The sequence below is a fragment of the Spermophilus citellus genome (genome assembly GCF_964194105.1).
Source record: "Spermophilus citellus genome assembly, chromosome: 6".
NCBI classification, from domain to species: domain Eukaryota; kingdom Metazoa; phylum Chordata; class Mammalia; order Rodentia; family Sciuridae; genus Spermophilus; species Spermophilus citellus.
Genome location: NC_138187.1, coordinates 30,229,159 through 30,360,800, shown reverse-complemented (window position 1 = coordinate 30,360,800; position 131,642 = coordinate 30,229,159). Strand labels below are relative to the sequence as shown.

The following is a 131,642-nucleotide window of genomic DNA, read 5'->3' as shown; positions in this document are numbered from 1 at the left end:
GGAGCTCCCTGAGGGAGAACTTTCTTGGGGAGTCAGAGCCTTAGAATCAAATGGAAGAGGAAAAAAAGATCTCAGAAATAGTATCCTACTTTAATTCTCATGGCTTATTTTGTCCATTGAGGTGATATTTCGGCTCTGAAGAGCTATTTCTATCAAAGATTACTAGGGATCATGGCAAAGACTCTGAAGCAAACTTGGAGAGGTCCCTAGTTATTGGGCAAAGTGGTACATACCTATAATCTCAGCAGTTCGGAGAATTGCAAATTCAGGATTAACCTCTGTAACTTAGTGAGACCCTGTCTCAAAATAAAAAATAAAAAGAGCTGGGGATGTGGCTCAGTGGTAGAGTGCCCCTGGGTTCAATCCCCTGTACAACAAGTACAACAATGAAGATTCCCAGAGGCCAAAAAATGGGATAATTCAAGCATCAAGAAGGGTAATGATGAGGCTGGGTTGTGGCTCAGTGGTAGAGCGCTTGCCTAGCATGCGTGATGATGCACTGGGTTCGATTCTCAGCACTACACACAAATAAATAAAATAAAGGTCCATCAACAACTAAAAAAAAAAAAAAAGAAGAGTAATAACCACAATGGATTAAAAGACAAATAGATTGAAATCCAGGAGTTCATATAATTAAAACAATAGCTCCCTGGGCATGGTGGTGCATGCCTGTAATCCCAGAGATTCAGGAGGCTGAGGCAGGAGAATTGCAAATTAAAGGCCAGCCTCTGCAATTTAGTGAGATCCTGTCTCAAAGTAAAATGGCTGGGGATATAGCATGGTGGTAGAGCACCCCTGCGTTCAATCCCCTGGGCAACCTTGACAACAACAGAAGACTCCCAGTGGCCAAAAAAAGGGGGAAGGGGGATAATTTAAGCATCAAGAAGGGTAATAACTATAGTAGCTGCAGTTGTAGCTCAGTGGTACAGTGTGAGGTACTGGATTTGATTCTCAGCACCACATAAAAATAAATAAAGGCATCGTGTCCATACATAACTAAATTTTTAAAAAATATTTAAGTATTAAAAAAATATTTAAAAAAATAAAAAGAAGGGTGGGCTGGGGTTATGGCTCAGTGGTAGACTCCTTGCCTACCTTGTGTGAGGCACTAGGTTCAATTCTCAGCACCACATATAAATAAATTAAATAAATTCCATTGACAACTAAAAAAATATTTTAAAAAAGAAGGGCAATAACTACAATGGATTAAAAGACAAAGAGATTGGGACTGGAGTTGTAGCTCAGTGATAGAGCACTTGCTTAGCACGTGTGAAGCACTGGGTTTGATCCTCAGCACCATGTAAAAATAAATAAATTAAATAAAGGTATTGTGGGGCTGGGGATGTGGCTCAAGCGGTGGCGCGCTCGCCTGGCATGCGTGCGGCCCGGGTTCGATCCTCAGCACCACATACCAACAAAGATGTTGTGTCCGCTGAGAACTAAAAAATAAATATTAAAAATTCTCTCTCTCTCTCTCTCCTCTCTCACTCTCTCTTTAAAAAACAAATAAATAAAGGTATTGTGTCCATCAATAATTTTAAACAAAAGAAAAACAGATTGAAATCCATGAGTTCATATGATTAAAAACAATTGTTTGCCTTTGGAGGATGCTCAGAAATCAACTAATTATTTGAAAACTGGTAAGTAAATGAAAAGAATCATGCATATATCAGCCTTTATCAAATCACAGGGGAAGGGAAGTTTTTCTGTATAGAAATAGTCCAACTAACAAGTGAGGAAAGAATTTTAGAACTGGATCCTCACCATGACAGAATGGATCCTCAGATTGAGTTTCAACAGCAGCTAACATCACCTATCAAGTTATAAGAGGCAACCAGACATTAGGTACCTTTTGGTGGAAGGACACACCAACATCTTCGAAAGAGCTCTTGTCCTCTGAAATGGTACCTGTGTATATGTTGAAGGCTCTAGATGCAACTGCCACTTACAGAAAATCCAGAGCAGAGGGGAGCACATTCAACACCATCATGGATGCAATCAGCAAAATGGAGGCTCCAGGAGATGTCACAGGAAAAGCATCCTGGAGTCCTCAACAGAGACACCGCTGGGGAAAGGAGATGGAGAGAGAAACTGGAGATGGAAAGAAGCCGAAAAAGATATATTGCACAAATTGCAATCTGTAGAACTTATTTGGATCTCTTTTTTTATATATTTATTTTTTAGTTGTAGTTGGACACAATACCCTTATTTTATTTATTTATTTTCATGTGGTGCTGAAGATCCAACTCAGGGCCTCGCCCGTGCTAGGCAAGAGCTCTACTGCTGAGCCACAACCCCAGCCTGTTATTTGGATCTTGATTCAATAAAACTCTTCTTTAAAAATTTCACTTATAACCTTTATGAGACAACTGGGAACGTGGCTACTGACTGGGCATTTGACGATAGTATTAAATTTTTAGACTTGATAGTTTATTGTGGTTTATATATATTGAGTCCATAAAGAGATAACATTGAAATATTAATAGAAGAAGTTATATGAGGTCTGGCATTCGCTTCAAAGTAAAATGGGAGAGAAAAAGTGCATAGGAGAACAAATGAACCCAGAATGGCCATGAACGGATGGTTGAGGTTGAATGGTGTGGATGTGGAAGTTCATTAACAGTGTTTTGTCTACATGTGAGTCTGTCGGAAATTTTCCGCAATAAAAAGTGTTTGTTTTTTAAGTCAATGTGATGAGTCAAAAATTTTCCTCCTTTGAATAAAAACGAGGACTTGGAGCAGATGATCTAGGAAGTCCCTCCCAGCACACACCACACATTCTCTCTAATTAAAAATAACTTCTTATTTTTAACAAAAGTAATATATATGCATTGTAGAAAGTAACCAAATATGAAAAACAAAAATAAAACAACACATTTCCACCAGCCAGAGGTTACCATTGAACAGCTTTCTATAGACTACAGAAATCTGTCTATGCATGCATATGTTTTATTAAACACAACAAGGTCTTCCTGCACATGCTATTTTGAAAGCTCCTGCTTTCAGTTACTATCTCCACCTCCCCATGTCATTAGGTATTCATCCTATTGAATACCCAGGCCATATATACTTCCCCAGAGTGTCCTGGTGTCTTAGTCAGCTCAGGCTGTCATTACAAAATATCATAGACGGAGTGACTTAAACCACGGGACATTTGTTTCTCACAGCTCTGGAGGTTGGGAAGTCCAAGATGGCACCCTTCTTGGCTTCCAGACAGCCACCTCCTTGTTGAGTCCCTACATGGAAGAGAGAGAGAGAGTGCTCTGATCTCTTTTCCTCTTCTCCTAAGGACACTAATTTCATGATGGGGACCCACCCTCATGACCTCATCTAAACCTAATCACTAAACTTAATCGCTTCCTAAAAACCTTACCTCCAAATAGCATCGTATTGGGGGTTAGTGCTTCATCATATGAATTTGAGGGGAACACAGACATTCATTCAGTGGCATGGTGGGGTTTATTTAGACTGAGGTGCCTTATTCCTCTCCTCTAATTTGGTATGTTAACTTTGTTTCTTTTGCTTCCATAACCCTGTCTTAGAGAAGAGCCTAGGCCAATTGTCCTGTAGACTGTGGAACCCCTACACGTGTCTGCCACCTACAGTTTACAGGAAGCATACCCAGAGATCATGCTTCAGACCCAGGTGTCCCTCCATGCATGCACCTGCAGAGAAGCAGCCCACCCTGAGGGTCCAGCTTCCATTGCTTTTCTGTCACCTCCAAACCATCCCCATAATGGGATGAGATGTTGGCTGGTACTCATCCTGCCCACACATTGACCTCTGTCACTATCTTAGGGCAATCTTTCTCCCCCAAATGGCTAGGAGCCAGAAACCACAGGCTGGAGATTGTGTCACCACCATTTTTCAAAATTTCCACTGACCAAATGGTGACCTTATGCTGATTGTGTTAGACATTCCTGCTTTAAAGCCCAGGAGTGGGTGGGACCACAACATGTACACATTCCAGAAATTTCAGAGTAATGAGGGGAATCCTGGAAAAAATAGAACTAGAAGGAAATTTTAAAATATATGCATTACTAATCTCACTGCCTGTTCTGATCTGAAGCCACTCTGCTCATCTAGCAATGTAAAATGTATCTTTTCATTTGGGTCATAAACTTTCACACAGTTCATCTACTTAGAAACATGAAAATCTAAAACATGGAGAACACTTTTCTGTCCATTTTGAGGATGAGGCTGGTGGAGTAAAAAGGGCCACAGAGTCCCTTTGCTATTCTTTCTTCCTTTCCCACCCATATGGAAAGCCCTAAGATAAGGAAATAAAGACAGTACTGATAAGTAACTTCTTACAGAAGCCAATCCATATGCTTGGACTGGGAAATTCCCCTGAGAACAGAGAGGACCTAAGGAGAACAGGTTAGCATCTAGAATTCTCTCCTGCAGTAGGTATTGCCCACGGGCACATTCCTTCCTATGAAGAGAGGCAGGAGACTTCCAGACCAACCTATCTCCCTCAATCATTGCTCTGAAAGAGCCAGGCTCCCATCCCACCCACCTTGCAGTAGATGGAGGATTCCCTTCCTTTGACATTCTGCAGAAGGAGGGGGCCTCTGCATGAGATGGGACAATGATCCTGTCCACCAATAGACCACCACTCTTTATACCTTGGAAAGGGAGACTACACAGGCTTTACAGAGTGTATTGGGGGTGGGGACAGAAAGGCTACAAGAGGATGGACAATAGGGAGGACAGCCATTGCTCCTGGAACTGAAGATGTGGGAGTAGCAAGGAACTACCATATAGGCGCAGAGGTGGAGGCACCCTGAAAAGGAGGTGAACAGCAACTGTCCCTCTCACAGGGTGAGTGAGATGAGCCCAGGTGGCCAGAAAGTGACCTAGGGATGTTCAGTGCTCTAGGTGGGGCCTATGGACATGAATCCTGGCCCAGGAAGTACTGGAGCCCCAGAGGAGGATGCACCACCCTCAAGATGTGCCAAATGGTAGCTAGAGTATGGTTCTCAATCAGGACAATCTTGTTTCACTATTATTGGTTGTCACCACTGAGGGTGTGTAATTGAGTGGTAGGGACCAGGGATGCTTCTGAGCATCCTGCAATGCACAGGAAAGCCCCCACAACAAAGAAGGTTCTGGTCCAAACATCAATAGTGTTGAGGTTAAGAAGCCCTGAGTTTGATTATCTTAACCTTCAAGAAGGGCTACCTTGAGATTCTGATCATAAAACCTGACAACTGTATTCCACCCGTTAGTCTTTGTGTGTTTGTTTTTGAATGTGCCAGTAAGACTTTTTATTTCTATCTCAGACTGGGAGAAGGACCAGGGGAATCATGTAAAACCATCCCTAAATCTAAACTCAGTTGCTTGCAAATACTTTTTTTTTTTTTTGTACCAGAGGTGGAACCCAAGGGTGATTAACCATTCAACCACATCCTCAGCCCCCCCCTCCTTTTTTTAGTTGATGGTGGACCTTTATTTTTATTTTTATGTAGTGCTGAGTATCAAACCCAGTACCTCACACATGCTAGGCAAGTGCTCTACCACTGAGCCACAACTCCAGTCACTCCCCAGTCCTTTTCATATTTTATTTAGAGATAGGATCTTGCCAAGTTGCTTAGTGCCTCACTAAGTTGCTGAGGCTGGCTTTGAACTCCTGCCTAAGCCTCCCAAGCTGCTGGGATTATAGGCATACACCACCATCCCCAACTTGCTTTCTGTTAGGTGCAGGACAGACTGAGTAATCTGTCTGCAGGACTTGCCAAAGTTAGCTGCAGGGTGACCTGGCCACTCAAACCCTCTGTCTGGTTCTTTATCACCTGTTTGCTTCAAGCCCAAACGCCCAAACCCCAGCTCAAGGCTGAGCGCTTCGCTCCCCTGCTCAATGCTGAACACTTAGCCGCCACTCAAGGCCGAGCACTTAACCCCCTTGTGTGCCAACAAGGCAGCTTGAAGACCCAGAGACCCCATTAGATTTGGGCTATAAAAACTTCCTCCTGCCAGGCCCCCCTCTCTTGCTCTCTCTCTTGCTCTCTCTGTCTCTCTTGTGCACGCTCTCTCTCTCTTTCTCTCTCTCTCCTTCTCTTTCTCTCTTTTCTCCTCTGTTGCACTGCTGCAATAAAGATCTTTTGGTCACTCCTAGTGTTGTGGTCACTTTCCTTTCACTTTTGAGTTTAAATTCATACTTTTAAGTTTATATTGTCTCGTGTCAACAACTGGTTATTGACCCCTGAATAATGGAAGCTCTTTTTTAAAAAAAAAAAAATCATCTTTATTGGGGTATAACTTATGTATGGTAAAGTGTACTCATTTAAAATCTATGGTTTGAAGAGTTCTGGCAACTGCATATACCTGCATCCTCAAGTTTTAAAAAAAATATATATTAATGAATAATGTTAGCAAGGTGAACTTTGAAGTTGATCAGACCTGGGTTCAGTTCCCAGCTTTGCAGCTAAGATGTGTTTCCCACTTAAAAGGTTCTTGTGAGCTTAAAGCTATGATACACTTGAAGTATTTAGCACAGCCCCTGTCCCGCACATGGTGAAATATTTTATCCATGGTAGTAATTACCATGATTATTAATGTTTTCACCATTTCATTATGTGTTCCTTCCCAAACTCATATAGTGGAAGACTAACCCCCAAGATTATGGTATTAGGACATGGTGCCCTTTGTGAGATAATTAGGTCATGATCAGGAATCAGACCCTCATCATTGAGTCTTCTGGTGCCCTCATCTTGGACATTCTAGCCTCTGGAACCATGAGAAATAAATTTCTGTTGTTTAAAAGCCACTCAGAGCCAGGCATGGTGGCTGTAAACACCTGTAATTCCAGCGTCTCAGGAGGGTCAGACAGGAGGGCTGCAAGTTCAAAACCAGCCTCAAGCAACTTAGTGAGATTCTGTCTCGAAATAAAAAAATAAAAATAGAAAGGTCTGGAGATATGGCTTGGTGGTTAAGCACCCCTGGGTTCAATCCCTGGTACCAAAAAAAATAAAATAAAAGTAAAAGCCATTCTGTCTGTGATATTCTGTTTATGGCAGCCTGAACAGACTGAGACACGCGGCTAGCAGAGTTCTTTTTCTGTCTCCGTATGTCTTCTTAGGATGAGCACACCTTTTCTGAGGTTAAAATAATGGTACAAACACATGTGATTCTCAAACCAGTATTTCCAGCTTTATCGTCTTTCCTGGGCTCCAGAAGTACAAGGCAGTTTGCCCTAGGCTCAAAATAGGCATCTGCAGTTGAACTCATCTGAAATTGAACTTATTGTCCTCCCCGCCCCCAACCACCCACCATGTCTTAGACTGTCCCTGTTAACCTGCATCTTCACATTCTGCGTCCCAAGGCAGAAATCTCTATGCAGAAATACCTGGTTTCTTTCTCTCAAACACACATATTTTATTAATTAGGGTGTCAGCTTAGCTGCTTCAAAACAGGCCCAAATAACAGGGGTTTAACCTAAGTAGGGGGTCATTTCTTGCTCATATAAATTTCTAGACATTAGCAATCCATAGCAGATACAGCGCTCCGGCGTCAGGGGCCAGGCTCCCTCTGTTTGGCTCCCTGCCATCCCTAGGTGCTGCCTTTGTTCCACAAGGTCCAAGTGGCTTACAATCACCTTTTGTGCAGCAGGGTGGTGTTCCCTTAGGGTGAAACACATGCTGCATTTAACCCTCATACCTCATAAGGTGGTGGTTTTATGAGGTTGAATCATATAAAATTGCCATTTGGGGAGGTCAAATATGGCGGGAGACTGGCTATTTTATATAATTCATTCTAATAGTATCCTTACAAATAAGGACTGACAAACAGAGAGGTCAAGTAACAAGCTTAAATCACCAAGAAAATGAATGGCAGAGCCTCCCATTCAGAGCCTCCTTGGAAGCTGGGACCATGGAAGATTCTTCAGTGGATAGACATGGCTCCTCTGTCCCCTGTGCACATATAACCTAGTTGAAGAGAAAGCTAAATAGCAGCTCAAAAGAGAAGCAATGGCAGTTTAGTACAGCTATGTAATAACATCGTAAGGTCATAAAAATGTTAAGAAGGTCAAGGCCAAATGGGTGGACAAGACATCCTTATCTAGAAGATGAGTTAGTCTGGGCAATGGACCCAAACTGGAGTGGCCTGGGAGGTTCCCATGAAAGGGGGCAGATTTCAGCTGGGTCTTGAAGGCAGAGGAGAATTAGTTAAATGCTGGTGGTAGTGGTGGTGGTAGAGAATGTCTAGTAATAATCGCATTCCCCACTACTTAACCAGAAGTTAGAGGTGTTATCTATGAAGACTTGTGTCTCTATCATTAATTGGTTGTGGGTGCACATGTGGGTGTATATACTCCTGAATCACACCTGTGAATTTTTTTGGGGCGGTGGGTAGTAGTCTCTCCACATTTCTCTTTGTGTTTATGAGTCTGGGTTATGTCTTTCTGGGTATTGGTATTTGTTTCTTTCTCTCCCCCTCCCTTTATTTCTCTGTCACACTCTGTCTGCCAGCATCTGTTTCTCCCCGTATCTTTGCTCAGAATTGTCACATACAAATCCTAAGTATATCTTTTACTATTCATTGCACATATTAAAGAGTTTCGTGTGCCCTGCCCTTCATTTAAAATGCAAAGGAACAGAATATTCCACCGTTCCACCTAAATCTCATTTCCATTTTATTGTTCCTTCCCCCTCTTCTTTTATTTAATTAATTGGTTTGTATTTTTGTCAAGTGAGATAGATACATACTTTTAAAAATCAAATTGTTCTAGAAGGTTCATCACAAAGGAAAGCAGCTCTACCTGTTTATACTCTTGACCTGCTTCTGGGATCCAACCATGTTCAAGTCCTTTAGCTGTTTCTTCTGGTATGCGCCTCCCTGTTCCTAAGTAACATGCTTGTACAGCTATTTCTTGATTTTTCAGTTTTAGATATGATCTATGATTTCTTAAAAAAGAAAACAGGATTTAACTCTTTTATCCCCATCTTCCCCACACAACTCTTCAATTCCCACCATCTTCCCAATACAGTCATGTCACAAATTTTGGTCAGGCCAAATTCAGTGTTTATAATATTATTATATAAATATTATTTACAATGAAGCCATGTGAAGACCATAATTGTATTTTCTTTTCATTCTTTCTTTCTTTTTTAATAATTTTTTAACAGTGTTGGAGGTTGAACACAGGGCCTTACACATGCGGACAAGTGTTCTACCACTGAGCTACACCCACAACCACAGCATTTCTATTTTTTTTCTTGAAGTTTCCTTTTCCTGGAGTTAACTGTCTCAGTTTTGTGTCTAGTTTTCTGTGTACCTATCACAAATATAATCCATCAGCTTAATCTTTTTTCTTGGCAATATCTGTCCTACTTGCCTTACCCTGTTACTCTCTAGATGGCTCACTCTGGACCATGGTATTGTCTCTCTCCTTCCTATTCCTGTTCCTGAGTTCCATGTCTCTTCTTTCTTGGAGTCTATATTCTAGTAGTTTCCTGGGAAAGAATGCCAGGAAGATTTTGTTTTTCTTTTAGACTTTCCATTACTGAAAACATTTTGTACCTAACTAGTTGATAGTTTAGCTAGGTACAGAATTCTGGGTTTGCAATCTTATTCTTCTTATTATATTTTGTACCAGAAACGTTCAACCATTGAGCCATATCCCTAGTCCTTTTTTATTTTATTTTTATTTTTATTTTGAGATAGGGCCTCACTAAGTTACTGAGGCCAGTATCAAACTTGAAGTCCTCCTGCCTCAGCATCCCAAACCACTGGGATCACAGGTGTGTACCACTGTACCCTGCTGTAATTATCTTTCCTTAGATTTCTGAAAGTATTTCTCTATTGTCTTCTGGTTTTCAATGATATTGTCAAGAAGTCTGAAGTCATTCTGATTCCTTGTTATTTCTTTTTACAAACATGAAGCATCTCTATTTTGGGTTCTGTGTTCTGAAATTTCAAGATGATACATCTTAATATGGGTTTGTTATTATCCATCCTATTGGGTATATATGGGGCCTCTCTATCCAGGAATTTAGATTCTTCAGTTCTGGCCATTTTTTTCTATATTATTTCTTTGATAATTTTCCCATACGGTTTTCTATGAATCTTGTTTTTTTTTTTTTTAATGCTGGATCAATATCCTGAATTGATTCTCAAATTTTCTTTTCTTCCTCTTTTTTTTTAATTTCCATTTTTTTCTGTCTTTGTTATTGGTTCTACTGTCAGGAGCTTTTTTTCACTTTAATTTTCAATACTTCTATTGAATCTTTCATTTTAAATACCACATTTTTAATTTTCAAGAGGCTTTTTCGTTCTCTGAATGTTCCTTTTTGGCGGTCTTGCTTCAGAGATAAAATATCTATTCTTATCTATTCAGCAACCAACAATATTAATATTTAAAAGCTTTTTTTTCTGCTTTTGCTCCTGTTCCTCCAAGGTCCCTTTTCTCTTTGTTGTATTGGCATCTCTCTTTCAAACTAATTTCCAGTGTGACCTTCAGCCCCCTATTTATAGCCCAATACCCAAAGGTCTTTCCCTTGGGCCAGTTACTCCAGAGAGGACTCCCTCAGTCATCTTTGGGGAGTGGGGAAGGTGACCAGGCTGAAGGTTTCACTTTTCCTGTTACACACCCTGCCCTCAGGTGCATTATGTTCTCTGGCCTGGAGTTACCTTTGTTTAACCTCTCGAGAAAGTCACATCTTTCTCCAAGATTGGGAGGGGCTTTATCCCCTTGCTCAGAGTAGGGAAGACAAACCAAGATTATGGTTTTTTTTTTTGTTTTGTTTTTAAGATGGACACAATATATTTGTTTTATTTATTTTATTTATTTTTATGTGGTGCTGAGGATTGAACCCAGTGCCTCACATGTGCGAGGCAAGTGCTCTATCACTGAGCTATAACCCCAGCTCCAAAGATTATGGTTTTTAACATTTTTTTTTTAGAAATTGGTAAAATACAACACAAATTATCACCTTAACAAATTTTTCCATGCACAGTTCAATAGTATTATATATATTCACATTGTTGTGCAATCAAACTGCAGAAAACTCTGTAACCCATTCAGCAGCACCCATCCTCCATTCTCCCCATCCCTGGCAACCACTAATTTACGTTCTGTCTCCATGAATTTCACTAATTTAGAGATCTCCTATAAATAGAATGATCCAGTGTTTCTGTGATTCACTTCTGTCACTTGGTGGAATGCTTTCATCCACGTTGAAGGATGTGTCAGGATTTCCTTCCTTTTAAAGGTCAAATACTATTCCATTGTATGGATATACCACATTTTGTTTATCATTCATCCATCGATGGGCCTTGGGTTTCTTTCACCTTTGGCTGTTGTAACTAGTGCTGCCACAAAGATGGCTGTACAAATCTTTAAAAAAAAATCTTTTATAAATCTTTATTTGATCCCTTGCTCATCCGCACTTGGACTCCCACTTTTAGGGATATCTATTATGTCTAACGTCGAAAGCTTTTAGTTCTGTGAGGCCTGTGATCTGGGTCCTCCCATTGCTACCTCAGGTCTCATCTTTCTCTGGTAGACTAAAAATCAACTCCCATTGCCCACCTGCCTCACAACTTCAAAATATTTTATTATTTTCCTCTTTATATCTTCTTTGTGAGGATAAAAGAAAATCTCTCTTGCCACATTTCAGGAGGGAAAATAGAAAATGTAATTATTCAATCCTCCATATTTATTTATTTTTCTTAAATATTTTTATTTTACATATATGTGGTGCTGAGGATGGAACACAGGGCCTCATGCATGCTGGGCGAGCACTCTACCACTGAGCCGCAACCCCAACCCAATCCTCCATATTTATACAAAGGTTCAAAACTGTATTACTTCCGAGTGATATTTTTCTCTTATGAATAAGTGAAAGAAAAAAAGTTATTACTTCAGTGAACAAGTATATGTGATTATAAAAACAGTTGAGTAGTTTCTTGTGGCTCAACAGTAGAGCGCCTGGGTTCAATCCTCAGCATCACATAAAAATAAATAAATAAAATAAAGGTATTGGGTCCAACTTACAACCAAAAAATAAATAAATTTTTTTTAAAAAGTTAAACACTCAACGAAGAAATAAAAAAAATAAGAAAATCAAAAAGGTAAGCAAACAAAATATTTTTAAAAAAGTTAAATATAGAATTATCATATTACCCAATAATTCCACTCCCAGGTATATACAGAACTGTAAACATATGTCCACACAAACACTTGTGTATTAATATTTATAGCAGCATTATGTACAATAGCTAAAAAAAATTGGAACAAGTGTTCATTAACAGATGAATGGATAAATAAAAATGTGGTATATCTATGCAATGGAATATTATTCATCCATAAAAAGGAATAAAGTACTGACACCTGCTACCACATGAACCTTAGAATAATTTGCAGACTTAAAGAAGACAGACACAAAAAGTCACATATTGTACAACATGTATATGAGAGAATCAGAATAGTCAAATCCACAGAGTCAGAAAGTAATAAGTAGATCAGTGGTTTCTGGAGGATAGGAGGAGAGGGTAATGAAGAATACTACTAATGGTAGAGTTTCTTTTTGGTGATAAAAAAATATTCTGGAATTAGATGGCATTGGTGGTTACATAACCCTGTGAATACATAGTACTAGAAACTGCTAACTGCAAACCAAGATGGTAAAGTGAGGAATTATATCTCAATTTTTAAAATGTGTGTGGTTAAGAACAGGAGGAGTAAGGGCTGCAGATGTGACCTGGTGGTAGAGTGCTTGCCTAGCATGCACAAGGCCTTGGGTTACATCCCTACCATTAGGGGTGGGAGAAATAGGAGTGAAAGCTAAGGCAAAAGTTTAAAGGTAAAAGACATAAAAGTACTCCACACTGAATTCCCTTTGCTAATGGATTTTGGCGAGGCAGAATGCAAAGTTGGGGTCCACATTGTAAGCAAGACTGCTTTAGCTCATTTGGTTGCTAACCATCACTGGCTGTGATTTGCTTCGGTGCTAAGTTAAGAAGACACTCTAGTAGGTATCAGAGGAGTAAGGCAGCAAGACCTCAAATAGACAAGGAAAAGCCAGTATTCTAGTCTCAACTCTGTCCCATGTGTCTTCTGTTCTCATCTGTAAATTGAGAACATTGGATTGAACCCTTGGTCCTGCCCAGAGATGGTTTAGGTCTAGGTTGGGCCCCAGAAGTCTGATTTTTTTTTTTTTTTTTTTTTTTTTTTTGGTGCTGGGGATTGAACCCAAGGCCTTGTGCATGTGAGGTAAGCATTCTACCAACTGAGCTATATCCCCAGCCCCAAAGTCTTGTTTTTTGTTGTTTTTTTTTTTTTAAATTCCATTGCTCATCTAGGTTTGGAAATCTCTTTTTATAAAATGGGATATTCTTATGCAAAAAAAAAAAATAATATATCAAACTTCCTGAAATTTCTTTCATAAAAAGTCAACAGATTAAAAAGTTCAGATGCTTTATTGTCTGCCAAGTATATTCACCAATAAGATCTTTGTGTCAATCTCAGTTACTCTAAGAGCAGAACTAGGTATGAAGTCGATTTACCTTGGGCCCTATTCAAAAGGGGTAAGTTATATGCACAGCTCATCTTCACACTTCATCTGGTTTTAAGCCTCCCTGCCCCTATTGTATCATTCCCTAGGCTTGGAACACCCTCTCAACCTTTCTGGACTATTCTTATGCATCATCTATGACGCAATTCATCTCCTGCTTTAGGAAAACCTCCTAGACTCCCAAATAAAGCTAAGTACCCATTCCTGGTATTCCCTTAACATTCTGTCTACACCCGCCACCCTTTATCAGTTATCTTTTGCTGCATTACAAATCACCTCAAAGCATAGTGGCTTAAAATGATATTTTTTCATTTTATTCTATCACCATTTTATGGCTGGGAATTCAGGGCTGGCAGGATTAGCATGGTTCTGCTCCACGTCTGGGATCTCCCTTGGAAGACTTGGGGCTGGAGGGCTCAAGTCACCTGCTGGCTTCACTGCACTGGAGAATCTGTTTCCCAGATGACTAACTCACCTGGCAAGCAGGTTGGGGCTGGTTATTGGCAGCTGGCCTCAGTTCCTCCAGTACGGACCTCGCTTACAGGCTGCTCAAATGTCCCCATGATATAGCAGCTGGCTTCCCCCAGAGTGGATGATCCAAGAGAACACAGTGGAAGCATCATTTCCATTACATTTTTCTTTTTTCTTTTTTTTTTTTTTTGGAAGTGAGTCCTAAGTCTAGTATACATTCAAGGAGAGGGGAATTAAACTCTGCCTTTGGAGGAAGGAGCATCCAGAGTTTGTGGACACATTTTAGGACCTCCACAACCTTCATATTAGATGTGATGTGAATATTGAATCACACGTGTCTCTGTGTACCTGCTACTACCTCGTGGGCATCACTCACATAGCAGGCTCCAAAATGGGGTCTGGAACCTGAGAGGGTTCCCAATAGATATTTGACTACTGCATTGATATCAAAGAACTCAATTGCCCTGACTCTGGGCAATTGAGAATGAACTCAAGAGACTCAGATGTCTGACCTCTCTTCCAAATGCCTTCAACATTCTCTCAGAAACCCCTCAGGCTTGTTCAGGACATCTCTACATTTAGGGTGAGATATTAGCCCAGTGCTGCAGAACTTAAAATCCTATATACATATTTTAGAGACACAGTTAACTCAACATGGCCAAATCACATGTCTTCTGCTTTCCCATACCTGGTGCTCATCATTTTAGTAAGGATGTCAAAGATACAGATACTATTCTGTATTCCCACCTCTGCTTTACCTACTAGCCACTCAGACACCAGGTCCTGTGTTGGCAGGTATTTGAACCCATGCTCACACCAGGCATTGTCTATAGACTGGATAAATGATGTGTCTCATATATGTTTCAAATTTATGTAAATAACATATTCATGAAAGTACAAATCTACTTAAAAGCATTACTGGATCATCAGAGCAGTCTTCTGTGATCAATACAACTTCCTTCACATGGGGTTCAGTGAAACTTTTTGGTGTTAAAGAGACCCCCAAAATTAATGCCACAGATATACTTGTACGTGTGCAAAATGTAAATAAATTTTGAACTTTCATATAATGAAATACCAGACAGTCATGAAAAAGAATGAAGAACGTCTCAACAACTGTTATGCAACAATCTTTAAGATATATTAACTGGGGCTGGGGATGTGGCTCAAGCGGTAGCGCGCTCGCCTCGCATACATGCGGCCCGGGTTTCGATCCTCAGCACCACATACCAACAAAGATGTTGTGTCCGCCGAGAACTAAAAAATAAATATTAAAAATTCTCTCTCTCTCTCTCTCTCTCTCTCTCTCTCTCTCTCTCTCTCTCTCTCTCTCTCTCCCCTCTCTCACTCTCTCTTTAAAAAAAAAAAAAAGATATATTAACTGAAAAACTGAGTAGCCCGAGCAGAGCGCTTCAAGGTGTATATTTGCCCATACCCATCCATGGGGAATCTGGTAAACTTGGTTTCCCCCAGAGCAGGGAGCTGGAACTTGCCATAAGGATCACACCATCTGTAAATTAGGGCTAAGAAGAGAGATGGTCCACAATATGCCCTTTTACACGTTTTGGATTTTGAATCAGGTAACTATTTTGCCTGTTTAAAAAAAAAATTGAATTCAAATGAAACTTTAGGAAAAGAGAGTCTTGGCCTGGGGGTACAACTCAGTGGTAGAACATTTGCCTAGCATGTTCAAGGTCCTGGGCTTGATCCCCAGCACTGAAAAAAAGAAAGAAGAGTCCTCCAAATGGATTGGAATCTATGGATTTAGGATCCATCCTTAACATCACTCAGGTGCATCCAAGTTTCTTTCTTAAATATCCTGGAGTAGCTTTCCACTGCTTTTTGCATCCATTTCAAATTCATCAATGCAGCATGAACGGCTCTATTGATTTGGCCCTTTTCAGCTTTATCTCTGCCTTTTCTTCCCCAAACTTTGGCTCAGGGCTGCTGACCTCCCTCTAATTCCCTGAGGGGCCAGGTTTCTCATGCCTGCTTGCCATTGCTCACCTTGCCTCTGTTTGGAGCCCCTTTCTTCTTTTTATGTCCCCCACCCACCAACATCTCTACCCACATTCCAAGATTCAATTCTTGTGTTGATTCTTCTAGAAAGCACTTCCTGCCCTTCCTCTCAAGTGCCATTGGACACCTCTTCCTACAAATTCAGTCTTCTATAAAGATTTATCATCACCACTTCTGTCCAGGAGCCCTGTCAGGTGCTGGAGATACAGAAATTAAAAGCACAGGAGTGGATTTCATCCCATTCTGGGTGGAAGTGCCAACAGGCCAGATCTTGGAGCTGTCCCTGAGGATCAGTGACCTCATGCCCCATGGAGAGCAATGTAGTCACCCTGAGCAACTGTCCCACTTTGACTTGGCAATGGAGATGCAGAACCAGGGCATGTTCCAGCCACTCACAGGCTAAGGATCCTTCCTCTATTGCTGTGGTAACCCTGGAGATGATGTAGGAAGGAGCCCCCCCCCCCCACCTAGGTCCTAAAGCCTTTTAAATTCTTTCAGAACATGACCTCCAAGGACACCTGAGGACACTGACAGCATCAGTCTGTCTCTCTTGGGTCTCCTCACCTACCAGAATTACCAGCAGTACTGGATCCTTGGGACCTGCCGGGCTGTGCACAAGCAGGTCATTACCCTCTTGGTGGGAGCCAGCACAGCCTCACACTTCCCTGAGGTGGAGCCCAACATGGGTGGTGAGGCTGGCCTGGGCCCCACTGTCAAGCTGGACCCATCCCTTCCACTGCTGCAGCAGAACAAGCAGGTGCTCTGAATTCCTGTCTAATGTCTTCCAAAGCAACCTGAAGGACTCCCCTCCCTCAGGGCACATATGGTGGTGACCAACTCCCTTGACTTTTGTTTATCTGGTGCTGTGGTTTGAATGTGTGTCCCTCCAAAATTTTTGTTGAAACTTCAACCACAATGCAGTAATCTAGAGAAGAGGGCCCTTCAGGAGCGGGGAGTTAGGCCATGAGGCACCAACCTCATGGACGGGCTGTGTACCTTTAAAAAGAGTGCTTGTCTAACATGCAGGGGGCCCCATTACCTCCCCAGCGCTGCACACACACAAAAAAGTACATATATTAAGGTGTACACCCGTCATCTTATCTATTCAGGAAGCAGAGGCTGGAGGATGGCACGTTTCAGGCCAGCCTGAGCAACTTAGTGAGACCCTGACTCAAAAGCGAAAATAGCTGGGGGTGTAGCCCAGTGGTTAGAGAGCTTGCTTAGCATACAGGAGATGCTAGGTTCAATCGCCAATATTAGGGAGAAAGAAAGAGCCTGAAGTGCTGAGTTCAACTCCTCCATCCCCTCTACCATGTGAGGACACAACCATAAGGTGCCAAGTTAGGAGAAGAAAGCCAGCCCTCTCCATGCATGGAATCACCTGGCATCTTGACATTAATTTCTGTTGTTTATAAATTACCCCATCTACAGTATTTTGTTAAAGGAGCATAAAGGGACCAAGGCTTCTGGGGATGCCTCCATTTCTACCTCCTATGGAAGGCTCCTTCTGCTGGCCATGGGGTGCTTGGCCAATAATTTTCGTCTTCCATCACTTTGAATGTATCAACCCATGACCCTCTGAGTTCCAGAGTCTCTGATGGGAAATCTAACAAGGACCTCTGGAGAAATGATGATGGACTCTCCCTTCCTCTCAGCCTCATGGGTGTTACTAACAGCCACACAGTGTCTTAGGGAACAGAATGTGTTACAGTGTGGCAATGGGAGTGAAGTGCCACCACCCTTTGACATCAATCATTCTGAGTTGAAAGAAAAAGGAACTGAATACCTGGAGTGTAGGCATGATGAGGACTTTAAAAGCCAAAAGTTATGAAAATATTCTGGAGGCCAAAAAGTGAGATGACTCACCGTGGGTTATGAATAGCTGTGACTGGGATGTTTCTCATGCTGACCTCACAAGGAGCCAGTGTGAGGGAATTTCAGATACCACCTATATAAGGTCCTAGCTGCAGGTGTGTGTGTGTGTGTGTGTGTGTGTGTGTGTGTGTGTGTCTATAATCACAGGGAGTTCTTGATTGGTGACCTGTTGGACTCACAGATTGTTTGGTGGCTTGATGGTTTTGGTATTTTCACTTTTTTTTAAATTTTAGGGTTTATTTTTATTGTTTTATTTTTAAATTTTCATTTATTTTATAAGCTAGCATTCTTAGTGTCGCTGCTAGGTTGCACAGTATGTGTAATGGGGGTTCGGGTTATGAGAGTGTGGCAGGGCCTCTAGGCCAGCTCCTCCTTTGAGGATACCCTCATGTGCCATCTGAGGGACACGGAGCAGAGCAGCTTTGCCCAGGTCATAGCTTTGTCTCTGACATAACCTCAGGGGAACAGAAGTGGTCATGCAAGTCACATAGGGCAAGGAAAACTTGCCCTTCATTAAAGGCAAAATGGATCTAATGAATCCTGTGGAACACCCAGATGTGATCAAATTGTTTTGCATTGTTGAAACTATTGAAAACATCTACACTGTGATGAGGAACGTGAATGGGGGACAACAACTGCACCACATTCCGGAGGCCATGGCATGCAGGAGGAGGAAGCCCAGAGTGTCGAGGCAGATCATGAGCCTAGTGCGCTACTGCCACAAGAAGAGCATCATGCACAGGGAGCTGACGCTGGAGAACATCCTGGATGCTGAAGGAAACATCAGACACTCTCTCCAGCTTCAGCCTGGATGGCAGGTGCATGGCTGGGCAGAATCTGGCAGTTCTGCAGCACCCCCCCCACCCCAAACTGCCTCAGATCTCTACAGCGTGAAGAATTTGATGGCCCTGCAGTGGACCTCTAGAGCCTGGGTGTCCTCCCATACTTCGCGGTCATGGGGTGTCTCCCATTTAAGAGGAACACCTTTTTGCAGCTCAAGGAGCAGATCCTGCAGGAAAGATGTGACATTCCTTCTCACCTTTCTGCCCAAGTGCAAAGCAGCATCAGCCACTTACTGACCATTGACTTTACACAGATGTCCATGGGAGACCAAATCTGGGGGCATCCATGGCTAAGCCAGAGTGAGGAATAATTGATTCATCCTAGCAAACTCCTCCCCAAACACACAGACCCCACAACACTGAGGGTCATGTCTGACACGGGTTGGGACACATTTGATACCTATTTACCTTTGGCAAAGAGACAATTTCATCAGTTGATGGCTACATATCTGATGCTCCAGCACCAAGACAGCCCGGGGGTGGGGACACAATCCAAGTTCAGCCTGGGCATCCAGAGGTTGGGCTCTGTCCCCCACCCTCAGATTCTTCCAATTTCATGCTCTGTGCCAGGTGTGCCAGTGAGCCTGCTCTTGGCATCTCCCTCTTCTTGCCCTATGAGCATCAGCTGGCTGAGGACAAGTCAGCACAGAAGGGCAGCAGAAGAGCCAGCCTGCCCGTCATTTCTCTCTGCAACCTGAATGTGACGATTCCCACTCCCAGCAGGTAGCCCCCCAGCATGTCCCTGGATGAGCAGCAGTGAGTGGAAGACAAAGAGCAGCAAGTCCTCCCAGGGTATATATCATCAGAAGAAAACTCCCTCTCCACAGGACAACCCCACAGTTGGACCACAGCCTGTACCTATGGCTAGAGCTGGAAGGGGAGGACTAGGAGGACTGGCACCTGTATTCTATGAATACAAATGCCATGTTGCTGTGTGCAAGCCTGAAAGACACGCCCCATATTCCGAAACAAAGTGGTTCCAATGAATGGAGGGCAAACACACCCTGAATTCAGGAACAAAGTAGACAGCTGAGATGCAGACAAAACCAAGTAGGTGGGGTGGTCCAGCATTTTATTTTACATATGCTTTGATTAATGTCATTTGCAACTGACAAATCATAATCGCACACATTTATGGGGAACAATGTAATGTTTAGATAGATCTATATACCAAGGGATGATTAACTCAGGCTAATCAATAGTTCTACCTTCTCAGAAAGACAGACCCCACAGGATCTCACTTATGTGGAACAACTGCAGGATGGAGGTGTGCAGACTGCCTCAGGCTTCTCCACACGGATTCCAGTCCCAAGAGCATCCGGAGCAGTCTAGAGACAAGTGGGCCCCTCCACTCCCACCCGGGGAGACATCAGAGACTGTTTTTCTTGGGACACTTTCTCCTGCCCTGATCTTTTCTGTCCTTTCTCCCATGTTTCTGTGACAGCAGAGATGGTTCTCAATAAATTTGTTTCTCACAAACATTATAATAAAATTGATGCTCCTGAAAGATGGGGTGTAAAACACGGCTTCTGATCTTAAGAAAAGAGCAGATTGGTAGGAAGATAATCCGTTAGAATTAAATCAATGCCTCCGCACAGAGTTCCAAGCCTCAGCCTGGGACGTCAACTTGAGTGTAGAATTTTCTCTTTTGACTAACTGCACATTTTTTACCCTGCTCCCTTACCCTCCTAGGACACTGGGCACACACCAGCCACAGTAGTATCACATTGTAATAGAGAACCCAATTGTATTGTTTATCTCCTCTACTAGACTGTGTACTCCAAGCGTAGGGAGTAGGATAGAGGGGAAAAAAAAAAAAGTTACATGAAGGTGGTGGAATTATAACCAGACCTTGAAGAACACAGATAATTTCAACTGGAGACCGACATTCCAACTTGAGGGAACAGGGTGAGCAAAGGAGGATTTTGCCAAGACAAAAGAAGAGACATGGTTTTTGTGGCTAAAGAGAAGGACCTGTGTCTGTGTGTGCGTATTTGGAGAGTGACACATGAGATCTGCATTCCAGAAAAGAAACTATGGCGGTGGAAACAGAAGACAGATAAATTTGGGGATGAATGAGACAGACAACAGGGAGATCTGTTAGAGTGAGCAGGACCTGGAAATGGACAGTGTGGGAGATTCTTACCAGACCTTTCCCTTTTCCTCAGTTGTCATGGGCTTCAAATCACCATGTGCTATTTATTGATTGAGCCACCTTCCTTCTCACTGCCACCATCTCAGGTCAGCCTTCCCCCATTTGGCCTCCTATCTAAGGCAGGTCATAAATCTTCGTGATGCCTTCTAGTTACACTGTTCCCAATTTCTAAAGGAAAGTAGACTTTGGATTTAAACAAGTTTTTTTTTTTTTGTAACAGATTTATTGAGATAAATTTCACACATCAGACAATTTACCAGTTCAAGTATGCAATTCTAACAACTCAGGAGGCTGAAGCAAGAGGATCAGAAGTTCAAGGCCAGCCTGGGAAACTTAGTGAGATCTCCATACAAAATAAAAAGGGCTGGGCATGGTGGCACAAACCTGTAATCCCAGTGACTCAGGAGGCTGAGGCAGGAGGACTGCAAGTTCAAGCCAGCCTCAGTAACTTAGTGAGGCCCTAAGCAACTTAGTGAGATTCTTTCTCAAAAAAAAAATAAAATAAAAAGGAGCCAGGCATGGTGACACACACCTGTAATCCCAGTGGCTTGGGAGGCTTAGACAGGAGGATCTCAAGTTCAAATCCAGCCTCAGCAAAAGCAAGGCACTAAGCAACTCAGTGAGACCCTGTTTCTAATTAAAATACAAAATAGGACTGGGGGTGTAGCTCAGTAGTTGAGTGCCTCTCAGTTCAATTCCCCCATACCCCCCCCCCAAAAAAAAATAAATAAAAATAAAAATGGCTGGAGATGTAACTCATTGGTAAAGCACCCCTGGGTTATATCCCCCATACCAAAAAATAAATTAATTAATTAAAAGGACTGGAGATGTAGCTCAGTGGTAATCTCAGAGTTCAATTTCCTGTACCAAATAATAAATGAATAAGATATATATTTCAGTGGCTTTCAGTATATTCACACAGTTGTGCAACCATCACCACCATGAGGTTTAGAACATTTTTTATAATCTCCAAAAGAAACTCCATACTCTTTTGAAGTTATTCCTCAACTCCTCCTCTGGGCAACTACTAATTTACTTTCTGTCCCTATGAATTTTCCTCCTCTGGACATTTCAGATATATGTACTCGTACAATATGTGAGCTTTTGTGTCTGTCTTCTTTTCCTTGGCATGTTTTCAAGGTTCATCCACATTGGAGCATGTGTCAGTATGTCTTCATTGCTTTCGATTATCAAACAATAATCCATGGCCTGGATAGATCACATTTGTCATCCATTCATCAGTTGATGAACATTTGGATTGTTTCTGCTTTTTGGCAACTATGCATACCACTGCTATGAATTTTCATGTGCAAATTTTTGTGAGGACATATGTTTTCAATATATCTTCATTCTAGCCATTCTTCCTAGTGGGTCTGAAGTGGAATCACATTGATTTGTAGCTTTAAATTACATTTTTCCTGATGACCAAGGATGCCAAGCATCTTCTCGTGTGCTTATTGGCTATTTGTATGTCTTCTTTACAGAAATTTCTATTCAGATCCTTTGCTCATTTTAAAAAAATATTTATTTTTTAGTTGTAGTTGGACACAATACCTTTATTTTATTTACTTATTTTTATGTGGTGCTGAGGATCGAACCCAGTGCCTTGCACATGCTAGGCGAACGTTCTACCACTGAGCCACAACCCAGTCCCATACTTTGCCCATTTTTAATTGACTGATTTATCTTCTTGTTATCGACTTGCTCTTCTTTTATCAGTGTCTTTAAAAAGAATGGTTGATTATTGATTTGAGATCCTTCTTTTTTTTTTTTTTTGGCAGGATAGGGGAGTACCAGGGATTGAACTCAGGGCCACTCTACTTCTGAACCACATCCCTAGCCCTGCTTTGTATTTTATTTAGAAACAGGGTCTCACTGAGTTGTTTAGTGCCTTGCTTTTGCTGAGGCTGGCTTTGAACTTGAGATCTTCCTGCTTCAGCCTCCCAAGCCACTGGGGATTACAGGTGTGCACCACCTTGCCTGGTTTTTTCTTCTTCTTCTTCTTTTTTTTTAAATGTAGGCATTTACAACTATAAATATCCCTCTACATACTGCTTTACCTGCATCCCATAAGTTTTGTTATATTGTTCATTTTCATTTATCTCAAAGTATTTTCCAAAGTGATTCCTTCTTTGACTTGTAGGTTATTTAGGAGTGTGTTGTTTAAATTTTCACATATTTTTGAATTTCCCAAATTCCTACTATTGATTTCTAATTTTATTTTATTGTGATTACAGAACATACCTTGTGTGATTTTAATCTTTTTAAATGTATTGAGACTGGTTTTATGACCTAACACATTGTCTATCCTAGAGGATATTCAAGAACACTTCAGAAGAATATATATTGTGCAGTTGGTGGGTGGAATAGTCTATAAATGTTGGCTAGGTCTAGTCATTCTATGCTGTTGTTACAGTTTTCAATTTCCTTTTTGTTCTTCTGCCTGTGGTTTATTCATGATGGAAAGCAGAGTATTAAAGTCTCCTGCTATTATTATTGAATTGTTTATTTCTCCTTTGATTCTATCATTTTCTACTTCATGAATTTAGGGCTCTATTGTTAGTTTGCATTAAGAATATAATTTTGGGCTGGAGATGTGGCTCAAGCGGTAGCGCCCTCACCTGGCATGCGTGCGACGGGGTTCGATCCTCAGCACCACATACAAACAAGATGTTGTGTCCACCGAAAACTAAAAAAAATAAATAAATATTTTTAAAAAAGAATATAATTTTTATATCTTCTTGATACAACAATGATTTATTATTATTAAAGGTCCTTTTTTATATCTAGTAACTTTTTTATGTTTATTTTATTTATTTACATGTGGTGCTGAGAGTCGAACCCAGGGCCTCCCATGTGCTAGGCGAGCCCTCTACCACTGAGCCACAACCCAGACCTTCTAGTAACATTTTTGTTTTAAAATCTATTTTGGGGATGAAACTGTGTGAGGCACTGAGTTCAATCACAGCACTACAAAAAAAAAATAAACAAATAAAATAAAGGCATCCTGTCCATCTACAACAACAACAAAAAAAATGTTTTTAAAAGTCTATTTTGTCTGATATTAATATGACCTCTCCCTCTTTCTTATTTATATTTGCAGGGTAACTTTTTCTATTTATTTATTTAGACTGAGGATTGAACCCAGAGGCACACTACCATTGAGCTTTATTCCCAAGCTCTTTTTATTTTTCATTCTGGGGTAGAATCTCACTAAGTTGTTCCAGCTAGTCTTGAACTTGCAATTCTCTTGCATCAGACACCAGCATAGCTGGGAACACAGGCATGCCCCACCATGCCTGGCCCATGCTTTTACATTCTTAGCCTTGGGCTTTGAATATCTCCTAACTGGACTGTGATCACAGATGACTGTATAGGGGTTACCTAATAGAGACATTGTGAGCCTGACAATGACTAACCCACCACTGGTTAGAGGAGTGACAATGAGAAAGAGAATGCCAGGTGAGAAGTTGCATAGGCCATGAGAAATGGAAGAGACAGTGGCCAATTCCTAGCCCAACCTCAGATTCTAAATAGATTTCCAGTTCCCACCCACCCATATCTTTACAGAATACCCAAATCATTTCTTTCCTGAAATTTTCAGAAATATCCCTTGTTTTGTTTTGTTTGCAAAGAACAGATGACACAGTGCAGGATTGCAAGTTTGGGGCCAGTCTGAGGAGCTTAGTGAGATCCTGTCTCAAAATTTTAAAAAATAAAATAAAAAGGGCTGGGGATGTGGCCTAGTAGTAGAGTTTCTCTGGATTGAATTCCCAGGACCAAAAAGGGCGGTGGGGGTAGGGGAACGAAAGGGAGAAAAAGGAGGAGGAGGAAGAGGAGGAGGAGAAGGATTATTACCTGGAACTTTAAAAAGCATGTAGACCTGGGTTGCACCCTTTGATATTCTGATTTTATGGTTCTGGGTCAGAACCAAGGGATTAGGATTTTTCACATCTTCCCAGTTGATCTGAAGGTACATCAAAGTTGACAGCCACTGCTTGAGAGATATTCTAAGGGAACAAGGGATATAAGCACTGGGTTAGATGGACAGTTTTCAAAAGATTAGGTGATGTACGTCATGAAAGAATGCCCAGGTAGAAAGAGATAACAATATCAAAGTCATTCTGTCAGATCTGCTTTAGAAAACACTTTTTACTGTTAGTCAGTGCTTGGAAACCACTAAAAATTAGGTCCCCAAAGTGAATATTGATTACATTATATTTCTTAAATTGAATGGAGGTTTAGCAGTGCCCATTTCTTTTTATGCATCCTAATTAATGTGCATAATATATATCCTTATCTTTTCAAATATTTTATGAAATTTTTCTGCCAAAGATTTTTTAATAAAATAATACTGTTTGTTGCCAATATATACCACTAAGTTCACCACTATTCTAGACTTCTTTGGTTAAAATTAAGATCTCAATCATCGAAGACTAAAATCTTGGCAGTTGCAATAACAATATCTTGAGGGGATGGGGTTCACCAGTCCCTTGGGCTCCTTCCAAATAATTTCTACTGCATTCATGACTGCTGACCAAATGTGATGAGTCACCTCATAATGAGGAACATCTGGTCATAGGAGTTTGGAAATACCATGAAACTAAGGCTGGTATGCAAAATCCAAGGAGAAAAAAAGTGGAATTATAGGCAAAAATTTTTTTAGGGAGTTGTTGAAGGAGTAAACTAGTGGGCTTGAATCCTGTGGCTTTGTGATCAAGGAGGACAGACTAACTCAAGGAAAAGAATATTACTTCATTTCCTTCCTCCTACTTCTCTCCCATTTTTTCTGTCTGTGTCTTTCTCTCTCTCCATTTCATCCCTTATTTTTCTTCTTTTCCTACAGAGGTTAGTTAATTATACTTCTTTGTCCAGCTGACACTAAAGAATCTGATGGCTCTTAGCACATCACATGTGGGGGAAAAAAACTGAAAGAAAAAGGAATACTGCCACTATTTATGTCACCAATAACCAGCAGCTAGCTGCTGCCTCCCCTCTGCTCGCATCTTTAATATTCTGTTCTTATTTAGGAAACAGAAAACTATATCAATGCTGAAAGACTAATTTTTTTTGAGGGGGTGGGTACTGGGAATTGAACCCAGGGGCACGTAACCACTGAGCCACATCCCCAGCCCTTTTTTAAAATATATATATATATTTTAGAGATAGGGACTCTCTAAGTTGCTTTAGGTCCTCGCTAAATTGCTCAGGCTGGCTTTGAACTTGTGATCCTCCAGCCTGCCCTCCGCTGGGATTACAGGCGTGCTCCCAGCTGAAAGACTAATTCTTTAAGTCTGGGAAAAAGGAGAAAGTTAGCCCAGCCAAAACTGATTAACCAGTATGAAATTTCTGATAACATTGGTAAAGAGGAAACGAGATAGTTAGACCAGAGAGGAGGCAGGTGTTATAAAAACACAGTGGGTAGACCATACAAGTTCTATTGCTTTGCCAGCCTGACATTCTGTCATGAGCCACACTGATTGTTGTAATACCGAAAAGCTTTTCTATCAGCTAGTAAATTGCTGCCAAATGTTTCCTAAGTGGCCCCCTGTCCACTTTCCTGCCTCCGGGCTACCAGTCCTTCTTCTTATTCAGCAACTAAAGAGTTAACACCCAGAACAGCTGTTGACCTTCAAAAACTTGACTTTGTGCTAAAGTGGTGTCTGTTCTAATTGGCTGATGGCCATTGGGCAACCAGCTGCTAAATATTTTGAATATCACCCCTAGCTGAAGCCACAAAAAAAGAAAAAGCCAAGTAGGTGTGGTAAATTGGTTGCAAGAAATGGCCTAACACTGAGTTGAGGTTTTGGCTTCTGCTTGAAGCATTGGCAGGAACTAAATAGATGGGCGTGCCTGGGTTCTGCTTGATTTGTGTAGCAAAATAATTCCTTAGTTCAATGAACAAAGATCTAACTCAAGCCAGCGCACTACATACTGACACAGTCTTTCTGGCCATAACGATTCCTGAGTCAATTTCTAGACCAAGAACCCCTTAAGGAGGAAGATAGGAACCTTGGAGAAAGTTTGCTTTGACATTATTCAGTTCAACCAAAGATTGACAGAACTTGAAAAAAATAACAGAGGATTATCTCAAGCTTAGGTGGGTATTTGATATGCTGTCTTTGATTTATGAAAATGTTTTCCTCTGTTTCTCTTTATGCACTCCCTTAGAAGGTATGTCAAAAGTTTTGATACAACTTTCTTCTCTCTCCATAGGTTTTGCTTCTTCAAAGTTGCTTCTGTTTGTTTGTTTGTTTGTTTGTTTGTTTGTTTTTGATCTATGCATTTCAAAGAAGAGGATTTCCTAAGAAACACTGGAGATGCTTGGGTGGAAACTTAATTAAATGCAAAAAGTTGATTGACAGCTCTGTATGCCTGGATGAAAATTTTCTTTTTCTTTTCTGCAGTACTGGGGATTGAACCCAGAGGTTCTCTACCACTGGGTTACATCCCAGATCTTTTCATTTTTTAATTTTTGAAACAGGATCTCCCTAAATTGCCCAGGCTGGCCTTGAACTTGTAATCCTCCTGCTTCAACCTCTAGAGTAGCTGGGATGACAGGTATTGGTGGGATGACATCAATTCATGGGATGACATCAGGTATTGACTGGATGACACTGTATTTGGCTGGAGCTTTTCTTTTAGTTCTCTGTAGGGGAATTCAGCTTTAGTCCTTTCTATGGAAAAACTCCAAAGTCAGTGTCTTTAAGTCTATTCTCTTGGCTAGTTGTATTTCCCAGGAAAAACACTTGTAAAATCCTGCCTGGAGGATATAGGTCCATGTGGCTATGCATCTGGCAGCTGGGGGTGGAGGTAGTCTGGGAGTCTCAATATTTGGTGCACTTGCTTTCTTTAAACCCCCATATTTTTAGTAAGGTGTTCAAGTCCTCCACTGGGCTTGTGTCCCACAGTCCAGAAACCCTCTGTTTTGCCTTCTCTAGGAATAAATCTCTAATCTTGTTCAAGGAAGATACAGGCCGTCAACTACCAGTGGGTGTAGAATAAGGAGGGAACCTAGTAGCCTGTTGTCTTTTTAAAAACTTGAGGTGAAATTCACTTTACAAACTAACCATTTTAAAGTGTACAGTTCAGAGGCATTTAATCCATTCACCACCACCTCTACCTAGTTCTAAAACAATCTCTTTACCCCCAAAGGATTCTTCATAGACATTAAGCAGTCACTACTCATTCCCCTCTCCCTCAACCCCTGGAAACCATCAATATGTTCCCCCCTCCCAGGGGTGGGTAGATACCAGGGATTGAACTCAGGGGCACTCGACTACTGAGTCACATCCCCAGCCCTATTTTGTATTTTATTTAGAGACAGGGTCTCACTGAGTTGCTTAGTGCCACACTTCTGCTGAGGCTGGCTTTGAACTTGTGATCCTCCTTCCCCAGCCTCCTGAGCTGCTGGGATTACAGGCGTGCACCACTGTACCCAGCAATGTTTGTTTTTTTTTAATTGTCAATGGACCTTTATTTATTTATTTTTATGTGGTGCTGAGAATCGAACCCAGTGCCTTACACATGCTAGGCAAGTGCTCTACTGCTGAGCTACAACCCCAGCCTATCCAATATGTTTTTATTTGAAGATAAAGTGATCTGTACCTGGAAAATGAAGAAAATCAACTGAAAAATAGTATTATAAACAATAAATAAGCTCAGGAGGAGACTCCATACTATCCTAAGACCTTAATGAGTCACCAGGATTCTTGGGAACCCATCAGAAATCCAGTGGCAGGTCAACTCTAACAGGTCCCTTCTGTCACTGAGCATAGGATTATTTTTCTACTACGGAAGAAATATTTATTCTATATTAGGGTTTCCTTTCCTTACAAGACACACCTTGAACTATTTCACCATTCCTGGAATGGTGACTTTGCAATTAACACAGGGTGGTCCAGACAAAATTTTCACTTCTCAGTGAAAGAAATAAGACAGTTGGCCAGCCATGAACCTTTATCATATTTCCTATCTACCAGAAGCAGCTGGCCTTATAGAACAATAAAGTGATCCCCTGAAAACTGATCTAGCAGTATCCAGGAGACCACACCTGCAAGGCTGAGACATTGTTTGCAGATAGAGATACAGGATCCCAACTGGGCCTCAAATTCTCCCTCAGCCAGGACAAAGGACCAAAAGCCAAGGGTTGAGGGGGAGAGTGGCAGCTTTCATGATTACCATTCTCTTTTAAAATATTTATGTTCCATCTCCCAAGTCACTCAGGCTCTGTGGACTTAATAGCTCAAGAGCAAGGTATTCCCACCAGGGCGCCCAACTATTTGGTACTCCTCCTGACACTAAGCAATGGCAGTGTCCCCAAAACTGGCAGTGCTGCCCCTGATTATGAAGGGGAAATAGGGTTGTTAGTCCCTGATATGACTTGGGTGGAGTAGAGATGGGAGGAGAATGAGCTCCTTGGTTGCTCTTGCAGGCCACACCCAGTAGCAAAAATTAACAGAAAACTACCAGAGTAAAATGAATGTTCCGTTTTAGTTTTTTTCCCCCCACTCAGTATTGATGGTAGCTAAATTTACCAACTTATTCAAGGTTTCAAGATGGGAAGAAATAACCTTTGGCTCACAAGAAACTACAGAAGGAATGTTTAAAGTGGACTGCAAAGTCCTGTTTGCATATTTGAATGTGACTTAGTGTGGCCACTTTTAGGGATGTTGAAGTGCATTTGTGGCTGTGATAACTAGGGAAACCCAGTATTTACTTCTGAGCCCTCTCCTATTCTCTGTCTATATGCAACTTCATCTGGTCCCAGGGCTGTATGTAACTTCCATATACTGATGACTCCTAACCCTACATTCTCAGCTCTGTCCTCACCTGGAAATCAGGACTATACCTCCACCTGCCTACTTTATCAACCCTTTGAAGGCCTCACAAGGATCTCAATATGTCCAAGCAATACTGATTTCTAGATATCAGCATCCCTTAACCTGTTCTTCCTCAGTCTCCCCTTTAAAATAAATGGCACCATGAGTCACCCAGATGCTTAAAACAAGAATCTAGATATCCTTTCCAATAGGGTAGCCTACTAAACCACATATGGCTATCTAAATTTAAGTTTTAATTAAATAGGAAATGGGAACATAATTCAGAAGTAGAGGATTTACGTACCATGCAGGAGGCCCAGGTTCAATCTTCAGCATTGCAAGAAATAAAATATAAAAAATTCAGACTCTTATTTTTTTCTTTTTATTGGTACAGTATAACTATTACATAACAGTGGGATTTGTTATAATATATTCATACATTCACACAATAAAACAGTATAATTTGATCAATTTCATTCCCCAGTACCTCACCTTTCCCTTCCCTCCCTCCCCCATCAGCTTCTTCTATTCTACTTGTCTCCCTTCAATTTTTTATTTTTTAAATTGTTCTAAATAGTTATACATGACAGTAGAATGCATTTTGACGCATTGTACACAATTGGAGCACAACTTCTTATTCCTCTGGCTGTACATGGTACAGAGTCACACTAGTAGGGTAATCATACATATATATAGGGTAATAATGTCTGTCTCATTCTACCGTCCTTCCCATCCCCATAGCCCCACCCTACCCTCTGCACAATCCCAAGTTCCTTCATTCTTCCCCACTCCCTGCCCCCCACTAGGGATCAGCATTCACTTATTAGACAAAACATTTGGCCTTGGGTTTTTTGGGATTGGCTTACTTCACATAGCATGATGTTCTCTAGTTCCATCCATCTACCTGTAAATACCATAATTTCATTGTTCTTTAAGGCTGAGTAATATTCCATTGTGTACATGTATCACATTTTCTTTATCCATTCGTCTGTTGGTTCCATCATTTAGCTATTGTGAATTGTCAATCTCTTAGTTTCCCTAGCTACATTTCAAGTTTTTAACAGCCCTATGTAGCTAGTAGATACTATAATGAACAGTTAGAAATAGAATATTTCATTATAACAGAAAGTTTTGGACAGTACTTCTCTAATGAGGTTGCCATTGGCTCTTCCTTCTTCACCTCCCACATTTGATTCATTAACAACTGTCAATGATTTTATATCCAAAACATCCCGTGATCAAATTCTCTCCCACTGTTGAAACCACTTCTCAATTGCCCTACTTCCAATATTACTCACCTATAACCATTTCTCCTATATTGACTAGAATGAATTTTTTAAAAATACTTTTTAGCTGCCAATGGATTTTTCACTTTATTTATTTATATGTGGTGTTAAGGATCGAACCCAGGGCCTCACACATGCCAGGCAAGTGCTCTACCACTGAGCCACAACCCCAGTCCTACTAGAATGAATTCTTTAAAACTGAAAATAATATCAAGTGTTACCTTTGCTTTAATCCTCCAATGGCTTTGTCGCAGAGACTGTGGTTTTATCCTAATATTCCTTCTCTCTTATTTGGTGTTAGAAACTCTGGAACTTAGATAAGCACATGGAAGCCCCAAATACAGAATATATTTTTTAGAGTATTTGAACTTAGGTGTGGTCACATGACCAAATTATAGCCAGTGAGATGAGAACCAACAGGGTGGTATGCAATTTCTTCCCAGGTCCTTAAAACAGTGGGCTCTTCCTGCTACCCAACAGGCATGATGGCTAAAGCTAGACTAGATCATGAGTGAACATGGGATAGAGGTGAGGCACTATGGAGCAACAAAAAGAAAAAAGCCTGGGTCCTAAACATAGTTTGAGGTTTTCCATCATTGTGGAAAATTATATTCTAACTAGATAACTTCCCATCATACATAGAAAATCCAAACCTTGCTGCTTCAACACAGGAAGCTCCATCTTGCTGTAGGGTTGCAGTTGTTTTTCTATCTGCCTGGGATGCTCTTCCTCCTCAGATGTCATCATGACTGACTCCTTTTTGTTATTCAGGTCTCAGTTTTAAAATCACTATTTTAAAGATGATTTCCCTCACCAACCCTCTCCAAATTACCCAACCAATCATTCTCTTTTCCAAGAATTTATTTTAGTTACTTGCATACAAATTATCACTAACTGATGATTCTTCCACTTGTTCTGTGTCTGCTTCTCCCCAACAGAATATAAATTCCACAAGGATAGAGATTTTGAGCGCTTCACTGCTGTATTTCCAGTGTTTAGAATGTGCCGGAAACCCAGCAGACACTCAGTAAGTGTCAAATGAAAAATCAAATACTACTGCACCAAACATGATGATTAAAAGTAGGGTTTAAAAAGCCAAGACTCAGATTTGAATTCCAGCCAGGCCACGTACCATTTGTATAATCCACTCCAAACGATTTAATCTGTAAAATTAGTATCCCACCTATGACTTTGGGCAGGAATACACGAAACAGCATTATTAAAGCACTCTCTCTCTTTCTCCCTCCTCCTTTCCTCTCTCCCCCTCATATGGCCACTTTTCTGTTATGCGTGTCATTCCGCGCAGCCTAGCGCAAGACTTTGAAATTTGGCGGCAATTATCACACTCCGCAGGACTAGATTTGCGCAAGCGCAGAACACCTCCTCTACCTCGCGCGCTAACTTTGAGACCTCGACAGCCAATCAGAGTTAGCGTAGGAACCCTAGAGCGGAGAAGTCGCAAAGCGAAACCGGGAGGCGGGCTCCGGTGGAGGCAGTGGCGAGAGTGGGCGGGGACAAGACGAGGGCACGCACAGTTCTTGCAGCCGGGGTCTCTGCGGGCCAATGGGAGAAGCTTGAGGCCTGAAGGCAGTGGGGCGTGGCTTTGCAGGCTCCGGCAACCGGAGGCTGTCCCAGCTCGGACCAATCATAGTGAGGAGGTGGGAGAAGATTAGCCAATCAGCGTGCAGGACAGGCGAGGCAGGGGGCGGTGGAGTCTCGCGCGGACGCCGCCGGCTCCTGAGCTTCTGTCAGGGTTGCCGGGCGTGCGAAGGCGGCGGAGGCGGGAAGGTGGCAGTGGTTGAAGGAGCGATTGCCGAGTTGTGGGGAGGAGGTCGGAGGGAGGTGGGCAGCGATGGTGATGGCAGCCAAAAAGGGTCCAGGCCCGGGTGGCGGAGTCGGCGGGGGAAAGGCGGAGGCGGAGGCGGCCTCGGAGGTGTGGTGCCGGCGGGTGCGGGAGCTGGGTGCCTGCAGCCAGGCCGGGAACCGCCACTGCTTCGAGTGCGCCCAGCGCGGGGTCACCTACGTGGATATCACCGTGGGCAGCTTCGTCTGCACCACCTGCTCCGGCCTCCTGTGAGTGGACGGGCGTGGGGAGGACAGGGAGCAAGGGCAGAGAGCCAGCCCAGGGGACCACGGGGATCCCAGGTGGTCGGGGAGGCCCAGCTCCGAGGGGCGAGGGCGGCGGGGGAGGACACAGTCGCGCCAGACACGGTCAGAGGGTCGTCTGCTGCAGAGGTGTTGGGAAGGGAAGCACAGGGGAGAGAAGAGCAAGCTGGAGTCGCGTTGCGGAGAGAAGGGTGGGGGCTGAGGAAGGACACCCGGAGACGATGGAGAAATTCCCTGAGGGAAGCGAGGCGAACTGCAGGTGCGGAGACAGAAAGTGTGGAGAATTGAAGGGAACCTGGGGTGAGCTTATGGAGTAGGGATTTAAAGGGCCAGAAAATGGCATACACCTTTAAAGGAAACTTCTTGTAGGTGGAAGGCAAAAAGGTAGGGAAAGCTGGACTCAAGATGAATAGTGCCTCCCTCCCCCCCTTCTGGCTATGCCCCTCCTGAAGTGTCAGATGCAGGAACCAGTTGAAAATAGGTGAGTTAACCCAGCCTAGAGATAATATCAGATAGGGAGCCAGGGTCCAGGGTTCAGGTGCAGACCTAATCTTGCAGAGCTTTGGAATGCTACCCAGAAGGTTGACTTCTTATGAAATCTCAATAGTTGAGAACCAGAGGGTTACCGTAGTAGAGAGCTTAACTTTTTCAAAAAGTATGGGATGAGACATCCTTAAATATAATCATTTACACCTTTTTGTTTACCTGCATCTAGTCAACTCTTTCTAAATTGGGGAGGGTTTGTAATGCTACCCTTGACACTGACACTGTATTTGATCATGCCAGAGATACTTTTAGCTTCAGTTCTAGCCCAGATTTCTGCTTGTATAGTAAGGTTCCATCACCCCAGCGGATGATCTGATTAGATGCTTGATTAACATCTGATACCATTCATAGATCTCTATTTTTTTTGTAAGTTTTCCAAGGGATTTATTTTGCCCTTTTTTTAGTATTAATATATGTTGTTTTCTAAACAAGAAAAGCTTTCCTTGCTCTTACACCTTTAGGAGCCAAAAAAAATAAGCAGTATTGTTCTTGCATGACAGATGGGAGAACAGAAGCAAAGAGGTTTAGTAACTTTTCCAGTGCCATATGGGGGTTGCTGTTTTCAGCACTTGTTGTTTGATATTAGTTATGATCATGGCAGACCAGAAATGAGGAATTTCTGGAAACCTAAAATACTGTTTGGAACTATTTCTCTACTTTGTTTTACCTCCTTTGTCACATTTATATGTTCTGATCATCCTCACTCATATGTTGTAAGGATGAACTTCATTTTGGTCTGAGTAAAAGCCATTGTGACTCTTGGGACAATAATTTAGAACCCCAAAAGGAGTGTGCCATGAGACAGATTCTCAAATGAAGTAAGAGAGTAGAGACTTGAGACTGAGAGAAATACTCTGTGAAGACAAGGAGGAAAGTTTTGGAATTATTTATGTAGCATAATGTAGAAAGAGAAAGGGCTGATTCCTGAAGATGCTGTTATGAAAAGGAAAATTGGATTATAAGGTCTGGGAAGAAATAAAGGAAAGTAGGGGGGATAACATGGATGGTCCCCAAGAGCTAGGTATTGGAAGAAAATATCAGGAAATGGTGTTAATCTATTTCTTGGTTAGTGGTGATGGCATGGAAGAGAAAAGTCTGAATAAATAGGCAGTGCTCTCACATCGTTATCATTTTCTAGATCTTGATTTAAAGTATTCCACAAATAACATTTCACTTCTGTAATGAATATCCCTCAATCAGGACAGAAGGAAGGCCAAGGGATCTGGGCCACATTAAAAACCTGATTTCTTTTGGTGGAAATGTTAACTCCTTAAATATCCATGCACGGGGCTGGGGATGTGGCTCAAGCGGTAGCGCGCTCGCCTGGCATGCGTGCGGCCTGGGTTTGATCCTCAGCACCACATACCAACAAAGATGTTGTGTCCGCCGAGAACTAAAAAATAAATTATTAAAAATTCTCTCTCTCTCTCTCTCTCTGTCTCTCTCTCTCTCTCTGTCTCTCTCTCTCTCTCTCCCTCTCCCTTTCCCTCCCTCCCTCCCTCCTCTCTTACTCTCTCTTTAAAAAAAAAATATCGATGCACAATTTTCAGAACCTTACCACTTTTCCTCATGGTCCCTATCACTATTGTGGGTCTCACTAATGAAAAGTCAGATGCCAGTGATCAGGGCATACACTAGATGGAGGTGGCTATGGCCTAAGGATTGATAGTTTAACAGGGAATTATCTAAGGAGGCCTGTATCTCTCTGGAATGTATGAACCTCAAACTCATACATTCCTGTGGGACCAAATAGGAAGAATCAACTAACCCTTTTGAAGATTCAGGAAATTCTGGGGCTGGGGTTATAGCTCAGCGGTAGAGGGCTTGCCTCACACTTGTGAGGTACTGGGTTCGATCCTCAGCACCACATAAAAAAATAAATAAAATAAATAAAAGGATATTGTGCCCATCTTTAAAAATATATGTTTTAAAAAAAAGATTCAGGAAATTCTAAGCCAGGCATGACAGTGCATGCCTATAACCCCAGCAACTCAGGAGGCTGAGGCAAAAGAATGGTAAGTTCCAGGCCAACCTCAGCAACTTAGTGAGACACTCTCAAAATAAAAAAAGGGCTGAGGATGTAGCTCAGTGGTAGAGCACTACTGAGTTCAATCCCTAGTACTGCAAAAAGAATTTCTAGAAAGGACGTATTTTGGTAAAACTTTATGAGAATTACTGAAGGAATGAATTCTGGAGACAGTAGACTTTAGAGAACATATTTTAGAAGTTAGGAAATGAGAAGTGAGGACAACACTTTGTTAGCAGGAAGTAAGACTTGAGTGAAGGATCAAGAGAATGGGCCAATGAATAAGGCTGAACTGAAGACATGGTGAGATAAGAAGAGAAATATCAGGGAAAACTCTTAAGAGAGCTGGAGTTCCCCAGGGTATGACTGTTTGCCCAGGCTGTGGTGGAACTTCTCATTAGAAATTGGATTTCTGATTAACATGGATTAGGGCAAGGCATATAAACCTTTTACAGGAATCTTAAAGTATTACCTGTGTCCCTGCTATGGGAAAGGCTAGGAGCTGGCAGGTATGCAGAATATGTGAGGCAGGGGGATGCCTTTTTCTGGCTGCCAAGTGAAGAGGGCACACAGTCCAGCAGACAATGAAGAGTCCTGGTCCATAGTAACATGCAGACCAGTTAGCATCTTTTTTTTTTTTTTTTAAAGAGAGAGTGAGAGAGGAGAGAGAGAATTTTTAATATTTATTTATTTTTTTAGTTCTCGGCGGACACAACATCTTTGTTGGTATGTGGTGCTGAGGATCGAACCCGGGCCGCACGCATGCCAGGCGAGCGCGCTACCGCTTGAGCCACATCCCCAGCCCCAGTTAGCATCTTAAGTCCATGTGTTGATTGCCATAGATTAGAATTTTGTGGTAGTGGGAAGTGAAAATTATGGTAAGCCAACAACCTGCACATTTATTCATTCAGTTAGCTGACAAATGTTTCTTGAGTCCCTATCAATGTTTTAGGTTCTGGAGATAATGGTAGCCTCAAAACCTCCATCTTCATATAGTTTGCTTCTTAGTGGAGGCCATAAAAAAGTTCTTCTGGGCTGGGATGTAGCTCAGTGGCAAAGCATCTGCCTTGCATTTGCAAAGCCCTGGGTTCAACCCCCAGTTCAAAAAAAAAAAAAAGACAAAAAAGAAAAGGAAGTCCTTCTATATATAATTGTAGGTAGTGGTAAGTGCTTTGAAGTAAGATAAAGCTTAGTTGGGTTAGAGAGTGATAGGAGCTCACATTGAGATATGATGCAAAGAGAATATTCTTTGTTAAAATGAGGGGCATTTTGAAGGGACATTTTTTAAATACCATCCTCAGCAACCCAGCCAAAGAAAGAAGACAGCAGGATTGGCTTTGTTTTGAAGGCCAATTTTCTGTTGACTGTGTTTCAAATATGTCTACCTCTTAGGAAGAGGGCATCTTCTGAGGGCAGTGAGCAGAACTGCCAGTGGTCTCAGCTGGCTGGTTTGGCTGATGGAGCAAAGCTGACTGTTCCAGCCAAAGTTGAATTTCCTAAGATCTGAAGAAAAATCCACATTTTAATATTGGTGGGTGGGTATGACTCTGCCTTCATCCCTGCGTGGATGAGCTCATTCTTGCTCTTTTTTAATGGGAAATATTTTTTCAGCTGTAGCAAAAACCTATAGCGTTGGTGTGAGGGCCTGAGAGAGGCTGCTAGTTTCTGTCGTTTCTAAATTTACATATGGGCTGCCATAATTGTAGGTCCCAAATTTGACCTAGTTTTATTGATTTGGTTTTCTTCCAATACCTAATTTCCTTAACCTGGATTCAGATCCTTTTAATTTTCCCATATGCTTATTTATTTAGTTACAATTTCAACTCCTCTACTAAAGGATGAGCCTGCCATTTAATGCTTTATATGGGGTAGAAATTGCTACTAAAAAAGCATCTATTTCAAAGTAATGCTTTGAATATTCTTTCTTGTTCTGGTTTATCTGATTACCTCTTTGGATAAAAGACTATTCTTCAGAAAGAAAATGGACACTGAGGCCTGTGGTCTTGTTGACATCAGGGATGGTCACTAACTTTGACACCCATTTTTTTCAGTCAAGTATGACATGCTTCCATGACCTTGTTGTTTGGTCTTCCTCTAGTCCCTTGGGTCTCAATAATGGAGACTTATCCCTTCTACTTCTGCCCAACTTTATTTTAATAATGGAAATCAACTTAAGGTGGGTAGAGCTCCGGGCTAGGTGTCAAGAGATGTACTTGACAACTGTTTATATAACTGACAGATTCCTACACTACTTGTGCCTTAGTTTCCCTTGTCTGGCTTATTACTAATAATTCTGAGTTGAAGTATTTGTATCTCCATGGAAGGAAAGGTGTAGTATGTTGTTCAATAATTCAGTACTTTTCCATCTTTCTGGGTTGAGGATGTGTACATATACCTTGCGCCTAATGAGTCTCTTTGCTCTCTCCCTACCTCCCTCACCTTTTATATTCACTTCTGCTGGGCAGAAGTGGACTGGGCAGGCTACTAAATGACTGATTTAGGCACTTTATTATAGGGTCCCATGAACAACTAGAAAAGCCCCAAGGAAAGTAACAAATTACCGAAAGATATGAAAAGAAGAAAGGGAAATGAGAACATGTAAAAATGTTTTGGAATTGAGACTAAAGAGGAACATAGCTGGTAACACTATCAGGCCTCTACCAGGCTCTGCCCAATAGGAGAGCTGTTTATTATTTCTGCTGAGGAATAACAAAGGAAATGGGTTGGAGCAAAATTGAGATTAGAAAAAGTTTTCTTAAAATTAATGATATTGACCCTGGAGCAGATTAAAAGAAAAGCCTTCTATTTGGAACTTTTCAAAGTCTCTAACAGGGACTCTTAGTAGCTTGAGTCCGAGAAAAGAGCTAAATGGTTTAGCTGTCATCTGCTTAGGCAGAGGAGTGGAATCCCAGGAACAGAGAAACCCATTCTAGGGTAAAAGGATTTGGACACAAATATTAAGAGGTGAGGAATTCCCAAGTTCAAATTTGGCACAAATAAAAGAACTTGGGTGCTGGGTGGAACTGTTTTTTTCCATTGTTGACCTGACAGAACCTTCTTATCTGAGCAGCTGAGCAGGTTTGATGCTTTTATGGAGCCAGATCGAAGCAAAATATAGGCCAGCTTGAGGGTGATGACCACAGGAAAAGCAAAAGGTGTGGTATTTGTGGAAATGGTTGTATGCTTCATGGAACCAAGGGAGAGGAGAAAGAAGGAAAGAGAATTGGGCAGACTAGAATTTACACTGGCAAGACTTGCCAAGTATTTCAGAGTACTTCAAATGTTGCAAGGAACCTAGTGAAAAAGAAACTAAAGCAGATAAAGACAGCACAACTAGCTTAAGGCTTGAGTCCCAGTAATATGCTTGCTTTCAATTGGAAAAATGTGCCTTATTCTGGACAAATTGATATCTGTTTTTGCCTAGCACCTCGGGGGTAAAAGTAACAGAAAGGATCTGCTGTGGTAACAGAAGGGCAGCGCCTCCTTCTAACATTCTTCTTTTAGGAAGAACCTGAGAGTTTTGTTGGGGACACTGGGTACATATCAGAAGGTTGGATCTGTTTAATTCCAAGCCAGTGACTCACATCTGTCCAATTGCATAGCCCTGGTGTGTACCCAACAAAATGCAGCACACCTAGAACATTTGCTTTCAGCTGCTGGCAGGAGAGGGTTCATTTCTAAATTGCATCTCTCAGCCAGCAATGGCTTCCCTATGATTCAGAAAGAAACACTCTGACTCATAAGCCATGTAACTAGGCCCTCTTCCTGAGCTGCAGAGTGTTGCCTTGTAGAGAATTCTCCCTGCCCCCAAACTGTGGCTTTGGTTATACATAATCCAGTCTACAGACATCAAGGTCAGAGCAGTGCTTTTTGTACTGTGCTGTGGAAACATCCTGTTCCATCAGATTCATTTGGTCCAAAGCACTTAAATCACTTCTTACTTTCTCTGCCTTTCCTTTATCCCATCATCCCCCATCTCCATGCCCCCTGCCCCCCCCAAAAAAGAACAACTCCAAGCTCAGCCATAAGAAGTTCTGTTGTTATAAGCATCCCCTTTTGATTGATGCCTGGGTGAGCTCCCCTCCTCCCCCTGACAAGGAAGCGCACCTCCCTGTTTATATTTTGCTAACAGTTCCTGGTTGTCCTTTCAGGAAATGTCAGTGACCTTCATGTGATAGGCTTAGGATCTGTTTTTCTAATGTAAACATAATACGTTTTACCATTCCCATGACCATTTCTCTTCTCGCACTGCTGTGTCCTGGAGATACATTCTTCCTAATCTGTCAGTGTCTGACTGAATAGCGTCCTACACTGTAAAGAAGTACTTGTATGCAGGCTTCTCGAGTCCTTCTTGTAAGCTCCTGGGGGTCAAAAACTAGGTCCTGATATTTTTGTATCCCCCAAAGTGCCTACCATGTGCACAGACCTGTGTCTGTGCAAAGCAAATATTTGTTAGTGGGAGATGAAGAGGAAAGGACCAGGTTCATAAGCACAGTGAGGTCAACTCTGGCCAGACTTCAAAAGGCGGGGCATTCTGAACCAGAGAAGCCTAGTGGTTAAGGTGAGAAGAAGCAATGGAAAGAGTATAAAAGCAGCCTGGCTAGAATTAAAAATGAAATCAGGCTGAGCCAGTAGCAAGAGAGGCCTTAGGAGAAAAAATTGGACTGTCTCAGAAATGTGACTATAAGAGTCTTCAGGGAAGATCATATTTAAGAGGTATTATTTGGTGCACACCTGTAATACCAGCAACTGGAAGGCTAAGGCAGAAGGATCCAAGTTTAACACCAGGCTGAGCAGCTAGCAAGTCTCTGTCTTGGGGAGGGGGAAGCAAAAAAAGGCCGGGGAGGCACACAGTGGTGGAACCCTTGCCTGGCATGTACGAGGCCCTGGGTTCAATCCCAGTATTAGGGAGGAAAAAAGAGCTGTTGTTTGAGTTTGCTGTGTCCGACTAAAGCCTTCCTTTTGGCTCTCCTGCTCTTGTTTCCTTAGGGCATCAGTCAGCTTTGATATTGCTTGTCTTTTCTAAGGGCATTTTGAGACCCTTTACTTGAAAATCTAGCAGCAGAATTGTTGAAAATGATCTCCGCTGAAGCCTCCTGTGTCCTGTCCTTTGTTAGAATTCCTTAGTGAGTAATTTATCATCCAAAAGAGAAGCCGCCCTTCACTGTTCACTCTGTACTGTGTCATCTGTCCCACTCCCCGCCCTTCTCCTGTCACTTACACTGACAGGTTCTCTGCCATTCTCACAGACTCGTCAGGAGCACCTTTGTTCTGTGTGTGCACCTGTGAGCGTGAACATGTTTCTCCACCTTCTTTATGAATTTTCAGGATTTCCCTTTGGTAAATGTCCTTATCTATTTCTTCTCCCTTTGTTTTCCTGAGGACATTAGCTGGGACCCTATTCCAGTTTTATGGTCGTCCCTCAGTATCTGTGGGGGGAAGATTCCCCAACCCTTATATAAAATGGCAAACTATTTGCATAGAACCTACGCACATCCTCCTGTATATTTTAAATTATCTCTAGATTACTCATAATACCTGATACAATATAAAAGCTATCTACATAAATAGTTGTTCTCCTGTAGTGCTTAGGGAATTATAATAAGAAAAAAAAAAGTCTGTACATGTTCAGTACAAATGCAAATTTTTCCCCAAATATTTTTAATCCACAGTTGGTTAAAGGTATGCATGCAGAACCCATGGTAACGGAGGGCCAGCTGACTTTTTAATTCTAACTTCTTGATTTGCCCGGTTTCTTAAAGTTCAAAGAGGTCTCATCCGCTGTGACCCTCTTTCCTGCATGTGTCTGATCTTTCACTCCCAGATCAGGTTCATTTGTTTGGGTTTGGCTAGTTGTGTTTTAGCATAATGAGGGCAGAAGGTCTAGACCAGAGTAAAACTTAAGGTGTAAGGAAAGGTGAACCCATGAAGCCCCAGCTGGCTTAGCCCCAAGTTTCCCTATTAGAATACTCCAGAGACTAATTGAGTGGAGGTAAGGACGCCTTTCCTGCTGTATTCTCTACAGGATGGAACTGGACCCCCTGGGAATTAACAGAAAACACAGAGCAAGCACAAAGCATCTCTACAGGATATACATTCTGGCCAGTGCCATCCTCACATCCCATGGTTGAATATGACTTCTTCTTGCTTTTTGAATAGATCTAGGCAATCTGGAATATTCCTTTTCTCAAAGATGGCTTCCTGAAAGAGAGGGTCCCTTCTTATACCCCCCAGCACACCACCCTTTTGTGGAGCCCAGGAGAGGCAACTGGCTTAGGGATTCTGGTCACCATATCAGGAATAGTTGTGGGCCTTCATTTTTGCCTTCCCTCATGATTGAGGGGTTTATATTTTCATAGTCTCTGGGACCTTGGGATATGCCCTATCTTTGAAACAATGGCAAAACAGGAGATGGGACATGGTCACATGCCTGAGTTCTTGGAGGTAGCTCCTTAGCCTGTTGGGACCTGAGCCAGGCTACAGGAAGCTGTTTCTGGAGGGCAGACCCTGCTTTTTCCTCTCTAAAATGATTAGGTCACAGTGTGTCCCTAACTCTTCCCTGTCTCTCATTCAAGGCTTCCAAAACATTCTTATGTTCCTTCTTTCTTGGAATTAAGAAGCAGCTTTGAATGAGGTTCTTATCTCTTCACCCCATGCTTGGGATCAAACCCGTGGCCTGATGCATGCTAGGCAAGTGCTGTACTACTGAGCTCCTCAGCCCCAGGTCTGGGTGGGGGCTCTTTCTTTCTGAGCCTAGCTTGTATGCTGTTGCTTCATTCTTCCTCCTTCCCCCTCTTCTCATAAGCAGACCTGCAGTGCTAACTGCATTATACTTCTCTTGCTTTCTATTTCTCCCCCACAGGAGAGGCCTGAACCCTCCTCATCGTGTCAAGTCCATCTCCATGACAACTTTTACGGAGCCTGAAGTAGTATTTCTACAGTCTCGTGGAAATGAGGTGAGCTCTCACCAAGGGAATGGTGGTAGTTGCCTTGTATACCCACAGAGCTTATCCTCAAGTGTAGAAAAACCCCACAGTTTTCTTTTGAGGTCAAGTCTCTCTTAATTTTTTAGTATGTGAGATTTCTTGTACATGTATATTCGTGAATTTAAAGAAACTTAGTTATGTAAATTGTGGTTTGTCCAGTTTGAGGAGGGGGGGGCAGGAGGAGCAGTGTCTCTGTAGGGGTTGCCCCTGGGCAATGGGGATGGGGCAGTTAGCAGTCTGTGTTGCATTCAGAGTTGATGGGCCAGCCCCTCCTAGTGGAGCTGGGGTTGCTCTGCTGCCTTGAGCCTTGACTACCTGGGTTTAAGTCTATGTCATTTACTTGAAAGTAAGTTAAACCCCTTCCTAGGCTAAATCTGCCAATTGGAAAGTTGCTACATTTGGTTTGAGCAGTACTTCTAACTTGCAAGTGATTAGTTTACTTAGACAGGAATATCAAGGGCTCTGAAAATTCTCTCTGATCTCATCCCCACCCAAATTTACTTTTCTATAATTCTTATGGCTATTTTCCTTTTTTATTGTGCATCACAATATGTAATTATAAATTTATTTTTTATTTATTTAAGATATGACCTCCCCATTAGATCACAGACTTTGTGAGAATAGAAATTATGTCTTATTTGTTAGATATATCAGATCCTAGCTCTGTGACAATGCTCAGTAAATATTTATTGACAAAGACATTGAAAGTGGTATATCAATGAAAGATACATCTTTTCATATTTCAGTTTCTCTGCTCCATTTTCTCTGTCACCTGGCTCTATTCCTTCAGGTTTGCAGAAAGATTTGGCTGGGTCTTTTTGATGCTCGGACATCTTTAATACCAGACTCTAGAGATCCTCAAAAGGTGAAGGAGTTTCTCCAGGAAAAATATGAGAAGAAAAGATGGTAAGAAAGAAGAAAGAGATTGCTATGGAAACATGAGTCTAAGATGTGTTTCATCTGACCTTCCAATGTCCAAAGTAGAATTTAAAATTAAAGCTAGGTTTGGGCTGGGTATGGTGGCACATGTCTATAATCCCAGCAATTTGGGAGGTAGAGGCAGGTACATGTGTATAATCCCAGCGATTTGGGAGGCAGAGGAAGGAAGATCACAAAGTCAAGGCCAGCTTGTGCAACTTAGCGAGACCCTGTCTCAAAAAAAGGGGAGGAGGTCTGGGGATGTGACTCAGTGGTAATGAGCTCTGGTTTCAGTCTTCATTACCAAAAACAAATAAATAAATAGATTAATTAATAGGGCTAGGCATGTAGGTCAGTGGTAAAACACCCTGGGTTTTCTTCCCAGTACCAAAAAAAAAGCTAGATTTGGGTTCCACTCAGATTCAATCAGGGCTAAATTCTGGCTTCAAAATAATAAATTAACATGAAAGAACATCTTGTCATCAGCTCCCAACCCAATCGCTTTTGGCTCACATCAAGTATAGCTCCCAGTCCAGCAATTTTGATGTCCCCTGTTTTGGGGAGACTAGCCTGTAGAGCAAGGAGGTGGGCTTGTAGAAGTGTGAGCTAGTTTTTATAACTCCACTGATCTTTATATGGGGAGAGATGGTTGCAAGCTACACATCCTGTAGCTTTATGCTTTTCATCAATCATCTTACCCATGGTTTATAGGTATTCAGTTTTCCTAATGAGGAAAACATCATCTCCATTCTCCCTTGCCTTTTTTACCCCCAGGTTTTCTCTCCTCTTGTTGCTCATTGGCACTTATATATAGTTAAGGTAACTATTAGGTGGAGAAGAAAATTCAGAGAGAAGGGAGACTGACATGGATAAAACTACATTTTGAGTTCCTTATTGGAGTATCTCAGAATTAGATGCTTACTGAGCAGGGACTGCTTGTGCTATGGTAGGAGGGGATTTTTATCAGAAGTAACATGAGCTGGAGGACAGGATAGATTGTGAGCACTAAAAGGATGAGATATTGACACCTTTTCTGTGGGCTTGAGAAGGAAGAATCTGAAGAAATATCCAGAAAGTAAAAAGGGTGACCTTGAATCAGAAATTGAAAAATAGGCCCATCAGCATTATTGAATGTATTATTACTTGAAACATGCATGGTTTGAGAGGTCAAAATAGGAGGGGGGAGGAGCTGGGGTTGTGGCTCAGTGGTAGAGTGCTCACCTAGCACGTGCAAGGCACTGGGTTTGATCCTCGGCACCACATAAAAATAAATAAATAAATAAAGGTATTGTGTCCAACTACAACTAAAAATAAATATTATTTAAAAAAAAAAAAAGAGTACTGGGAGAGGAGGAGGAGAAGGAGACACAACCTAGAGTAAATTCTGTGTTCCTGCAGAAACAATGAGCATCAAAGTGCTAAGGGGCAGCCAGGGCAGTGACTCACGCCAGCAATCCCAGTAACTCAGGAGGCTGAGGCAGGAAGATTCCAAGTTCAAGGCCAACCTCAGCAACTTAGCAAGACCCTGTCTCAAAATAAATAAAAATAAAAGGGACTGGGAATGTAGTTCAGTGGTAGAGTCCCCCCTGGGTTCAATCCCCAATATGGGGGGGGGGGAAATGATATGCTCAAGGACAAGATCAAGAAAGAGGCAGAACTTTACTAAGTTGCTGAAATTCCTTTACCCACAAAAAGGTGGTCAATAAATGAAAAATAAGAGACACCTTTGACCCCTATTACCTGTGTTTTCCTAAGCACCTAAGTTGAGCATGGTCCAAGGTTTTAGCTCTCTCTTTACAGTCTATTTTTCCTCAAAGGTATGTCCCCCCAGACCAATTCAAGGGGCCCACTTATACCAAAGGCAGTGCCTCCACCCCTGTCCAGGGTTCCATCCCAGAAGGGAAGCCCCTGCGGACACTTCTGGGGGATCCTGTGCCACCTCTCTCGGATGCTGCCTCCACTTCAAGCCAGGTAACTCTCAGAACTGCCCTTCAGGTTTACGCTGAGATTTGGATTAGACAGGGCAGGCTTGAGACAGGGGTTTCATTTTCCTGCTGTTACCTGTAGCTTGCATCTGTCACCCTGGCCATCCTGTCTTTTGGAAGACAGAGCCCAACAGGAAGTGGTATTTAGGGAAGTCAGTTTCATCTCCAATCCTGACCATTCCCTCTGAGGAACAGAGTGGGGGCCAGGATACTGCTTCTAGTACCTGGAAAGATGAGGCAGCAGCTCCAGGGCACTGTCGGAGACATTCATATTTATTGCAGGATTACTTGACTAATGCACTCTAAAATATGTGGTTCTGGGAATGGTTGTACTGAGAAAAAAAAGGATGATTTGAGTTATGAGAGGAGCTGAGGCTTCTGCCGGGAAGCCTCTCAGTTGAGAGGAGGCGCTCACTCTCTGCTCTCTCCACTTGCCTGTCTGGGGGCTTCCTGGGGAGTCATAGAGGGGTCTGGTTCTATCTAAATGCCATATGCAATTCTTCTCCAAGTCTGTCAGCCAATCTCAGGCTCGGCCAGCCCAGGCCCGGACCTCCCAGCCTCCTCCTCATTCTTGCACCAAGAAAGCCAGCACAGACCTGCTGGCTGACATCGGTGGAGACCCTTTTGCTGCTCCCCAGGCAGCACCTGCTTTTGCGGCATTCCCAGCCTTTGGGGGTAAGAGGAACTTGTGACGAACACCCCCTATAATATATACACCTATAACACAAGACATTTAGTCCCTTGGGGTGCCCAGGTTTCCTGTGGTTCTAGATCTCTCCACACCAAAGCATGTGATGGTCATTCTGAAGCAGCCTGGATGGAAAGATTCAGGTGGAATAGTGAGGCAGGGATTCCATTCAGGAGTGCAGCCATGAAGCACTGTAGCTGGAGGCCCCTTGCACCTCCTTAAGAACACTAGAGGAGCCTTTTTATTTCTTTCTCTTTATAAACATGGAAGGAAAGGGATTAGCATGTTCCTTTTCCTTGCCTTCTTCCCAGACACCAGCAATAGCCAGTAGAGGGTTGAACAAAGCTATATCTAGTCTCCCTTTTGCTTTTTCAAGCCCCTTGCTCCACCAAAAAATTCTTTCACATAATCCTGCCATAAACTAGGCCTTTAAGAAAAAGTCATGGAGTGACTTTTATCCTCATGGAGTGAAGATAAAAGATGGTAGGGAATGAACTTGGAGGCTTCTGAATGCCCCTTTCCCCACGTCGGTCTAATTCTCAGCCCCAGACTCCTTCCGTTTCCCTCTGAAGAGGACCTGTGGAAAGGCAGACGTCCTGTAAGAGCAATCCCTGGTCTTTAGAATTAGCACACACATTATGTAGACATGCATATGCTTTTTCTTCACATAACCTTTATATTCCCTCTGCCTAGTCCAGACACCTACCCATGGAGGCTTTGCCAACTTTGATGCCTTTGGCAGCAGCCCTGGCTCCTCTGCCTTCGGAAGCCTCCCTCCAGCGGGCCAGTCCCTGTTCCAGACCCAGCCAACCCCAGCAGGTAAACTGTCCCACCAATTTCCTTTCTGTCTTCCAACAGCATCAGCCGTCCACATCCATACATCACCCTTCATTCACATCCCTGCTGATAAAAAGAACTGTACAAAGGAAGCAGCACAGAGAAGCAGCTCTAGGAGAGGACGAGTATGGTCTGACACATGCCTGTCAGGGAGAGGGGGTGCTCTGGTTCTGTTCTTCATGTAAGGAAAGTGGCTGCAGTTGCTGCAGGGGCTGTACATTTTCTACCCTGGAAAATATCTGACTGGGAAGTCGGAAGACCTAAGTTGAAGAAAAATTGAGTAAGGACAAGACCTTTTCTCTAAAGTGCTCTGATTTTTTGTGCCATATCCTGTCAAGGGGCTGGGTCAAGTTCACTTTCTTACAAGTACCTACTTATGCCACTGGAGCTCTGTGTAGATCATTTTCTATGTGATAAAAGATATTGTAAATAAGAAAGCGTGAAAGGGACAGAGAGAAGCTATAACATGGAAAACAGACTTTTCTCCAGAAGTCCTCACCCATTCTTCTAAGAGCAAAGGACTGTTAACTTTGGTTCTTATGCAGGAGACTCTCAAGACTCTTTAAAGCATTTGTTCCTCCGAAAGTCCCCAGGCATCAGTCTTTGTAGCCTTCAGACTGTCATTCTTTTAGACATCCTGGACACAAGAGAGGGCAACTGGGGTGCTGTAGAGACCAGATGTTGGGGGACAAGCTAGTGACACACCCTCTCTTTCTCCCTTCCTCTAACCTCCCTTCCCCTGCTCCACTCTCAATGCCAGCCAGTCGGATGCTAACTGGAAGCTGCAGCTTTGGTAAGTCATTCTTCCCACCCTACAGCCTACCCAGGGTCCTCTGATCATAAAGTTTTGAAGTCTGAGAGTGTCCTTTTAAAATGGGTATAGCTCAATGGTAGAACACATGCTTAGCGTACATGAGACCCTAGGTTCAATTCCCAGTACCACAAAACCCAAAAAGTTATAAAATTGAGCCACTTTATAGATGAGGCAGTGAAGCAGTTTACCTGATTGTGGAGCCTGCAGAGTGGCAGAGCTGTGACTTCTTGACTCTCACTCTGCCCACAGCCTTCCACTGTGCCACTGAGAATTGCTGTGTTGTTTTTGTTTTTATTTTTTAATGGAGACATTTTATATTGATAAAAATTAAAATTGTCAATTAAATTAAAATTCATAAAGACGTTCTTATAATCATGCCCTTAAAGTAACTGACAGTATAACCTTGAGATTCACAAAGTAAAAACTATTAGACATATTTAATAAACCAATGCAGTAGTAGACTATAATATACTCTCACAAGATAGATAACATTGATAAATAAGAAAGCAAGAAAGAAGAATATAAGTAGAACTTTGTAACCTGTAGATCCCTTCTTTTCTTTCCTTCTTTTTATGGTGGTGGCATGCACTCTACCACTGAACTGCATCCCTAGCCCAAAATATGTTTTATTGTTAAATATATGACCCTTTTTTAATTTGACCATGTACTAGGAAGCAAAAATCTCCATAAATTCCAACAGAGAAACAGTATAGGTCACTTTCTTATAAGTACCATGTGCTGACTACCCCACTGGAACTCCACATAGGTCACTTTCTATGTGATGGAAGATGTTCTTAAAAAAAAAACTTTAAGGCATGGAACAGATAGAAAGAAGATATAACATAGAAAACAAATAAAAGTTAATATCCATGAAGTATTTGTTAAGCTTCTGTAAGTAAGAAAGAAAGAATAGGAAGATGGTTAAGAGATACAAACAGATGATACTCAGAAAAAAAAAAATATGAAAATAATCCTCAACCTAACAAAGAAGAGAAATGCAACAAGGATAAGATAATTTTTCATATTATATTGGCAAAATTTTTAAAGATTGATATTGGCCAGTATTATGTGGGGAAAAATGGACCCTTTGGGCACTGTTTGCCACAGTGTAATTGACATAGGAATATCCAGTTTAGCAAGGGAAAGGGAGTGGGAGCACTAGATGTAACAGCCTAGAGGAGGTTGCTTCTTATTTTATTTATCTGTTATTATTCTAGTGATGCTGGGGATTGAACCCAGGGCCTCACACATGCTAAGCACATGCTGCCTCACTGAGCTATACTCCTAATCCAAGGTTGTTTTTAAACTGGCCCCTTCAGAAGAAATGCCTTCCTAGCATAATTGATTGCTTTAAAGACAAAGACAAAGCTTATGAGACAGATCCAGAGAGAAAGAAGACCTCAGCAGTCCCACAGCTGTCCCAGGCATTGAACCTTTTGTCCAGTATCTAGTTGTCTCAAAAAGCAGACACTCTGTAGCCAAACCCAGGGCCAATCAACATTTTCAAAGATCTTGCTATGGCCTGGAGCATTCACATAGTATGTCAGGAGGAAGGAAAGATTTCCACTTTGCAGTTGAGGAAATTAGCTCACTCTGGCCAATAACTTGGCTAAAACCAAATGCTGATAAGTGGCAAAATCCATTCACTTTCTGCCAACCCATACAAGAGTGTGCCTATGAATGTGACATAATGAAGTATTGCTCTTGGGGCTGGGGTTGTGGCTCAGCGGTTAGAGCGCTTACCTAGCACCCGCAAGGCCCTGGGTTTGATCCTCAGCACCACATAAAAATAAATAAACAAAATAAAGGTATTGTGTTCAACTAAAAAATAAAATATTTAAAAAAAAAGAAGTATTGCTCTTACCTACCTGTATGAGGTCCTGGGTTACATCCCTAGCACTGGTGGGGGGGGGGGGGGAAACATGATTGGGAATGGAGTAGGAAAAGAGATTTTGAGGTGAGTGTCTCTTTTGACAAGACTGGTTTTATTTTTATATTTCTGAGGAGCAGTATGGAGAGGTGAGATTTCTAAAACTGCAATTTCCCTAAAACCCTTCTAAGGCAAATGTGTAGAAATCAAGCTGCATGGAGTTGAGGCTCTGTGAGTATATAAGCAGCATGTGATATGTGCACAAGGGCTCACTATCACTTTCAGGTGGCTTCATGTGTAAAAATGCCCCCATGTGTGCAGGGTCCTGAAGCCACCTGGGTTAAGGCCAGCTCTGCCCCCTAGTGTCCACAGTGAGGCACAGCAAGCCTGCCCCCTGGCAGGAGCTGAGCCTCTCCCAACCTGGTAAAGTGGAAGGCCTGGTCCTCACTGGGGAAAGCTCTAGAAACTTGAGGATCCAGGACAGTGCCAAAGAATCTCACTCATCTGAGGAGAGGGAGCTGGATTTGCTGGAAAGTCCATTTACTCTGAATCAGGCAAGGGAAAGGCTGGGGCCTGGAGAATCAGTAGAACTTCACCTGCCTTACATCCTGTGGTCAGAGGCTGGATGGCCAAGTGTACACAGTGGCATTATAGCCTTGCCTGGGAGGAAGCTGGGAGCTTGAACTTGTTCATCTAGAAAGCCTGGGCATTTGTGAGGGAGGTGGCCAAGGAGGCACTGACACTCAGGAAGATGAAGCTGTTCTCCAGGACTGGTTACAGGTAGGCATAGACATCTTGTCACCCCTGTTCCTTTCTGAACTGCTAGGTATTGTCATTTATGCCAAATGCCTGTCACAGGGAAGCTCCCTCCAAGAAGGATAAATACAGCCTTTAGCAGAGGAAGAGCATAGAAATTCAAATTACAGTTCTGAGGCATTCAGAAAGTCCCAAAACTGTGCTGATGAGAAATCAGGCTGTGGTCATAGGGGCCAGGGAGCAGTGAAGATTTGGGAGCCAGCCTGACTTTGCCTTTCCTTTGCCTTGAGTCTTTATTTTTCCCTTTCCCTTTTTCTTCCTCTTGTCTGTCAGGAAAAACAGATGTCTCTGTTTGCAAATGTTACCCCCTTGTCCTTTCCCACTTTCTACAGGGTTTTTTCCCATCGGCCATCTTACCTGAGTTTCCCCGTCACTTTTTCTGGTCCTTTCCTTTTTTCCTACAGATATTTAGTTTTCCATCCTACATAATATTTCTACAGCCTTATCCACACCATCTCTGCATTCTTGCTTGCTTTCTATAACTGTGCCTCTGGAAAGAGGAGTCTGTAGACTTATTTACTTTTTTATCTTCCTGTTTTTCCATTTTTTAATACATTTTTAAAATATTTTTTCTAGTTGTAGATAGACACAATATCTTTATTTATTCATTGTTATGTGGTGCTGAGGATTGAACCCCAGTGCCTCACACATGTGAAGCAGGTACTCTACCACTGAGCTGCAGCCCCAGCCCATGTTTTTATACGTTTGAAGGCATAATATATATAGTATTCTACACCTTGATTTTTTTAACCTAACAGAACTATTAAATCTTTTTTTGACAATACATTAAGAGCTTCCTTATTCTTTTTTTATTTTTATCTTATTTTTGATGGTGGTGAGGATCAAGTCCAGGGTCTCAAGCTAGACACACACTCTACACACACTCTACAGACCTTTTTATTCTTTTTTTTTTTTTTTTTTTTAAGAATTCCCAGCTGGTAAACTTGTCTTTCTTTATTTTATGTGGTGCTAGGGATTGAATCCAGGACCTCACGCATGCCAGGCAAGCACTTTACCACTAGACTACACCCGTAGCCCCTCCTTATTTTTTATAACTGCATAATACTCTATTATAGTATGTATATGTCATGTTTCATCTAATTAGTCCCTTGTTGATGAATATTTGTGATGGTTTTGCTACTAATTAGTGCTACACTTAATAATTATCCTACATGTGTTATGCTTTGCACATTTGCAAGTTGTATTTGTAAGAAAATTCCTACCAATGAAATTGCTCTAGTGAGGAACACAATTGATACAGAAATAAATGCATATCACTATAAATATGTTGAGTGCTCCAAAGGAAATGAGATTCTGGACACAGTGGTGCATACCTGTAATCCCAGCAGCTTGGAAGGCTAAGACAGGAGGATCTCAAGTTCACAGCCAGCTTCAGCAACAGCGAGATGCTCAGCAACTCAGTGAGACCCTGTCTCTTAAAAAAAAAAAAAAAAAAAAAAGGACTAGAGATGTGGCTCAGTGGTTGAGTGCCCCTGAGTTCAATCCCTGGTAAACCGCCCCCCCCCTTCTATGAGAAGAAAACCAAGATCAAACCAGGGGTCAGGGAAGGCCCATCCACAGATAGTCTTCTGTTGAGCCCAGGGTGAGCAGGAGCTAGTGGCCATGACCATGGATGGGGCCTATCCTTGAGGCCCTAGTCCAAAAAGGTTCAAGGAGGCCCTTGTTCTCGTGGATTTCCATCTGAAATAGCCATCATGTGTTTGCCTCTGCTCCTGGAAGTGGTTATTTCTGTCATAGGTATGATAGATAGTGCCTTGCATTTGAGTTATACTTCACAGATTTCAAAATCCTTTCACATGTCTCACAGGGTCTTTATGGACACAGTATGAGAGGGCAAGAAAACAAATAGGCTCAGGAGAAAGGGATGGTTTGCCAGAGTCACAGCAAATGGCAGAGCCATGTCTAGACTTCAGTTCTTCTGACTACCCATTCAAATATCCAGTCCTCAAGTACTGGACACTGTCATGCAGTGGACACTTGGTAAAGTGAATTTTACTTCAGTAGTAATGAGTCTTCCAGCACACTAAAAATAAAGCCTTTTTGCATTTGTGACCACAGTTTACCTTTACAGCAGCCCACAGTGATCACCAGGGTCCCACGATATATAGATAAGTCTGAATACAGACAAGGAAGTTTTGGGGAAATTACAGGGACTTGGGCCAGGGGGCTCCCCCTGAGATGAGATTACTTGGAATTATCAGGACTCTTGGTCCTCGTGCTCTCTAAGGTTTCCAAGTGGGCCTTGCCCTCTGTGCTGCTTCTCATTGGCTGTGAAGATGTCGTCGGGGACAGGAGAGCCTCTCAGTTGGCCTGGCCCCATTTGTGAGCAGTGCACCCAAGCTCAGGGTGTCAGTCAGGGGCCTTCTGCGGGGGCAGCTGGATGGGAGAGTGCTGACCGTTGGAGACTCTGCTTATCAGCTCTGGTGGCATGTGCACAGTCCCTGCACAGCTCCTGAGTGTGCTCCAGACTTGCTGTCCTTCACAGTGCCTCAGCTTGCTCCTTCATGTGACATGTCAATGAAGAAAAATGCTGGTTTGAGGAAGGGACAGACTTTTCCATCTGGGATGTGTCAGCCAAACTAGAGGAGGAGGGAGGAAGGCCTGACACAGGACAAATTATTTTCTTCTCACAGTGGAGGTGTCACATGCTAGGGAGCTTCAGGAGGGCTGGGCTGCCACTGCCCAGAACTCTCAGTGGGAGACAAGTCTCCCAAGTTGGGTGGTCTGTGGAAAATGGGCTGGCTCCAAGAAGCCAGGATGCCCTCCTGTCATCCCTCCACCCCACTCCAAAACAGCCCATCTCCATCTCTTCTTCTGCCCTTTCCTCCTCTCACCCAAATCCTGCCTTTTCTCTCCTGTGGTTGCCCAGGGAGTAGCCAGTCAGCTCCGTTTGCTGCTGCTCCTCTTGCAGCTGCCAGCCAGCCCAATAGCCTCACAGATGTGGGCAGCCTCCTGGGACCTGGAGTGTCAGCTGGAGGTGTCCCTGGCAGGTATGTCCAGAAATGGAGGGACTCGCCTTAGAACTAGCAGCACTTTGCCAGCCTGATTGCTCCCTTGGCCTACTCACCTCCCCTCATGCTCCCTTCTGGTCTGTGAGAGCACCATGGGTTTTTGTCCTCTGATCCCCTGCTCACCTTTTGTCCCTGGTCCTGGAGGAGATGCATCCTGGCTTTTCTCCCTATATGACAGCATCTTCGGGATGGCTGGTCAGGTCCCCACCCTCCAGTCTGCCACACCTGGCAGCAGCAGCAGCAACACAAGCCTTGCCTTTGGAGGTGAGTCCTGTCTGTGGGTACCAGGGCCAAGAGAGGGGGGATGCTGGACAGAGAGAGGCACACACCAAATTTAGAGGAATACACCATCATCACTGAATAAGGCAAATAAGAAAAAAAAGATAACTGTCTCTTTCTCCTGCCTCTCTGGTTTCTCCTTGGGCAGCCTTCACCAATCCTTTCACCGCCCCCACCCAGCTCCAGCTGCCTTCCACCAACCCGTTCCAGCCCAATGGCCTGGCCCCAGGTAAGCCACCTGCACTGTCCCTGCCTTGTTCGGACTCTGCAGAGCATCACCTCACCTGCAACTCCCAGCCCTCACCTTTCACGGTCTCCCCCTACTCCTGCTGATGCTACTATCTACCAGCCCGGCCCAGGCCCTCAGTTCTAGGCTGCCCAGCAGGATAAAGGAAAACCCCGTGTCACAGAACTGTAGGATTGGTTTAGGGGAACCAGTTCTGAAGGTTGCTTTCATGTTGACTCGTAGTGGCAGTGCTTCTCCTGTCTCCATCATCCTGTGTCCCTTGGGCACCCAGCTTCTTTCCCTTTTGTGCCCCAAGTCTAAGTCACCAGGAAACTCAGTGAAAGTGCACTCCTTTTGTCTGCCCTCATTTAGCCAGGAACTGTGCTCTCCCCACCCTGGCCCTCCACAGCCTCTGCTTCTGTCCCCTCCAACTCCTGGTCATCTCTGTCCTTGGCTCACTGAAGCTTCAGGGCTGGGAAAAGAAGAACAGCTGCAGAGCTGAGCCACAGGTGGAGCCATGCCGAGGGGCTCAGAGCAGGGTAAAAACTCTCATGTGTGCAGTTTGATAGTCACAGAGAGCTGCCCCAGTTCATTGCTGTGCCTGCGTTCATAATGACTGTGCCCTCCACGCCACAAGCCCCATAAGCAGGAAGAGGGCAGGTTCAGAGGTTGCAGGAGAAACTGCAGAGTTCTGGGGTTCATGAAGGATCCTGTGCCCCACTTCCCACCAGGGGGGTTTGGGAAAAGTTGTTCTTAGTCCATCTGTAAGAAACTCGCTTGGTTGAGTCTCATGTCTTATTCCGCAGGGCCTGGCTTTGGGATGAGCAGTGCTGGGCCTGGTTTCCCCCAGCCAGTGCCACCCACGGGGGCCTTTGCCAGCACCTTCCCCCCAACACTGTTTCCCCCGCAAACCTCACTGGCTCAGCAGCAAAATGGTAAGAAATCCAGATGTGCCCTCCTGTGCCCCCTGCTGCTTACTCTTCATGGACTGAGTCCTTTCGTGTCCCTGGGGGTTGGTTCCAGCACACCTACAGATGCCAAAATCCACAGATGCTCAAGTCCCTTATATAAAGTGGGGCAGTAGCTGCACGAAACTTCTACATGACTTACAAAACCTAATATAATGTAAATGCTGTGTAAACAGTTGTTTTACCCTACAGTTTAAGAAATAATAATCTAAAAATGCCTATGCCTATTCAGTGCAGATGCACATTTATATATATATATATATATATATATTTTAAATCTTTGGTTGAATCTGAGGATGTAGAATCTACTATACCCATCCACAGACTTCTGCGTTAGTTTCCTTTTTAACCAGTAGGGGGACCAGGGGAGCAGCAGAACAGCCCTTGTCCCCTGACGGCTTTATGTTCTTTATTTCTGAATTCTGGAAGGGCCCCTCTTGCTGTCACCTTGGCATAGAGCCTATGTCCTCCAGGACAGTGGGCGGCAGCATGAGGGTCCAGACTTGTCAGCTGAGTTACTGCTCTTGCCTATCAGGCTCCTCCTTTGGGGACTTAGGATCTGCCAAGCTGGGACAGAGGCCACTGAGCCAGCCAGCGGGGATCTCTACCAACCCCTTCATGGTGAGTGCCCCAGTTGGCGCTGGGAACAGAATCCTTCCAGAAGGAGCTGTGCACCCTTCCTCATGGAGCTCTGTGTCGCCCAAGCCAGGGAGGAGATCAGTTATAGGGCTTCAGTTCTGGGCCCTGTCCCCTCTAGTGCACCTTCTCCCTGACTCTCCCCTTCCTCAGCACAGTAGCTTCAAGAGAGAAAGGGATCCTGAAGTATATGTCTGTGTTTCTTCTATGGCCGACAACTGTTCTCCCCTAATCTAATAACTTTCTGTTGTTTTCTTTTTAGACTGGAAGCTCATCGAGTCCATTTGCCTCCAAACCTCCAACCACAAATCCATTCTTGTAGCACTGTGTCTTGGGGGCCCTCTTCCCTGCTTCCTGGGGCCCCTCTGCTCCCTAGAGCTCTGGTGACCACTTGCCTGAGGGCATCTCTATGGCTTTGAGACCAGAAAGGGCCTGGTTTGCAGGGCAAGGGCCCTGGGGAAGGTGGAGGTGCTAATGCTTTGCTTGGGGCTTCCAGATGAATCTGTCTTGGGTCAGCCACCCAGAAGCTTCCTCCCTTCTCCCTCTGCCAGCTCCTTCCCAGCAGGAGGCCCAGGAGGACTGAAGGCAGGACTGAAGGAGGAGCCACGGCGGTGTGTTTTTTTTCAAATTATTAATTATGAAGACAACCCTCCTCCCCTGCCCTTGGCATATACATGGAGCTCCCTGAAGACCGAGGAGGTCGCGGGCATGGCCTGGATGGCCTTCCCCATAGGACCCATGCTTGCGCCATACCCAGCTCTCCAACACTGTGCTCCTCCTGGACACTACTGCAGTGGGGAAAGCAGGGGAAAGATGAGGCATGGCAATGGTGTGGGAGGGCGGCCAGACAGCCCAGTGCCCTTGGTGCCCTGGCGGGGCCACACATGCTTCTGTCCACTTCCTTTTTTTGCTTCCCCAGCTCATCCAGTCCTGGCACTCAGGAGGCTAGTTTTACCTGCATACTGACACATACCCAACTTCTGTCAAGCACTTTAGTTAGCCGTTGGTGTCATGTTTGGATACCAGTGTTTTATATTTATACATAGAGAGAATTTTCTAATATAGCCTATTATATATATAAATATATGTACACATATATATGCACATCACACCCAGCTGTGCTGCCTCTCCCAGACAGCTCTTTAACATGGGGAGTGGGAGAAATCCCCATCTGTGCCTGGACCACCAACACTGAGGTCCCAGGGAATGGGGGGAGGGCAGCCATGTGTCCTGACCACCCCAGAGCCTGGGTTTTTCCAGGGAAAGGCTTCATGCAGTTGACTGGGACTTGTTTTTTTGTTTGTTTTGTTTTCCTTTCTTTTTCCACATGCCTCACCCCCTACCAAATCTCTGCACCAAAGCTCGTTGCAGGCAATGTTAGAAAGAACTGCATTTGAAAGTAAAGGAAATGGCTCTCTGGTCTTGCTTTGGGCCAGCCTGAGGGATCACAGGTCAGCCAACTGACTGATTCTTGACTTGGCTCCACCGGTCTGGACTGCCTGGGCTGATGACCAGGCTGTGTTAACGGACGACAGGACTCATGACTGGACAGAGCCAGTCCCTGTCTGAACCCGAGTCCTGTGTTAGCAAGGGGAAGGAGCATATCAGGAGTCCGGGGACAACCCCTGCGGATATTGGGCTTTGTTGGATGTAGTGAAGGGGCAGTTCCCACCAGAAGAGGCAGCTGCCACTTGGAGACGGAAGTGGACCCAACGAATACATCAGCCTCCCTCCCCACCCCCAACTGTTATCAGCCTCCACTACATGTTTCTACCCCAAGCTGTTGTGTCAACAGCCAGGTGTCTGGACTGTTTATGTGGTGACAAGACAGTCACTGGGTAAACACCTCTGAGGCTGAGGCCTAGGACTTGGCCTTGCTGTTTTTAACCCAAGGCCAGGAAAGGCCCCTCCCCTCATACCATTGCCCTGGAACAGCCCTTGAGCTGTCATTCTTGGGATTGCTATGGGTCTTCCACTGACAGCAACAAGGAAATGTAGGGATTGGGTCATCAGTTTATTTGCTTTGCAGAATTTGCTGGAAAGACCTCTAGTTGCTGCTGTTTGCCCAGCCAGGCTTGGCCTTCTCCTTTTTCCAAAAGTCAATCTCTACCCCGCCTGAGTCTGTGTTCCCACTCATCCAGCCTCTCCCCTCCTCTCTCTTGTTGGGGGTCTCCCAGGTGTACCCATCCTTTACTTCCCATGGAAATTATCTCTTCCTGCTCTCCCAGTATTTTTCTCTACCACTTGTTTATCACTCTGTCCTCCCTACTGCTGTTTCCCATTCTTTCTTTCTACTTAGGGCCAAGAGAGAGAAGCTAAAATCTGGAGCTTATTTTCCCCTTAGCTTCAGTCACCCTTTCCTAGCTCCAAAAAAACACTGAGGTTTGAAGAGAGCTAAATGGCCTTCCACCTGCGTTTCAGGCACACCATGCTGTCTCCCAGGGATTTTCTTACTGCCTTCTTGCTGCATGGGTTCTGGGCCTCCCTGCAGCCTTCCGGTCCCTCCAGTCCCTCTGTCTGACATGGACTCTAGCTCACTGTTCAGGGCCAGATCAGCCCTACAGCCCAGGGCAGAAAAATCAAAAAGTTTCTGGGCACAGGCTGAGGAGTGCAGCTGCCTCCCTTGGCATGAGCAGCCCCAGCCCTCCTCCATGCAGCCTCCTTCTACAGGCCAGTGACAAAGCATGGAAAGAGCCCTGGCCTGACAAAAAATGTCTGAAATGACTGGGCTAAATTCCTCCCTGCACAGCCTCGCCTGGCGGCTGCAAATCTAAACCCTCTATGCATAGGCAGGAGGCTGGAGTGACACACCAGCTCCTCTGCCTTCTAGCAAAGTCCTCCCCTTGACACATGCCCCTGGCCAACACTGTGCCCCTGCCCTACAGTCCTCTGGTTTGGACCCAGTCTTCAGTGGGTTACCTGTAGGCAGTCCCTATGGGAGAGGGTGCAGGGGACAGCCCCCAGGATTCTCTCCACTTGGGACCCAAAAGGTGGGAGGGAGGGGCTAAATCTATGGCACTCATGTTCACAGAAGAGAAAGACCCCACATGGAACTCTTCCCATTGGCTCCCTCCCCCTGGTAACAAGATTCTTCCACCGGTGTGGAACATGGCACCTGGATGAGGATACAAAGGTAGAACCCTCAGGTTGGGAGGGGCACTCCTGGTGGAGCTGAGGTTCTGCCACTTCTGTCCCTGGGGAGAAACAGGGCTAGGGCAGTGTTGTTGCTAGGACGACTGTTGTAGACCAGCTGGACTCCAGGCTTTTCCTGGTACCCAGCAGGCCAGCTCACTGGCATTGACTACCTCCCCTGACCTCCCACCATTGCTTGCCCACTCTCCAGGCTCTCAGATTGCTGCTGCTTCCTGTGTTATCTTTACCCGGCACTCCAGGGCTCAATGACACAATGTGGTTTGGGGCTGTCTGTGTGACAGTCACTGTGATTTCACAAGGACAGGTGTTGCAAAATGACCTGGTTGAGGGAGACCGGAAGAAGGCATGAAGAGAGCCTCCTTGGATAAGTTTGCAGCAAGCTTAGGGGAGTCTGGGCTTCCAGGCCAGCAGCACAGCAGGGGCGTGGGCCATTGAGGTGGCAGCAAGACTGGGAAGGGAAGGGGTGTGCAGACATCTTTTGTGACCCTGTCACTTCTCACATGGTGCCCACATCAAGCCTCTTGGCCTCACTGGGGCCTCTGGCCTTGAAGGTAGTCCTGTTTGTGTGGCTACTAAGGGATCCATCCCATACTTGCCTCTCCTTGGCCAGTATCCACCTCTGGGCAGTGGCCACTGCCTCCCACCACACCAGCTGATCTGCAAAGAAGTTTCCTGACCCTGGATGGGACTTTGGCTGACCAACAGACACCTGAGCAGACCCTGCACACCTTGCCAGATGCCCATCCACCCATCCTTGGAAATCCCTGCATCTTGCTCTCAGCATGGCCTTTGAAAAAGTGCTCAAGGGCCAGGTGTGATGGCATATGCCTGTAATCCCAGCAGCTTGGGAAGCTGTGGCAGAAGTTTCATGAGTTCAAAGCAAGTTGTACTGAACAACACAGTGAAACCCTGTGTCTAAATAAAATACAAAATAGGGGGGCAGGGGTTATAGGTAAGTGGTAGAGCACTTGCCTAGGACACATGAGGCACTGGGTTCAATCCTCAGCACCAAATAAAAATAAATAAATAATGGTATTGTATCCATCTACAACTAAAAAATATATTTTTAAAAAATATAATACAGGGCTGGGGATATGGCTCAGTGTCCGAGTGCCCTTGAGTTCAATCCCCCGGTACCCACCCCCCCAAAAAAGGAAAGGTGCTAAGGGATCCCAGTACCACACACAGCAGGCTGTCTTCTCCAGTATTCAGCTCGGAAAAGGGCCCCATTTTCAGAAAGCCCTGCCCTCTTCTGCTCAGGCTGCCTTTAAGAACTAGTCTAAGAAAAAGAACCAGGTTCCCTTGTTTCTGTTCTCTATCTGAGGGAGCTCTTTCTCAATACCTTTTCTCTTTTTCTGGTACTGGGGATTGAACCCAGGGGCATTCAACTACTGAGTCACAGCCACATCCCCAGCCCTTTTTATTTTGAAACAGGGTCTCACTAAGTTGCCAGATCTGGCTTTGAACTTGCAATCTTCCTGCCTCAGCCTCCAGAGATGCTGGGATTACAGGCCTGTGCCACCACTCCCAGCCCAATACCTTCTTTAACAGAAGCCACAGCTTGACCTTTTCCCCATCAGGCCCTCAGTTTTCCCCTGCAGTAATATTGCTTGCCCATGGGAATGAGATCATATACTCCACTGAAGTCTGATAAGGCCCCATCCTTATGAGACTTTATATGTCACCTGGGCTTGTCTGAAGGTGTGCACTGGCCAGCACTATCCTTCCCCTGAACTGTGCAGTGGTCCTGAGAGCAGAATTGAGGCACAAAAATGTCCAACCCTCCAGCCCCAGCCGAACTTCTCAGTATGCAAAGGGCAAAGAGGACATGCACCAGGGAACCCACACTTCTGTGAGCAGTGTCTTCAGCTGGTCCGGGTAGCATTTTTGGGGTGTGATGGTGAGGGGGGGGGGGGCTGAAAGCAATGGAGCAGCATGGAGGTGTCCCTGAGAGATGGCCTCTTTCTCTGCAGGTCCTTCCGTGGCTACTTAGGGATTCTGGGGGGTATGATCTGTGTACAAAGACCAGTCCAGAAGTCTACCTATCCCAAGACACCTCCTGTCACCCCAAACCCACAGACAAACTGAACCTGCAACTCAGAAATCAGACCAGCCCACAGCTCAGCAGCCATGGCTGTCGGGGCGATTTGCAGGAAAAAGCACAAAATCAGTTCTGAATGGGAAGAATGTACACAGGAGACCGACGCCTAGTGGTCCAGTGGAGTAATTAAGGCCGGAGGGGAGGCTGCTGTAAGGATGGCCCTCTTGGCCACCCTCTAATCGCTAGCGCCATCACCGCGAAGTCCAATCACACCCGCCTCACACATTGCATTCGCGTAGCTCCTGCCTGCAGCAGGCGCTGCCCTTCTCCGCCCCCACAACTGGTCAGTTGATTGGCGGAGACGTCCGCACAGTCCCCGCCCCTGCTAAGGCATCGTCCCCAGGGGCGCAGGACCCCTCGTCTCCACTTGCAGACTCCAACTCCTGCGCCCGGGTGAGCGAGGGTAAACCTCGAGTGGGTGGGGATTCCGGCAGCGGTCGGCGTAGAGCGGGAGGGACGGGACCCAGCCGGGTCAACCGCTGAGGCCCTAGGGAGCTCTGGGTGTCACAGGCTACTGGGCGGCCACTGAGACACACGCTGTGTGTGTGTCCCAAACTTTAGAGAGCCGGGGAGAGTCGCCGGCACATAGACGGTCGCAGCCTGTGGGGTCGCTGCTCTCCCTCCTGGACCTGACACTTCAACCCCACTTCTGCTGGCCTTTCCCAGCGGTCCAGGGAACGAGACCCAGCGGATCGGCTATTCCCCGGCCCACTTTATTGCCTGTGGCCCGGGATGAACGCCGCAGGCGGCGGCCCCACAGCCACCCAGGAGTTGGAGTCAGCGGACGTGCCCCTCTGCCCGCCGCTGCCCTGGCCCTGTCCGGCAGACGTGCGGCTCTGCGGCCACCTACGGAAGCAGAAGTCCCAGCGCCGCCGGTTCTTCGTGCTGCGGGAGGACCCGCCGCGCCTCGAGTGCTACGAAAGCGAGAAGAAGTTCCGCTCGGGCTGTAGCGGCGGGGCGCGGCCCCGGCGCAGCGTGAGCCTGGCGGGCGCGTGCACCATCAGTAAGCGCGCGGACGCGCGCCAGCGCCACTTGATCGTTCTCTACACGCGCGACAGCAGCCTGGGCGTCGCAGCAGCCAGCGAGGCGGAGCAACAGGTGTGGTACAATGCCATGCTCGAGGTGCGCGCCGCCGCCGCCGCCGCCGCCGCCGCCGGTGAGGCTGGAACACGGGCTGTCAAGCCCCGGGCCATCAAGAGGGTTAGGGCGGTGGGGTTGCAGATCTGGTTTATCCGAAACCTGTCCCTCTCACAGGTCAACTCCCGAAAGTTCAAATATTAAGCGTTTACACGTCTCCAATTCTCCGGGGACGGTGACTCCAACCTCCCGCCCAAGGAATCCCCAGTGATCAGCCCGTTGTCCTTCCAGGTCCCAGCTCCCACGAAGACCCCGGGGCCTCGATCCTCGCTCCTTTCCAGGACGTCTGGCCTGTGACGCTGCGGCCCAAGGGTCTGGGGCGAACACGAGGCCTGGGCAGCGGCGACTACCGCCTATGCCTGGGTTCCGGGTCCCTGAGCCTACTGCGGAAGCCGGGGGGCAGAGGATCCCGGGACACCCAGGCATTGTCGCCACCCGCCCTGCGCCTATCCCTGCTCAGCGTGCGCCGCTGCGGCCACGCAGACTCTTTCTTCTTCCTGGAGCTTGGCCGCTCGGCGCCCACAGGTCCCGGGGAACTGTGGCTGCAGGCACCCGATTCTGTAGTGGCCCAAAGCATCCACGAGACAGTCCTGGCCGCTATGAAGAGACTCGGAGGCAGTGGTGCCAGTGGCAGGCCTGAGCCACCGTCCAGGGATCCTCCAAAGAGCATCTCCAGACCCCCTGTCCCCCAACCTTATGAATCCCCAGCCTCTGCAGCCCAGCCAAAAGGCTTGGTTGAGAGGATGGAACAAGCAACCCTTAAGACCTTGGCAAGGCTGGGAGTGGCAGCTTCGTACCCCAAGGAGTCCGATGGGGGTGCGGGCTACATTACTATGAGAGCCAGGAGTGACTATGAGCACATGGGGGTTAGAGAGGCAGACGGCTATGTGGTAATGGGGCCCTCAGGTCTTCCTCTCGCTGACAGCGATACTGCCCACCAGACCCTTCCAGATTGGGGAGGCACGGAGTACATGCCCATGAAGAGCTTTCCACCAGAGCGCTTTTCCTACAAGTCCAAGGCCCAGAAGCCTGCACCAGAGCATAGCAGCAAAAGGGACGGCTGGGGACCTGCAGGTGCTCGGCCCTGCTCTCTGCCGCCGTCAAAGCTGGCTGGGGAGTACGTGTGCATTAAGTATGGGGCTCCAGACTTGGTAGAAAAGGACATTGCTAGGCTGGCGCCCTCCGATGGCTACCTCAATTATGTCGACCTGGACCTGGTCCCTCCTCTAGACGCTCGTGGCCACCGCCCAAGGGCCGGCCCGCACAGCTACGCGCGCATCGAGTTCTAGAACCTCTGGGAGGCGCCGGTGAGCAGACGGGGGCACTGGCCAGCGGAAGAATGTGAAACTCGCCAAAGTTACCAATGTCCCCCATCCCGCTCACGCCTTCTAACACCCCCTACCGCGACTAAAAGGCCAAAGTCTTGACCTCCAATCTGAGACTTGCAGAGGCACTGGGTTGCCCCTTGGCCAGCTCTGTTCTTTTAAGGGAGAGAATTCTAGAACCTCTTCTACCTCCCCCCAACCCCACACCTACCTCTTCCCCAAATTATAAACTTCTGGACTTTCTCAATTGAAATCCTGATCCTGTTTCCCTAAAGAGTTCCTAGAGAATCAGACTCAGGTGGGCTCTTAGGCCACAGATGAAGGTTCCCGTTTGGCTTGGTGTTCCTGCACACACCTGTGGTGCCTTAGTGTGAATTCCTGGGGCCCTAGCTCAAGAAGAATGGAAGGATCTTAAAACACCCGGCCTCCTTCTTAGTCCACCTCTCCCAGTCAAGCACAAGCCAGCAGAGCTGACCAAGTCCTTGCTTCCTATAGGTTCATCCCCAACTCTGTACTGTGGACCATCCCCCACCTATTAAAGGTACCCTGCTGGGTAACTGTCCTAGGTTGGTGGATTTCCCTGCCCCGTGGTGATGGGGCAATGAGAGACAAGAATTTGAGGGAAGGACAGTCAATGCCATAGTAGAGGAGGAGAGCCACTCCTGCCTCTATTCTGCCACCTGTCACAGGGAGCTTGTTTTGCAAACCAACAGTTTTATTGTCAACAGAACCTGCCTGGTGAAGTGGGAGGCCCACTCTGCCCCAGGGGGCTATGGACAATGGGTGTCTTGGGTCTGTGGAAGTGGTGGGTCAGTGTTTCCAGAACAGCTTTGGCTACCACTGGGGCCTGGGTGGTCAGAAACAGGAACAGGGACTGTGCAGCTGGCAGGGATCGGGGAAGCTGGCGGGGAGCTGGGTCTCGGATCCCCCTGACTCATCTGCAGCAGGCCAGTGAGGGCGATCAGTTCCGGCCCACTGAGCCAAGCAGTGGAGCAGCCCTGGGATGCAGAGGGGCAGACTGAGGGGGACATTATGGGGGGCGGCAGCAGCAGCTTCAGCGAGCCCATGTTCTGAGGAGAGAGAAGGGAAATGTTTCCTCCCAGGCTCCAAAGAAAGGCTCAATGGGGGAGGGGTGTCAGGGTGGCAGAGGACAGTCACTCTCACCTGCTGAGGGGGCTCAGACAGGTACAGGGGTACACGCTGCCCACAGGGTAGCAGAGGGTCCAAAAGAAAGACATCTTCACAGCACATCACTGGAAGCCCTGAGGAAGAGAGCCTGCTAGGGGGGCAGCAGGGGGCTCCCAACCCAGCACCAGGATGCTAGTGGAGTCTAGACCACTCCTCAGGAGCGGAAAGCACTAGGGAAGTACCTGCATCCCTGGGCGACTGCTCTTCATTCTGATGCCCTGGAGTGGGGGCCAGAGGCCTGGCAGCCCTGCCTGAGACCTCGTACATGGGCCAGAAGGAGGGATGACACAGTGTCCGGCCTGAGAAGGAGGCACCTGACCCACAGCTGGATCCCTGTGGAGCAGGAAAGTCACTGGAGCCTCAGTCCCTTCCCAGGACATCCTGCCACCCTGAGCCAGAGCCACACAGTCCTCCCAACTCACCCACACCAGCCGAGGTCTTGGTTTGGCCTCATAGTTGGGGTCCCAGGGTGACAGCAGGGTCATCCTTGAGGGGGCCACCTCCCAAGCCACCTGGGGGGAAAGTGGGAAGGGGGGCCAATTGAAGAGATTAGAACAGGCTCAGAGTCAGGGAGCCGGTCTTGAGGGTAGAGGTAGCCAGGCCTGTGCCTACCTTGGGTTTCTGGGGACTGCTGGGTAGCCTGGCCTGGGGGTGGCGGGCCAGCTGCTGCTCTCTCCCGCTCCAGGAAGGACCCAGGGCCTGGGGCTGCTGGCTGGGGAAGAGAAGGAGATGCTTCACTCACCGTCCCCTTTCCAAACACTTCCTTGGGCTTAGTGGCAAGGCCAAGTGTGCCTGATCCCAGGGGAGACTGAATTTACACAAAGGCAGAGGGTCCCCTGTTGTTTGCCCCCCCAGGGGCCCCAGCCAAGCCCCTCACCTGTCCTGTGGGGGTGTTCCTGGCTCCCCCGGAGCTTCCTCTCCAGAGCTCCAGGCCTCCCCTTGGTCACTGCCCGCCAAGGGGCCTGGTTCCTCCTGCGACTCCTCCTTGCCTGTGCCCCATGGCTGAGGCGGCCAGGGCAACATGCTGCGTCTGGGGGAGCGCGGGGCAGCGCCGCTGTGCCCCCACGTCCGCTTCCCGCGGGCCCGGCTTGGCCTCCCTCAACCTACAGCCGGGCCGTGTGCACAAGCCTAGGTCCACGGCCCACTTCCGAGGCCTCGCCACGACGCCTCGCCAGACGCCAGCGTCTCCCTACCACGTGGCGCGCGCTCCCGCCGGGCTCCACCGGCGCCCCCTGGCGGCGGGGTCCACCAGCCCGACCCTGCCCCGTGCCCCGCATGAGCGCGCTCAGGAGGGCACTTCAGGCCCCGCCTGCCCTGTGGAGAAGGGTGTCCAAGTTCCCGCTGCTCCCTGACAGACACACACCAGAGGGCCAACCTTGGGGGCTTCCAGCTTCTCTTTATTGCGCTCACAACATCATGTCGGGTCTTCCATCCAGACCCTCAGCTGCAGGAGGCTCCAGGGCAGAGGGGAGCCCCAGGCCCAGGGTCAGGCCGGAGGCCACCCTCACCAAGTCCTTGTTAGTGAGGTCTTCGGTTCCGGGGTCAGGTGGCCCTGCACCCCTACCTCCACCCCTAAGGCCGTTCCAGCAGTGCGTGGAGGACAGCAGCGATGTGGGGGAGACCCCTTCCAGGGGCCGCCTCCTCTTCCAGGATGTGGTGGGGCTGGCACAGGGACTCCTGGGGGGAGGGGCCCAGGTTAATTTCCCCCTGGTACCCCCTCCACTCAGGTTCCCTGTCCCGGGCAAGGTGTTAAGAGGTGAAGGTCGGGGACATCCTGGTAGACACTGTATCCACAGCTTGGGGACAAATGATGCACATGAAAGCTGTCAGCAGGTAACAAAAAGGAAGTAACATACAGGACCAAGGTTCAGGGGGCAGGGGAGACCTGTCATTTCCAGAGGCAAATGCTGGAACATGCAAGCTGGCACATGGAGCCCAAGGGGCCCCACCAGGACTGGGCCTGGCCACAGGAGGAGCAAATGCAAACACACAGGCAGCCACAGTCTGTACAGTTTATACACAGAGCCAGGGACCCAGCCTGGGCCCCACATCCGCTACAAATATAGAGTTCTCTCTACAAAATAGAGATAATTTAGCCCCCCATAGCAGCTAGTGGGGGGGAGAAGAAAGGAGGGGAAGGAAGAACCAAGCTCCTGCCCCTCCAGGGGTGGGGGGGTCAGAGGGCGGGGCCTGGCTGGGTGGGAAAAGGACAGGAAGGCACCATCAGCACTGAGGGTGAGGGGCAGTGAGTGAGGGGCTACAGGAGGGGGCCCAGAGGCAGGGGGCCCAGCTCTGGGGACACCAGAGTGGGGCCTCTGAGGTCAGTGTTTGTGAGGGGGGTACACTAGTGTCTTTGGTAGGGGCTGAAGGCACCACTGGTGGGGATGGGGTTGAACAGGAGTCTTATAAATAGAAATGGGGGGTGACTTCAGTCCTAGGAACCCAGGAGCCAGGTGTAGACGACACAGAGCAGCAGCATGAGGACGACGTAGAAGAAGACGAAGCCACCCAGACCAGAGGGGGGCCAGACAGGCGGGGGGGCCTTGCCCCCCACCCGCTTCACAGCCTCTAATGTGGTCCACAGCCCCTGGGTGGTGCCCTGGAGGAGATCCGAGGGCGAGCACAGGTCAGCCTGGGAAGGGAAGGTAGGGCAGATGGACAAGGACAAAGGACAGATGTCAGCAGCAGCAGCCAGTCCTTCCCACCCCTGCCCTCACATGCCAAGGCCAGAGCCATGCCAACATGCAGACATGCAGGGCGGGGAGACGTGCGGGTGGTGGCATGTGATATGCTTCCTCTAGGAGCAGACCCCTGTGAACAGAACCCTGCCATCCATGCAATGTGACCAGCTGAGCCCAGGATACTGCCACCCTCAACAGCAGACAATATAGCCCCCATACATACCTCAGGTACCCCCATTTTTCGACAGGCTTCTAAGAAACTCTCCACATTCTTCCGAGACTTGAGGGCACTGAGCTTTGGCTGAGGATGGGTAAAGAAAGAAAAGAGAGTAAGGGAGAGGCCACAGAAGTCCCTGACCCATCCCCTATTTCCTCCCTGCACCCCAACTGACCACAGCAGGTGAGGGTACATGAATGAAGGGCACAGAGCGAGGCCGTAGCTGATTGGCCAGCTGACAGAGGATGACCCCATTGGCCAGAGCCTCGCCCAGGTCCTCAGGCAAGGGCTGCTGCAGCCGTGACTCAAGGACCTGGGAGTAAGTGAGAGAGAAGCAGATGGGGTCAGTCAATAGGGAATGCACAAGTTCCCCTCTTCTACCTCACAGGAGGGCCAGGGTGAGAAAGGGTGTTGAGGGAGGGAAGAAGCTGGAGGAGTCACCATGCTGAGCCCAGGCCCAGCCCCTGAAGGTTCTACCTCTGCTTACCTGGCGCACTTGAGATATTAATTCCTTCTCATCTGGAACCTGGGGTGCTGGCCGAGGTCTCAAAACAGAGTCTGGGGAGGATGGGCCTAAGAAGAAGAGGAAGGCATGGGCTGTCTCCACTACACACCATTGACTGCAGCCAGCTGTCAGTGTCTGGCACCCACACTTCTTGTCTCTCTGCTTGTGGGATTTTCAACACAAAGGGACAACAGACCCAGAAAGCTTGCAGACCAGTGTGTGGCACTAGTCTCATGGTCAGGGCTTGCTGAAGGTAGGCAGTACTGGGGAGAACGGGGAGACCCACCTGAACCACTCTGAGAGGAGGAACGGAAGAGGAAACTGTTTGGTCTCTGAATGGAGCCTAGTGGCCGGGGAACAGGTGCTGTCGCTGGGGGCCAAAGTCAGGGAGAAGGACAGGTGAGAAAGACATCCCCTCAGTGTCCCACTCTTCCCTCAGGACACCAGGTCCCAATCACCCCCATCTCTTCCCAAAGTCTCTGTCCTACCTGGTCCAGTCATAGGCAGGGACTCCTGGGGGGGAGGGGCAGGCACAGGGACTCCCTGCCCCCCTGAAGTTCCCGGTTGTGGTTGTATGGTATTAGACTTAGGCAGCCCGCTGAGAGACAGAAAGGGAATTAAAGGGGAGGATCAAGGAAAAGGTTTGTGGGCAGAGGTCACAGGGACAAAACCTACTTGTAGGTAGCCTGAGTGGATGAGGCAGCAGCACCTCCCCCAGCAGCCCTGATCCCCAGCTTCAGGAAACTGGAAGAAGATAGAGGGGGGAGTCAGCTGTGCCAGGCACCCCACGGACCTGAGGGGCAGAGCAGCTCAGGAGGTGCCTGTGTCCACCCAGTCCCAGACCACTGTCTAGCAATAGCTCCAGTCTGTCCTAAACCCACACCTGTCCTTCCTGGGGGCCCCCCATCCCCCACTCTGCTGTTGCTGCTGCTGCTGCCTCCGTTCACGCTCCTGCCACAACTGCAAAGTGTCAGGGCGCCGCCGTTCCTCCCCTGCCGGTTCCTCCCGCCTAAGGATGAAGACAAAGCAAGAAAGAAATACTGGCAGTCAGGGAAAGGGGAGGGGCCCAGGGACTGCAATATAGGGCAATGTGGGCTAGGAGCTGGGCTACCTGCTGCTCAGTGCCCTCTCCGCAGGGCTTAATTCAGGTGGCCGCTCTTCCTGAAAAGAGAACACAGTAAAGCTGAAGGAATCCCTGGTCCCCAGAGACTGCACCACCTCCCTCCCTCCAGCTCCTCTCCTGGAGGAGGGGCATGGCTGGTCCTCACCTCAGCAGCACCTCGCTCTTCATCTTCTCCAGGGACATGGCTATCAATGAAGTCAACCTGCTCTGGGTCTCCATCAGCTGGAGGGGAAGAAAACATCAGTCAGCAAGCAGATGGGGGCCTTTGGGCCCTCGTCCTCCCTGTGCCTCCCTGGCCCCACTCCACTACTTACCAGAGCCATCTTCTCTCCGTTCCTTGGGGGCCCGAGGTTCCCGGGCCAGCTCTGAGATCCGGAATGTCAGCTCTGAAAATTCATCTGTTGACTGTAAAGGCAGAAGCACATATGGGAGGTGGGCTCTCTGCAGTGCTGGGGATTCACAGGGGGTCTTGTGAGGGACTGAGAGTAGGGTCTGGGATGGTGGACAGAGGGAAGGAAGAGCTCTAGCCACTGCCTGTCACTCTGAGAGCCAGAGGTACGAGGCAAAATGCCCCCCAGTGCAGAGGTTCTCTCCCAGGGCTGCCACCACCAATCACCCTTGGAAAAGAGCCTTACCTCATTACCAGACCACCTCTTGCTGCCGCTGTCGACGCTGTGGAAGCCTGAGTCCAGCCCACCATCGTACCGCCGTCCCGGGAATAAATCCTCAGCAGGGCTGGGGCCAGCCAGGGAGACCTGGTCAGCCCCATGCTGACAGCACCCACATCCTCCTACAGGAAATGAGGGGGTCTCTGGGGCCAGGAGGGGGCATGAAAATGCAAGGGCTTCCTTCCCACTGGGACTTACCAGGGACTAAAACTTGAGGGGCGGGAAGGGACCAGGTCCCCCAGGGCAGCCCCACGACGCGCACCCTCTGTTGATAAGTACTTAAAGATGTGAAGCTTCCCCTTCAGGCAGATCTGCGTGAGGAGGCGCAGGAAGGTGAGTGAGGGGGAAAAGCAGCTTTCCAGATCTGGCTACCAAAGGTACCACAGTAACGGCCCCACTCCTGCCTAACTTCATCCCTGTCCCCAGGGTCCACCCAGCACCTCACCTGAGCAGGCGGGCATTGCAGGGGGTTGCTGTCCAACAGAATGACCTGCAGGTGCCTGAGGCGGCAGAAGGAGACCGGGATGTGGGAGACACGGTTACAGGAGAAATCCAGGCGGACCAGAGGAAGGTCCCCCAGCTCTGGGGGTGGGTGAGGGAAGAGTCAGGAGCAGACCAAGCCTGGGACCTTGTGCTCCCTTCCTCACCCTCTGTTCTGGTGGGTTGGTCACCCCTGACTCCATCACAGCCTCTGCCCTAGCTGGCTCAGGTCAATCCCCAGAAGCAATCTTCCTGGTCCTCTTCTTATTCACATCTGGTCCCTACAAGGCCTATCTAGACTTGAGTTCCCACCCAGCCCTCACCTGTCTATCAATACTGCAACTGATCCCTCATTCTCAAGTGATCAGCATAAGACATGAGTCAAACAGTGATGCCCACTGCTCAAAATCTTCCTGTGCCATGCAGTCAGGACTACTGAGGCTGCCTGAGCTGTGCCCTCCCCAAGAGCACCCACTGGCTGCAGCCTCATCTCCCTGTGCTAGCCAGGACCTGCACCTTGGGCAAGGCTCAGTCTGTCCACAGAGAGGGTGCCTTTTGTTATTTCTCAAAAATGCAGAGTCTGGATTTGTGGCAGCCCTAGACACAGAATAGAAAAGCACAGCCCCTATCCAAGCGTGACCAAGGCTTTCATGATCCCCCTGCACTCCCATTTCCCACCTTGCTGCCCGCCCATCTGGATTCTCAGTTTCTGGGCCTTTCCACATCCTCTACACTCAGCTGGGAATAAACATGCAACTCCATCTTCCAAGTCTATGTGTCTTTCAAGGTTCACCTTAAGGGTCCATGAATCTTTCTAGACACCTCAAGGTCATGGAATTCATTGCTCTTTCTGTGTGTTCCCAAGGCATTTTGCTTGGATCTCTTTTTATGGCCCAGGGAAAGCCCTGAACAAATGTTTATTTGTACACCTACTGCTATGGGTTGAATGTGTCCCCTAAATTTCATGAGTTGGAAACTAATCTCCAAATTCATATGTAATGGTGTTTGGAGGTAGAACCTGCGGGAGGTGACTAGGTCATGGGAGCTCTGTCCTCATGAATGGACTAATCCATTGATGGATTAATGGATTAATGGGTTATCGAGGGAGTGGTTTTGTTATAAAAGCACGCTCTCTCTGGCTTGCTTGCTGTCTTGCCACGTGATGCAGCACAAGGGCCTTGCCAGTTGCTGAGCAGATGCTGGTGCTCTGCTCTTGGACTTCCCAACCTCTAGAACCATGGGCCAAAAACTGTTATTCTTTTTTTTAAGGGCAGAGTGGGTACTGGAGATTGAACATAGGGGTGCTTTTACCACTGAGCTGCAACCCCAGTCCTTTTTATTTTTTTGATAGAGAGTCTCACCAAGTTACTGAGGGTCTCACTAAATTACTGAGGCTGAATTCTAACTTGTGATCCTCCTGCCTCAGCCTCCCAAGTTACTGGGATTATAGTCATGCAACAGTGCACCTGTCTAAACTGCTGTTCTTCACAAATTACTTGGTTTCAGATATTTTGCTACAGAAACAGAATATTGTTCAAGATGCCTACTGACTTATAAGAAAGAGAGAAGGGCTGGGGATGCGGCTCAAGCGGTAGCGCGCTCGCCTCGCATGCGTGTGGCCCGGGTTCGATCCTCAGCACCACATACCAACAAAGATGTTGTGTCCGCCGAGAACTAAAAAATAAATATTAAAAAAAAAAATTCTCTCTCTCTCTCTCTCTCCTCTCTCACTCTCTCTTAAAAAAGAAAAAGAAAGAGAGAAGGTACAGGAAAGGGTGGGGAAGGCAAAGAAAATGAATAATCATCTAACTCCCCTCTTGTTCTTCAAAACCAAGTTCATACCCTTCCTGCCTTGGCCTGGCTTGCCCTTCTAACTGCAACCACTTCCCTGCTGGAGGATGCTCCTTCCCATCTCCAATCCTTGCACATGGTGGTTCCTCTGCATGGATAAAGGATGGAGAATTCTCCTTCCAAGGTCAGTTTATGCTATGCCAGAGCCTCTGGGGAGAAGTCCTCCTCAGGTTTCCCAAGCAGAGCCCTGCCATCCCTCTAGCTCCCAGGGCTCAGCATCCTGCTCTAATGGTTCTCTATAAATTTCCCCATTAAACCATTAAGCCCTTGATTGTTGGCTCAGATCTTAATCACATCACCCACATCTATTTGGCTCTCACATCTACCTGCCTTTTATGTAAAATGCAGGAAGCGCCCACAAGCGCCCGTGCGCGCGCGCGCGCGCGCGCGCGCGCGCGCACACACACACACAAAAACAGTGCTGCCAAATAAAAGAAGGTGTGCCTTCTCCCAAGCAGAGGCTATCAAATGTTGTTGTGTCACAATTAGCTGGCTAGAATGGGGCTGCTTAGCATGACTTCTGATTCAGAGCCCTGGGGAGGAAGCGCAGAGCAAGGTAGGGTTAATGGTGATACTGGGTGACTGTGAAGGCCCCTTCTAACCTTGAGATTTTACGTGGAGCTAACCCACTCACTTACTCCCCTTTCTGTGCCTATTCCCGTATTTGTAAAACAGAGATTGTAATCCATGCTTTACCAGCCTCAGAGGGATGCTTGAACATAGCAAATAAAACCATTTACAGTTTGCTTTAAATACTGTAAAACCCAGTACAACTAAGACATGATTCTTCTTCAAACATTTCTTGCCTGTGACTTCTTCAAAGTAGATGCATTATTTCAGATTGAATTCTTGTTTCCCCCAAATTCATATGTTGAAATGAATGGTGTGGGTCACTTGGGTGGCAATGGAGGTCATGAGGGAAGAGCCCTCAAGAATGGATTAGTGCTCTTATAAAAGAGACCTCAGACAGTTCTCCTTCCTGCTTTCCACAATTAAAAGTTGGCAGTCCCAGAAAACTTGGCAATAAGAAGAGGGCTCTCACCAGAACCTGACCACATGGGTACCCTAATCTTGGTCTCCTAGCTTCCAAACTGAGAAATAAGTTTCTGTTGTTTATAAGCCACCCAGCCTATGGTATCTTTGTTGCAGCAGCCTGAGATGACGAACACACACACATGCATGCCCCTCATCCAATTCTTCATTTTCCTTACCATCAGGCAGGGTGCTGAGCTGATTCCTTCGAACATTGAGATCCCGCAGGGAACGAAGGCTACACAGCTCCACAGGAAGGGATTGCAGCTCATTGCTGCTTACATCCTGAAATCAAGAAAGTAGCTGGGAAGGGGTCATAAGACTAGGATCATCAGAAACTGTCCTCTTGTCTTTCCTGGCTACTGGCCTTTAGTCCAAGCCTTTCCTCAAAGATACTTCCTGCTTTCCCCAGATTCTCCCCCAAAGATCTCTAGTGCCTGGCTCTACAGTCCCTCTTCTAGCCCTGTTTCCCATCCTCACAAGCTGTCGCAGGCTTCCCAAGGTGCCAATGTCGGGAGGCAGGGCTCCCAGCTTGTTGTTGCTGACAATAAGCACTCGCAAGGGCAGCTGGCAGATGTATGGTGGCAGCGATGACAGCTGGTTTCGACTGTGAAGGGAGAAAAGAAGCAGGCTCACTCCCCAGTCACAGCATCCCAGCACTGCCCACTTTTCAGGGACAGGAAGGGTCATTCAGGGTACTAAGCACTGGTTCTTTAAGCCAATAAAGACCAGCTGCCTCCCTACCTGAGGTTGAGGTAGGTAAGTGCTGTGAGATTCCCCAAGGCTGGGTTCAGGCATCTCAGGCAATTGTGGTAGAGGCTCAGGCCCTCCAGAGACACCAGCTGGCATGCTGCCTCAGGCACCTCGGGAAACCGGTTCCGGGACAGGTCTGGGGAAATCAAGTGCCAGGGGAGAGCTGTGGAAAGGCCAGTCCTGCACAGGGGTACTTTGAATGTCCTCTGGATCAGACATACTGCTCCCCCATCCCCAGAAGACCTAAAGAATCAAGCCCATAAACCTGGGCTTCTGGAGAGACAACAAAGCCTTCTGCAAACTGGAGTACACACCAAGCATGACCAGAAAGGCAAAGGGAAGGCAAAGACCTTAGGGTCACCAGGCTGGAGAAGCCCAGATTTGGGGCAGGATAGAGATACACCAATCTCCAGATGAAGAGCTCTCCTGGAAGGGTGGCTGGATTTTGTAACTCTTACAGTCCCTTATGTTCTGAGATGCCAGGAGAGATAGAAGGCAAAAGGTCACAGGAGAGGATTATGGTCCCAAGAAAACAGTAAGGTGGGAGCTAAGGCATGGTAAAGCATGTGGCTAGCATACACAAGGCCTTGGGTTCAAGTCCCAGCACCAAAAAGTAAAGAAAGAAAGAAGTAAAGAAACGGTAAAATGACAGGCTGGAAAGCTCAGAGAGAGAATATGAAAAATACCTGGGGACTCCTAGCAGAGTCCTCCTTCAACCTCAATCTGTTTTCAACACACGGAGAACCAGGGGTCACTATATCCTGGTTTTAGAGATTAAGAAAGGCCCTAGCACTGGATACAAGTTTTTGTTTGTTTTTCACTAGCCCCAGAACCAAAGGACTATGAAGTTCCATACTCCCAAGGACAGAGAGGCAAAGGGAGAAGGCTGAGATGAACAGAGAGCCAGTGTCCTCAGGTCCTTCCCCCCTAGGCTCCCCTGCCCCAGGGTTGGCCTCCTTTTCACCCTCTTCTAGGCCACTGGTATTCCTCTACTTCCCCTCTGACTGACCCAGCCCTCAAGAGTTTGGGTTCCTTTGTATGTTATCTCAAGCATGTCAAGGAGTATGGGGACAGAGGGGGAAGAGGAGGTGAGAGGAGGGAAGGAGCTGTTACCCACTCTATCTCAAGCAGCATCTTGCCATGGCAGTGCCAGGAGGCAGGACTGGAGATGCCCTTCAGACTGGAGACACTGGCTGCATAGACCTATATAAGTCAGTGTCTGTTTGCTCAGCCCAGTCTCCACTGGGAGGGGCCCAGGCCTGCTGGGGAAGTCCCAGGCAACAGAACTTCTTTGAGGGCCCTCTGGTGGTGTGAGAGGGACCAGGGAGGGAGCAAAAGCAGAGGGGGTGTGGAGAAGCTAGGACATATTCCCCAAGGAAATGAGTCTTGTGACAGGAAATCAAGTGGAAATTATCCATCAGATTGTTTCTGGTAGGCTCTGTTTGCTAGGGTGAGGACAGCCTGATGTCCCAAGAATCACTCCCTCTCCTGCTCTGCTCCAGCCCCGGTGCACAGGCAGAAGACCTAGCACTAGAGAAGACGGTTCCGGAGAGGGTGGGAGGCTAGCATCTGTTCTCCCAACCGCACTCAACACCTGCCTGCTTCCTCTGTGTCTACAAATGTATTTTGTGTGTGTGCATGTGGATGAAGTGGGTGGAGACCAAGTTCTGATGGGGTAAGCTAGGAACGGAAGGGAGCCCAGGCTGGAGGAGGCAGGGCCCAGGGGGCACAGGATGTGGTCTATGAGAGAATGAGCGACACTTCTCCTTTGCTTGAACAGCCCTTCCTCCCCCACCTTAGGACTATTTGGCCCAGGGAACAGTCCATGGGGTTTCAGGGACCTAAGCATAGGAAACATTCAGGGAAGACGAACAGCAGGAGAGAGTTCAGAATGACTTGGCAGCAGACTGCTGAAGCAGTTTGTCTGAGTTAGAGAGCAAGGAGATGCGGAGGGCAGGGTAAGGGCAACTGTGTGTTTTTGTCACTTCCCCTTTCCACATCAGGCTAGGAGCACTCCATTTGGGGAAAGGGGACAGAAGAGAGAGATCTGGATGAGATGGAACCTACCTGGTCTAGAACCCGGCCCTGAAAGGACCGAGAAGGGCACACAGGGGTTCTAAGGAAGCTGGGATTTTCCCGCTTCACTACACAAGCTGCACCCTGAGCCGGAATGCTGGGGGAGGAAGCTGAGAGGGGACAGAAGTTGGGAGGGGCCCTGGAGTTCTTGGTTGTTTTCCCCAAGAGTCCACTCACTGAGACAGAGCCCCATGAAAGTACAGAATAACATTTGGTCTTTGTCAAAAAACAAGCAACGGGGAGGGGAAAGGGAACAGACGGCAAGTGTCACACAGCTGCTGAGGTCAATCTGGAGCTTGAGGGTTGGAGGGGGGCCTGGGAAGGATAGGAATGGCTTGTGGGGCTCACCCATTTCCTGAACTCACAGCATAGTGAACAAGAAAAGCAAAGAGGTTTAAATTGGTTCTCCCCAAAACAGTAGAGGGAGTGTGTGCTTGGGCCAGCCTGAGTGTTTACAGGTGGTCAGTCACCTGCTTGAAGAAAAATGCACTCTTTCATCCAGCCCCAGAGCCCTGGCCTTGAAGATAAGAAAAAGTGGAGGAGGTTCCTCACACCCCAGCCTAGGCTAGGGTGGAGCTGGGGAATGCAATCCTCCTCTCTGCTGATCCCCACCCCTAGCTGCCAGCCCAAGGTCATAGGTTGCCTCCTGAGCAGCTGAGGCCTGACTCACCTGTCAAAGTAGAACCCCCCACCAGCCACCTTCAACAGACACTAGGATGCAGACAGCATGATTAGAGGGATTCTGAGGACGGAACGTGAAAGAGGAGTCTCCAGAGGCCCAGCACTCCCGGCTAGGAGATATATTTCCTTTTGGCAACTGCCTCAAGTCCTTGCGGAGGAAAAGCAGAAATTGAAAAGGGAATTCTAGGATCCCTATGAGGTCACAGGCTCCAAAGTGACTTCATAGACACAGGAAAGAGAGTGAGTCTCAAATAAGGGGTTCAGGAAGAGCATAGGGAGAAGAGTTAAGGGAGGCAGATTTGCTTCTTTCCCATAGGCTGGCTGGGTGAAGAGTAGAGAGGGTCTGGGACTTTAGGGGGCGGGACTACAGCAAAGTAAGCAAAAACATCCCGTTGTTAGAAGCGATCCATGGGAAACGGGTGCCCGGGGCTGCTCGGATCTCGGTGGAAGAGGGGAAGGAGTTGGAGACAACGAGAAGGGAGAGAAAGGTGTAGTTAGAAAAGCCCATGGGGGCTGCTTTATGGAACTAAGGTTGAAGAGGTCATGCAAATAAGCCAACCAGGTGAGGGGCGGGACCACTCTACAGGTGCGCAATATGCAAATAAGAGGGGAAGTGTCTCATAATGCTCGGCCAGAGACTCTGGGTGTTCTGTGTAAACTAGAAGTGCGCTCATTGTCCAGTGGTTCTTACAGCAGGGAGGGGGTGGTCGCAGCCTTATGCCAATCAGGAGGGGCGTGCACCCCCACCGCCAGGTGAAGGGGCGGGTCAAACTCACAAGCGGGGAGGGGGAACAAGAGGGGGCGGGTCTATGCAAATGAGGGTCGCAGTGAGACCCTGGGCCGGGCGCACTCACCAGCCTGGGTGATGTCTGACAGGTCGTAGCTGCGGGCCGCGCCCCGGGGGAAGTGCTTCAAGCGCCGATTAGACAAGTTAAGGGTCCCGGTGGCCACGGCCTCCTCTAGGGCCCGCTCTGCGCTGCGGCTCCCGGGCAGACCCGGAGACCCTGGCACGGGGATCGTGGCTGCCGACTCCTCACCCCCGGCGGCGAGAGGGGCCGCTACAGCCGCCGCCATCCGCTCCCGGCGGCTCCCGCTGCCTGACTGACGGGACCGGCCGTCCCTCCTTCCCCCTCCCCCTCCTTGGAGCCGCCGTAGTCGCCTCAAGGGGGAGGAAACGGGGTCAGGGACTCGGCGGACCAATCGTGGTCCGAAGAAGCATCGGAGGCCGCTAATCAGAACCCGCCCGGGGGGTGGAGCCTCCGGCGCAGGAGCCGGGAGAGGGGAGGGAGGGGGAGAGAATGGAGCGCTCGCCAACGGACGACGCTCCGGGCCGGCCCACCCCGCGCAGCCGCATCCAATCACAATGCTCAGAACTGGAGATGGAGCCAATCAGGTCCTACCAGGAGGCGGGGACACCGGTACTCTACTAAGAGAGATAGAGACTGAGAGACCACAAGCCGGAGGCACGTGGTCCTCTTCTAACGAAGGCCAATCGCAAGCAGATACAGGCGAGTGACTGTCAAGAAGGCCAATTAGCGCCTCCGGAGGGAACCTGGCCCGGCCTCTTCTCTGAGGGACGGCTCTACCTACCAATAGCATGGGCGAGAAGGCGGTCCCTTCGCTAAGAAGGAGGCGGGTGAGCTAGAACTTTGAGACTGAGGTAAAGAAAGTGAGCGCCGCGCGCTGGGCCGGATGGGACCGCAGTGCAAGGGCTGGATAGTGTATACAAGTTGGACATGTTAGGAAGCTAACTGGCGTCGAGGGCGTGAGAGAGGCCGATGAGAACCTGAGGCCAGCTCACAGGCGTTGGTCTCAGCTGTAGAGGCCCCAGGGCTATTTCCGCCTTGAGGAGTCTGAGGACTGACTCCATTCATTCCTGGGCAGAGGGCGGCGGCTTCCCTGAGCCTATAGACCCCCAGCTCACGGAGGGGGAATGTCCTGGCCTGCGTGCTTCACCAGAGAAGCTTCCCTGGGCAGGAATGGTGACCACCCGTCCTAAGGATTTTAGAGGCTAGAAAGGACCTCTTGGTGTAGAACAAGACCTTCGTTTTACGGATGAGGAAACTGAGGCAGAGAGAAGTTGATGAGTTAGCAAGAGCAGACAGCAGGACCCTGACTGCTGGCACCCAAAACCAGGTCTCAGTCCTCTACTTGGGGTCCTTCCTCACTTCCTCTGTGTTTAGAGTGGACAGTGTTTGCTCGAAATCTCTTGTTTACTTCTCAGAATGAAATGAAGAAAGGGAACCAAATGCAAAAGGCAGCAGAAAGTGCTTGTTCTGTCCCCTTGAAAGTCATACCACCCTTTGCAGCCCCATAAGACCCTCATAGAGTCCACTTCGTATGCTGCTGGTTGCCTGATCACCAATAACTGAAGTTGCTTTCTCCTAAGTCACATCTCAGATGTTGATAGGCCTAAATGTTTATTAAATTGTTAAAATTTCTTCTTAGGTGCCCCAAAGGAGCAATTTGCTAGTTACTATAAATAAGGAAGTTGGAGTGGGTGGTGAACAGTCTGTTGGTTAGCTAGTCAAAGAATGGATCTATAATTTGGTGCCGTGCAGGTTGGTTGTCTAACAGGATTGAGTCCCTGGAAGAGCCAGCTACTCCTTGGATTTGTTGTTGCAGATCTTCTGGTCAGATACAACCTCAACTCCTGCTATTTCTCCTAATTGTCACCCCCATAGAAGAAGCCAATCGCCTAGGCTCTGGGAGATAGATTCTAAGCTTTCAGAGCAAATCCATCCATATTTCCCACCTTAATAGCCTGTCCCTTTGTACATGCAGTGATGTTACTGGTCCTCCAGAAAGCAACCTGCTTTTGAATGTGTAAGATTGTAAGTTTGTGCCAAATTGTTCCCACATTCATCTGCTATGTGCCTTTGTGAGCAAAGTAGTCAGAGCAGAGTCCTCTTTCCTCCTCACCTATAAAATTGAGTTTATGCTTTTTTTTTTCTTTTTTTTTTTCCTTTTCTGAGTTTATACTCTTAAACTGAAGTGCCTGGAGGCCCCAGCCTGCTGAGATGTGGAGGATTCATCAGTGTTAGGAAACACCGATGGAAAATATGAAATATGGAAAATCTCCTACTATTCCCTGAAAGTCAAGGCCTCATCTACCAGTAGTTTACACTTTATTTCTCTAGTAAAATGCAAAGCTCACGAGCATTCCAGTAGCTAGAGCTGATCTAGAACCCAGGAGCCAGGTCCGTGGTCCAGGTTAAAGCAAACAGGTCATAGACAATGAGGTCATAGAGAGGTTTGTTTGTCCCAGACTCCATGGGGGAGGGGCCTAGGAGGTAGAGGGGCCCCAGAGGTCCCCCAAGCCCAGGCAGGGGACATGGTGTGGGAAAGGCAGCCAGGACAGGGGCCAGGGAGCTGAGTACGGGGGGCCAAGGGGCCCGGAGAGATGAGGGCAGGAGCAGGGAGGGGACAGGCAGGATGGTGAGGAGAAGCCGGAGACAAAAGCTGCAAAAATTGACCGGGCTGTGCGGACGGGAGGAGGGGCTCAGGGTGAGGGGGTGGCAAGGCAAGGGAAGGGCAGGGAGATGATGGCAGCAAGAGATCTGGGGATGGGTTATGTCAAAGAACAAAGCAGACAGGGAGGGTTGGCCCAGGGTCCTGGAGAGAGATGGGAGGATTTGACAGCACAGAGCTGGAGTCAGATGAACCCCAACAGGAATTTTTGAAAGACAGGTCAAGAGCAGGGAGAAAAAGAGGTGGGGCCCTCACAGGACCCCCCATACTTCCCCTTTCCCTCTGCAGGTGAAGCGGAGCTGTCCTTCTTGTGGCCCAGAGCCAGGGGGTGAAGAGAAGAAGGGAAGAGGGAATCCTATTTCTGTTCAGTTGTTTCCCCCAGAGCTGGTGAGTCTTAGGAGCTGAAGTATTGAGAATGAAGGACTGGGGGCCAGGCCACTAGGGGCTCCCAGTGACCTCCACTTCCTCCCTGCTGCCTCCAGGTGGAGCATATCATCTCATTCCTCCCAGTCAGAGATGTAGTCGCCCTAGGCCAGACCTGCCACTACTTCCATGAAGTGTGCGATGCTGAGGGAGTGTGGAGACGCATCTGCCGCAGGCTCAGTCCACGCCTTCGAGACCAGGGTTCTGGGGTCCGGCCCTGGAAGAGAGCTGCCATTCTTAACTGTACACCTTCCCCAGCACCTACCTCCCTCCTTGCTTCTATCCTTTCTTATTCTGGGAAACCTCCTGCTCTGTAAAGTTGCCTGCTGACCTCTGCACTCCCTGTCAACCTCCCAGCCCTTTTCTCTGGAAGAAACTTATCAGATCCAAACATAGTCCATTGAGTTTCCTATAAGGCTCTGGGGCCACCCTCCAATATATACATACATCCTTCCCTCCCACTGCCCCCATTAGCATCCCTGCCAAGTCTCCCTCCATACACCAGCTCTTTAAATCTATTCCCCAAAGCTGGAGTTTTCCTTTTCTAAACCAGGGATTCTGAACCTTGTCACCATTGACAGTTTGGGTGAAGTAATTCTTCATTGTGGGGCTCCTGTGCACTGTGGGGATGTTAGGGGCAGCTCTGGCCTCTACCCACTAGGTTCCAGTTGCAACTCCCCTAGTTGTACCAACCAATGTCTTCCAAGGGACAAAATCACCCCTAGCTTGAGAACCATACTGTAAACCCCTGCCACTCCAGAGAGCCCCTATCCAATTACTTCTTTCACACACAGGGAGATTAGGGGAGAAGACTGATCCAGAAAACAGATCCACAGCTGGGGGTGAGGGAAGGTTACTGGCCTTTCTTGGTCATTCCTTTTCACTTCTCTTTCTGCCTCATTTCTATGGATTTGTTCTTATGTTTCCTTGATGACTCTGATGCAAGGTCAGACCAAAGAGGTGCTTATTTAAAAGCATGTGTCTGACCCTGGGCTGAGGCGGGGAAAATATGGGGTATAATCTAAGCTTTCCAGGTCTCCTTTGGAAAGGAACCTGTTCCCCAGTCCTAGGGATGAGGAAAAGCTAAATATTAAGATGTCTGAGAAATCTAGTTTACCTATCCACATAACCTTCTATGTACTTCCCTTCTCCAGACACGAAGGGCCTGTATTTTCAGGCATTTGGTGGCCGCCGCCGATGTCTCAGCAAGAGTGTGGCCCCCCTTCTAGCCCATGGCTACCGCCGTTTTTTGCCCACCAAGGATCATGTCTTCATTCTCGACTACGTGGGGACCCTCTTCTTCCTTAAAAACGCACTGGTCTCCTCCACCCTTGGCCAGATCCAGTGGAAGCGGGCCTGCCGCTATGTTGTATTATGTCGTGGAGCCAAGGATGTGAGTAGCAGAACTGTGGCAGCTAAGAACCTACCCCCTCCTCCAGGGCCCTGAGGCCCCAGTCCTAGGGTGCCCTTGTTAGGACACTGACCCTTTCTTACCAGGAACCTGAAAACAAGTCTTTATTTTCCAAACCTGGATGCAAATACCTCTGCTCCCACCCCAGGATTCACTTGCTCCAGCCCCATCCCTTTCCCAGGCCATAGATCCCTCATCTATCTCCACAGTTTGCCTCAGACCCAAGATGTGACACAGTTTACCGTAAATACCTCTACGTCTTGGCCACTCGGGAGCAGCCAGGAGTGGTAGGCACAACCAGCAGTCGGGCCTGTGACTGCGTGGAGGTCTATCTGCAGTCCAGCGGGCAGCGGGTCTTCAAGATGACATTCCACCACTCCATGAGCTTCAAACAGATTGTGCTGGTTGGTCAGGAGACCCAACGGGCTCTATTGCTCCTCACAGGTATGGCCTGAAGCAATGTTTAGTAAATGTGTCCTGCAGATTCTTCAAGACCTGCTGCAGGGGACAGGAATGAAGCCTCTCAGGATCCACATGCCACCTGTTCTGGTTCTCAATCCAAATAGCTTCACCTTTATCTCACTCCCAGTCTAGAACTCTGCATCCTATTTTATACGAATAAAGGGCCCTGCTGCCAAAAAAAAGTCCAGAAACCACTGCTCTAGTGAATGCCTAATTTTTAAAATTCTAATCTCCCCAACCTCCATGCCAGGGACCTCACTTTAATATACACCAAGCTGTCCTCCACTTCCCAGTATCCTTTATGCTTGACCACACCCTCAAGTCTGAATTCCTGTGGACTTCTGAATGCCAGGCAGGGCCCTAAGTCCCCAGACTTCATTCTTCCTAACAAATTAGATTCTGCCATATCTAATGCTTACGTTTTCTCCCCATCTCTCATGCTGAACTACTTCCTGATGTATTTTTGCAATTGGTGCCTGAGGGACTTGAGGCCTCTCTTCCTTTATTTTGTGTCTAGTTTATATATATATATATATAAAATATATATATATATATATATATATATATATATATATATAAAATATATATATATATAATATATATATATAGTATTTATTTATGTTTATTTATTATTTTTTTATGTGGTGTTGAGGATCAAACCCAGGGCCTCGCCCATGCTAGGCGAGCGCTGTACTGCTGAGCCACAACCCCAACCCCATGTCTATCTTTTTTTCTCCAACCCCATTCTAGGGCAGTAAATGTTTCACCCTGCATGGCTTAAGGAGTCCATTGAGCATTGATTTGGATATTGATATGCCCCCTCCCCCACATAATTGTATGACTACCCTCATTCCCCAGAGGAAGGAAAGATCTACTCTTTGATAGTGAATGAGACCCAGCTGGACCAGCCACGCTCCTACACAGTTCAGCTGGCCCTCAGGAAAGTGTCCCGTTGCCTGCCTCACCTGCGTGTGACCTGCATGGCTTCCAACCAGAGCAGTACCCTCTACATCACAGGTAAGAAGCATCTCACTTCCTTTCAAGATCCCAACCTTTAATAGCCCTTCCAAATGCTGACACCCCTAACCCTTATTCCAGCTCTGTGGCATAAACCCCTTAGGGCATCCTAGTGAAAAGATATGTCTAGGTTCCCAGGCATCAGAGCTGATGCATTTCTAGCGAGTATGAGACTCCCTGGATCTTGCAGTTTTCATCCCAGGTGGGGGCTTATCCCTAGGAAACGGGTGCCCAAAGCTGCTGAGCTGAGGGCTCCCGACCCCCCAGACCAGGGGGGAGTGTATTTTGAGGTGCATACCCCAGGGGTGTATCGTGATCTCTTTGGGACCCTTCAAGCCTTTGACCCCTTGGACCAGCAGATGCCACTCGCTCTCTCACTGCCTGCCAAGGTAGGATCTGGAGGGATGGGGCAGACCAGAGGGATGGGGCTTTAGGGATTGGAAGACACCAAGGGCCTGAAATATGGACCGAAATTAAATGATTGATCAGAGAGGGGCAGGGGACTCAAGGAGTGGGGTAACATAGAGGGTAAGGCCAAAAGAGATGAGCTTGGGGGATGGCAGGTTAGCAGTTGAGCTCATGGTTCCTCTGGAGGGAGCCCAAGGCCCACCTGCTCTTTTTCTCTTATATCCTAGATCCTATTCTGTGCTCTTGGCTACAATCACCTTGGCCTGGTGGATGAATTTGGCCGAATCTTTATGCAGGGAAATAACAGATATGGGCAATTGGGAACAGGGGACAAAATGGATCGAGGGGAACCCACACAGGTAAGATCGTTCCCCAGTAGTTTTCATCCCAACCCTCTTCCTCCAATTTCCTAATCCCTGCATCTATCCACTTCTCCAGTTTCCACAGAATTCACTTTCTCCTCCCCAGGAAAGTTAAGCCAATCATTAGGGTAATGCCTGTGATATTGTTGCATAAGCTTAACCAGGGTTGGTACTAGGATGTCCATTCTGTGTGGTGCATGCTGTCACTGTAATGGGAATTTGGTGAAGGTGTGGACTGGGGGACCTGGGTGGGCTAGGGTAACTAGAAGAAGTGAGATGCCAGCCGGGTCTTATGGGTTATATAGGGTTCAGGTGGGGATAGGGAAAGGTAGTTTTTGTTCTGAGGATGGGGACAGGGTTGAATCTTGCACATACCTGAGACCATTGAAAGATTGGCCTGGTTAAAGGGAGGGTATGTTGGAAATCAGTGAGAATATGAGGTGGTATCAGTATAGTTGCAAGCCTGGTAGACATGGGAAAAGAATCATTGCAGGTTCTGGAACAGAAGGTGGTCACCAAGGGGTGACCAAACTGGTCAGCTGACCATAGTGCAATGGAGCTCCAGAGCAGGCAGCCTCCCAGGAAGCTGGTAAGGGAAAGCAGCGCCTGAGACAAGGACCTGGGCTGGCTGGTACGTGGCAGTGAAAATGAAAAGGAATGGGTGGGTATAGGAGATGTTTTAGAAGAAATAAAAACAGGCCCTTGAAACTGATTACTGCTTTGAGGAAAGAGTGTGAATTTAGCTTTTTTTCTGTGAGAGGAAAGTATTAAGTTGGAAATATCTAGCTGGCTATAAGATTCCACATTGAAACAAGGTTGAAATGACAAAAGCAAATGTGGGCAATAATCATAATGATAGGCAGGGAAATGAAGAAAAGAACAGGAGGCATGCCCCTCTAATGCACACTCCAAAAGTCATGAGAGCAGAAAGTTTCTTTTCAAATGAAGTACATGAGAAGGGTGGTAATGGTCACAGTGTGGCAATATAGGAACTTTCCATTACTGACATGGAAAGATGGTTGTTCCATATTTTTAGGTAGAAAAAAAACCTGAAGAGTTGGGTGTGGTGACACATACCTGTAATACCATGAGGCTGAGGCAGGAGGATAACAAGCTCAAGGATAGCAAGGGAAATTCAGTGAGACCCTGTCTCAAAATAGAAAGGGCTGGAGATATAGCTCAGTGGTAAAGCACTTATCTAGCATGTGTAGGCCCTGGTTTCAATCCCAAGTGCCACAAAACATACAAAATAAAATCTTTATGATACTGATTATATAGTACCATCCCATTTTTGTTCAAAAATATGTAATTTATGTGTATTTGTTCAGTCAGAAATGAAGAATATTCAGCAGATGCTAATAGTTGGTAGTGGGATTTCCAGTGATTTTAAAATTTTTGCTTGCCAATACATTGTCATTTTTCCTTTAGTGACCCTAAATTACTTACTCATGTCTTTGGAATTAAAGTTCTAATAGTCTCAGGAGAATGAACATATGAGAAGTCCTGGGATTTAGCAGCTGGGAGACTAAATGCCTTTGGAAAGAACATGTCAGTAGAGTCATAGGGAGAGAAGCCAGATCAAAAGGAGGTTCAGGAAAGTCTAGCCATGGTAAGGAACAGGAACAGTCAACCTCAGACTGGTCTCATAACCAATTCTGCATTGGGGGGGGGGGGCGATGCAAAAGAAATCAGGTGGTCTTTTTTCAAAATAGTGTGGCCACTTTTGAAGATAATGATGGGACAAATGAAAATGCTAGAGGCCAGGAGGGATAGTAGAAGGAATGTCTCCTTGGGGCTAATATGGAATTGCCCAGGAAGGGAGAGGAGGCTTCAACTCTCAAAGAGGAAGGCTACTCCCTGCTGAGGCTACAAGGCTGGATGGCACAGACCTGCGGCCTGAAAATGAGGGAGTAGAGTAGATAGCAGGCCCCAGCCTCAGACAAGAGCTTTTTTTTGGGGGAGCAAAGATGAGGTACCCACAGAAGTACCAGACACCCCATATGGTTAGATTGTTGGAGGCTTACAGGGGTACCAAGAAGGGACAGATTACTGCTATTCTGCATTTGGCAGTGCAGACCTCTTGGAGGAGGAGAGCAGACTCCCATTTCTTCCCTCCCTTAATTACATTCAGCCCTGAGCCTCCTAGTTAACCTTCTCTGATCTGGGCTCCCCAACCCCCTGAGATTCCCCCATCAAGGACCCTGGCCATGTGTCTTTAGGTACATTATCTGCAATGCCCCATTGCCCTGTGGTGCGGCCTCAACCATTCCCTGGTGCTGAGCCAGGGCTCGGACTTCAGCAAGGAACTTCTGGGCTGCGGCTGTGGGGCTGGAGGCCGCCTCCCTGGCTGGCCTAAGGGGAGTGCCTCCTTCGTCAAGCTCCACGTCAAGGTCAGAGCAGAGTGAGGCAACGGGCAACCAGTGGGGGCACGAGTAATAGAGCCAGGTAGCCCATAGGACTATAGCTGGGACCCCTACAGGGACCCAGTGGTCCCATTTCCTCAGCACCTTCCAACTCCCTTTCCAGCCACTCCATGGCTCTCTCCCTTAGCAGACCCTGCTGGCCTTGTCCAACCTTGCATACCTTGGCAGAGAGCCAGCTGTAGCTCACTTGCTGGCTCAGGGCTGGTCTGAGAGGGTGAATATAACAGTGGATTAGCCCAGCTTTCTAGGAGCCAGGAGCATAACCCCACACCCCTTCTTTCCTCCTAGGTTCCTTTGTGTGCCTGTTCCCTCTGCTCCACCAGAGAGTGCCTCTACATGCTGTCTAGCCATGACATCGAGCACTACCCTGCCTATAGGGACCTGCCAGCCAGCAGGGTGGTGGGGAGCCCTGAACCCAGCCTGGGGACTGGAGGCCCCCAGGACCCTGGGGGGGCAGCCCGGGCCTGTGAGGAGTACCTCAGCCAGATCCACAGTTGCCCCACCTTACAGGACCGCATGGAGAAGATGAAGGAGATCGTGGGCTGGATGCCCTTGATGGCCGCACAGAAGGATTTCTTCTGGGAGGCCCTAGACATGCTGCAGAGGGCTGCTGGTGGTGTTGGCCCAGGCCCATCAACCCCTGAGAGCTGATTCCCCTCTCCCAACCTCACCCCTGGAGGGAGTCTGGCCCCGGGCCAGGGGCTAAGGAGAGATGGAGTGGTGACAGTGAACACTGTGTGCATGTGGGGATGGGTCACAGGGGGTAGGGCAGGGAACTCTTTTGTAAAATGTTCAGGGGGCTGCCCAGGAGGGGCCTCCAGTCTGACTATCATGGACAAGAGATTTGATGGACAAATAGAATAAAAGGCTGAAGCGAGGCCCCGTTTGGAACCCTGGAGCCTGGGGGGGATTGGGCAGAGGATGGGGACAGTGCCCACCCAGTGGATAAAGGAGGGCAGGAGCAGCTCAGGCTCTGTTGCTTAAGAGCTGATGGCACCTGAGTCCTCAGCTTTACTCTCAAGACTTCACCAGGTCTTTTTGACTTTGAAGCCCTGGCCCCACTTTCAGGAACAACTCAGTCAACATACACTGCTTAGTCCCCCAGTTTGGATCCTCTCTACAGGTGTTTTCTCCATCCTTAGGGGCCACTTCTGACTCTGTAAAGCTCCCTTACCCATGGCCCTAATTCCAGGGAAGTCAGTCCCCTCCTCTCTCCCTCCTGTTTTATTCCCAGGCCTGGTCTCCTGTATCCTTTCTTTGCCTTACTACTCTTTCCCTTCTTTCCTTAGTAAGAGGGACACTCCATGCCTCCAACTCTCTTGTACTTCAGTTATTTGAAGAGAGAATGGGTGTGCAGAATTCTTCCTCCCTGGCCTGTCTGGCCCAGAGATAGAGGGAAGGCCATAGAAATGTATGGTAGAAAGCTGGCTAGGGCTGAGGGTGGCCAAGAGGCTAGAGAAATTATTTGGGTGGAAGACACAGGAAGAACTCATCTGGGTTCTGAGGAAGCAGGGTGTATGGTGGGGAAGTATGGAACAGAGCCCCAGGAAGGTCCAGAGCTGTGCTTACAAGGTACTCGGACACGGGACAGAGTGGGGTTCCAGATGACATTACTTCATGCATGGATGATACTCCCTCTGCCCCTCATTGCTCCACCTCCTCCTTAGGTCATGATGTGTACTAGACCTAGAGAGGCCCCAGGACTCACCACTGTCCCAGCTGTCTCCCTGTCCCGCCTTCCTGCCGCCCGCCCTGCTGGCCAGTCCCCACGCCCACACACCCGGTGCTGCCTCATCTGGCACTGATTATCCTCTGCCGCCGCTGCTGCTGTTGCTGCTTCTGCTGCTGCTGAACTCAGCTGCTGCCTCCGGCTGAGGACCCCAGCACACTCCCCCCACCATGCTGTCTGCTGCCCCAGCCTCCCTTCTGGGGCCCCTCCTTACGGCCTGGGCTCTGCTGCCCTTCTTGCCTCTTGCCCAGGGCCAGACCCCTAACTACACCAGGTAGGTCTCGGCATCTTCCAGATGGCTGGATTGAGCTTCAAAACCCTGACTCTTCTGGGGGTGCGGAGGCACGGTAATGCCTGTGAGTCTTTTGGGTTCTTCTGCTAACAGCCCCCCAGGTTTCCCACCACCACCACCCTATGCCTAAGTCCTCCCCCTCTGCTGCAGGAGCAGTCTTCCACTCCTTCACCCTCCTAAGTCTCCCCCACCAGCCAGACCCATGGGCCCCCATGAAGCTTGAAGTCAGAGCCAAGACCCCAACTTGCCTGGTAGCTGACATCTGGATTCCAGAAAGGAATCAGATTGTGGGGGGTTGAAGGGGTAATGAGCAGAGACTTGGGTGTCAGATACTTCTAGCCAGCAGGACAGGAGCAGGGCAAAGGTGGGAGCGCAGGGAGCCTGGTCTCCAGGTCCAACTGGAGGGCCTTTGCCTGCTGCCACTCCCGGCATCTCTCCGCCCCCTCCCCCCTACAGCCTCGTGGCTTGTCCACATCTGGAAGTAGTTAGGCGGCTCCTGTCCCAGATTGCCAGGCAGGGTAAGGGGGGAGAGTAGTGAGGAAGGGAGGCTGAGAAGGATTCCGGGAATTCCTGTTGGGGTGGGGGTGGGGCCTCTGGGGGGTTGGAGGGATGGTCCAGTTGCTGTTCCCACTTTTTTCTCCTGTCTGCAGGAATCTGGAGTAGCAAGTCAGCCTGCTGAGGCTTCCTCAGGATCCCTTTGGCCTCCTTCATCACCCATCCTCCCATCATTAACCCATCCCTATCTCAACTACTTCCCACTCCTGACACCTCTTCTGTTCTCCAGACCTGTGTTCCTGTGCGGAGGGGATGTGACTGGGGAGTCGGGTTACGTGGCAAGTGAGGGCTTTCCCAACCTCTACCCCCCCAATAAGGAGTGCATCTGGACAATAACGGTGAGAAAGCCCTTCTGATCACTGTCCCCTTATCAAAGTCTCCCAGGCAAGGAGTGCCCCCTGCCAAGCACCATCTTCCAAGCGCTGCTCTCCCTCTGCTCACTGAGGGCATCTAGTCCTTACAAATAACAAGTGCCCTGCACTTTATTTTAGTTGTAGATAAACAACATGCCGTCTTTTTTGTTGTTGTTTAATGTGATGCTAAGCACATGTGGTTCCTCACATGTGCTAGACAAGCGCTCTGCCTCTGAGCTACAGCCCCAGAATTAATTAATTCTTAATTCATATCTCCAATCCTGATTCCCTACTCCCAACTTCCTTTCTGTCTTTGCTAATATCTCCTGAGACCATAGGCTGTTGCAGAGCCCAGACCCTTTGCTCTGCACCTGAATGAGGTCCCTTCTAGTCCAGGCCATTTCAGTAGAAAATGCTTGTGGAAGGGGAGATGCCCTCTGTCAGGGTTGTGTGTAGTCTAACTCTGTGGGTCCCCTGTCTCCGGCGCCACCATCAGGTCCCTGAGGGCCAGACTGTGTCTCTCTCCTTCCGTGTCTTCGACCTGGAGCTGCACCCCTCCTGCCGTTATGATGCTCTGGAAGTCTTTGCTGGATCTGGAACCTCTGGCCAGCGGCTTGGACGCTTCTGCGGGACCTTCAGGCCAGCGCCCCTAGTCGCCCCCGGCAACCAGGTCACCCTGAGGATGACAGCCGACGAGGGCACAGGAGGACGAGGCTTCCTGCTCTGGTACAGCGGGCGGGCCACCTCAGGCACCGGTGAGCCTCCCTCACCTCCTCCTCCCCCTCCTGGCCCCGCCCCGTGCAGGTCCCACCCCAGCCCTAACCTCAACCCCCAGAGGACCCTGCGCCTTGAGCCTAGGGCCACCAGTACTCTCTTGCCCTTTCTCCTCACTAACCGCCCCTTCAGTCCCTCCTCCCGGTCTTCTCTCCCCCTCCCGCTCCCACCCACCCCTCTTCCAGGCCCCCCCCCAGGCTCGAGGCGGAAATGGGTCATGGACCCGCGGGTGGAATGGGCGGCCTGGGGTTACTGGGACGGTGAGTAACTGCCCGCCCCCGTCCGCAATCGGGCTCCTTCAGACGGGCGCGAGGGGGCATCCCAGGGCTGGGGGACTAGGTTCCCCCGACCTGGAGTTCCCTACACCCAGCCCTGGGCTCCCGATTGCGGTCCCATCACCCCCTCCTGGCAGCAGAAATTCCCTGGAAATGTTTCAGGCAGGGACCTCCCCAAAGAGGCCAACTAGAGGGCACCCTCAAAGCGTGGGGGCTCTCCAGCCTGCAGAGGGGACTCTTCTGCCGGGTCGGGGAGATGGGATCTCCCAGGGGAAGAGGCACGGTGTGGCAGTGGGGAGGGGAGGGGCAAGAAGGGAGCACATCCAGCCAGTTCCTGCCCGCCTCCAGGGCCCTGTGGCCCAAGACTGTCCTGCTCCTCCCAGCCCCTCTCTGCTAACCTCCCCCCTCTCTCCTGCCCTGATTCTTGTCCACTCATCCTGAGACCCAGACATCCCAGCTGCCTGCTGGCTCCCAGCCTAGAGCTCTTCTGGAGCTGACCGAGGGTTTCCACCGCCCCCCACCCCTGCCCCTCTCTCCCCTCCCCAGAGCACCAGTTTTGTGGGGGGCGGATGGAGAAGGAACAGGGAACCTTGACCACGCCCAATTGGCCAGAGTCTGATTACCCCCCTGGCATCAGCTGTTCCTGGCACATCATCGCACCCCCAGACCAGGTACTGCATCCTAGTCCCAGCTGCCCAAGGGGACCCAGGCAGCATCCTCCAACATGCAGCCAGTGAAGATTTATTTAACATTTTGTGTCTGGAGCCCTAAACTGGGGATCAAAACCAGACCCAGACCCTGCTTGCATTCAAACAAAAGCTAAAATTACAAACTGTGACAAGTCTTAGGAGGAGAGCTAGGTACAAGGTATTAGCAAACTGTGTAGTGCTATGCAGGTGGGAGTCTCTCCCTAGTGAGCAGGTGATGGACACTCCTGCAGGGTACCGTGGGAGTGCATGACCTTCCAAGCAGGAGCAGCAGTGAGAATGCCTTAAGGGAGGGGCTCAGAGGGCTGCAGGGAGTGGATAAGACTCCAGCAAGCACCTGGGAGGCACCAGGAGCAGTCCCCCAGCACAGCCTTCACCTCCACCAGGTGATCACGCTGACCTTCGGGAAGTTTGACCTGGAGCCAGACACCTACTGCCGCTATGACTCGGTCAGCGTGTTCAACGGAGCAGTGAATGATGATGCCAAGAGGCTGGGAAAGTTCTGCGGCGACACATCCCCTGGGTGAGGGGGCAGAACCTAGGTGGGCGGTGGCCAGGGCATCTTCACTTCACTGGGTGAGAGTCGCTTCTCTGGGTGAGTCAGCTTGGCTTGGCCAGGGCTTTGAGGGATGGAACTCGGCTGAGGGGTGGGATCTGAGCTCCTGGGCTCCAAACCAGAGCAAAGAACAAGTAGTGGACAAGGAGCAGGCTTGGTCTGGGGTCTGTGGATCCAGAGACTAGGAGATGAATGGGGATTCTGTGAAGTCAGGAAACTAATGCAGACAACTGAGGAGCAGAGATCAAAAGACCACCAGACTGGGAGGGAGAGGGGTGCACAGCCTGCTCTAATACCTCCTGATGGCCCATTGCCCGCAGCCCCATCTCCTCAGAAGGTAATGAGCTTCTGGTCCAGTTCGTCTCAGATCTCAGTGTCACCGCCGACGGCTTCTCAGCCTCCTACAGGACCGTGCCACGAGGCACTGCTGAAAAGGGGCCAGCCCCAAACCCAGGGAAGGACACCAGGCCAGGTCCCCCATCTCTAGGCCCTGGCCCAAAACCTGGAGCTAGGCCCAAAGTCAAGCCACCCACCAAGCCCAAACTCCAGCCTGGAGAGAAGCCAGAGGTCTCACCTGAAGCCCAAGCAACTCCACTGGGCCCTGGTGAGTCTAGGAAGGGTGAAGAAGAGGATGTGAACTGAACAGAACTGTTTCAAAAAGTTCTTCCTTAGCCGACCTATGATATATGTCTGTAATCCTGACTAATCCCAGTGACGAAGGAGGATGAGGCAGGAAGAATGCCAAGTTCCAGGCCAGCCTTGACAATTTAGTGAGACCCTGTCTCAAAAATAAAAAGGGCTGGGGATGTAGCACCCCTGGGGTCAATACCCATTACCAGCTGGGGGAGGGGATAGTTCTTCCTTGGCTTATTTATTCAGCACTCACTAGAGCCTCCTTCCTGCCAATGGCTGGTATTGGGTGCTGAGAACCAAAGGTGAAGAGAGCTCTGAAGGGGTTCAAACCTATGGGACTATTATGGGGAAAAGTGGTCCTTCCACAAACAGTACCCCTCCCTCCTAGATACACCCAGTGTCCCTTGCCCAAAGCAATGCCGGAGGACAGGCACACTGCAGAGCAACTTCTGTGCCAGTGATCTTGGTAAGAAGACCCATCTCCCTCCCCTGCCCTTCCAGCTCCTCTAACTATAGTCCCCTTCTGGTTTCACACCTGCCCTGGCCTCCTGTCTTTTCATCTCTCACTCCCATTCTCCCACAGTGGTGACTGCAACAGTGAAGTCCATGGTTCGGGGCCCAGGAGAGGGTCTCACTGTCACTGTCAGTCTCATTGGTGCTTATAAAACTGGAGGACTAGACCTGCCCTCTCCGCCCACTGACACCCCCCTGAAGTTTTACGTGCCCTGCAGGCCATGCCCCCTCATGAAGAAAGGTAACAGAGATGGGAATGGGAAAGGGGGCACTTAGCCACATTAAAATGATAGGCATGGAATCTTGAGAATACACCCTGACAAGGTATCAGCAATGTGAGTTCTCAATCCCACCCTTCCTCCCCCAGGACTCAATTATCTGATTATGGGCCAAGTGGATGAGAACAGAGGTCCCATCATTCCTTCAGACAGCTTCGTGGTTCAACACCGGCCCAGCCAGGACCAGATCCTCACCAACCTCAGCAAGAGAAAGTGTTCTTCCCAACCTAGGCAAGCTGCAGAGTCTCAGGCCTGAGAGCCAGGCCAGCTGCAGCCCCAGGCTCATGTGCTGCCTTTCTTATCCAAATAAATGTTTCTCAACTGAGGAAGATGTTGCATGTCTGTTTCTATCGTTTAGGGGCTCACCTTGGAGATTTCATTTATTCATTCCACAAGTTTTTACTGTATAATCTTTTAGGAATGAGCCAGGCTTGCTGGGGATGTGGCTCAATTGTAGATGCTTGCTTCCTTGGGGTTCAATCCCCAGCACACACACACACACACACACACACAAAAAAAAAAAAAAAAAAAAAGAACTACACTTGGATGGTACAAGCCTTTAGTCCCAGCTATACGGGAGGCTGAAGCCAGAGGATCACAAATTAGAGACCAGCCTGGGCAACTCAGTGAAATCCTATCTCAAAATAAAAAGGCTGAGGATGTACTTTAGTGGTAAGATGCCCCTGAGTTCAATCTTCAGCACCACAAAAATAAAAAGGGCTAGGAGGAAAAAAAGCCTGAGCATGTAGCTCAGAGGTAGAGCACCCTGGGTTCAATCGCAATGTGGGGGTGAGGGGGTATGGGGAATGTCCTATCACTCCTTTGCTCAAAACTCTCTTGATGGTTCTCAGGATAAAATGCAAATTACTATCCTAAGTTCTAAGTTTCTTGGTATTCTACATCCTCTTTTCCACCTTATCTCTTCTGTCTCCCTTATGCCTTACGGTTCCTTGCCTATTTTTTTCAGTACTGGGGATTTAACTCAGGGGAGCTTTACCACTGGGCTCCATCTCCCAGCCTTTTTATTGTTAGACAGGGTCTCACTAAGTTGCTGAGGTCGGCCTTTAACTTACAATTCTCCCGTCTCATCCTCCGGAGTCAATGAGATTTCAGGCTTGCGCCACAGAGCCGGGCTTTCCTTGCCTACTTCTAATACACTTCTTCAGGCTTTACTGTTTCCTTTTTCCAGAATTCTCTTCCATATCTTAATCAGACTTCTGATCAAAGTTCATCCTAGTCTCTTATTCATTTATTAATTCCAAATGCTAAGAACTGTTTAAAGATACAGGAGAAAACAAAAGTCCTTTCTATAATAAGAACATTCTATTGGAGGAGAGAAAAATATGTCAAGTGGCACTATATGTGTTTATAAAAGGAAGCAAAAGTATAAGGGGACAAAGAGGGGCGGGGTTCTACTTGTTGTAAGGTGCTCCAGGAAGGCTTTCCCAAAAGATCAACTTAGTTTTTCCTCCACTAATAATGAGTGGCGTACGGTGAAATTCTTTACCTTGTCAAGGCTGTGTCCTTGTCTGCAAAAAGAAGTTAAAGATTCGATGGGATGACGTAAGCGGCAGGATTCGGCGAGTCTTAATTCCCTGAGCAAATATAAGTGATTTCCCAGGCCCGAGCAGGAAGGGAAGAGATCTAGCGATCTGGGCAGTCTGAGGGTGGAGGAAGGAACAAAGCCCTGCACTCAGCCCCGCTCCGCCTCCCAGAGTTACTTTGGGACTCCAGAGAGAATAAGAGATGCCCTAAAAGTCTTACGTCACTAGGACCAATCCAATCACCTGCGCCAGGTGTCTGTGAGGTCTTTAAGGGCACCAATCACGGTAAAGTTAGGCGAAAATGAGGCTGTCATGACCAATGAGAGAGGTCGTACGGCGGAAGTGTGAAAAGGGACTCTCCGGAAGATGGCGCCCTCAGTCTGGCCACATCTGATTGGCAAGTGCTTTGACCACAAGGTGATCATCATAGCACGAGAGGCCGTTCGGAGACGGAAGCTCGACGGGCACTGCCGAGGTCGGGGAGGGATCGTAGATACAGGTGTCCCGGAGAGCCGGAGGCGTAAAGGGTAGTTCCAGATGTGGCCGCTGTGGCGGGCGGAGTCTGGCCAGAGAGACTGGGCGGGAGCCCTGAAGAGCCCGGAAGAGGCGGGGTCTGAAGCGGGGCAGGGATAAGGAGATCGCGACCCGGGCCCGAAGAGAAGGACCGGATTGGGAGCCACAAGGGGCAGGGTTTGGCGAGGTAGGCGTGGCCGTCGAGGTGAAGATTGGGGGCGGGACCAGAACTGTGCAGGGGAGGTTTGGGGGGCCTGGGCCTGGGTCTGCGAGAGCCGCATCCAGCGGGGTTTCGAGGTAGCAACGGAATCAGTCCAGGCCTTACGCAACGATCTAGTCTTGTCCTCTTTCGTCCCTCGCGCCCCCAGCCACAGACTCCAGGCCCTGCCCCCTGAGCTCTGCCCTCGGATGTCCGACCGCCAAGAGCCTGCATGCGCCGTGGGGCGCCCCAGGACCAGGAGCTGGTGGGTCCGGGGGCCCCTGGGCGGGGGTCCCGGGGCGCCCCTCCTCCCTCAGGATCCGTTGTCCCGGTCCTCGTCTTTCCCCCGGATCTAGTATTCAGGGTGGACCAAAGGAGTGGACCCCGGCAGCTGCTGACCCTCTATAACCCCACGGGAACCGCGCTTCGCTTCCGAGGTGAAGGAATGGGCATCTCGTGCTTGGGATCTGGGGGCTGGTGGAAGGACATTGAGGGGTTGTCCTTCAATGGGCTGGTTGTTGGGCTGGAAGAGTCAGATGAGCAGGACCAGATGCCCACCTTTGGCTACTAGAAGAATCCTAACCATCCCTGGCTGGAATAGAAGGCAGAGGGGACGCTGGTTACACCGAGGCCAGACTTATTTAGGGTCTCTTTGTATGCCTTTATCCCACAGTCCTGTGTACAGCACCTGCCAAATACACGGTTTTTGATGCAGAAGGATATGTGAAGCCTCAGTCCTGCATTGACATGTGAGTTGGGAGTTGGGGAGGCTAATGGAAGCCAGGGGTCGCTGCCAATTATTATCTTAGGTCTGAGACCGGGTTTTCCTGAAATTGTTTTCCCCACCTTCTGTGTCACTAAGGGAAAGGTTCCTGGGGAAGAGACCTGGATTTACTTAAATTTCTACTTCTCATTCACTTCCTCCCAATGGGCTTCTCTCCTGTCTTGGAGCTAGTGTGATTCGCCATGTGGCCCCCATTCCCAGCCACTATGACATCCAGGACCGCTTCCGCATTGAGCTTTCTGAGGAAGGGACTGAGGGCAGAGTGGTGGGACGCAAAGACATCACCTCAGTTCTGCGGGCCCCAGCCTATCCCCTTGAACTTCAGGGACCGCCCCAGCCAACACCCAACCCAGAGCCTCCTGCCTGGACAGCACCACCCATGACAAGACACTTGCAGGAGAGTGAGTTGGAAGATGGGGATTCTTGAATTCTGTCTGGAGGGAGGAACTAGCATTATTCTGGAAATGAGCTAAATTGAATTTGAAGAAGTTTCCTGGTCCAGTCTTTTGCCTTTTGATGAAAACACTTCTAATTGAGATTTTGTATTAAGGGGAAGAAAGACTACAATTTCTCTGGTTTCTGGTTTCTACTTAGAGGAAAGAGTTCTTCCTTAGCTCTATCATACTTCCTATCAGGTGTCAGCTCAGTTCAGTTCAACAACAGACCTCTATGGAGCAATTCTGCTGGTCTGCATTATGTATGGAAGACAGTAATGAGGCAGAGGGAAGAAAGGGACCAAAGTTGAGAGGGTTAGGGGACTGTCAATGCTGATGAGCCTTGTTTCCCAGACCCCCGCCAGCAACTGGCTACCAGCTCCTTCCTCCTCTTTTTGATGACGGGCATTGTCTCTGTGGCCTTCCTGCTGCTCCCACTCCAGGATGAACTTGGCAGCCAACTGCCACAAGTCCTGCACGTCTCCCTGGGACAAAAGTTGGTGGCAGCCTATGTCTTAGGTGAGCAAGTAGTAGTGTGACCCAGGCCCACTTGTAGAGAAAGGGGAGCAGGGGCCAGGGGAGGGCTGCTCCTGGGACTTTCTCTTTGTTTTTCTACCTCCAGGCCTCCTCACCATGGTGTTCCTCCGGACCTGAGCTCCCTGCTCAACCCCACCCTACCGTCACCTCCCCAGGCAGGGACCTGAGGCAGCCACTGTGATGCACCTACCTTGCCTCAATCCTCTTCTTCCCATCTGTTCCCTAACCCCACCAAGAAAAATACCCAGGGATTTGTACTCATTTTCCAAATTGAATAAAATGGATTTTTAAATGAGAAATGTAGGGTACTTGCTCCTAGCTTTCCACTCCTTCCTTGATGCCCTGATATCTTTCTGTTCCTCTCACCCCCATTCCCAGGGGATCCAGAAGCTCGGGGCAGTGAAGAGGCCTAGTGGGGATTTAGAAGACCTGAGCTAATCCTGGTGTTTCCTCCAAAAGACCATGTGACCTTGAGCAAGTCATTTAGTTTTCAGAGCTTTGGTTTCTATACCTCTAAAATTAGGGCATTGGGCAAGTTGATTCTCTTGTGTGTGAGCATGTGGTGCTGAAGACTGAACCCAGGTCTTTGTGCATGTTAAGCATATACTCTCCCACTTTACCAAGTTGATTCTTTTCTTTCTTTTTCTTTTTTGGTACCAGGGATTGAACCCAGGGGCACTTAACTACTGAGCCACATCTCTAGCACTATTTTGTATTTTATTTAGAGACAGGGTCTTACTGAGTTGCTTAGCACCTTGCTTTTGCTTAATCTGGCTTTGAATTCATGATCCTCTTGCCTCAGCCTCCTGAGAAGCTGGGATTACAGGTGTGAGCCACCACACCTGGCTCCAAGTTGATTCTTAAGTTACTCTTTAGGCTGGGAGTGTCACACTATCATCACAAAAAAAAAAAAAAAAAAAATCTTTTGCCCTACCATAGGATCCTGTCCTCCAAGCCAAACTGCCTAACTTAACATGAAACAAACAGAAATGTCACTTAATCCTGCCTGATGCAAAACCCACATCTCACCAGAAGGATCTCTTGCCTGGGTTACCCACATGCTTACAGTCCCCAGAATCCTTTTCTGCCTCTGTGACCTTTATCTGTTCTCATTTTATCTCTCCTTTAATATTTCAACTCCCATGAATAAGAAACACCAAGGTCCCTGCCAAGATGGTGAGAAATGGCATTGCCTGATATAACCTCACTCTAACCAGGCAGGAGAAACTACAGCACAGGAAAATATAAAACCAGATCCTCAAAAAGTAGCTTCCAGCCCACCTGCCCTCCTTCAGATGCTAAAGGAGAGGGGAGAAGGGAAGAGGGGGACTCTGTGACACTGGGCAGATTGTTGGTTAGGGACAAAGAATCAGTAAATGTTTATTAGACAGACTGAGTCTGGTACACTCCTGGAAGGTGATCTGTTGTTTCAGTTTTGCCCTAGAAGTCTTGTCCCTCCCATATCCTGAGCTGGCCATAGTGGGGTGTGGCCCCATAAGTGTACAGAAAATGGACCCAATGTGTGCCGAGGCGCACCTCTCAGGCTCAGGAAACCCCTCTCACCGAGTTACATGTGTGTGGATGATTGCCATTAGCACTGTAGGGGCTGGGCCTGGGCCCCCAAAATGCAGTCGAGCACAGATTATGGTCCTTGTGTGGTATGTACCTGTAAAGAGGACTGACGGCCAGTGGGACCCAGAAAGCTTCCAGAATGCAGCTGTGAAGGGATGGGATGGAGGCCAGATGGGCTTGGGACATAGAATGCCTTTTAAGCAAACTTTTTAGAAAACAATACTGAGCTTACAGCAGTTGGAACGGGAAAGTGTTCATTTCCTGTAGCTGCTGTTACACATCATGATAGTGGCTTTAAACAGCATAAATTGGGATTGGGGGTGTAGCTCAAGTGCATGAGTGGACACTTAGCATGTGTGAGGTCTGGAGTTCAATCTCCATCATCAGAAAAAACAAAAGCATAAATTTATTTTCTTACAGTTCTAGGGGCCAAAAATCCAAAATGAGGCTTCTGGAGCTAAAATTAAGGTGGTTGCAGGGATGCATTTCTCTTAGAAGCAACAGGGAGCATCTGTTTCCTTGCTCTTTTCCAGCTGTGTTCCTTGGCTCATGGCCTCTCCCTCCATCTTTTTTTTTTTTTTTTCTCCCACTGCTGGGAATGGAACCCAGGGCCTCACCTCTGCTAGGCCTCACCTCTGCTAGGCCAGAGCTCTATCCCTGGTGCCTCTTTGTGTGTCCAGATTTCCTCTTACGAGGACACCAGTGAGATTGGATTGGATTTTAACTTAGTCACTTCTTTAAAGTTCCTATATCCAAATATTGTCACATTCTGAGGTTCCAGGAGTTAGGGCTTTAAGATGTGAATTTGGGCCAGACACGTGATGATGCATGCCTGTAATCCCAGTGGCTCTGAAGGCTGAGGCAGGAGGATCACAAATTCAAAGTCTGCCTCATTAACTTAGCAAACCCTAAGCAACTCAGTGAGACCCTGTCTCTAAATAAAATTCAAAAAAGGGCTGGAGAAGTGGCTTAGTGGTTGAGTGGCCCTGTGTTCAATCCCTGAGGAAAAGAAAAAAAAAAGTGAATTTGTGAGGCACAAATTGAGCTCATAACACTCCCCATCTCTTAAATCTTAGTCACATCATCATGCAAGATGACATTCTTTTTCAGGTTTCAGGGATTAGGAAGTAGGCTCGTCTGCTATAAGGAACAAAGAGACAAGGGGAAGAAGTGGGGCCATTTAGGAAGTTTTCTCTGGAGTGTATGTCTGGGAAGCAAATAGTTGAGATTTAGAGTCCCCAAAATCCACCAAGTCAGGCTCATGGGGCTAAAGAGGGCAGTTTCATCCTGAACCCAGAAGGGGCATCGCAGACCTTAACCTCAGCAGCCACCTTCCCAGTGTCCTGAGGAGCCAGGTGAGGTGTCTCATGCCATGCTGAGAGCAGATGACCAGGAGGTGGGCCCTAAGATTATATCACTGCCCAGGGAAAAAGAGTCAGGCCACTACTGTGCCTCCAGAAGCTGTGACTAAAAAGAAAAAGGCACCAGCACTTACAATCCCCTGCCCTCTTGTAGCTCAGACTTTGTCAGTGGACAAAGATTGGCCAAAGGCAATTCCAGGGACAGATGTCCAAGGCAGGGCCAATCGAGCAGGTGTGTGACCATTAGTCTTCTAGGGCCCATTCTCATAAGGGAACCCACTATTTGGAGTTTATGCTCTGAAGTTGCTGTCTGAAAAATTCTTTTTTTTTTTTTTTCTGGTACTGAGGATTGAACCCAGGGGTGCTTAATCGTGGAGCCACATCCCTAGCCCTTTTATATTTTTATTTGGAGACAGGATCTTGCTAAGTTGCTTAGGGCCTCGTTGCTGAGGCTGGTTTTGAACTTGTGATCCTTCTGCAAGTTATCCTCCTGAGCTAGCCACCTGGAAATTCTTTTTTAAATTATTATTATTATTATTATTATTATTATTTGTATGTGGCACTAAGGATTGAACACAGTGCCTCGCATGTGCTAGGCAAGCGCTCTACCACGGAGCTACAACTCCAGCCCCTGGAAATTCTTTGTGTGTACACCAGGAATTGAACTCAGGGGCACTCGACCACTGAGCCATATCCCCAGCACTATTTTATATTTTATTTAGATACAGGGTCTCACCGAGTTGCTTAGTGCCTTACTGTTGTCGAGGCTGGCTTTGAACTCTCAAATCCTCCTGCCTCAGTCTCCAGAGCCACTGGGATTACAGGTGTGCACCACCATGCCTGGCTGGAAATTCTTAATATCATTTTGAATTTATGTTTTAGAAGGAAACCATTGCTACATGTGCAATTTTAGTTACCAGTTGTTGTGTGCATAATGGACAGTGCTCATGTGGAATATCTAGTCCTTCTATATATGTAGAATTGCTTGATATATTTAAAAGTAGTAGTAGAATAAAACTATAAATACCTTTAAAAAAGAGAGAAGTGAAGTGAGCTGGAGCTTATGCTGAGACACTTGCATCCCAGGGGTGAGTCTTTGCTGTCCCCCTGCCTCTACCAGGGAAGAGCTGCCATCTTCCTTTCCCAGGAGGGGACTGGGCACAAGAACAGGGAAGGTCAGGGTTAGGCACACAGGTTCTTTTTACCAAACTGGAGCAGAAGCCTGGGTACCTGGGAGGGTCTGCACTCACACTAAGCATCTCCATGCCAGAGTGTGACAAAACACCCAGACAGGTGGAGACTGTGGGAGAATAAAGCGCTGTTTCCACTTTTTAAACAAAAGTCCCTCATTTTCACTGTGCACCAGGCCTTGTAAATAATGTAGCTGTCCCTGGTTCCAATGTCAGTCCTCCAGCCCAGCCCCATGGTGGTCTTCGGAGAACCACAACAGGCCTTCATCATTTGCTCAGGCAGTTTCCCAAGGTAACACACAGCTCAATGCTCCCAGTGGAAGCTGTGTCCTACACACATCCTCTCTGACCCCTTCTGTTCCCCAGGTCTCAAAGGAGGGGAAGGGGGACAGGAGGAAGCATAAAGTGCTTATGAATAACATATAACCAGGTGGTTTATTGTCATTCAAACCGGTGCCCCTCCCACCACAGACCACCTGTTGGCCCTAAAGCTGTCTCTCCCATTAAGGGAACTGGCCAGGTCCCAGAGCCCAGCAAAGCTCTCAGAGTGGGCTCTGGGTACTGGGGACCCTGCTCCTGAAATGGAAAGGGGGCTGTGATGGCCCCAAAGGATGCTGCTCACCGTCACACTACGGATGAGCTATTCATCTGCATTGTAGGACCAGGGGTGTGTGGGTGTCTGCGCAGAGCCGGTGGAGAGATCGGATGGGTTAATGATAAATCGGTCGCAGTGAGAGGTACATGGGTCACCTCCTTCGCCCTGCACTACTCAAGCAGGGAGATCAAGATTCCTCAGCAGGGGTCAGGAGCCTGTGGGGTTCCAGGCAGGCCTCAGAAGTTGTTATCAATGTTCCAGACGTCTCCTCCAAGCGCGTTGGCTGCCCCCTGTAACGTCCAGGTGAGCAGGGCTAGCTGGCGCCGGAAGCGGCTCTCCTGGAAGCCTAGATCATGGGACAACTTGGAGGAGGCCCCGGAACTGTTGGAGCGCAGCAGCTGCAGGTGGTCGAGCAGGGCGCCCAGCGTGTGGTCTCCATGGCCCAGAAAGATGTGTCGGAACGGGAAGTCGGCCGGTGACACGTACTGTGACAGCAAGTAATACTCCACCTGCACCAAGAGGAAATCAGGTCGGGGTGGGGACCCTGTGCTCAGGGCGAAGGTGCCAACCACGCCTCCCTCCAGCAGTTCCTAGCCAACCTGGGGACCCAGTGCCTACTTCAAAAATATTGTCCAGCGGCTTCCTTAAGGCCCACCTCCCTTTAGCTGTCCAATCATGAGCAGCCATCTTGTGACGTCACCAGCAGCCGGGGAGGATGCCTCCTCCTGCTGTGCTGGGTTCTGTTCTGGTAGTTCTATGCCCAGCGCCCACAGCTGCGTCTAGATCGCCCCAGTTGCCCTCATCCATTCACGCACCTGCCCAAAGCCTCCTGCTGCCCTGCCGTTCAACACCGCACTCGCACTCCCCGCACTGGCACTCTGCCCCGCCTCTGCCAATGTCCACAGAGCAAAGGTCAAGAGACAGCCCAGTCCTGATGAAGCACACTGTCACCCTCTGCCACAGTGCTGTTCCCTCTTTCCCCAGATGCTCTCACTCCTGGTCATTCTTCCACCTTTCTGACCCCATCTGTGGGCAGATCTCAAGGTGTGATCTCCCTCTGTCCTTCTTTACCTATAGTCCCACGTTTTCAGCCCTGGATGGATGTTAAGAGTCACCCACGGAAGGTTTTAAATCATCATTGCCTAGGCACCACCCCAGAAAAAAACATAATCTCTACAGGGGACCTCAGATGCTCGCATCTTTTCAATGTATTTGCACACAGAGCTCATCTGTCTCTCTGTCTTCAAGGACCCCTGTGGGCACACTGCCAAATCTCCTCACCAAATCATCCACTGGAATCCTGCCCCACAGGATAGGGGCCACCTGGACATAGCCCCACTCACATACTAGAGCCAATCTCTACCAAAACCTGAGCAAGTAATACCTGAGCAAGGTATAGCTCAGCGGGGGAGCACTTTTCTAGCACTCCTGGAGCCCAGGGGCCAATCCCTAGCACCATACAACGAAGACAAAAACCCTGCTTTATGTCCTCATTTTGCTAAGAGCATCAGTCTTCCCCAGAGCCTGGGCTCTCAACCTTGCAGGTGAGTGTGGGGTGGGTACAGGCTATGAGGTCAGATCACCTGGCCCCAATTTCAGCTCTATCGCTCTGTGTAACTTGGGTAGTTATTTAGTCTCTCTGAGCCTCATTATCTGCATACAATACTAGCAACCTCACTGGGTCTAGGAAGTTCTATTAGGCAAAGTGAAGTAAAGCCCCTAGCACATGGCAGCTTCTATTCCCTTAATACCGAATGCTTCACATCAGTCCGTCCACCTGCCATCCTCATCCAGAGCTCAGCCTTCTCAACCTCATTCCCTTCTCAGCCATTTACTCCCTGGTCAAAATCCTTTCTAAAAACTCCACTTTGCCCATATCATCTGCTGGCTCCAGATTTTCCTGATGCCCAGAACCAAAATCCAAACTTCTTATCCTGGCATTGGAGGCCTCCCACTGTTGACCCCTAAGCCACTCTCTGGGTTGCCACTCTCTTCCTCTGCCCCTCTAAAGGGCCTCTATTCCGGCTCTGCTGGTCCATGCCCTGTTTCCAAGGATGCCAGACCTGTTTTATTGCCACACCCTCGTTCTGGGTCTCTCCACCCTGAAATGTCCTCTTTTCTTTGAACCAACTGAACTTCTGCCTGTTCAAGACCCAACTACTCAGCCCTGCTACTGTAGCATGAAAGCAACCACAGACAATATGAAAAGCAATGAGCATTGCTGTGCTGCAAGAAAGCCTTATTTACAAAGCAGGCTCCATGCTGAATGTGGCCTGCTGCCTGTAGGTTGCCAATTGCTGGTTTAGAGCCACAAAATTCCTTGGGTCTAGCACAGCCCTGTATTTCTGGCTCTTAAGTCCTAGTCTTTTCCTTCACCTCCCTAAGCCTGAGTCACGTTCCGCACACACAAGTGCTCTTTATCCCTTGATGGGGGCAGGGGTTCGTCCTTGGAGTCTAAGGTATCAGAAATTAAACCAAGACCTATAAATGAGAACGAAACATAGCCAATCTCTTGGATCGCCCCAGGCCCACGTGGTGGGGACAGAGGGAAGTGGAGAATAAGGGATCAAGAGAGAAGGAAGAGGAGATCCTGAAGGCAAGGAGAATGAGCAGGAAAGACAGGTTTGTAAACTGAATGAGTGACGCCAAAGGACATGGGCATTGGCACACCTGTGCACATGTGGCGTACACTGTTGGCTTCCTGTTCACCCCACACTTGCTGAGGATGATCGATCTTGCTTCTAATTTTACCCTATAGACCTTTTCCCTGAGGGATTACATTCTTACGGTGAGAAAATGGAAGGATAAGAACTGGAGACGGTGGACCTCCAAGTATTCAAAGCTACACAGGAGGGATTAGCGAGGGAATCAGCGCTTAACTTTTTCTTGACGCCTACTCCAAGCAGCCTCCCAGGATTCCACCCACCTCATTATCAGAAGAGAACGTTCCACCCTCCCAATTCTTTGGTCTTTGGCACCTCCCAGGCTATAACCCAGTGCCCCTTGTACTGTGGACTACGCTTTGTCCCTCCAAAGGGGCGGGAGAAGTTAAGTGGGAACTGGGTTGGTCCCGCCTGTCCATTTCATCACTCTGCAGGGCCTGCCTCTGTGACCCCAGCAGCTCCTCCAGCCTGGCTGGTCTGTGAGCACTATGTCCACAACAAGGCGCGCCGGGCGGACAAGAGCAGCCAAGAGACGAGCACGAGCTTGGAGAGCAGCGCGTGCGCTAAGGCAAAGGTGTCCGCGCTGCCACTGGAAAGGGACGGGAGGGGCGGGGCCTCACCCGCATGATGCGCACGTTGTACATGCGCATCAGCCTCTCGTCCCTCTCCTCTGAGCTGTAGATCTCCTTCCGCAGCTTCTCGGCCGCCCGGATGTAGTCTCCCCGCGCCGAGTACACCCACTGCAGGGTCAGCCCGCGTGCCTGAGGGCAAGGCGCGGGCTGGGGCCGAAGGCAGGGACCGGGACCCCGGCCTAGGATAGGGTCCAGGTTCCCGGGGACAGAGCTGGGACCCTGGGCCTTGCAGGATGGGAGAGGTATAGAGGGACAGAGGACTGGGGATAGGAAGCAGGGAGAAGACCCTGGACATTTGAGGTTGGGAGAGGACAGATGCCTGGGGCTTGGAAGGTACCGGTTGTGTCCTCGGGGCTAGGGTGACTGGAGGCAGGAGTCAGAGGACCTAGACTCCGGGGACTGAGGGGCTGGACCCCCTGACCTAGGCAGCACCCTATAAGGATAGAGCACCCCCAACCCCCAGAGTCTGGGAGCAAGGTTGGCATCTTGGACCTTGAGGTCCCCAGAGAATTCGTTGAGGCTGCCGATGTGCCGGAGGACCACGTCCCCATAGCGGCCGAAGTCGAAGGGCAGCAGGTGGTCGTGGCTCAGCCGGATGAGGAGCTGCCCAGCGAGCTGGGCCACAGCCTGGGCCACGGCGGGCAGTCGGCCTTGCAGCATCTTGTGCAGGTTTTCGTATGTGTCTTCCTTCGTGTGCAGGAATGGGTACGCCGGGTCATCCTGCCGGGACAGGGAGGGGCTAGGGCCAGGGGCGTGGTTCCCACAAGCCCAGAGACTGATGCCCTGGGGCAGGGCCGGAAAGTCTCACCTCCAAGAAGGAGAACTCCACCGCAGGGACCCCGGCAAAGGCCGTGAAGGAATAGGCGCTGCTGTCCATGGGCAGCGGCCGGATCCTGGGGGCAGGTAGGTTGGGGGGGCTCCGTGGGCTCAGGCTCCTCCCAACCCCCTGCTTCCCACCCCACCCCAACTTACACCTCGGCATCCCAGCTGGGATTGGTGAATACCACCTGCTCATAGAGAGTCTGCCCACTGTGGTTAGGAGAGTCCACCTGGGGGCAGGTGGGGGCGTGGTCAGGCCCCGCCCCGCCCCCGCAGTTTCCCCTTAGCCCTTCTTCCTGACCCATCTCTTGCCTGCTTCAGGATGTTCTCAATGAGGCTGATCAGCAGTGGGCTGGTCTTGGCATGGAACTTGTCGTCCCCTTGAAGAGAGGGGAGGGGAGGCATACCAGGTTTAGGAATGGGCCCAGGGGCCAGGGTGGGCCTGAGGGGGCCGGGTGGTGGCATTGCCCCAGCTCACCCAGCACTGCGTTATCCAGGCTCACGTAGGCTACAGCTTTGAGGTGCAGCACACTGAGGTAGCCCTGTGGGTGGGGGAAGAGTATGGAGAAGGAACCCACGCCATACCTCTCCCCACCCCCTGGCTACCTGCCCGGATCCAAATCACCTCCAGCCACTCTGTGGAGCCCACACTCCCAAAGTCGCCTCCATCCCAGCTGATGAAGAGAAGACTTCTGCGGGGTCGGAAGCCTGGAATGGGGGACAAGAAGGATGGGCTCTTCTGGGAACCACCAAAGATCCCCCTTTGTCTTCCTCTGTCCTGGTCCCCAAGGGGTCTCCTCTTCCCTCTCACCAACCCCCATCCCAGCCCATCTTTCCCTGCATCTGCCCTGACTTGACAATAATAGTGATGGGGATGATGCTATATATGGAATTTCTGCTTAACTTTCCACTCAGACCCAAAGACACCATTATTTCATTTTTAGATGAAAAAATAGAGGTGAAGTGACTTGCTTAAGGCCACATGCTAGGCTGTGGAGGTGCCAGGTGTGGAGCCCAGGTCCCAGTGACCTCCCTCTGGTCTGAGCTCCCAACTGCCTTTCTGCCCCACCCCTGCAGCTGCACCTGACAGCTCTGCCCAGCCCAGGCCCAGGCCCTGACCTTACCATTGCTCACCATGGAGGAAAAGGTCCGCACCAGCTCTAGTAGTATGCCTGTCCCCACAGCTGACTTGGCTGCTCCTGGGCCCCATGCATCTCTCTGGGCCCCGATGACAACATAGTGATCTGGAAAGGATGTGTTTGGTTCCCACCTCTTACACTGGAAGTACCCAGAATCTTCCCCTCCCCCCGCACCCCCACTCCCACCTCCCGCATCCTCACCCCAGGCTCATCACAGGCCTCCTGCACCTCTCCCTGGTGCTTATCTGGGTGCTTAACAGGGCCATACTCTTCCCCAAGTGTCTGGTGCCCTCTTCTCCAGGTCAGCAACCTACTTCAATTCCCCACCATCATGAAGTCATATTTGGAATAGTCATCCAGCTAACTGGACCTCTTTTATGCTGAGTCTCAGTTATAAATAACCCGTCCATCCCACCTGTGTCTACTCACCTCCCAGGCTCAGGAGCTTACTCCCCAGCAATGCTGCCCATTCAGTCTCTGGTCATGAGGGTTCCTCACTGCAACCCCCATCAGTCCCAGTTCAGCCTCCACTTGCCAGTCTCCCTCCCCGGATACCCCTCCTGCTCCCTCTCCAGGGCCTCCTACATCTGCCCTGTATGGCAGGGGTTATGAGCAAGGGCTCTGTTCCCACAAGCTGTGGGTGCTGGGCAAGGGAGACCCACCTGGCTCTGCCAGGCCCTCAATGCAGCCAAAGATGTTGCTGATGGGAGTGGAAGTTCTATGGTTGTTGACCTCTAGGTGCAGGCCTGGCCCGGGGCCCAGGCGATAAGGGGAGCCTGGGAGGCGCCCCTGCCATTCCTGAGGGGCCACAGGGCCTTTAAGCTTCCTGGAAAGGGATAGAGCAGAAAGGGTTAGAAGTGGCAGAGAGAGCTGTCCAGGCTACATAAGAACCCAGAGATCCCGCTTTACTCTCTCTCCCACCCTTGGCCTCCAGGTCTCTGCCTCTGTACCTCATCTGGGATGGGGGTAGCGCAGCCAGGGCAGCCTTGGGCAGTTGTACAGGTTGTGCCCTGCTCCAGGGTGCCCAGCAGAGATGGGTTTTGAAATCTAGTGAGAGCTCTATTTGCTAAATGCTGGACCCTAGTAAGGCGTGTCCACTCAGAAAAGGAGTCTCCTTTTTTCTAGTTTGCATCCCACTCTCTGCCTCCCTGTCTCCCCTCACCTTAGCAGGCGGAAGGCAATGTCTGCACTGATGGGCTGGGCGGGGATGCTGGGGAGGCCAGAGGATGCCACTGGAGGGAACTGGGTTTGGTTGAAGGAAGGGAAGCCAGGTGTATAAGGGTCACCAGTTCCCAGATGCACCTGTGGTAAAAGAGTGCCCATTCTGAAACTGGGCTGGGCTAGCCCCATTTCCAAGGACCTGTGGCCTGGACCTCAGGAAAGCACTACTGGCTTCCCCAGACTCACATGTCCATATACAGCCCGGTGGCTGGACAGGCTTGGCTTGTGTGAGTCCTGGGAGAAATCTGCTGGGTCCGGGTATATGAGCACTCCTTTGGCCCCAAAGTCCTGGGCACTGGCCACCTGGGGGAGGGTAGGAAAGCAAGGAAAAGTGACATAGTCCCTTTGATCTGCTGCTGACCATCCTTAATGGGCTCTCCGTGGCATCTGCTGGCCTATCAGAGGGCCACAGTGGGTGTGCATCCTCGATGCGCCCCCTACAGACTCTAACCCCCCATCTGATGTCCACGAACCTCCCGATTTTGTGGCCACCAACATTTTTTTTTATTCTAACTTGTCATATATGACAGCAGGATGCTTGATCTTTCCTTTCTCCTTTTATAGCCTCTAGAAGCTTCCCATGATTTGGTCAACCCCTGGGTTTCCCAGCCCGCACGCTCTGCATGCTGCCCGATCCAAGGACCCTTACCTTCTGGGCAAAGCTGGTCACCCCGACACGCACCAGCAGGAGGCTGTCGGTTAGCTCCACGCCCCTGGCCCGCAGGCCCTGCAGGTCTTCCGGTCGCCCGTAGTGGGCGTACACCAGCTTTCCCTGGGGACGCCAGGGACCGTGAGGCTTGCTGCCCGCATCTCTCCTCCGCGGCCCCGGGAAGTGCGCGCGCTGCTCCGCATTCTGGGGGTGGGCAAGAGGCGCTCACCGTGGCGTTGCCGGTGGCGCTGTAGGGACAGTAGGCGTCGGGGTCCTCCAGCGGCAGCTGCTCCCCGGCCCTCCCGGTCTCGTCGAGCCAGCGCAGAGTGTTGGGATGAGCCCTGAGGAGCAGGGGAGGTGAGCGTCTAAGCGCACCCCCATCGCGCGTCCCCGCCCCGCCCCCGCCCCGCGCACTCACCGGTCGGGGAACTGCAGCCCCACGTAGTGAGTGTCTGTCCACACGTGGTCCAGCTTCTGGCAGGAGAGCGCTGCAACGACGTCCTGAGCCAGGGCAGCCATCCCGGGGGAGCCGGCCACCCGTTGGCGAAGGCTGGTTTCCCTGAGTGGAGAGAGGTGAAATTGAGGCTCAGAACGGGACAGAGGTGGGCCATCAGGAACCTGCAGGAGTGGGAAGGAGCAGAGAAGGATGCCAGAGAAGTGGGGTCATCCCAGGGTAGGGCCAGTGAGGGGCTAAGTTTGGGGACTCTCCTTATGGATTGGTTCTCTTCCATCACCACCAGGACTCTGCCCCCAGCCTCTCCAGGACCTCCTACTCGACCTTAGCTTCCCATAGCCAGGGAGCCTGTCCACCATCCCTTAGCTTCTTCCTGGCTGTGACCAAACTCCTGGATCCATGTTGCTTCCCCCTGCATGTGGGGCATGGGGGCACTGCCCACAGGCACCTGCAGAGGCAGGCCTGTGTGCCCAGGCAGCAGACCCTGTTTTGCACCTCCTCCTCCACCTGGGCCTCCTGGAGACACTGCATCAAGGTTGGGACACTTAATGTTGAATCACGTGGTCTACTGCAGACAGCACCTTCTGTCATAGTTTCCACCCACAGATTGTCACCTTAACTCTTACTGCTCTTCCATCTCATCTCTGTCCTGGGCTGTCCCTGGCTTACCTGTCATCTGGCTCCAACTGTGCCCTCTGTGGCAAACAAAGTCCTGTCCCCTCTGATGATCACAGAATACCCCTTCTACATCTGTCCTGGGCAGAGACCTGGCTCTTAGTTGAGTCCACAGAGGGACTGCAGAGAGCATGGCTCAGTTCTCATTGCCCTGGGTTTGCAGTCAGGTGCTCCTGGTTCTCCATTTTGATTTCTGACCATTTCTCCTGGGTGAAACTCTCTTCTTATGGAAACCCAGCCATCCAGTTCTCCAGCCCTTCCCTCCTCACTGTTGGTAGCTTCTGACCAATCATCCATTCTCATTGAGGACTATAGCATTTAGCTTATCATTCCCCTCCACACCTCACCATGGTCCCCAGTGCTGCACTGCATCAGAATCTCTGTGGATGAGACCCCTTAGTCTCTGCCACCATCTTTAGCTCTCACAAAGACCACGATGGTCCATGGGCTCAAGGCCATGTCTTTCCCCCCAACTCAGTTCCCATCCAGAATCTCAAGTGCTTGTTTGGAGTTGCACCCAATCAATCAATGGGTACATAAAATATGGTAATTGCACCGGAAGTCCTCTGTGGCAGCAAGGAACAATTGACTACACAGCAATAGAGACAGAACTTTAAAACATTGTGTGAAGTTTAAAAAAAATCTAAATTAAAAACACACTAACCATAGCTATATCTGATTAATGGGTCTTGGAGTGATTTTGTAAAAACTTTTATTTTTCAGGGCTGGGGCTGTGGCTCGGTGGTAGCACACTTGCCTGGTATGTGTGAGGCACTGGGTTTGATTCTCCGCACCACATATAAATAAATGAAATAAACATCTATCAACAACTAAAAAAAAAAGTTGTTTTTTTTAAAAAAGAACTTTTATTTTTCCATGTTGCTTAAGTTTAGAAATAATTTTTAGCCGGCACAGTGGTGCACACCTGTAATCCCAGTGACTTGGGAGGCTGAGCAGGGGTACTGCAAGTTTGAGACCAGCCTCAGCAACATAGTGAGACCTTGTCTCAAAAAATAAAAAGGGCTGGGGATGTAGCTCAGTGGTAAAGCCCCTCTGGGTTCAATCCCCAGTACAAAAAAAAAAAAAAAAAAGCATTTTACACAAGCATTCTGTGTGTGTGTGTGTGTGTGTGTGTGTGTATGTTTAGGTGCCAGGGGTTGAACCTCTGAACCCAGTGCCTTATACATGTTAAGCACACACTCTACCATTCCCAACATTACTGTTTTAAAAAACCTACACATACACATAAAACAACATTACATGTTGGGTCTCATCCCTGGGTATCCACAAGGGATTGGTTCCAGGACCCTTGCAGATACTAAAGTCCACTGATGATCAAGTCCCTTACATAAAATTGCATAGTTATATTTGCATATAATACACATGTATCCTCCCAGATACTTTAAATTATCTCTAGAGTATTTATAACACCTAATATAATGTAGATGCTATGGAAAGAGTTGTCATACTGTATAGTTTAGGGAACAGTGATAAGAAAAACATCTTTACATATTCAGATGAAGATTTTTGATTGAATGAAACAGCCCAAAACAGGACTGGGATTGAGGTTCAGTGGTAAAGCGCTTGCCTAGCACATGTGAGGCATTGGGTTCAATCCTCAACACTACATAAATAAATAAATAAATAGATGAATAAAATAAAGTTATTGTGTCCATGGACAACTAAAAATATTTTAAAAAAGGAAAAAAAAAAAGTCTAAAACAACATTTGCAGCCCTGGAGAGCCAAGTCCAGGTCCGTGCTCCGACCCTTTGCACATGTCATTTTGGGGCCTGAAATGATTTGCCACCTACTTTTTTCCTGGCATACTACTCATCCCTCAGATCTCAGCTGTCAGTTCCTCAAGGAATCCTTCCCGGACCCTCAGTCTAAATCGGGTCCTCTGATAATGGTCATTTGTCACACCCTTTACTTTTCTTTCAAAGCCATGATCCCAGTAATGATTATATGGTCGTGAATGTGACTATTAGTTTCCTATTGATTTCCTCCAGTGGACCGCAAGCTCTATAACAGGAGGATCAGACTTCTTTGGTCTCTGTGATGTCAGATGTCCACCAGTTCAGCTTAGTACCTGTCACATAGCATGTGCTAAAAAATTTGTTGGGTAAATGAATAAATGACTTCATCCATGTTACCACCAACACAATTCCCTGGCTCTTCTCATTCGTTACCCAGAACTCCATCTCTGGAATATTTGTCCATTGAGGATTTACTGGAAACCACAAAGTACCAGGCACTGTGGAAAGTACTGCAGACTCCAAGAGAAACAGTGAGAGTTTATCAGATCCGACTTCAAAGCTCCAGAATCCACTCTCTGACTAGACCTTTTCAGGCTCCAACCAGCTCCCTTACCCTTGCATATCTGCTCCTGAACCTAGGCAGTCCAGATTGTCCAGTTTCTCCACGTCCGTCAATTTCTCTCTCTGCTTTCCCTCCCCTCCTAGCCAAACTAGAGCCTCGCATCAGCTCATCGCCCTGCCCCGAGATGCCACCCTCTCCTCCCTGCCTGGGATGGAGCCACAGTGCTAACCATGTTCCTAGGCCTGTCAAATCATCCACCTCCTTAGCCAGTCCTGGGGCTGCCAAGTGCTGCTCAAGAAAACAAACAAATCCCTCAATGTTGTAGAGGCCACAGATTTGAGGTCTTTTAGCAAAAGGAAAAAAAGTACTTTCCAGTGTATCAAAAATGTAATAACAGGGCTGGGGATGTGGCTCAGGCGGTAGCGCGCTCGCCTGGCATGCGTGCGGCCCGGGTTCGATCCTCAACACCACATACCAACAAAGATGTTGTGTCCGCCGAGAACTAAGAAATAAATATTAAAAATTCTCTCTCTCGGGGCTGGGGATGTGGCTCAAGTGGTAGTGCGCTCGCCTGGCATGCGTGCGGCCCGGGTTCGATCCTCAGCACCACATACAAAACAAAGATGTTGTATCCGCCGATAACTAAAAAATAAATATTAAAATTCTCTCTCTCTCTCCTCTCTCACTCTCTCTTTAAAAAAAAAAAAATTCTCTCTCTCTCTCTCTAAAAAAAAAAAAATTAAAAAATTAAAAAAAAACGTAATAACATTCCTTAAATGAAGAAATCTATGAATACAAATTATGATGTAAATATTAAAAAAGAAAAATCATGTGGTCTCTTCTTATACATTAATAATAATAATAATAATAATAATAATAATAATAAAACTCCAAGGCTGGGGTTGTGGCTCAGCGCTTGCCTAACATGTGCAAAGCACTGGGTTCGATTCTCAGCACCACATAAAAATAAATAAATAAAGCTGGGCATGGTGGCACACGCCTGTAATCCCAGTGCCTCAGGAGGCTGAGGCAGGAGGATCTCAAGTTCAAAACCAGCCTCAGCAACAGCAAGGTGCTAAGCAACTCAGTGAGACCCTGTCTCTAAATAAAATACAAAATAGGGCTGGAAGTGTGGCTCAGTGGTCGAGTGCCTCTAAGTTCAATCCCCAGTACCAAAAATAAGTAAATAAGTAAGTAAATAAATAAATAAATAAAGGTATTATGTCCAACTACAACAAAAAAAATATTTTTTAAAAAAAATTCCATACTGTTTTTCCTTTCCTGATCATTACATAATATCAATAAAAGAAAATAAAATAAAAAGGTCTTGGGCTGGGGATGTAGTTCAATGGTAGAGCAGTACTTGGCTAGCATGTGTGAAGCCCTGAGTTTGATCCCTAGTACTGTAAGAAAATAAAATAAAATAAAAAGGTCTCAGTAAGATAGGAATAGAAACTTCTTTAATTCCATTTTTTGGGGTATTGGGGATTGTGCTTAATCACAGAGCCACATCCCCAGCCCTTTTTTATATTTTATTTAGAGACAAGGTCTTTCTGAGTTGTGTAGGGCTTCACTAAGTTGCTGAGGCTGGCTTTGAACTTTCGATCCTCCTGCCTCAGCCTCCTGAGCCTCCTAGGATTACAGGGGTGCACCACTGCAGCTGGCCAATTGAAGTTTTTGAAAGCCATACAAAGTCTGTAGCAAATTTCATACTCAATAACAAAGTATTATAAAAAAATTCCTATTAAAATCAGGAAGTAGGCTAAGATAGCTACCATCACCAATATCCAAATTCATGCTGTCTCTAATGCAGTAAGAAATGAAAATGACATAAAACATACAAGCATCAGAAAAGAGAATATGTGTCTCTTGCTTACTACAATTTATATTATTTACTTAGAAATACCAGGAGGACCCACTGAACATGATTCCCAACCAGATGAGGGCCGTGGGTGGGTTGACCTCTTCTCTGGACCTAGCTGGGCTCCTTCCCCTAGGGTGTAGGGACTACCTCACAGGAGGAGAGACACAGGCCTATCTTTGCTGCACCGTAGGCCTACATAGTCTGGCTGACATCCTCCTGCACTGTAGTTGGGGGTCTGTCCCTACAAATGCATTCACTTTTTTTTTTCCTTATCTCCTGAAACACTCCTCCTCTGAGTCCCACAGAGCTCCCTCCTGCCAATTTGGTATCCTGGCCCCCAGGTACAGCACGCAGGACCTTTCTGGGTTTGTCCTGCCTTATGTTGACCCTTCTCTTCTCATTCAGCTAGCATCTTCATCTCCAAAATATGCCACCCTCAGAGACTCAGCCCCCTGGAGCTCAGCTCTAAGTGCTTGCCATCCTTCCAATGAACCAGGAGACCAATGAAGCAGGTGGAAGAACTCGGAGGGGACCAGACACCAGACACCAGGGGCCTGGGCAAACAGAAAGGGAGGCCAGTCTGAGAGGAGAGGACACTGAGGACCAGGAAGGGGGCAGGCTGATCTTACCTGATGGTGTCTTCCAGGCGCCCCTCCCCCAAGAGCCGAAGGAACATGGCCTGGAGGTCGCTCCAGTACAAAGTGCCCTGATGGGAGTCCAGGCCCAGCTCATAGTTGCCGTCCTCACTGACCACCAACAAGGAGTCCCCACATGCTTGACAGGACCTTCGGAAGGCCACGTAGCCGAGAAGGAAGGCTGGTGGGTGGCAAGATGAAGAGATTCTCCTTGTACCCCTCTGTGGACACCAGAAATCTCCCCCAGTCCAGGCCCTTCACTGCGGGGCAAGGGCATGACTCACCCCCAGTGAAGATCAGGAGGGCAGTCAGGACCAGGTAGGGGGCAGCCCTTCGTCCTGCTGCTGCCCACGGTATGAGGTTTGGCAGCCCAGCTCTAGAGCCCGGGGACTCAGGGCCCCTCAGCTCCATGGGGCAGAAGTGGACAGGCAGCTGGGCCCCCTCCTCCCTGTCTTCCTCTTCCTCCTCCAGTCGCCCCTGATGGGGGCCTTCCACACGTTTGTAGATGGTCTGAGAGCGTTGTGGGGACAACTGTTGCTGTGGGGGACAGGGCCGGCATGAGATAAGGGGAAAAGGCCTGGGGGAAGAGGAGGGATCTGGCAATAATGGTGTTTGTGACTTTGGGGTGCTGAATGAGCACCAGGCAGGGAGAGGAGCCTGAAGGAGGCTGGAGGGGAGGAGCCAGAGGGGAACAGGAGGAGGAGGGAGAAGGGTCAGGATGCTGGTCAGAAGGGGTCGGTTTTATGGGTTGGGGGTGCCAGGGGACCTGATGGAAGGCCTGAGGTATCCTCCAACCCCACTCGTCTTACCGCTCTCTGGAGTAGACCCCGAAGCCGCTCCATGCTTGTGCCCCCTTCTGAGCCCTGCAGGCTACAACACCCCCGCCCCCAGTGATAAACCGTTTGTGGGAGCCCCCGAGGGCCCCTTATCAGCCCTGGCAGGCAGTCTGAACTCAGGCCAGTTCTCACCCCTCCACACACACAAGGGTGGGGGCGTAGTCCTGGCCTCAGTCCAGCCTTCCAGAGGGCCCCCAGCCCAGGCCAGAGGACAAGGGGCTACGCCTCCCCTGCCAATCCCTCCACAGCACCCTCCTGCCCCCTTGCTGCAAAACAATCAATATTTTTTTTTACCTTGGAGCAGACTTTGGCCTCTTAGTTCCCGTCAGGGGTGGGGGAGGGGGCTGAAAACCAGGGAGAAGAGGATATGGGTACCTCTCCTGTTTCCAACTCTCCCAGTGACCTTCGGGATCCCTTCCTAAACCCTTCAACCCCATGCAAGATTCACCATGAAGGTGAATCTTGCAGGTCCCCTGAGGCCCAGGCTGCTGTCCCTGCCCTGATACTGCCCTAGTGAATCCTAAGGTGGAGACACTTGGGTCAATTGACTCAGGGTTTGGACTGGGCATGTGGATGGAAGTCTTTTTGGAATTAGGTCCCTACTGACTACTGGGGAGGGAGGCACATGGGTAGGGTAATGTGGTCAGGAGGGACCAGTGAATATCCAGGATAGGGAGGCTGGAGTCAGGGTCAGGGCCCACCAGTCATTGGGGGAGTCCTGGCCAAGGCTGGCAGAGCAGCCTGATCTTGGAGAAGTTGTAGTCCACCCTGGGTGCTGGAGCCTCTTTGGTCACAAAATGACTTAAATTAAGTGGATTCTATTAGGTGGGTCTGAGACCTTCTAAGAGTCTAGTGAAAGGCCAGATAACCTCACCCAGAAACAGATCACAGTTATAAATAACTAAGTTTTTCCTAAATTTCTAGTGGTGGTCGCAAGTGTCCAATCCCAGGACTCCAGGATACTAGCCCTCTGTCCAGGTTAGGAACTCCCCTGGGAAACCTCAGCTCCCATCCAGACCCTCAGAGAACCCTAGTCCCCGACCCACGTCTGTCAAAGTCAAGAGACCCTCTATAGCCCTGGCTCACCTGGGGTATAGGTCCTGGGGAATTTGAGCGCTACTCTCAGTTGACCCAAAGCCTGTGCTGAGGCCCCGCCCACCTAGGCCCCTCACGGGTCCCGCCCAGGCCCCGCCCCCATACTGGCCCTCGCCTGGCCCCGCCCCCACCACATCCGCCTCCTGCAGCCCCTGGACTCCAAGCTCGGCTGGTCATTGGATCCTCCCTGAGTGGACTTCTCGGGGTCGCTTCCCCTCAAACCTGAGGAGTCCGTGGCTCTTGAGGCTGTGTCCGGGCGCCCACCGTCGGATCTGGATGAATGTAGGTGCGCCCTCCCCTCGCCTCCCTCCGCTCCCCACCCCCAAAGAGGCCAAACTTTTTTTTTTTTTTCGTAAAACGTTTTTTATTTCTTTTAACTCAGAAACATCACAACCTAGGAGGACAAGAAGGGAAGAGGGAGGGTGATGAGGGCTTGGGGTGAGCGGGCTGGGATCTGCGCTCGCGGAGGCCTGGCCGGGGAACACCCCTCTTGCGTCCCGCTGTCCCCATCGCTGCGGGCAGGTGGGTGTGTGCAGAGGGGCGTCCTTAGGGGCACTTCCGCTCCACGCACTGCTTCCCGCCCTCCTCGTACTCCTGCTTGGAGATCCACATCTGCTGGAAAGTGCCCTGGGAGGAGGGGCGACACAGCGGTCAGGGCAGTCCAGGGGGAGCGGGCAGGGACCGCGCCCCCACCCCACCGCACCTCCTCTGGCCTGGCCTCCTCTGGCCTCGCCTCTCCGGGTCTCACCCTCCCTGGCCCGTCTGTTCCCTCTTTGTGTATTCAGAGGGAATACAGACAGCATCTGTAGTCAAGGCTTCAAGCATTCAGCAAGGATTTATAGAGCACCTGTCTGCCCTGAGCCAGGCACCGTTCCTGAGCTGAGTGGTGGCACTTACAGCCTAGGCTAGCCAATCACCCCCACACAACACCCCTCTACACACGCATACCAGGTGTCCGGGCCTCGCCACACTCCATCAGGGCGCAGGCGCACTCTCAAGTCGCCTTCATTCCCAAAGAAAGTCTTTCCTCTTCCCTCACCATTCTGAAACCACCTAAACCACTTAACTTCTAGGTCCTGGTGCCCCGCTGTCACCCACCCCTACTGAAGCCTGCCATTTGAGGGGTCCCGCACTGGGCATCTCGCACTGGGCATCTCACACTGTTCCTTCTCTTGGATGGCCGTTCTGCCTTCACCTGAAAGTTAGTGTCTAGCCCTGGCTTGTGTCTCTGTTTCTCTCCTCAGAGAACAGACTTCCTGGCCTGGCTCATTCAGCCCCAGTCCTAACCAATCTCTTGTTTCCAACCCAAACATCCAGCTGTCTCTTAGATTCAGGGCCCTAAGTGTTCCTCTGGATCCTAAATTCATTATGTCCGTAATTGAGTAAGCCATTTTCCCCCAGGCTCTGCCTAAACCCGCTGCTTCTTTGATCTTTCCCACTCTCCATGCCTGTACCCTCCAATGTGGTGGCCACTAGCCTCTGGTAGCCCGCCATCTCAATGTGCTTCATCCAAACTGAGATATGATCTATGGGGAAAATACAGACTGGATTTATTTATTTATTTTGGTACTGGATATTGAACCCAGGGTCTTGCATATGCTAGGCAAGCACTCTACCCCTGAGCTAGTCTCTAGCCCTTTTTATTTTATTTCGAGATAGGGTCTCACTAAGGTGACAAGCTGGTCTTGAGCTTTTGACCTTCCTGCTTTAGCCTTCCAAGTAACTGGTGTTACAGTTGTGTACCAGTACACCTGGCCAATATGCTGATTTTTGTTTGTTTGTTTGTTTGTTTGTTTTAGTACTGGGGATTGAACCCACAGGTGCTTGACCACTGAGCCATATCCCCACCCCCTTTTATGTTTTTATTTGGAAACAAGTTCTCATTGAGTTGGTGAGCGCCTTGCTAAGTTACAGAGGCTGGCTTTGAACTTGCAATCCTCCTGCCTTGGCCTCCCAAGTCGCTGAGATTACAGGCATGTGCCACCATGTCCGGCTATATGTTGGATTTTGATGACTAAGTATACAATGTAAAGAATGTAAAATATCTCACTAAGAACTTTTTATATTGGTCATAAATTAAAATTGTAATATTTTGGATATATTGGATCAAATAAAGTATGTTCTTAAAAATTAATTTTACTTTTTTTTGTATTATTTTTCAACATGGCTATAGGAATTTTTTTTTTTTTTTTGCACCAGGGATTGAATTAAGTGGTGCTTAACCAGTGAGCTACATCTCTAGCCTTTTTTTAAATTTTTTTTCTTTTTTTAGTTGTAGTTGGTACAATATCTTTATTTACTTATTTATTTTTATGTTGTGCTGAGGATCGAACCCAGAACCTCACATGTGCAAGGTAAGTGGTCTACCACGAGCTACAGCCCTAGCCCCTCCATCCCTTTTTTAATATTTTATTTAGAGATAGGGTCTCACTGAGTTGCTTCAGGACCTTGCTAAATTGCTGAGGCTGGCTTTGAACTTGTAATCCTCCAACCTCAACCTCCCAAGCCAATGGAATTACAAGTGTGCACCACTGCACCCAGCGGAAATTTTAAAAAATATGTCTTGTATTGTGCTCCTGTTGGGTAGGACTGACCTAGCCCCTACCTAAGTTAGCATCTGTGTCTTGTTCTTGACGTTGTCTCTTTCTTTTCTCTTGCATGCGAACAGTGTCCACGTACTGTCCATGTACCATTTAATAAGCTTCCAGTGTACACTCACTGGTACCCATGGCTCTGCTGTGTCCCATTCGGAGTGGAGATGGTAGCAGCTCTGTCACTGCCTCCTTCTCCTCCTTCTTTCTCTCTCTCTTTTTTTTTCTTTTTTGTAACACTTGGTATTGAACCCAGGGCCTTGCACCTGCTAGACAAGCACTCTGCCACTGAGCTACATTCCCAGCCCCTGTCCCTGCCTTCAGCCTTGCCCCATTGATCCACTCCCCACTCTTATGAGGGAGCATGCGGACCTCCTAAAACCCAGATCTGCTGCATCTGTCTTTGGCCCTGCATCTGGCCCTCCCCACAGTCGATGCCGTGTTATCCGCTTTGCCTTCCAAGTTCATGCTCTTCTCATCTCAGTTTATAATCCTGAAGGCCCTTGGAAACTTCCAAACTGGATCACTGCACACTTTGTGGTCACTTTCTGTTTAACAGTCTTGACTGTAGACTGTCACTGTCAGGAAGACAGAGACTATCAGGCTGTCTGTCCACTTGAAACACAGAGGAAGCCTTCAGTCACTGTGGAGCTGACATGTGCCAGCCCCCAGCTAAGTTCTAACTGCCAGCCTCTGATTTTCTGACTCTCCTTTCTGTCTCCTTGGAGGTCTCCCCTTCTAGTGGATGTCCTTTTCTGTGGTGGTTCTGCCATCCCCTCTGTGAGGGGATGCATTTTGCACCCCAGCTCCCTGCTCGAAGACTTGTGTCCACCCCAGTGGCTGATCCAGACTAAATTCTCCACCTCCTGCACCAGAACCAACCTGCCCACCTTCTCGTCCTGTTGCTCCTCACTCTCCCCCACCTCCGCTGCTTCCCAATCCACGATTCCAGAGACCATGGGAAGAGGCTTCTGGCAAGGTCTCCTTGGTTCCCACTCACACCCTGATCACAAAGACTCATGCCTGACAGTCTTCTCAGAGGTGCCTGTCATCATCACATCACTCCTTTGCCCTAAACCCCCAGGACATCCCCTCTGCTCACAGAGGATAGTGGGTGCCTTACCACGACCTCATCCCAACCCATCTCCAACTTCCTGTCTTTCTGCTCCCTGATTTGTGTCCTGATAAAGCATTTAGGTTTCTGGGAGCACTGCTCTTTCTCAAAATAAATAAATAAATAAATAAATAAATAAATAAATAAATAAATGTTAGTTAAATGAATGAGCGAAGATGCTGGCAAGGCAGTGGAGTGTGTCTGGGTGTCCCCTTCCCCACATTCAGCACTAGGCCAGGCCCCTTCCTTCTCACCAGTGAGGCCAAAATGGAGCCCCCAATCCAGGGGCTGAACTTGCGCTCCATGGTGCTGTTACTGGCGATGAGCTTCAGACGCATGCTCTGTGGGGAGAAAGGGGCAGGAGAAGCAGACATCTAGGATCTGGGAAGGGACAGGGCTTGGAAGGCGGGAAGAAGCCACAGGGGCAAGAGGTCTGCTCTGATGGACAGAATGTTCCTTGTTTGGGAAGGAAGATGGACTTGGTCCTGAAAGGCTACACCAGGAGTGGAGTCCAGGGCCCCGGGTAAGGGGTGAACACCTACTGGTGGGGTCTTCTGGGAAAGCTCTCGATTGAGCCTGTCAGTGAAGCCCTGAAGCAGCGTGTTCCCGCCAGTGACAATGACACTGCCATATAGGCCCTGAGAGCAGAGAGGAAGAGTGAGCCTGCAGGGAACTACCCCTCCCACCCTCCCCACTCCTGGACCCTTTCACTCAGCCCTGGCCCAGGCCTCACCGGACGAATGTCGATATCGCACATGCCAATGCTGGTGGTGACCACATGGCCTACGCCTAACATGGTGTTCCCTGAAAGGCCCTGTGGACAAAGGTGACCTGGGCTTTGGCCCCTGTGATCCTTCCCAGCCTCTCCCACACCCTAGGATTTAAGAACTCCAGCCAGCCCCCATCCCAAATCAGTGCTCACCACCCCACCAAACCTTGACATTGGAGGGATCAAACAGGCCTTCAGGGATGCGGAGTCGTTCGGCGCCATAGTCTGTATTGTAGCCATTGGGCATCTCATAATGGACTGTGGGCATTTGCGCAGCCACCCTGCCCAGGAAGGATCAAAACTCTTCCTGGGGTGCTCACAAAGTCCCCAGGTAAGAAGCTCCATAGGTGCCCCCTGAGCCCCACTTGTACCCTCCTCCCACCCCAGCATGGAGCCCCACTCACTGCTCATCATAGGGGGAGTCTGAGACCTGCAGCACTGAGGCCTGGAAGTCCTGAATCACCTCCTGAGAATCAAGAAGGGATGAGGACTTGGCCTCCCTCTCGAGCACCACACCCCACCCGCCTTCAGGGCCTCTGTCCCTCCCCACAGCTTGTGGCAGGGGGCCAGGAGCTGGGGAGGGAAGCTCTTTGCGGAACATTCTTAGTGCCTCACATTGCACATGTAGTTATGCCAGGACTTGGAGACTTGGGGTAGCTTCTCCTTCTTTTTCCAGTTTGGGGGAGCACCTTCCCGCACAGGCTCCTGTAGGGGCACAGTCTCTGAGCATCCTTCCCTCCCCGGTGCTTGTCCACCCGCTGTCCACACCTGCCTTCCCAGCCCTCACCAGCTCTGCAGTTAACAAGCACTGGGGGTTCTGCTTTGTTGCCCCCAAAGAAGGGTTTCTTGTCCTTCCTTGACAGAGAGGAGAGGGAACTGGAAGAACTTGTTCCCATTTGTGCCATACACATGTTGGGTACAGGTGATTGAAAAAGCCCAATTAGGGAAAGCTGAGGGCATGTGGGAAAGGCCTCTTCCTGGGCTCTATCCCATGTGGGGACCTAGAGAAGCCCTCTGCACGCAGTGTCATTTGACACTTTTCCCTGTTGTTCTATTTTCTTAACGGGAGAGGAAACTGAGGTCCAGAAAGTGTCAATATCATGTTCTGGGTCACACAGCTCTTATGTGGCAGAGGCAGAACTTGAACCTGGGCCATTTGGACCCCCCCCCCACACACACACTGGTTTTCACACATGTTGCTGCCAGCCGATTGCATGACCTTGGCCATGTCCTTCAGCATGTCTCAATCTTTGATGCCTTGATTGAAAAATGAAGAACTGGACCTATGATCTTTTGGGGGTCCTGCTGCTCTCTGGTCTGCTATATCATGGGTTGGTGGGCTGACAGGTACCCAGGACTCTATGGTGGCAGCTCTGGACTCCCCAGAGGTCCCACCTTGGCTGCGATCATGTAAGGGGGGATGATGTCAATAGCCATTTCCTGGAAGAGCTCCCGGCACTGCATGGAGATGAAGTCCCCGGCCAGGGGCGACTTGACAATGCCTGGAAGAGGAGGCAGTGTCAGGACCTGGCCCTCTCCAAGCCCCCCTGGCCCCTGCCGAGGCCCCACCTTGCTGCAGGACATAGCCATCATGCACTGGAATGGCCGTGGTGTGGGTGGCCCCACTGTCCAACACGAGGCCTGTGGAACGTCCATTTGCAAAGCTGGTGTGGGATGGGTCAGTCAAAGAGACAGCTGTGGCAAGTGAGGGGCTGGCCTGGTTCCCCACTCTTCCTGGGGTCCATCCAACTCCCAGTCTGCAAGACTCTCCCCTTGACTTCTGGCCCATCTCCTGGAGATAGGCTCCTCAGACCTTAGTCACTTCTTTCCTGGGTGAATTGCAACTTCTTCCTCTGTTCCTATGGAACTCCAGCCTCTCTTTATTCTTGGTTCTAAGATCTGGGCTCCCTGAATTATGGTCCCTGTCCCGCCAGTGAGTGCTTAGCACAGGGTTCTGTGCAAAGCAGATGCTGAAAAAAAGCAATGCTGACTGGTGGTTTGAGAAGGGACAGCCTCAGAGTCATATACCCCTCCCTCCTCTGCCCAGTCCCAGCTTCTGCTGTCCCCTTAGCCCAGTTCTTTCTCTGCTCAGCCTGATCCATGGAATGGGGAAAGCCACTTATCTGGACTCCCGAAGTCCTGGGCACTTGCCCATGGGCCTTTAGTCCTGGTGTGGCTAAGGAAGGAGTCTGGCTCTGATCAGAGTCCTGACTCTGATCTCCAGAGAATCAGGCCTACACACCCCACCCTGTCCCTCCACCCAGCAGAGCAGCACAACCCAGAGGATACGCGGTGAGCACTGCTGTCTTGCATAAAAAGAAGGCAGGAATGTTGTACTGCTCGAACATCAGCTCAGTCAACTTCTCCCGCTTGGCCCGTGTGTTCCACTGCGGAGAGAGTGCAGGAGGGAGGAGTCAGGAGGGACACAGTCAGACACACATTCATGCACATAGACATACATCTACATACGCATATATGCAAACACACTTATTCACACACACAACTCATACTAGGGGAAGAGTTCACATTGAGAGAACTATAAAGAATTTTAAGGATCACAGTCAAAACCTAGATGAGGAAAACAACACTCAGAGAGGAAGATGACACAGGAAGCTCTAGGCAGAGCTGGATCTGGAGTCCTGTTCCTCTGATGCCTGGCTCAGGGGCTCTTAATTGTTACAATATACACCTCAGGCTCCTCCCAGTCCCCAGGTCATTCCTTTCCCCCATTCTAATCATCCAGAGGCAAGAAAGCTGGGGAAGAGGATGTCTGGGTAATGATGCAAACATCTAATTTTATTCCCTCCCAAGATCCCAGCGAAACTATAATGAAGGGGCAATTTAAAAAGATTTAAACCCACAGAAGTCAACAAGCCCAGGAAAAGAAGTGCCACCAGGGAAATGCAAATCAAACATTCTTAGCCATTAGGGATTTGCAAATCAAAAGCATAATGAGATACTACTTTGTGTGCACTAGAGTGGTAAAATAATTTAAAAACAGAAAATAGCAAGTGCTGACAAGGACGTGAAGAAATTGGAACTCTCTCACACTGCTGGTCAGAACATAAAAGGGTTCAGTCACTGTTGTTGGTTCCTCAAAAAAGTAAACATTACTATAAGACTGATATTCCACTCCTAATTACATATTCAGAAGAATGGAAAACAGGTACTCCGATAAATATATGTACACAAATATTCAAAGCAGCACTCACTATGCCTAAAAGTTAGATATAGTCCAAATGCCCATTAGTGGAAAGTGGATAAGACAATGGTGGTATATCTGTACAATGGACATTATTCAGCCACAATAAGAAATGCGGTACCAATACATGCTAAACATGGATGAACATTTAAAACATGTTAAGTGAAAGAATACTGACATAGGACTGTGGGTGTAACTCAGTGGTGAGTATATGCTTAGCATTTATGAAGCCCTGGGTTCAATCCCCAGCACACAGAAAGAGGAAGAAAAAGAAAAAGGAGAAGGGTGAAAGTAACATATTGAGCTGGATGTGGTGGTGCACACCTGTAATACTCTCAGGGAGGCTGAGGCAGGAGGATCAAAGCCAGCCTCAGAAACTTATCAAGGCCCTATGCAACTCAGAGAGACCCTGTCTCTAAATGAACTACAAAATAGGGCTGGGGATGTGGCTCATTAGTTGAGTGTCCCTGACTTCGATGTCCAGTCCAAAAAAGATATATTGTATGATTCCATTTATATGAACAATTAAATACTTAGAGACAGAAAGTAGATCAGTGATTTCTAAGAGCTTGGATTACAGAGTAACTATTTAACAGAAATGGGTTCTTCTTTGAGATCATGAAAATGTTTTAACCAGATAGCAGTAATGGCTGTGTAACACTGTTAATGTACTAAATGCCACTGAATTGTTAACTTTAGAAAGGTTAATTTTACGTTGTATTAATCTCTGTTCTGGGGTGGGTTGGAGAGAAAGAGAGCAAGAGGGACAAAAAAAAGAGAGAGGAGGGCTTGGGTTGGGAATAATAAGGGGAAACAGTGACAAAATATTGGAGCTGGGAATCAGATAGGTGAGTGGTGAGGTTTGGCAAACTGACTCCTAAACTGGTAGTGGAAAAAAACAGGAACAACCTGTGATAAGCCACAGAATCCTGAAAGTCCTCAGGAATAGGGTTCAGGTATTTCTAGAAGTGGAAATGAAAGGAAATCTAAAATAAGATTGTTTGAAGCTACTCACATAACAGACTCCTAAACTCTCTCCCCAACTCCAGGTCACTGAGCTATTATCCCCCATGCCAGTTCCAGAACCCCAGAGAGGATGACACCGAGGATTCCTGAACTGATGGGACTCTGGACACAGCGGGAGTGAGGGCATCTGCCCAAGGCAGAGAATGAAGCGATGCCAGGTACACTGGATGCTGAGACTACCAGCCCCATTCTCTCACTTGCTCTAAGAAAGAGGGATCCAAGCAGGTCTACAGGGTGGAAGCCTATGGGGTCACATCAAAAATCTAAAGATACAGGTTGGGGTGTAGCTCAGTGGTAGAGTATCTGCCTTATGCATGAGAGGTCCTAGGTTCAATCTAGCACCCCTCCCAAATCTGAAGATACCAGTATTTATATAGTACAGCATCTGTATGCTGACCACCAGAACATTCCATTCAGATTAGCCCATAGCAAACATCAATCAATAAGCTCTCCATTTCCCTGAACCAGGGTTTCTGATCAGCTTTTTAGAGCCCCACCACGAAACAATAAGCAGGCAAACATGGGCTTTCAGAATCTAAGAAATGTCTCTACAATGAGATAGAGACCTTCCCAAAAACAATGCAGATAAAAAAGCAATTTGGTTTTATTTTTGCGGGGGAACGGGGTACTGGGGATTGAATTCAGGGGCACTCAACCACTGAACCACATCCCCATCTCTATTTTGTATTTTATTTAGAGACAGGGTCTCACTCAGTTGCTTAACACCTTGCTTCTGCTAAAGCTGGCTTTGAACTCGAGATCTTCCTGCCTCAGCCTCTGGAGCCACTGGGATTTTACAGGTGCGTGCCACTTGTAAGAACAACTTGGAAGAACAGAGATTATTCAGGAAGATACAAGAGCAAAACCAAAATCAGTAATATTCTTAGTGAAGGAGCCAACAATAGTACACCCATGAAACCAGGCGAGGACACTCAAATAGCAACATTCATGGAACAAAAAAAGAACTCATGGAAAGTAAGAATGTAGGAGCAGAAATGGAAAACTTGGAAGAAGGTTTGGAATGTAAAGTTGAGGGAACATCTTAGAAACTAGAGGGGAAAAGTAGAGATGGAAAACAGAAGAGAAAATATAAGAAAAAGGGTTGGGGATGTGGGCTCAGTGGTAGAGCATCTGCCTGGCAATGCATGAGGCCCTTTGTTCAATTCCCCAGCACCAAAATAAATAAAATAAAAATCAGGGGACCAGTTTTGGCTCAAAATTTAAATAATAGAATTTCTTAAAAGAGAACAGAGAAAATTGAGAGAAATAAGTAATAAAATGAATAAACTTTTTTCATTGATTTGAAAGGCAGAGGTTTTTAGATTGAAGGGACATATTAAGTATATACAGCAATGAATGAATATAAACCAATATCAGTACATATCATAGTAAAATTGTAGAATACTTAGGATGGAGTGAGAAATCTATAAACTTTCAGAAAGAAAAAAAAAATCACACCAGAAGATGAGGAGCTAGACAGTTTCGGCCTTCTTGGTGGCAACTGTGGATATTGGAAGAGAATGGAGAAATACCTTCAAGATTCTGAAGAAAAAAAAAAATTCCAACCTGAGTGTGATACCTAGCTAAGCTATCAATCCAACATCGGACATGCAAAATCTCAAAAAATTTACTTCCTATAATCTTTCTAAGAAGTAAAACAAGAAATGGAATCAAATATCAGAAACAGGACTTCTAGGGGCTGGGATGTGGCTCGGTGGTAGAGTGCTTGCCTAGCATGCATGGGGCACTGGGTTCAATCCTCAGCACCACATAAAAATAAAATAAAGATATTGGGTCCACCTAAATTTAAAAAAAATTAAAAAATAAAAAGAAACAGGACTTCTAACACAGGGGTAGTAAAGGTCCAAATTTCTTCCCCAATATAGGAGTGAGGCAAAGGGATTCTCCACGGGGTGACAAAAGGAGATGCCAGATGACAGTTCTGCCCCTGGTGTAGAGGGCTGCTAATTCAAAGTGGAATAGGTTATTAGGCTCTCCTGGAGAAATTTCTTCAAGAAGATGAAATTAATAGACTATCTAAAGCAATGAATGTCTTGAGAAAATATACAGGTAACTATATATGAATAACATATGAATAACATAGGGTCACATTATTAAGTAGATAGAAGACTAAGCAACATAAAACCCAAGACAATTTTCAGATCCAGTGAACAAAAAGTTGCACAGGAAAGAAAAAATAATCATATTTTCTTGCCTGCTCAGGATAAAAAATAATAAAAGCATAGATTCTGAGTATTGATCTTTTCAAAAGTATAAAAGACAAATGTACTTAAAGGTGGGGAATCAGAAATGTGTGTGATATAGTGGGGGTGGTGAAGAACCAAATGCTTGTTTCATTAGTGGGAAATTCATAGAGAATATCTAAAGCTGGGGCTGGGGTTGTGGCTCAGTGGTAGAGCGCTTGCCTAGCACGTGTGAGGCACTGGGTTCGATCCTCAGCATCACATAAATGTAAATAAATAAAATAAAGGCTAAAAAAAGAATGCTTTACCTTTTTAAAAAATATCTAAAGCTTAGGGGGGAAAATCCCTGCAGTCAGGTGTTGGGGTACATTCCTGTAAACCAGTGACTTAGGCAGCTGAGGCAGTAGGAGCTCAAGTTTGAGGCCAGTCTGGACAACTTAGCAAGACCTTCTCTCAAAGAAGAAGAAGAAAAAAAAAAGCAGTGTGTGTGTGTGTGTGTGTGTGTGTGTACATGTACACATGTGGTCTGGGGATAAGCACTTGCCTAGCATATGCAAGGACCTGGATTCAGTTCCCATACTGGAAAAAAATGCAATAATTTAAGTGTGACATTTAGAGATATAGTAAAAATACTACAATAAAAAAACTAGCTTAAAAAGAGAAAAGCAGTTTAGTTGTCTTTGGAATGGGGGAAATGGAAGGAGGAGGGTAAGAACTGCAGGCTTTTACCTTAACACACTTTATAAAGCAAATTGATTTCTTACGTGTATATATAATGTTGACCCAAGATTTTAAGTTAAAAAGTTAAAAAAGAACTGGGGGCAGGGGTGAAGGGCAGAGTGGATAGAGTTGGAAGGGAGGAGAGAAGCCAGGAAGGAAGAAAACTGGTTGACCATTATAAGGTTGGAAGGAAAATGTAGGTGAAGCCACTGATAGGGGTGACTTGAAGTGAGGGTGAATGATGGAAAGGGTGTGCTGGGGGCCCCAGAGCTGGATGTGAGTCTGAATGAGGCACTCACCGGGGCCTCCGACATGAGAACTGGGTGCAGGTTTGGCTCAGACTTGACGTGTTTGCTGTAGGTGTGATCCAGAATGGCCCGGAAACACTCCCAGTCCTCGACTTGGGGGAAGAAGACCAGTGTGGAGAGATGCAGGTGGGCAGGCAGGGGTGGCAGACATGAAGGAAAAGAGTCTTGGGAAGAGTGAGTCCAGCTCCATCAGAAAAGTCCCCATTCCCGGGAATCTGGTGGGACCCTGGACTGGGTACCAGGCAGCGGAGGGAAGCTGTGAGGAGATCCCTGGGACTTGGGCAGTTGCAAGGATGACTCTGGAGGTATGGGATGCTGTATCCCAGGTGGTGTGTGTGTGTGTAGGGGGGTGCTCCTGGTCTGTGTGAGGAGGTGATGGGTAGGGGCCCCTTACTCATGCCATTCTTGAGGGGCGACATGACTTCTGCTCCATCCCGAGGCACGTGCAGGGCGTTGGTGTCAATGTGGAAGATCTTCCCCTTCTTCTCTTTCTCCCCCTCCAGCTCCAGCCCGCCCCCCTCTTCAGCGGCCAGCAGCCCCACCGTAGTGGGGAAGTCAGCCTGGGGGTGGGGAGGATAGGCAGGGAGAGAGATCGCCCTCTTGTTCCTGTCCAGTCCCACCCAGGGCCCTCAGCCCGCCTCTGGGTTTACTCCCACATTCCCGCTCAGCACAGCTTTGGGGCTGGGCTGTGAAAGCTCTGAGTCACAGGAAGCCTGAAGCTAAGTCCAGAAGCCCTAGGTTTTGGGGAGGGGGCTGGAAGGCTCACCTTGGGACAGTCCTCCCCAGCGTACCCAGCGCGGACTGAGAAGGAGCCAATGTCAAAGACCAGCGCCCCCACCTCATCTGTGCAGAGAGACAGGAGTGTGAGGGGACCTCCCCCCGAACATTCTCCCCCGGGGTAGTTTCAAGAGGAGCTCAGGGCACAGCCGGTCTTGCCACGGTCAATATCTGCTGGGAGCAGGTGGGAGCTAGGCCTGGAGTTCGGGGTCCTGGGAGTGGAGGGTCAAGCTGTCAGAGTCCCTCTCGCCCAGTGGCCTTGTTCAAGCCACTCTCCTGGAGGGGAAGCAAGGGGCCATTGGCCGGGCGGAGGCGGGTTGTATAGTGGAGAGGTTAGGCTCCGTGCGCTCGGGGCGGTCACCGAAGGTAGAGGTGGCGGGAGACACAAACCTCGCGCTGATCTGCTCGAGCGCGAAGGTGACAGGCCCCAGGGTGCCCAAGGCTTGGGTCGCGCGGGTTCGGGGCGCAGGGCTGCGGGCCAGGCCGCGCGGGGCTGGGAGCCCGAAGCCCAAGGCTGGCTCACCTCCGCCGTAGACGCCCCCGCTCATAGTGCCCTCTTAACACCGCTCGCGGCCCGTGGGCGGCGGTGGGATCAGCACCGAGGCGGCCGGACAGCTCCCGGGATCCCGGGCGGGGCGGGGCGCGCGGCGGCCAATCAGGAGGCTGGATCTCCCGCCCCCAACGGCGCCGCGGATTGGCTGAGAGGCCAGACAATAACCCGGCCGGGGGCCGCTGTTTTAAAGGGGCAGCCGCCTAGGCGTTCTGGGGCGGTGTAGGGATGAGGGTGGGGTAGATAAAAACGCTGACAGGACCTACGGAATAGGCGGAATAGGAGGCAGAGAGAAGAGTAGGAAAGAGATGGAGACCCTTTCCATCCGGAGACCAGGGCTCTGTTTGGTGACTGATGAGGTCCCTGCTCCCTTCATTTTTAAAATAGGGTGGGGGGTGAAGGTGCCCTGGGGCACCTGAGGAGTCAACCATCCTCCACAGGCTCCTGAGCATGGCTTTGTCACACTCGGGCCTGAATGAAATTACCGGGAGAGGGAGGATGGAAAGATAGAAAGAGGGACCAGAGGTGTATGTGTGGGGGGTGTCTCTTGTCTCTCTCTGATTCTTTCCATCTTTGTCTTTCTGATGACCACTTTTTTCCCTCGACCATCCCCTGGAGCCTGGGCCTTACACGTACACATCTGTGCACATGTGTTCACACATAGGTACTCAGCTAATCGGGCTTTAGACACCTTGCCCCATCTTTCTATTTAGACACCTGTTCTCAGGAGGCATTGATCAAGAAGTGGGTATTTTGGTAGCTTCCTAGGTTCTTTGGGGCTGCTGGTCCCACCTTCAGGGCATTTTTGCTGGGGAAGGTAAAGGAGCATCTCTGACAGCCTGGGTTAGTTGAGCATGTGTGTGTGCTGGTATTTGTGAGTATGTGTAGACATATGTAATGTAGATACACTTGTGTATTGGGATTTGTTGGGGGTGGAGGGTGCATTGAGACCAGAGGTGGCATAGGAAAAGAGCACTGTATGACAGTCTCCTGCCCTTGAAGGTTCTCTGCTCATCAAATGCCCACTCTGGAAGGACCTCACTTTTCCCAGCCAAAGGTCAGATGGATTGAGTTGGCTCATGGGTTATCTCCTGGTGACAATAGCATTTTATTTTATTTTATTTTATTTTAAAGAGAGAGTGAGAGAGGAGAGAGAGAGAGAGAGAGAGAGAGAGAGAGAGAGAGAATTTTTAATATTTATTTCTTAGTTCTTGGCGGACACAACATCTTTGTTGGTATGTGGTGCTGAGGATCGAACCCGGGCCGCAGGCATGCCAGGCAAGCGCACTACCGCTTGAGCCACATCCCCAGACCCA

General features: G+C 48.3%; 9 protein-coding genes and 1 long non-coding RNA gene across 18 annotated transcripts; 6 read left to right on the top strand and 4 right to left on the bottom strand.

Annotated features, from left to right (window-relative positions):
* Window positions 1–32,695: 32,695 nt before the first annotated feature.
* Window positions 32,696–57,140, top strand: AGFG2 (ArfGAP with FG repeats 2). 2 transcript variants are annotated; one of them, XM_081297443.1, is made up of 13 exons: window positions 32,696–33,060; window positions 42,528–42,621; window positions 43,442–43,557; window positions 45,387–45,540; window positions 46,064–46,229; window positions 46,936–47,061; window positions 47,840–47,872; window positions 53,470–53,590; window positions 53,790–53,875; window positions 54,039–54,119; window positions 54,923–55,051; window positions 55,620–55,705; window positions 55,983–57,140. In XM_081297443.1, the coding sequence occupies exons 1-13, from the start codon at window positions 32,840–32,842 to the stop codon at window positions 56,040–56,042; spliced, it is 1,473 nt and encodes a 490-aa protein (XP_081153569.1). In that variant the 5' UTR covers window positions 32,696–32,839; the 3' UTR covers window positions 56,043–57,140. The 2 variants fall into 2 exon arrangements, with proteins under 2 accessions (XP_081153569.1, XP_081153570.1); XM_081297444.1 differs by lacking the exon at window positions 47,840–47,872.
* A 4,190-nt stretch (window positions 57,141–61,330) lies between these two features.
* LOC308652040 (insulin receptor substrate 2-B-like) lies at window positions 61,331–63,985 on the top strand. The gene is made up of 2 exons (XM_081299727.1): window positions 61,331–62,130; window positions 62,343–63,985. The coding sequence occupies exons 1-2, from the start codon at window positions 61,707–61,709 to the stop codon at window positions 63,398–63,400; spliced, it is 1,482 nt and encodes a 493-aa protein (XP_081155853.1). The 5' UTR covers window positions 61,331–61,706; the 3' UTR covers window positions 63,401–63,985.
* Window positions 63,986–64,144: 159 nt separating this feature from the next.
* SAP25 (Sin3A associated protein 25) lies at window positions 64,145–65,814 on the bottom strand. 2 transcript variants are annotated; one of them, XM_081297729.1, is made up of 6 exons: window positions 65,502–65,814; window positions 65,237–65,336; window positions 65,047–65,136; window positions 64,807–64,957; window positions 64,601–64,698; window positions 64,146–64,506 (listed from the first exon to the last, which is right to left on the bottom strand). In XM_081297729.1, exons 1-6 carry the CDS (start codon window positions 65,645–65,647, stop codon window positions 64,207–64,209), a joined length of 885 nt encoding a protein of 294 aa, XP_081153855.1. In that variant the 5' UTR covers window positions 65,648–65,814; the 3' UTR covers window positions 64,146–64,206. The 2 variants fall into 2 exon arrangements, with proteins under 2 accessions (XP_081153856.1, XP_081153855.1); XM_081297730.1 differs by lacking the exon at window positions 65,047–65,136 and having other exon boundaries at window positions 64,145–64,506.
* A 202-nt stretch (window positions 65,815–66,016) lies between these two features.
* Window positions 66,017–77,819, bottom strand: LRCH4 (leucine rich repeats and calponin homology domain containing 4). 3 transcript variants are annotated; one of them, XM_081297721.1, is made up of 18 exons: window positions 77,546–77,819; window positions 73,926–74,070; window positions 73,662–73,788; window positions 73,361–73,466; window positions 70,264–70,400; window positions 70,017–70,129; window positions 69,786–69,885; window positions 69,465–69,555; window positions 69,296–69,372; window positions 69,139–69,188; window positions 68,911–69,036; window positions 68,703–68,771; window positions 68,516–68,625; window positions 68,314–68,397; window positions 68,010–68,095; window positions 67,698–67,835; window positions 67,529–67,606; window positions 66,017–66,301 (listed from the first exon to the last, which is right to left on the bottom strand). In XM_081297721.1, exons 1-18 carry the CDS (start codon window positions 77,763–77,765, stop codon window positions 66,197–66,199), a joined length of 1,962 nt encoding a protein of 653 aa, XP_081153847.1. In that variant the 5' UTR covers window positions 77,766–77,819; the 3' UTR covers window positions 66,017–66,196. The 3 variants fall into 3 exon arrangements, with proteins under 3 accessions (XP_081153847.1, XP_081153846.1, XP_081153848.1); XM_081297720.1 differs by lacking the exon at window positions 66,017–66,301 and adding an exon at window positions 66,623–67,256; XM_081297722.1 differs by lacking the exons at window positions 66,017–66,301; window positions 68,911–69,036 and adding an exon at window positions 66,623–67,256.
* Window positions 77,820–80,012: 2,193 nt separating this feature from the next.
* FBXO24 (F-box protein 24) lies at window positions 80,013–87,329 on the top strand. Its single transcript, XM_081297733.1, has 10 exons — window positions 80,013–80,198; window positions 80,451–80,549; window positions 80,645–80,828; window positions 81,740–81,978; window positions 82,206–82,440; window positions 83,317–83,475; window positions 83,743–83,864; window positions 84,111–84,242; window positions 86,465–86,635; window positions 86,957–87,329. Exons 1-10 carry the CDS (start codon window positions 80,127–80,129, stop codon window positions 87,317–87,319), a joined length of 1,776 nt encoding a protein of 591 aa, XP_081153859.1. The 5' UTR covers window positions 80,013–80,126; the 3' UTR covers window positions 87,320–87,329.
* A 1,200-nt stretch (window positions 87,330–88,529) lies between these two features.
* PCOLCE (procollagen C-endopeptidase enhancer) lies at window positions 88,530–93,662 on the top strand. 2 transcript variants are annotated; one of them, XM_081297723.1, is made up of 10 exons: window positions 88,530–88,671; window positions 89,474–89,582; window positions 90,094–90,352; window positions 90,557–90,631; window positions 91,193–91,317; window positions 91,740–91,876; window positions 92,230–92,513; window positions 92,931–93,008; window positions 93,126–93,296; window positions 93,423–93,662. In XM_081297723.1, exons 1-10 carry the CDS (start codon window positions 88,568–88,570, stop codon window positions 93,587–93,589), a joined length of 1,509 nt encoding a protein of 502 aa, XP_081153849.1. In that variant the 5' UTR covers window positions 88,530–88,567; the 3' UTR covers window positions 93,590–93,662. The 2 variants fall into 2 exon arrangements, with proteins under 2 accessions (XP_081153849.1, XP_081153850.1); XM_081297724.1 differs by lacking the exon at window positions 90,557–90,631.
* A 1,664-nt stretch (window positions 93,663–95,326) lies between these two features.
* Window positions 95,327–97,607, top strand: MOSPD3 (motile sperm domain containing 3). Of its 2 annotated transcripts, XM_081297731.1 has the most exons (6): window positions 95,327–95,577; window positions 95,759–96,026; window positions 96,263–96,338; window positions 96,545–96,774; window positions 97,162–97,326; window positions 97,430–97,604. In XM_081297731.1, exons 2-6 carry the CDS (start codon window positions 95,822–95,824, stop codon window positions 97,459–97,461), a joined length of 708 nt encoding a protein of 235 aa, XP_081153857.1. In that variant the 5' UTR covers window positions 95,327–95,577; window positions 95,759–95,821; the 3' UTR covers window positions 97,462–97,604. The 2 variants fall into 2 exon arrangements, with proteins under 2 accessions (XP_081153857.1, XP_081153858.1); XM_081297732.1 differs by lacking the exon at window positions 95,327–95,577 and having other exon boundaries at window positions 95,589–96,026; window positions 96,575–96,774; window positions 97,430–97,607.
* A 4,581-nt stretch (window positions 97,608–102,188) lies between these two features.
* TFR2 (transferrin receptor 2) lies at window positions 102,189–116,008 on the bottom strand (the record flags this gene model as incomplete). 2 transcript variants are annotated; one of them, XM_081298271.1, is made up of 18 exons in its annotated part: window positions 102,189–102,571; window positions 105,346–105,486; window positions 105,850–106,077; window positions 106,166–106,250; window positions 106,330–106,406; window positions 106,489–106,556; window positions 106,655–106,718; window positions 106,802–106,884; window positions 107,301–107,420; window positions 107,978–108,141; window positions 108,478–108,617; window positions 108,723–108,839; window positions 109,186–109,308; window positions 109,415–109,526; window positions 109,604–109,744; window positions 115,129–115,315; window positions 115,419–115,671; window positions 115,944–116,008. In XM_081298271.1, 18 exons carry the CDS (start codon window positions 115,974–115,976, stop codon window positions 102,299–102,301), a joined length of 2,409 nt encoding a protein of 802 aa, XP_081154397.1. In that variant the 3' UTR covers window positions 102,189–102,298. The 2 variants fall into 2 exon arrangements, with proteins under 2 accessions (XP_081154397.1, XP_081154396.1); XM_081298270.1 differs by having other exon boundaries at window positions 115,419–115,644; window positions 115,944–115,976.
* A 1,209-nt stretch (window positions 116,009–117,217) lies between these two features.
* On the top strand, window positions 117,218–128,227 carry LOC308652436. Its single transcript, XR_014022793.1, has 3 exons — window positions 117,218–117,347; window positions 125,791–125,925; window positions 126,465–128,227. It is a non-coding gene; the product is annotated as an uncharacterized lncRNA (long non-coding RNA).
* Window positions 117,588–130,324, bottom strand: ACTL6B (actin like 6B; the record flags this gene model as incomplete). Of its 2 annotated transcripts, XM_081300282.1 has the most annotated exons (14): window positions 117,588–117,692; window positions 121,025–121,111; window positions 121,313–121,408; window positions 121,504–121,584; window positions 121,706–121,820; window positions 121,944–122,005; window positions 122,155–122,244; window positions 122,935–123,041; window positions 123,109–123,203; window positions 123,829–123,926; window positions 128,991–129,091; window positions 129,394–129,559; window positions 129,766–129,842; window positions 130,300–130,324. In XM_081300282.1, the coding sequence occupies 14 exons, from the start codon at window positions 130,322–130,324 to the stop codon at window positions 117,612–117,614; spliced, it is 1,281 nt and encodes a 426-aa protein (XP_081156408.1). In that variant the 3' UTR covers window positions 117,588–117,611. The 2 variants fall into 2 exon arrangements, with proteins under 2 accessions (XP_081156408.1, XP_081156407.1); XM_081300281.1 differs by lacking the exon at window positions 130,300–130,324 and having other exon boundaries at window positions 129,394–129,605.
* Window positions 130,325–131,642: the final 1,318 nt, after the last annotated feature.

Bases quoted from the DNA above. Each gene is read 5' to 3' on its own strand.
- AGFG2 (XM_081297443.1), top strand. From the start codon at position 32,840: ATGGTGATGGCAGCCAAAAAGGGTCCAGGCCCGGGTGGCGGAGTCGGC. The intron at 45,541-46,063 runs GTAACTCTCAGA...TTCTTCTCCAAG, and splicing joins CTGCCTCCACTTCAAGCCAG to TCTGTCAGCCAATCTCAGGC. The intron at 55,706-55,982 runs GTGAGTGCCCCA...TTTTCTTTTTAG, and splicing joins TCTCTACCAACCCCTTCATG to ACTGGAAGCTCATCGAGTCC.
- FBXO24 (XM_081297733.1), top strand. From the start codon at position 80,127: ATGGTGAGGAGAAGCCGGAGACAAAAGCTGCAAAAATTGACCGGGCTG. The intron at 80,829-81,739 runs GTACACCTTCCC...TCCCTTCTCCAG, and splicing joins GAGAGCTGCCATTCTTAACT to ACACGAAGGGCCTGTATTTT. The intron at 83,865-84,110 runs GTAGGATCTGGA...CTTATATCCTAG, and splicing joins CTCTCTCACTGCCTGCCAAG to ATCCTATTCTGTGCTCTTGG.
- LRCH4 (XM_081297720.1), bottom strand. From the start codon at position 77,765: ATGGCGGCGGCTGTAGCGGCCCCTCTCGCCGCCGGGGGTGAGGAGTCG. The intron at 70,401-73,360 runs GTAAGGAAAATG...ACCCACCCCCAG, and splicing joins GCTCAGCACCCTGCCTGATG to AGCTGGGGGACCTTCCTCTG. The intron at 67,257-67,528 runs GTATGTATGGGG...TTCCCTTCCCAG, and splicing joins GAAAAATGGGGGTACCTGAG to GCTGACCTGTGCTCGCCCTC.
- PCOLCE (XM_081297723.1), top strand. From the start codon at position 88,568: ATGCTGTCTGCTGCCCCAGCCTCCCTTCTGGGGCCCCTCCTTACGGCC. The intron at 90,353-90,556 runs GTGAGCCTCCCT...CCCCTCTTCCAG, and splicing joins GCGGGCCACCTCAGGCACCG to GCCCCCCCCCAGGCTCGAGG. The intron at 91,877-92,229 runs GTGAGGGGGCAG...CATTGCCCGCAG, and splicing joins TGCGGCGACACATCCCCTGG to CCCCATCTCCTCAGAAGGTA.
- LOC308652040 (XM_081299727.1), top strand. From the start codon at position 61,707: ATGAACGCCGCAGGCGGCGGCCCCACAGCCACCCAGGAGTTGGAGTCA. The intron at 62,131-62,342 runs GTGAGGCTGGAA...TTGTCCTTCCAG, and splicing joins CGCCGCCGCCGCCGCCGCCG to GTCCCAGCTCCCACGAAGAC.
- MOSPD3 (XM_081297731.1), top strand. From the start codon at position 95,822: ATGCGCCGTGGGGCGCCCCAGGACCAGGAGCTGGTGGGTCCGGGGGCC. The intron at 96,775-97,161 runs GTGAGTTGGAAG...CTTGTTTCCCAG, and splicing joins GACAAGACACTTGCAGGAGA to ACCCCCGCCAGCAACTGGCT. The intron at 97,327-97,429 runs GTGAGCAAGTAG...TTCTACCTCCAG, and splicing joins GGTGGCAGCCTATGTCTTAG to GCCTCCTCACCATGGTGTTC.
- SAP25 (XM_081297729.1), bottom strand. From the start codon at position 65,647: ATGTTGCCCTGGCCGCCTCAGCCATGGGGCACAGGCAAGGAGGAGTCG. The intron at 65,337-65,501 runs GTGAGGGGCTTG...TCTCTTCCCCAG, and splicing joins GGAACACCCCCACAGGACAG to CCAGCAGCCCCAGGCCCTGG. The intron at 64,699-64,806 runs GTACTTCCCTAG...TCTCTTCCTCAG, and splicing joins GCAGTCGCCCAGGGATGCAG to GGCTTCCAGTGATGTGCTGT.